The 131,016-nt window shown below is 43.0% G+C and overlaps 4 protein-coding genes, 2 non-coding genes and 3 pseudogenes across 10 annotated transcripts; 6 read left to right on the top strand and 3 right to left on the bottom strand.

The window, feature by feature from the left end:
- Positions 1-6,250: 6,250 nt before the first annotated feature.
- On the top strand, positions 6,251-13,793 carry LOC112308201 (melanoma-associated antigen D2). Of its 2 annotated transcripts, none has more exons than XM_045198638.3 (13): positions 6,251-6,333; positions 7,203-7,276; positions 7,656-8,147; positions 8,761-9,069; positions 9,190-9,253; positions 9,510-9,589; positions 10,109-10,203; positions 10,901-10,980; positions 11,072-11,114; positions 11,454-11,516; positions 12,568-12,682; positions 13,066-13,484; positions 13,696-13,793. In XM_045198638.3, exons 2-12 carry the CDS (start codon positions 7,232-7,234, stop codon positions 13,474-13,476), a joined length of 1,797 nt encoding a protein of 598 aa, XP_045054573.1. In that variant the 5' UTR covers positions 6,251-6,333; positions 7,203-7,231; the 3' UTR covers positions 13,477-13,484; positions 13,696-13,793. The 2 variants fall into 2 exon arrangements, with proteins under 2 accessions (XP_045054573.1, XP_045054570.1); XM_045198635.3 differs by having other exon boundaries at positions 13,659-13,793.
- LOC112308230 (small nucleolar RNA SNORA11) lies at positions 12,261-12,392 on the top strand. The gene has a single exon (XR_002975149.1). It is a non-coding gene; the product is annotated as a small nucleolar RNA SNORA11 (small nucleolar RNA).
- Positions 13,794-28,328: 14,535 nt separating the features above from the next.
- Positions 28,329-28,861, bottom strand: LOC112322389 (single-stranded DNA-binding protein, mitochondrial pseudogene; annotated as a pseudogene).
- Positions 28,862-30,688: 1,827 nt separating this feature from the next.
- LOC112308186 (cell division cycle 7-related protein kinase-like) lies at positions 30,689-43,469 on the top strand (annotated as a pseudogene).
- Positions 43,470-50,273: 6,804 nt separating this feature from the next.
- LOC112308185 (latexin pseudogene) lies at positions 50,274-73,089 on the bottom strand (annotated as a pseudogene).
- TRO (trophinin) lies at positions 72,152-81,646 on the top strand. The gene is given in 15 exon segments (XM_045198645.3): positions 72,152-72,229; positions 73,334-73,407; positions 74,758-74,856; positions 75,536-75,640; positions 75,750-75,813; positions 76,066-76,145; positions 76,682-76,773; positions 77,472-77,551; positions 77,643-77,685; positions 78,107-78,169; positions 78,730-78,844; positions 79,620-80,484; positions 80,554-80,892; positions 80,895-81,339; positions 81,515-81,646. Coding segments are annotated over 13 exon segments (2,424 nt in total). The 5' UTR covers positions 72,152-72,229; positions 73,334-73,362; the 3' UTR covers positions 81,329-81,339; positions 81,515-81,646.
- On the top strand, positions 73,529-74,454 carry LOC139440549 (trophinin-like). Its single transcript, XM_071220323.1, has 2 exons — positions 73,529-73,639; positions 73,693-74,454. The coding sequence occupies exons 1-2, from the start codon at positions 73,529-73,531 to the stop codon at positions 74,452-74,454; spliced, it is 873 nt and encodes a 290-aa protein (XP_071076424.1).
- LOC112308231 (small nucleolar RNA SNORA11) lies at positions 78,370-78,498 on the top strand. The gene has a single exon (XR_002975150.1). It is a non-coding gene; the product is annotated as a small nucleolar RNA SNORA11 (small nucleolar RNA).
- PFKFB1 (6-phosphofructo-2-kinase/fructose-2,6-biphosphatase 1) lies at positions 81,403-129,913 on the bottom strand. 4 transcript variants are annotated; one of them, XM_045198644.2, is made up of 15 exons: positions 129,776-129,901; positions 118,009-118,079; positions 110,010-110,135; positions 107,882-107,975; positions 106,992-107,058; positions 106,012-106,086; positions 104,271-104,327; positions 101,979-102,100; positions 97,976-98,183; positions 94,919-95,065; positions 91,370-91,474; positions 87,498-87,627; positions 84,790-84,852; positions 83,676-83,740; positions 81,403-83,325 (listed from the first exon to the last, which is right to left on the bottom strand). In XM_045198644.2, exons 3-15 carry the CDS (start codon positions 110,101-110,103, stop codon positions 83,266-83,268), a joined length of 1,287 nt encoding a protein of 428 aa, XP_045054579.2. In that variant the 5' UTR covers positions 110,104-110,135; positions 118,009-118,079; positions 129,776-129,901; the 3' UTR covers positions 81,403-83,265. The 4 variants fall into 4 exon arrangements, with proteins under 4 accessions (XP_045054579.2, XP_045054578.2, XP_045054577.2 ...); XM_045198643.2 differs by lacking the exon at positions 129,776-129,901 and adding an exon at positions 125,387-125,464; XM_045198642.2 differs by lacking the exon at positions 118,009-118,079 and having other exon boundaries at positions 129,776-129,913.
- Positions 129,914-131,016: the final 1,103 nt, after the last annotated feature.

Below are 131,016 nucleotides of genomic sequence, written 5' to 3'. Positions count from 1 at the left end.
CTACTTAAAATGTAGTGAAATTTTAAATGGTGGAGGTTGATACAGAGGGTAGATGTAACATAGGATGCTCCATGGAGAAGAAATTATATGAAAAGGCTTCTTCTAAGTAAGAGAAGGCAGGGCACATCTGGTAATAGTTGTGTTTTGTTTGATTGGAATATATAGGTAGTGGTGAGAAAAATAGCAAGAAAAAGGTGGAAAGCTAGTCAGGGCTAGATTTTGGGAAACCCTTGAAGTTAGGGTTAGGCAGTTCTTAAAAGAGCAATCTACAGTCATTGTCATGAATACCTCACTTGCCATTCACATCTCAACCCACTTCAATCAGGAAACTGCTGCTGGCATATACTCCCATATAACAATGGTTTAAATAAGATATACATGTATTTATCTCACCTAAAAGATACCCAGAATTAGGCAGTTCAAAGCTGGTAAGGTGGAACCATGAAATAGAGATCCAGGTTCTTTTTATTTATTTATGTTCAGAGAGAGGGTAACGGAGGGAGAAAGAAGGGAGAGAAACAGTGATGTACGAAGAGAAACATTGATTGGTTGCCTCTCAATAGCCACCACTGGGGACTTGACCCGCAACCTGGGCATGTGCCTGACTGGAAATTGAATAGGCCTTTGGTTCACAGGCCTGTGCTCAACCCACTGAGCCACACCAACCAGGGCTGTTCCAGCACCCCTACTCCCTCAGGCAGTCCCTACACCATTGTTCATGTCCATGGGTCACACATATAAGTTCTTTGGCTACTCTATTTCCTGTACCATACTTTATAGTCCCATGGCTATTCTGTAACTACCTATATGTACTTCTTAATCCTTTCACATCTTCACCCATTCCCCCCCCCCAACACCCTTCCCATCTGGCCACCATCAAAATGCTCTCCATAGCCATGATTTTGTCTCTGTTCTTGTTTACTTAGTTAGTTTTTTAGATTCAATTGTTGATAGACATGTGTTTATTGCCATTTTATTGTTCATAGTTTTGATCTTTTTATTAATAAGTCCCTTCAACATTTCATACAATAATGGTTTGGTGATGATGAACTCCTTTAGTTTTTCCTTCTGTGGGAAGCTCTTTCTCTGCCCTTCGATTGGGTGGGGCAATCTTGGCTGTAGGTTCCTGGTCTTCATAACTTTGAATATTTCTTGCCAATCCCTTCTAGTCTGCAAAGTTTCTTTTGAGAAATCAGATGACAGTCTTATGGGAACTCCCCTGTAGTTAGCTACGTGCTAGTCTCTTGCTGCTTTTAAGATTATCTCTTTATCTTTAACCTTTGGCACTTTAATTATGCTGTGTCTTGGAGTGGGCTTCTTTGCTTCCATCTTGCTTGGGACTCTGTGCTTCCTGGACTTGCATGTCTATTTGCTTCACCAAATTAGGGAAGTTCTTTCAATTCGTCTTTCACTATTTTTTCAAATAGATTTCCAATTTCTTGCTCTCTTTCTTCTTCTGACACCCCTGTGATACAAATTTTGGAATGCTTGAAGTTGTCCCAGAGCCTGCTTACACTATCCTCATTTTTTTGGATTCTTTTTTCTTCTTGTGGTTCTGATGGGTTGTTTTTTGCTTCCTTATGTTCCAAATCATTTGATTTGATTCTTGGCTTCATCCACTCTACTGTTGTTTCCCTGTAAATTGTTCTTTGTTTTAATTAGTGTATCCTTTATGTCTGACTGGATCTTTTATATGCTATTGAGGTCGTCATTACATTCCTTGAGCATCCTTATAACCAGTGTTCGAACTCTGCATCTGATAGATTGCTTATCTGCATTTTGTTTAGTTCTTTTTCTGGAGTTTTGATCTTTTTTTTTCCTTTTTGGCCATGTTTCTTTGTCTGGCAGTGTCCCTGTGTTTGTTTCTGTGTATTAAGTAGAGCTGCTATGACTGCCTGTTTTGCTAGCATGGCCTAATGTAATAGGTGTTCTATAGGGTCCAATGGCACAGCCTCCATTATCACCCATGCTGGTATTTGAGGTGCACCCTTAATGTGGGCTGAGTACACCCTCCTCTTGTAGTTGAGCCTTGGTTGCTGTTGGCAAGTTAATGGGAGGAACTTACCAGGGCCAGTCAGCTGCAAGTACCGTTTATGAACACTAACCATCAATCTCTGCCCTCTGTGGAGGATCAGCTGTGCAGGGGCAGGGTGGTGGTGCTCCAATGTGGTCTGTAGCTATCCACTGGGTGCATAGGCTCTGGGGTTTCCCAGGTGGTGCAGGCCAATGTCAGCCCCCATCTGTGTTCTGCCTGGGGCCACCCTGCATGAGCTATGAAGCAATCTGAGATGGCTGCTACTTGTGCTGGGCTTGGAGATTCCCAGGCGAAGTCAGGCTGTGAATCTAGGCTGGCTGCTGCTAGTGCCGGACCTGTAAGTTGGGTGGGATGGAGCCTCAGAGGATCTCCAGAGTGGGGCAAACAGTGATAGCTGGGTTGATGGAGTCTCAGATATGGCACCTGCCTGCCGGTTCTATGGCTCTCTGGAGAAAGGGTTCAGAAAAAGGACAGTGGCCTCTGCCCACTTTTTGTCTGGGAGAAAGCTGTCCGCCAGCTCCCACCTTGATGCCATACACTTCAGTTTCTCCCTGTATGCCACTGGTGCCTTTCAAGCTGCTGCCTCGGTGCTGGAGCTCAGAGGGAGTGAGTCTAGGTTAGTCCATGTGTGGGTTCTTTAAGGAGAACTGCTTGGGACTCCAGGAGTTTCTTCTACCAACTCAATCGTCACTGGTGTTTGCAGGCAGAAGTTATGGGGACTTATTTTTCTGGCAGTGGAACTCTGGGCTGGGAGGCCTGGTTCGAGGCTGGGACTCCTCACTCCCAGATATCCCTCCCAAATTTTTATCCACACATGGATGTGGGACCAGCCCATTGTGCATCTCCACCCCTCCTACCAGTCTGGATGGATTTGGTTTCTTTAATTCTGTAGTTGTCAGAGTTGCATTCAACTCAATTTCTGATGGTTCTGAGTGATAGTTGTTGTATAGTTTAGCTGTAATTTTGATGTGGTTGTGCGAGGAGGTGAGCTTTGTTTACCTATTCTGCCATCTTGACTAGAAGTCGAGATCCAGGTTCTTTTTAGTTTACTTAGTTTACTGCTCTACTAGCCCTTAGGGTATGACCCTTGTCCTCATCACTTTAATTCTAGGAGGCTATGTGTCCAACCAAAAAGTCAGATGTTCTATTACCAAGGAAGAGAAGGAGAATGGACATTGGGGTAATCAGCAATCTGTGCTACAAATCTCTGTACTGAACTTATCCCTTCCAAGGTCACCAGAGACCAGAGCATCACCTGATTGTTTAAAATGCCTAGACATTTTTTCAGGCCTTTTCTTGACTTCTTGGTAGCATTCCACACTACTGACCTCTCCCTCCTTTTGAAACATTCTCTTTCCTTTGTTTTGTGACACTACTTTCTCATGCTTTTCTCCCTTTCTCCTTGGTCACTACTTATCTGTCTCTCTCATGGGCTACTTTCCATCCACCTATGCTGTAGTTACTGCTGGTCTCCAGGGCTTTTCCCAGGGCCCAGTCTAAGGCTACACATTCTTCCCAGGTGCTCTTACCATTTCCCATAGATTAAAGAACCATGCATATACTGAGGATTCCTAGATCTATAACCTCAGGCCAAACCTTTTTACTGAATTTCAGACATGTATATTCAACTGCCTGTGGGACATTTCCACTTGGATGTGCCACAAATACCTCAAAATCAATGCTCAGCTCTCCCTACACTAGTATTCTATATATTAATGAAAGGGGTTACCATCCAAACACTTGATCTCTCAAGTCAGATTCTCAAAAGTTCCCTTTGAATTTTCCTCTTCCCTTTCTCCACATCCAATTATTCATAAAGCCCAGTTGCTTTTTATCTCTTTAATGCCTTCTGGATTCAATTACTTCTCACCAACTCCACTGCTACCACTCTAGGCCAAACCATAATCATTGCTTATCTGGATGTCACTCTCCTTCTTTCCAGGAAATAGTCTAATCCACGCTCCTTATGGATTAGGCATGTAGAGTGTTCTCTCTAAAACATAAATCTATGTCATTCTAAGCCCAAAACCCTTCAATAATCTCTCAGTGCACTCAGGATCAAGACCAAAGTACTTATCTTGGCATTTAAGGTTTGCCATGATTTGAAAGAGATGGGAATTTGGGGTACTTAGAACTGGAAGAAAAGGAGGAGCTGTGAATTACTTATGTGCATTTATGAGATAAAGGTGCCATTTCAAATAAATGGGGGGTGGTGGAAAGATGGACTCATTTGCAAATGGATAAGAGCCTGATTTTGGAAAAGAATTAAGCTGAATCCTTATATAAAACAAATATTTCAATGATCAAACATTTAAATGTTTGCAGTAGATGCAAATAGATGCACCCCTATGTTTATTCCAAGCACTTTTATGACTTTATTTTTTACATTTAAATCTTGGATCATTCCGAAATTTGTTTTCTATAAGGATTGATATGGTGATTGCTAGAGGAAAATGGGGGTGAGGGGAGGTAGGAGATGGTGTAGGGGGGATAAATAGTGATAGAAGGAGACTTGGATCAGTGAACACACAATACAATATACAGGTGATGTGTTATATAATTGTAACCCTGAAACCTATATAATTTTATCTACCAATCTCACCCCAATAAATTCAATAAAAACTAATAAAAAGAATGATGAAAAAAGTTCTTGGAATAAAACAGAGGTTGTTATAATATAGAAGTGTAGAAAGCATCTCTAAGCATGAAGGAGAATCCAGTTGTAATAAAGGTAAACTTGACACATTCTCTACATAATAACTAAACCCTTTTGTATAGCAAAGATTATCATAAATAACATGACAAATATTCGTTATATACGTGACACATAAACATATGCAAGATGTTAGTTGGTGGGAATGTTATTCCATGTATCTTTTTCAGAGTAAGTTGACAAGTTTTGTATCAAAATGGAAGTCTTTTTTGTGGCATTTGAGTCAGCAAAAAACCACATAAATAACAAGAACAAGAACAACAAAAGCCTGATAAAGATACAAGGGTGTTCCTTGTAGCATTGTTTCTAATAGTAAAAAACAAATGGGAACAATCCGAATGTCCATGTAACCTGGACTGGTTAAATAAAGTGTGGAACATCTGTACAAGAAAAGATTATACAACTGTCAAGGAAAATGTGCAGTATGGAAAACCGATTAGAATATATAACTGGAATAAAACCAGGTGACAGGGCAGTAGGTACAATGTACCGTTTTGTGGGCAGAAAACGCAAATTAGTATATGAATAGAAAAAAAATCTGGACGAACTTATATCAAAATGTTAGTAGTGGTTATTTCTGGGGGATGAGATAAGGGTGGCCTTTCATTGGTATGTTACATATTTCTGCATTATTTGAATTTTCACAACAACACGTTACCTTTGTAATAAGAAAGAATAACGATATAAAAATAAATTAATTAAATGAATGAATCGTTTTGAGGAGGTGGTTTTGTTTGGAAGGGCTTCAGACCGAGCCTGGTACAGTGGCATAAACACGAGCTTTGGCGTCAGACAGCCCTGAGCGGGGCCTCATTGCCCCACCCCCGAGGAAGGAGAAGGGGGGTGGCAGGGGGCTGCGGAAAGGGGCTGGGCTGGGCTGGGCTGGCTGCTGCTCTAGTCCAGGAGGCTGAGACTTCGAGAGGGACTGAGAGAGGGCAGACGAATCCCGGACTCGCTCGAGGACAAGGTGAGGGAAGCTGAGATTGGGGTCTCCTGGCAGCCAGTGGTTCCAGCGCCCTCCAACCTGTAGCCAGGCAGGTGGGCAATTATGACTGCAACACTGCAGCTAGGGGAGAGGTGACCTGGAGTGGGATGTAGGCAACCAGGAGGTCTTACAGAATAGTAGGCTGTACAGACTAGGGAGCAGAGACTAGCGGAGGAGAAGGGGAGAAAAACGGGGAAACAGGCAGGTTGGATGGCGGACAGGGAATATGAAGGGGAATACTGAGGGGAAGTGGAGATCCAGAAAAGAAAATATGAGATGCAGAGAAGGGTTAAGGAATACTGGGGGAGGGGTGCATAGGTAACATGGAGGAGGATGTAAGAAGGGGAATAGGAAATTCTGTGGGGTAAATAGGAAATGCGTTGGGGGAATAGGGAGCAGGAAGCAAGGCAGAGGGAATACGGAGGGGGTATAAGGAACGAAGAGCGGGGAGAGGGGGAAGGGCAGACTAGCTGAGACCGAGGCCCCCTAGGGAGGCGGAAAGGGGCGGGACCACTTCCGGCCTGGTGGGGGGAGGGCAGTCTCCGAGTTTCAGAGGGGCTTGGAGGGAGTGGACGCACTCCGCTATAGTGGGAGGACAAGGTGAGCTGCAGCGGGGTCCAGCTGTGTATCGGAGCCCGGTAGGGGTCGGCCCCACCCTCTGGGATCTAGAGAAAACTTGTCCAAAGGACCGGATCATACTGGATCTATCCGGCTGGGAAGGGAGGGGATTGGACCCAGTTTGACTGGGCCCAAGATGGAATCACTAGCTCAATAGTGATTTGAGGAGGGGGTGTATTAGGGAAAGGGCAGAACCAAGATTTGCTTTGCCCTTGTTTGGAGGGGGGCGTGTTATGAAAAAGGGCGGCACCTGGCGGTACTGTAGTCTTGGGTGGGTGTGAGTAGGGGAGGGGCCAGGACCACCAGATGCCTAGAAAATTTGAAAAGGAGGCTTGATGGGGAGGGGGCGGGCCCTAACGCTACCGCGGACCTGGACAGAGGCGTGTATTGGAAACGGGTGCAGGACTGAGCCCGCGACTATTGAGCATGCGTACTATGGATCGCTAGAAAGGCGTGCAGAGGGGCCCGGACCCAGACGGGCCAGTTACTGAATGCGCATGTGCACGGTGGACATCAAAGAAAGGGCTTTTGCTGGGAAAGCGGGCGGGGCTGAGATGGGCCCCGAGCGGACGCGCATGCGCACTGTCGACTTGCGGCTGAGGGGGGGGGTGCACTGGGAAAAGGGGCGGGGTACTCAGAGCTGCCGCGCTGGCACATCTTCCTGGAGAAGAGGAGGGTGCGGCTGCAGAGAATTGAGACCTGGACGCTGCGGATTACTGCATCTGAAAACCTAATCGTTGGGGGTGGGGGTGGGATTTGGGATTGGGGCCCAAGGGAAGGTGAGGCTCAGACTCAAGGCAGAGTAGGAGAGAGGACGTACTGTGGATTGACCCAGGCCTTCTATCCTTTAGGCTCAGCTCTTGCCAGGCCAACTTGAGACATGTCTGACACAAGTGAGATTGGTACGGGTCCAACCCGTCTTCAGGTAAGGCCTCCTTCTGTCCTCTCCCTAGCTGCTTTTCCTCTCCAGCCTCTGCTGCTGCCCCACCTCCCTTCCTATCCTTGTCCTTATCCATCCACTTCCCTGCCTGGGTGTCCCCCACCCCGGTAGAGGAAGGAAGGAAGGAAGGAGGGATGGGTGGAAGGAAGGAAGGAAGGAAGGAAGGAGAGAGGGCAAGTTCATCCGTCTTTTGCCATCAGTTCCTGCTCAGAGGAAGGGGAGGCCTTTTTGGGCTGAGGTGGTCAGAGCATGCTGAAAGGAGGAGTTCATATAGGGCAGAGAAAGGAAAGCCTGGAATTTTGGAGCAGTTTTCCCAGTTGTGGGTGAAGAGAAGTTCTGTGAGCTTCCCCGCTTTCTCTTGCAGGCTGAAACTTCAGAAAAGGAAAGCGACTTGAAGGTGCAGACCATATTGACAGTGACCCAGAACTTGGAGGTCTCAGAGCCACCAAAGGCTTCAAAGGCACCAGAGGTCTCAGAAGCGGTGAAGGTGTCAAACGCTGCAGGGGTCTCAAAGGCCACAGAGGTCTCAAAGGCCCCAGAAGCTCAGGAGGCAGCTGCCACTACGGGCTCACCTACCACTAAGCTGACTGATACCCAGATTTTGACAGCTGAAAAGAAGAGTCCAGCAGCTGACACCAAGACACAGAATGCTGACCCTCAGGCTGTGACAGTACCTGCCACTGAGACCAAAAAGGTTAGCTGTGTGGCTGATACGAAAGTCAATACAAAGGCCGGGGAGACGGAGGCTGCTGCCTCTCAGGCTCCGGCAGATGAACCTGAGCCCGAGGGTACAGTTACCCAGACTCAGGAGAATCAGGATACTCGGCCCAAGGTCAAGGCCAAGAAAGCCCGAAAGGTAAGACTTCTGCAATAACCATCCTTGTCTTTCAATTCCTCTTCTCAGTTGGTTCATCTGTTCTGCAAACATTTAGAAAGTTTCCTGTACTCATCAAGGCTGTGGGGGAAACTAAGAGGAATGTGATGCAATTCCTGTCTTCAGAGAGCTCACAGATTTTGGGGGAGATGGGATAGGAATACATATAGTTGTAATCTGAATGTAATGCAGTTTATATTTACATAAGTAACTACTATGTGTTAAGATTTCAGCTAGCACATTCATATAGGTTACATTTTAAATCCTGAAAATAATCCAGGTTCATAGAGAAGGAAGCGGAGTCCCGGATGGGTAGAATGAGCTTGTCCAGGTCAGTACAAGCAGAGCCAGTGGTAGAAACAGGAAGAGGAGAAGCCTCAGGCTACCCTTGGGTTGCTCCTGGGCTGGTTCTGTGATGAAATTCTTATTTGAAAGCCAGTGAAAGACAAACCCAATATTCAACATGGCCAATATCTAGTGAATCAAGTTGTTACTACGGGGGTTGAATTAGAGGAGGTTTCTGGAAGAGATAGAATGAGGAAAAAGGACAATCTGCTTCATCTGGTGCTGTTGTGTTTCCTCTCTGTTGATGCAGGTGAAGAACATGAATGGGGAAGAGGATGGCAGCAGTGATCAGAGTCAGGCTTCTGCAACCACAGGTGGTCGAAGGGTCTCAAAGGCCCTAATGGCCTCAATGGCCCGCAGGGCTTCAAGGGGTCCCATTGCATTTTGGGCCCGTAGGGCATCAAGGACTCGGTTGGCTGCTTGGGCCCGGAGAGCTCTGCTCTCCCTGAGGTCACCTAAGGCCCGTAGGGGCAAGGCTCGCCGCAGAGCTGCCAAGCTCCAGTCATCCCAAGAGCCTGAAGCACCACCATCTCGGGATGTGGCCCTTTTGCAAGGGAGGGTAAGAAGACAGTCCTTTCCACTCTGCCCTATCCATTGCCTTGCCTGCCCTCTTCTCTGCTGTCTTTTCAAAGCTTCTGCAAACGTATTTTGATCTGTACACCTTTTCCTCCTCTCCCAGGCAAATGAATTGGTGAAGTACCTGTTGGTTAAAGACCAGACAAAGATCCCCATCAAGCGCTCAGGTAGAGTCCTACAAACTCTCCCCACCCCCAGTACTGCCTTCCATTGCCCTCTCCCCTGTATGTTGGGGGCACTTGCTTTTATGCTTCTACCTCTGTCCTCCCAAAGTTCTAATTTGGCAGTGCTAGCATTTCTGATCATTAGCTCAGAAACTGCTTATGTCACGCACAGCAGAGCTGGCAGAGGGTTTATAGTTTGGGTATGGGGACCACCTGGCTTCACTTCAGCTCAGGTGCTCGCAACACTCTCCCCTTGCAGACATGCTGAAGGACATCATCAAAGAATACACTGATGTGTACCCTGAAATCATTGAACGAGCAGGCTATTCCTTGGAGAAGGTGAAGGGGCAGCCCTGGGGGTGGACGTAATGGGGAAGTCTTGAACTGAACAAAGGTGTACATGTCCCTTTGGGGAGGGACCACAGGGACTCACTACGCTAGCTCCATCACTCTGAAGATGGGAAGACAGTGGCCTAGGGAGGTGTGCAAACTTGCCAAGAGTCACACAAGTCAGTGTGGTAAGGGCACAGCTAGGACTTAAGTCTCCCAACTTAGTCCTAACTCCTATCCACTGCTGGATATGTCCTGGAAGGTATTTCAGATGTTTACCTCTCCCTTCCATTCACCATTCACAGCCTCCCTAGATTCCTACTAATCACAGGGATGATGTTGATAACAATAGCACGTTTGTTGCCTGTTTGCTGTGTGCTGGCCTCACAGCTAAGTGCTTTACATACCTTATCCTACTGATTTCACATACATGTACACAAACACACAGATCCCTAGGTACATGGGGAGCTGTGGGATGCCCCAGAAGCTGAATCTTGTGATCTCACAAGCGTTCCTTTCCATCCACAGGTGTTTGGGATCCAACTGAAGGAAATTGATAAGAATGACCACTTGTACATTCTTCTCAGCACCTTGGAACCCACTGATGCAGGCATACTGGGAACGTAAGCTGGGGAAGGGCTGGGGTGGAAGGGAGGCTCCTGCTTTTGTCCCTGGTACTACCCCATCCCTGTCCTCTCTCCCCACACCCTCTTGGAGGGTCAGGAAAGACAGGGCCTGAAAAGCCCTTGTTCTAGCTCCCGCGTGTAGTTGGAACCCTGCACACAAACGTAGTGCCTGATTGTGATTGACCGAAGGGTGTAGAAGCCTGGGGTGGGGCATTCCCTCTGTCAGGTTGTCTGTCCGAAAGCTTCCCAGGAAAGCAGACCTGTCATTGCTGGTCTCTTCCTGCTGGCCTTGGGAGAGTGGTTCTCAAGGGAGGGCTTTCTGGTGTGGGTGGCTCATGAGGCCCGAAGGGCAGGATCACCAGTGGGCTGTGCCTAGAATTCTCTGGTGGCCGAGGGTTCTGGGAAAGAAAGAAGGGACTCATATTGACTGAGTGCCTGAGTCATGCCATGTTGCTAGGATTTCTTCCATCCTCTTTGGCAACTGGGGAGGGGGTGTGTGTGATTTTTCCCACTTTGCTGAGTAGGAGACTGACTCTAAGTGTCTTGCCCAGGTTCACATAGAGCTTGAAACACAGACTGGGCAGAACTCTCCTATACCTGAGGAACCTGGGAGAGGCTAGCCTAGCGAGCTGGCTGGTGTGTTTTTTGCAGATGGCCATGGGGCATAAACCTCTTTGTTCTATTGTTCCCCTAGTACTAAGGACTCCCCAAAGCTGGGTCTCCTCATGGTGCTTCTTAGCATCATCTTCATGAATGGAAATCGGTCCAGTGAGGGTGAGTGGCTGGGCATGCAGCTGAATGGGTGGCCACTGTTGGAACTCCTCGTGTTCACTCTCTGTCCCTGTCTCCTCTGCCCCCCTTGCAGCTGTCATCTGGGAGGTGCTGCGCAAGTTGGGGCTGCGCCCTGGGTATGATTGGGCTCTCTCAGCGCTTGCTGTCCGTGTTGTCCTTTGGCAAGAGAGGATGGTCCCAGGATTGCATCAGCCTGGTGGTCTGGTGGAGCGGGCTGGGGTGCTGGACTGGGTAGAGGGCCCATGGCTCTGACCTGGGTGGATGGGGAAATGGTCCTGACCTCTCTGCTCCCTTGAGCTTACTGTCTCTCTTTAGCTTCTATGGTGCTTCCCTCTTGTGCTGGAAACCCCCCCCCCTCCACGTGGGAAATGCCTCTGCACACATCTGGGAAGTGTCATGGCCCTGACTTTATTTATTATTTATTTATTCATGTGTTTCTTTTTCTCTGCTGTCAGGATACATCACTCACTTTTTGGGGACGTGAAGAAGCTCATTACTGATGAGTTTGTGAAGCAGAAGTAAGTGTGTGTCTGGTGTTGGTATGTGGCCTACGTTTTGCCTGTGTTAGGACTGAATGACAAAGCTATAATGGTGCGTGTGTGCTTGTGTGTGTATATACAGGTGGTAGCTCATTTTTAAGGTGGTGACAAGAAACAACAATGGGTATTTCTTGATTTGTTACATGTGCTGTACCACATGCCTTCAGAAGCATTCTACAGTGGGGAAGGGTTGTCATCACCAGCATTGTGTGTGTGAGGGACCTGAGGCTCAGAGTGGTGAAGTCATTTGCTTGTGGTTACATGGGTAGCAAGTGAAAGATTTGTTTTTAGATTCATGCCATAATGCCTTGGTTCATAGCAATTAATTTTAATTTTAAAATGTCATAGAATAGTAGCTGTAGGCAGTCAGCTACTATGCTGGGGACCTGACAAATACATCTCATCTCGTTTTCATAACTACCCTGCAGAATAGGTGCTGTCACCCCATCTTCATTTTCAGTTGATAGACCTGTCGACTCAGAGAGTGGAAGTGTGCGCATGGCCCTTGCTGGTGAGGGGCCCATTCAGGCCTGGGGCCCGGCCCTTCTGACTCACTGGCCAGGGCCCAACCAATCCTTAGTCCTGGAGAACACGTGCACAGTCACAGGGTCGGGAGCGTACCTGGAGTACACTGCTCTTGGTGGACCGTTTCTTCCCTTCGCAGTCCTTTTCCATGGTGGGCTGTCGCAGGGCTCAGCTGGACCACGGACAAGACACTATGGTGGGGTGTGCTCAGAGCAGGGGGCCTGAAGCAGTGGCCCTGTGGTTTATGACACACCCAACAGGAGTCTGGGGGTCATTGTGACAAGGGGCAAAAACCTGTGGCCTTACTGTGGACAAACATACCCTATACGTATCCCTCTTGTACCTTCACATGGCTTCTGGACAGGACCGAAGGGGCAGGGCTCACTATTGGAAGAAAAGCTGCAGTATTTAATGGGGGAGGTTGCTACCTGGGGCCTGTGTAGTCCATGTATGGGTGGGCCGTGGATGGTCTTACACATAAAGGCTTTGAACCTCTCTTTTCAAGGTACCTCGACTATGCCCGGGTCCCTAATAGCAATCCCCCTGAGTATGAGTTCTTCTGGGGCCTGCGCTCCTACTATGAGACCAGCAAGATGAAAGTCCTCAAGTTTGCCTGCAAGGTAATTGGAGAACTGCCCAAGCTTGGCATATCAAGAGCATGGATTGGCTATTGCTGGCTGTGTGCAAAGCAGCCTGCAGCTTATATATGAACATTCTAAATCCTCTGTTAATGTGCCAAACACTTTAGCTGATTCATTTAATCCTTACAACTAACATGTTGGTGCCCTACTGCAGATGAGAAAACTCAGGCTCAGAGAAGTTAAGTGATACGTCTGAAGTCACAGAGCTAGTGTCAGGGCACAGATGGAATATTAGATGCATAATTACTAGAAGTATTTATTGTATTACTATCATATACAGCATGTAGCATATTGACCTAGAATACAGTAGGTACTCAGTTCTCAGAGTCTCATCCTTCTGAGGGTTCTTATTTCTGTTTCAGGTACAGAAGAAGGATCCCAAGGAATGGGCAGCTCAGTACCGAGAGGCGATGGAAGCAGATATAAAGGCTGCAGCTGAGGCTGCAGCTGAAGCCAAGGCGAGAGCTGAGATCAGAGCTCGAATGGGCATTGGGCTTGGCTCTGAAAATGCTGCTGGGCCCTGCAACTGGGATGAAGCTGACATTGGACCCTGGGCCAAAGCCCGGATCCAGGCTGGAGCTGAAGCTAAAGCCAAAGCCCAAGAGAGTGGTGGTGCCAGCACTGGCGCCAGTGCCGGTGCCACTGGCAGCTTTGGTGGCAGTGGCAGCCTGACCACCACTCTCACATTTGGGCTCTTTGCTGGCCTCAGTGGAGCTGGTGCCAGCGGCAGCAGCAGTGGCAGCTCTGGTGCCTGTGGTTTTTCCTACAAGTGAGATTTCAGGTACCTACTTAGATTTGGTGAGGGCAGCCAGGGCTCTGAGCTGGGTGGTTATAGGAAAGCCAAGGTCAGAGGACCAAACGGAGAGTGTGAGAAAACACTGCTTTTGACATTTTATTCCTTCCTGTTTGGTGGATATCAATTGACTTCCTAATTTTCTTTTACTTGTGTTTTCAGATATTGCTAATCCCAGCTGTCTTTCTCTTCATGCCAGGGTGCAGCCTCAGAAACGTACTCAACACAGCACTCTAGGCAGCCACTATCAATCAATTGAAGCTGACACTCTACATTAAATCTATTTGTCATTTCTGAGTTTATTGCTTTTTTTTTGGCGGGCTGTCATATTTGAGTGATACATTTTAAAATAAATGGGAAAAGTCTCCACCTTGATCTATGCTTCCTTTGAGGTAACATGGTTGGATTCAAGAGAGCAAGATTAGCATGCCTTTCTGGGATACGTAGAGGCCCATTCTAGCCCACAGGGCAGGCAGGATTATGGTGGGGTGGGGAGTCATGGGGCTTATAGGCTCAGAGAACACACTGAAGAAAAGCCTTGAGGTGGGTAAGTCTGGAGCAGAAAGCAGAGGTAGAGGAGACGGCAAGTATAGACTCCTTTTGAGAAATTGGGATGATATAGGAAGAAGACAGGGAGGTAGCTAAAGGAAGATACAGGAACAAGTGGGGATTTTGGGAGGAAAGGAGAGAGAGCCTTTAGCAGGAAGGAGTCAACAGAGGAGATGTTAAAGATTGACTCATGCAGCCCAGTCCCTGAGGAGATGGGAGGGGAAGGCCTGGGAGAAAGAATGGTCCAGAAAGGACTTGGAAAGGGACTGCAAGGATGTCTTGTAGTGGGGAGACCTCAACAGAGAATGTAGCCCATGATTTTGGGGGGACCCCTCCCCATGGCAAGGTGTTCCGTAATGTTGTACAAACCAAGACGAGTGTTAGTGTTGGTTTATTCCAAGGTTTTCGTTCTGGAATAAGGACAAGACCAAGAGCAGTGAGTGTATGAGTCAGTAGCTTCATTGCTGTGCCTGTGTGCCTGACATATTGTAGGTACTCAGTGAGGGAAGAGATGGGTTGTGGGACCCAGGCGGGCTTGGGGAGGAAGATGAGATTTTAACAGATTGGGATACAGTGCAGTGGTTTGTGGACTAATATCAGTGGTCCTTGAACAGGGCAAAATGTTAAGTGAATATTCCAAGTTCCTGCTACATGTCTGGCAGTGTTTGAGGTGTCTGAGAAGGGGTTTTGAGAAAATGAAAAGGATGAACTAGGGACTAGTCATGTAGTGGGATGATTGTATTTCAGAAGATAGAACTGAGAGAGTTCTGGGTGATGCTAACACTCAAGGAGTGGGTTGTTAAAGGGGAGGGAAGATGATGTGTTCTGGAGATGAGGGGCCAATGGCCTGGGAGGCAAGGGTGTTCGTGGGTTTTCAATGTGGACAATAAAATCACCTGGGTTGGCGGCAGAAATTGAAGTACAAAGGAGCACTGAGGTAGGTGCCAAATTCACCTTGTGTGGTTAAAGGTATTCTCGCAGCTACACTTCCGGCTGAGGCACAGGGTTCTCGGGCAGAGATCCACTTTTGCCCTGTTTTAGGGAGTATTTCCCCGGACTTTTCTCACCAGGAAGCCCTCACCATCTAATCCCTAGATTACCAGACAGATAATCACTGGGGCAGCCTTATGGACAATGGCTGCCTCTCACCTTGTGTAGACTCTAGAAGCAGCAAATGAACAATGTTTATTGCACAGGGAATTGGATTAAAAAGAACAAGGCTCTACCAGAGCAAGGCAGCTCTTCGCCAGTGGTCATAAACTGAGAGCTGCTTTTGTTGATGAGGTGTTCTTCACTGTAAGCAGAGGTTCTTTCATTAATTCCATAGGCTGTGATATTCTCAGTGCCTGGGTGGTACCTGGGAGAGGTAGACAAGGTCAGAGGCAGCTTAGGCCTAGGGAAGAATTTCGAGTGGGTGGGTACCATGCCCAAATCTCCCCTCAGGTTCCCAAGCGATGGCCATCTGAAAGTGGAATGGATAGGGGATGATGGAGAGATGATGACAAACTTGGGGGCTGTAGGTCCCCAGTAGGGGTGCACATGAGGCAACCACACATTGATGTTTCTCTCCCTATTCCTCCCTTCTCCTCTTTCTAAAAATAAATAAAATCTTAAAGAGAAAATTATTAGGCCAATACCCCTGATGGATATAAGTTCAAAAATCTTCAACAAAATATTAGCAAACTGCATTCAGTGATACATTAAAAGGATCATATACTATGATCAAGTGGATTTATTCCTGGATACAAGGCTGTTTCAATATTTGCAAATCAATTAATGTGATACCCAGCATAAACAAAATGAAAAATAAAACACATGATCATATAAATAGATGCAGAATCAGCATCTGACAACATCCAGCATCCACTTAATGATAAAAACTGTCAGCAAAGTGGGAATGGAGTAAACATGCCTCAACATAAAGGCCAAAAATGACAAACCCACAGCTAACAATGTACTCAATGGGGAAAAGCCAAAAGCATTTCCCTTAAGATCAGGAACAAGACAGGGATGTCCATTTCACCACTGTTATTAAACATAGTATTGGAAGACTTAGCCACAGCAATCAGACAAGTAAAAGGAATAGAAGGTAAATGAAGATTTATAAATTCTTCATTTGTAAAGAATGAAGTAAATTCCAAATTGTAAATGAAGAAGTAAAACTTTCATTATTTGCAGATAACATGGAACTATATAGAGAGAACCCTAAAGATTCCACCAAAACTGTAACTGATAAATTCAGTAAAGTAGCACGATACAAAATAAATATTCAGAAATTGGTTGTGTTTTAATATACCAATAATAACTATTAGAAAGAGAATTAAGAAAACAATTTTATTTACAATTACATCAAAAAATCCCTAGGAATACATTTAACCAAGGATGCAAAAGACCTGTACTTGGAAAATTGTAAGACACTGAAGAAAGAAATTGAAGAAGATACAAACAAATGGAAGCATATACCATGTTCAAGGATAGAAAGAATTGACAATGTTAAAATTTCTGTACTACCCAAAGCAAAATGTAGATTCAATTCAATCCCTATCAAAATTCCAATAGCATTATTTCAAATAACTAGAATAATTCAAATTTTTATATGAAACCAGAAAAGACCCTGAATAGCCAAAGCAATCTTGAGAAAAAAGAACAAAGTAAAGGTTTCACACTACCTGATATCAAACTATACTACAAGGCTATAGTAATCAAAACAGTGTGGTACTGGCATAAAAATACATAGATCAATGGTACTGAATAGAGAGCTCAGGAATAAACCCATGTCTCTATGGTCAATCAATCTATGACAGAGTAAGCAAGAACATACAATGGGATAAAGACACTTTGTTCACTAAATTATGTTAGGAAAAGTGGACAGATTCATGCCAATAAGTGAAACTAAAGCACCTTCTTATACCATTTACAAGAATAAACTCAGAAAGGATTAAAAACTTAAATGTAAGACTTGACAACAGTATTGTGATTGGGGGGTGGTATAAGGGGACTAAATGGTAATGGGAAAAATACAATCAAGATAAAAAATGGGAGTGACACCAAGATGGCGGCGTAGGTAGACACACTGCGCCTCCTCGCACAACCAGAACTGACAGAAAATCCAACGGCAAGGAAGTCCGACACCAAGGAAATAAAAAATAAACATTCATCCAGACCGGTAGGAGGGGCGGAGACGGGCAGCCGGGGTGGAGAGGACTCGGGTTGCCGTGGCGGGACCGAGACAGGCAGAGTGTGGGACCAACAGGGCAGGCAGTCTGACCACTAGCAGACCCTGCGGCCCCACATTCGTGCAGATAAACCGAGAGGGCCAGACTCAGAGTGGCGGAGAACGGGGCAGTCAGAGCGGAGGGTAGCACCCCGCGGCCCCACATTCGCGCACAGATAAACCGAACAAAAGGTGGGGAGCGAAGCAGACCGCGCAGCCCAGGGCTCCTGCGCCAGGAGATAAAGCCTCAAACCTCTGATTGAAAACGCCCGTGGAGGTTGGGGGGCAGCAGGAGAGACTCCCAGCCTCACAGGAGAGGTTGCTGGAGAGACCCACAGGGGCCTAAGGCATGCACAAGCCCACCCACTCGGGAACCAGCACCAGAGGGGCCCAGTTTGATTGTGGGTAGCGGAGTGAAGAATTGAGGTCCAGTGGAGAGTGGAGCAGGCACCATTGCTCCCTCTCGGCCCCTCCCCGACATACAGCGTCAGAGCTCAGCGACCAGTGTGACCCCACCCCCAGGGAACACCTAAGGCTCCGCCCCTTTAAGTAACAGACACGCCAAGACAAAAAAAAAAAGGCCCAAAAGACAGAACACTTCAAAGCTCCAAAAGAAAATACAACTAAGCGAGGGAGAGATAGCCAACCTATCGGATGCACAGTTCAAAACACTGGTTATCAAGATGCTCACAGACTTGGTTGAATCTGTTCGAAAACCAGATGAAAAAATGAAGCCTATGCTAAGAGAAACAAAGGAAAATGTACAGGGAACCAAGAGTGATGGGACGGGAACTGGGACTCAAATCAATGGTGTGGACGAGAAGGAAGAAAGAAACATCCAACCAGAAAAGAATGAAGAAACAAGAATTCGGAAAAATGAGGAGAGGCTTAGGAACCTCCAGGACTTCTTGAAACGTTCCAACATCCGAATTATAGGGGTGCCAGAAGGAGAAGAGGAAGAACAAAAAATTGAAAACTTATTTGAACAAATAATGAAGGAGAACTTCCCTAATCTGGCAAAGGAAATAGACTTCCAGGAAGTCCAGGAAGCTCAGAGAGTCCCAAAGAAGCTGGACCCAAGGAGGAACACACCAAGGCACATCATAATTACATTACCCAAGATTAAGCAGAAGGAGAGAATCTTAGAAGCAGCAAGAGAAAAGGACACAGTTACCTACAAAGGAGTTCCCATAAGACTGTCAGCTGATTTCTCAAAAGAGACCTTACAGGCAATAAGGGGCTGGCAAGAAGTATTCCAAGTCATGAAAGGCAAGGACCTACATCCAAGATTACTGTATCCAGCAAAACTATCATTTAGAATGGAAGGGAAGATAAAGTGCTTCTCAGATAAGGTCAAGTTAAAGAAGTTCATCATCACGTCAATGTGGAGCTGTTGGGAAGATGGCGGCAAGATAGGTGGGAGCGGAATCCACTTCCCCTCAGCGCCAGGGAAATACCTAGCTGATCTGAGGAGCAGAGCGAACAGCCAACAGTACTCCAGCATATACGAAGATTAGAGACCAAAGATAGAGGACATTGACATTGAAAGATCTGACGGTAAGAAGAGTGCTCAAGGACAATAAGGTCCCCGGGAACCGGGACCGCGCGGTACAAGGGCTGCAGAGGCGCCAGCCCTGGCGCAGGGGCTGCTGCAGGAGTCCTGGGAGAGGGCCAGGCTGCGCTGTGAGCAGCCAGGTGCTTGATTGGACCAGGGGGGCTTGAAAAGGAGGAATTTCTCAAAAAGAAAAAGAAAATAGAGACACTCAGGGGCTAGTTAGAGAACTCTCGGTGGTGGCCGAGGCCCCTGGCGCCCCTCCCCCCTCCGCCCCGGGACTGCGAACGCAGAACGCGGGATAAGCAGCACCGGCGCTCACCTGAGGTCCGGTTGCGCGCGGTCGCGCGCGCGCAGATTAGCGAACGGGGCCCATACATGAAACCCCGGAGGGGCGCCCACACCTGAAACCTCCGAGATCTTTTGGAGCAGAGACTAGCTGCTCCACCCACAGACCCAAAACCTCGGAGCCGAGTACCGCGTGATTCGGTCCTAGGGCGGCCCCGCCCACCCGAGAGTCTCAAGCCCCGGGCGGCTGGATCGGGCCCCCAAGCGTAGAGCCTCTGGCTCGGCAGCGGCGGGCTGCCCGCTCACCAAGCGTAGGGCCGGCTGGATGCGCACTTCCCAAGCACAAAGGGGCTGGCGAGAGTCGTAACTCCCAGGCGGCTGAACTAGCAGCTTGCAGCGCGCCAGCCTCCCTAGCCTGGGCGGCTCGATTGGTCGGCCGGCTGCGCGCTCAGAGCCCAAATAACGTCACAAACCCGAAGCGGCTGGATTCCCCTGCTGCGCGCGCACGCGTCCGGAGCCAAAGCGGCTGGAGCGGCCACTCGAGAGTCCCAAGAACAAAGCTGCTGGATTGGCTGATCAACGGCCTGATTGCCTGCCAGGGACCACACCTACAAAACAGTGAAGAGTGTGACCCAGGAAGGAAGAAAAGTGAAACCAATCCTTCCAACCACCCCCTCCCGTTGCACAGACAGGACAACAGCAGAAATAACCTGAACGGTTTAAAGCCAACAGAAGATTTTTTTTTCCCTTTTTTTTTTTTTTTTTCCCTTTTCCTTTCCCCCTGAACTCCTTCTTCCTCTCTCTCTCTTTTTTTTCTTTCATTCCTTCTTCCTCCCATCCTTTACCATTTTTATGTCTTCTTCCTGCCTTCTTTTATCTATTTCTATGTTTTAATTTTTGTTAAAATTCCTTCTTATCTTGCCTCCGATCTTTCTTTAATCCTTCTTCCCTCCTTCCTTCCTTTCCTCCTTTCCTATTTCCTTTTTCCCTCCTTCCCATCTTTGGGGTTTTTTTTTGTTTGTTTGTTTGTTTGTTTTTTCCTTTTCTTTCTCCCCCCCTTTCTATTTTTCCCACAGGTGCGACAACAAAACCTGGAGTGCTGAAAAGACTAGAGTTAGACCGTGTTAAACACATAAACGTCAGCTCAAGACCAGTGAGCACAGGAGAGTAAGGAGACAGCACCACCGAATCCCATTGGCATTCTACCATAGAAGTTCATATCATAAACCCAGGGATTCAGAACAAAGCAATTTAAGAAGCAGAGGCCAACAAGAAGAGCCTCACAAACAATGGGAAGACAAAGAAACAATTCCCAAATGAAAGGAAAGGAGGAAGTCTCAGAAAGAATACTAACCGAAAAAGAGGCAGGTCAACTATCAGATACTGAGTTCAAAGCAATGGTCATCAGGAAGCTCACTGAGCTCTCTGAGCTCAAAGAGAACTACCAGAAACTACAAGGAAACTACAATGAACTCACTGCAAACTATATCAACATGAAAAAGGAAATAGAAAATATCAACAAGAGCCAAGAGGAAATGAAGAATACAATTTCTGAATTGAAGAACACAGTAGAAGGAATTAAAAGCAGACTTGATGAAGCAGAGGATCGGATCAGCGAGCTGGAGGATAAAGTAGAAAAAAACACCCAGAAGGAGCAAGAAAAGGAAAAGAGGCTCAGAAAGAATGAAGAGGCAATAAGGGAAATGCAGGACAACATGAAACGTAACAATATCCGTATAATAGGAATACCAGAAGGAGAAGAAGAAGAGCAAGGGATAGAAAACCTGTTTGAAAAAGTAATGAGGGAAAATTTCCCTAATCTGAGGAGAGAAAAAGTCACCCAAATCCAGGAATCACAGAGAGTCCCAAACAAGAGGAACCCAAAGAGACCCACTGCAAGACACATCATAATTAAAATGGCAAATTTCCAAGACAAAGAGAGGATCTTAAAGGCAGCAAGGGAGAAAAAGGAAGTAACATACAAGGGAGCCCCAATAAGGTTAGCAACTGACTTCTCAATGGAAACGCTCCAAGCCAGAAGAGAATGGCAAAAAATATTCCAAGTAATGAGAACCAGAGGCCTGCAACCAAGACTACTTTACCCAGCAAGGCTCTCAATCAAGATAGAAGACCAAATAAAGAGCTTCTCAGACAAAAGAAGTCTAAAAGAATACAGCTCCACCAAACCAGCTCTGCAAGAGATGCTAAAGGGACTGCTTTAAGGAAAGGAAGGAAAAGAGAAAGACAGAGGAACACAGGTAGGAAATAATGGCAATGAATAACTACCTATCGATAATAACCTTAAATGTAAATGGATTAAATGCTCCAATCAAAAGACATAGAACAGCTGAATGGATAAGAAAACATGACCCACACATATGCTGCCTACAAGAAACCCATCTCAGGACAAAAGACTTACACAGACTGAAAGTGAAGGGCTGGAAACAAATTTTCCAAGCAAACGGACAGGAAAAAAAAGCAGGGGTAGCAATACTCATATCAGACAAAATAGACTTCCAAAGAAGGGCCATAAAGAGAGACCCAGAAGGTCACTTCATAATACTCAAAGGAAGAATCCACCAAGAAGACATAAACATTATAAATATATATGCACCCAACATAGGAGCACCCAAATACATAAAGAAAATCTTGGAGGATTTCAAGAAAGATATTGACAGCAACACAATTATAGTAGGGGATTTTAACACCCCACTATCAAAAATGGACAGGTCTTCCAAACAAAAGATTAACAAAGATATTGTGTCACTTAACAATACCCTAGAGGAAATGGACTTAACTGATATATACAGAGCTTTTCATCCCAAAGAAGCAAAATACACATTCTTTTCAAGTGTCCATGGAACTTTTTCAAAGATAGACCACATGATAGGACACAAAGCAACCCTCAACAAATTCAAGAAAATTGAAATCATATCAAGCATCTTCTCTGACCACAAGGGTCTGAAACTAGAAACCAACCCCAAGGGTAAAAACCCAAAACACTCAAAATCATGGAGACTGAATAGCATGCTATTAAACAATGAATGGGTCAAGAACGAGATTAGGGAAGAAATCAAAAACTTCCTGGAAACAAATGAAAACGAACTCACAACAGCCCAAAACCTATGGGACACAGCAAAGGCAGTCCTGAGAGGGAAGTTCATAGCAATACAGGCCTACCTTAAGAAGTTAGAAACAGTTCACACAAACAACCTAACCCTACGCCTACAAGAACTGGAGGAACAACAACAAAGACAGCCCAGAGCAAGCAGAAGGAAGGAAATAACCAAGATCAGAGCAGAACTAAATGACATAGAGACTAAAAGCACAATTGTAAGGATCAATGAATCCAGAAGCTGGTTCTTTGAAAAGATAAACAAAATCGACAAGCCTTTAAGTAGGCTTATCAAGAAGAAAAGAGAGAGGATCCAAATAAACAAAATTAGAAATGAAAGAGGAGAGATTACAACTGATACCACAGAAATACAAAGGATCGTAAGAAATTACTATGAAGACCTATATGCTAAGAAATTTGAAAACCTAGATGAAATGGACACATTTCTAGAAAAATATAATCTTCCAAAACTGACTGAAGAAGAAGCAGAAAACCTGAACAGACCAATATCAGCAAAGGAAATTGAAGCAGTCATCAAGAAACTCCCATCACACAAAAGCCCTGGACCAGATGGTTTCACAGGAGATTTCTACAAAGCATTTAAGGAAGAACTAACCCCTATCCTTCACAGACTATTCGAAAAAATCCAAACTGATGGAAGACTCCCAAACTCTTTTTATGAAGCCAACATCATCCTAATCCCAAAACCAGATAAAGACACAACGAAGAAAGAAAACTTCAGGCCAATATCGCTGATGAACATAGACGCTAAAATTCTCAACAAAATATTAGCAAACCGCATCCAGCAATATATTAAAAAGATCATCCACCATGACCAAGTGGGATTCATCCCAGGGATGCAAGGATGGTACAATATTCGCAAATCAATAAACATAATACATCACATCAACAACAGCAAAGACAAAAATCACATGATCATATCAATAGATGCGGAAAAAGCATTCGATAAGATACAGCACCCATTTCTGATAAAAACACTCAGCAAAGTGGGAATAAAGGGAGCAGTCCTCAACATAATTAAGGCCATATATGAGAGACCTACAGCCAACATCACATTCAATGGACAAAAACTTAGAGCTTTCCCACTAAGATCAGGAACAAGACAAGGATGCCCTCTCTCACCACTCCTATTCAACATAGTATTGGAAGTCCTAGCCACAGCAATCAGACAAGAAAAAGCAATAAAAGGCATCCAAATTGGAAAGGAGGAAATGAAACTGTCACTGTTTGCAGACGACATGATAGTGTACATGGAAAACCCTATAGACTCCACTCAAAAACTACTCGACCTAATAAATGAATTTGGCAAAATAGCTGGATACAGAGTCAATACCCAGAAATCAAAGGCATTCCTGTACACCAACAACGAAACTGCAGAAACACAAATCAGGAAAAAAATCCCATTCGATATAGCAACAAGAAAAATAAAGTACCTAGGAATAAACCTAACCAAGGAGGTAAAAGACCTGTACTCAGAAAAGTACACAACACTGAAGAAAGAAATTAAGGAAGACACAAACAAATGGAAGCATGTACCATGCTCATGGATTGGAAGAATTAACATCATCAAAATGGCCATACTACCCAAAGCAATTTATAGATTCAATGCAATCCCTATTAGAGTACCCATGACATATTTCACAGATATAGAACAAACATTGCAGAAATTCATATGGAACCATAAACGACCTCGAATAGCAGCAGCAATTTTGAGAAAGAAGGACAAAGCAGGAGGTATCACAATACCTGATATCAAACTGTATTACAAGGCCACGGTAATCAAAACAGCCTGGTACTGGCATAAAAACAGGCTCATAGACCAATGGAACAGAATAGAGAGCCCAGAAATAAACTCAAATCTATACGATCAATTAATATTTGACAAAGGAGGCAGGAGCATAAAATGGAGCAAAAACAGTCTCTTCAACAGATGGTGTTGGGAGATCTGGACAGCTACGTGCAAAAAAATGAAACTCGATCACCAACTTACGCCATACACGAAAATAAACTCAAGATGGATAAAAGACTTAAATATAAGCCGTAACACCATAAAAGTCCTTGAGGAAAACATTGGCAGGAAAATCTCAGACATTCCACGCAGCAACATCCTCACAGACACATCCCCTAAAGCAAGGGACATAAAGGAAAGAATAAACAAATGGGACCTCATCAAAATAAAAAGCTTCTGCATGGCTAAAGAAAACAGCACCAAATTACAAAGAGAACCAACAATATGGGAAAGCATATTTGCCAATGATACCTCAGACAAGGGCCTGATCTCCAAAATATATAAAGAACTCACACGACTCCACTCCAGGAAGACAAACAACCCAATTAAAAAATGGGCAAAGGACTTGAACAGACACTTCTCCAAGGAAGACATACAGAAGGCCCAGAGACATATGAAAAGATGCTCAGCATCACTAGCCATCAGAGAGATGCAAATTAAAACCACAATGAGGTATCATCTCACACCAGTCAGAATGGCCAACATAAACAAATCCACAAACAAATGTTGGAGAGGATGCGGAGAAAAGGGAACCCTCGTGCACTGTTGGTGGGAATGCAGACTGGTGAGGCCACTGTGGAAAACAATATGGAATTTCCTCAGAAAACTAAAAATGGAACTGCCCTTTGACCCAGTAATTCCGCTGCTGGGATTATACCCTAAGAACACTGAAACACCAATCCAAAAGAATCTGTGCACCCCAATGTTCATAGCAGCACAATTTACAATAGCCAAATACTGGAAGCAACCGAAGTGCCCATCAGCAAACGAGTGGATCCAAAAACTATGGTATATTTACACAATGGAATTCTACGCAGCAGAGAGAAAGAAGGAGCTTATACCCTTTGCAACAGCATGGATGAAACTGGAGAGCATTATGCTAAGTGAAATAAGCCAGGAAGTGAGGGACAAATACCATATGATCTCACCTTTAACTGGAACATAAGCAATAGAAGGAAAAAACAAACAAAATATAACCAGAGACATTGAAGTTAAGAACAATGTAACAATAGCAAGGGCGGGGGTGGGGGGTGGGGGCGGGGACAGTAGGTAGAGGGGATTACAGGAACTACTATAAAGGACACATGAACAAATCCAAGGGGGAGGGTGGAGAGGGGGGAGGGAAGTGGGTTCACCTGGGGTGGGGTGAAGGGATGGGGGAAAAGGCATACAACTGTAATTAAATAACAATAAATAAATTAAAAAAAAAAAAAAAAAGAAGTTCATCATCACCAAGCTCTTATTATATGAAATGTTAAAGGGACTTAACTAAGAAAAAGAAGATAAAAAATAGGAACAGTAAGAATGACAGCAAACTCACAGTTATTAATGACCACGCCTAAAACAAAAACAAGAGCAGACTAGGCAAACAACTAGAACAGGAACAGAACCATAGAGATGGAGATCACATGCAGGGTTGTCAATAGGGGAGTGGGAGGGGAGAGGGGGGAAAAGGTACAGAGAATAAGTAGCATAGATGATAGGTGGAAAATAGACAGGGAGAGGGCAAGAATAGTGTAGGAAATGTAGAAGCCAAAGAACTTATAAGTATGACCCATGGACATGAACTATAGGGGGGGGGGAATGTGGGAGGGAGGGGGTGGGCAGGATGGAGTGGAGTGAGGGCGGGGGAAATGGGACAACTGTAATAGCATAATCAGTAAATATATTTTAAAAAGATAAAAAATGTAAAAATGATGGAACTTAGGACCCTTACTAAGTCAGTGATCCTATCTGAATTACATAATATGAAAATTATGCGTTTGGAAATTTGTAGATATTACTGTCAGACACTGTAAGTTACCTTTGAGTGTTAATTTTGTGGTAGTATGAGCTTCTAATGTTCATGTTAAACTCTTAAGTCATATTAAGCAGACCTGGTCTTGGCAGTGTAGCCATAACTTTCTGATGATAGTAAGAATAATATTGGTGACATGAAATTAAATCATGCCAAAGTTTTGATAAAAAACTTAAATGAAAGACTCGAAACCACAGAAATCCTAGAAGAAAACATAGGCTGTAAAAGCTCTGGAGTTTCTCTTAGTAATATTGTTTTCTGACATATCTTCTTGGCAAGGGAAACAAAAGAAAAAAGGAAATAGGACTACATCAAACTAAGAAATTTTTTGCATAGCAAAGGAAACCAACAAAACAAAAAGGCATTCTACTGATTGGGAGAAGCTATTCATCAGCGATACATTTTATAAGGGGTTAATAACCAAAATTTATATAGAATTCATACAACTCAATACCCAAAACAAACAAACAAAAAAAACAAACAAAAAAAATCAGAGGACCTGAATAGACACTTCCTCAAAGCGAACATTCAGATGGCCAGTAGGCATATGAAAAGATGCTCATCATTACTAATCATCGGAGAAATGCAAATGAAAACCACAGTGAGCTATCACCTACACAGCTGTTATCAATAAATCCACCAACAGCCCTGGCTGGTGTGGCTTAGTGGATTGAGTGGCAGCCTTCAAGCCAAAGAGTTGCCAGTTTGATTGCTAGTCTAGGGTACATGCCTGGGTTGCGGGCCGGGTCCCCAGTGGGGGAGGGGTGCGTGAGAGGCAACCACACATTGATGTTTCTCTCCCTCTCTTTCTCCCTCCCTTCCCTTATCTGAAATAAATTAATAAAATCCTTTCAAAAATCCACAAACAAGAAGTGTCGGCGAAGATGTGGAGAGAAGAGAACCCTTGTGCACTCTTAGTGGAAATGCAAATTGGTGTGACCACTATGGAAAATAACATGGAGGATACTCAAAAAATTAAAAATAGAGCTACCTTATATATCCAGCAATTCAATATCTGGGTATATATCTAAAACCCAAAACACTAATTCAAAAAGATATATGCACTTTTATCTTCATTGCAGCATTATTTACAATAGACAAGATATGGAAGCAATACAACTGCCCGTCAGTAAATGAGTGGATAAAGAAGTGGTGGTAATTTATAAAAATAAAATATTAGTCATCCATAAACAGAATGATATCTTACCATTAGTGACAACATGGATGGAACCAGAGGGCATTACAGTAAGTGAAATAAGTCAGACAGAAAGACAAATACTATATGGTTTCATTTATATGTGGAATGTAAAAAACAAAATAAATGAACAAACAAAACAGAAAGAGGCTCATAGACACAGAGAACAGACTTATGGGAGCCAGAGGGAAGGGTATTTGGGGGACTGGGTGAAAAAGGTGAAGCAATTAAGAAGTACAAATTGGTAGTTACAAAGTAGTCACAGAGATATAAAGTACTGCATAAGGAATATAGTCAATAATATTTTGGTAACCATGTATGGTGCCAGGTGGGTACTTGAATTATTAGTGGGATCACTTTGTAAATTATATAATTGTCCAACCACAATTGTGTATACCTGAAACTAATGTAAAATAATATAGAATGTCAACTGTAATTGAAAAATAAAATAAAATAATATAAAAATGCCTTGGTCCATCCCTACCTCCCATGCTTGATCCTCTCCCCCTTTCGCTTTGTCCATGTGTCCTTTGTACATATTCCTTGATGACCTGTTCCAAATGGAGACAACTGTACTTGAACAACAATAAAAAAGAAAATGAAAAAAATAAAACAAATACCTATTTGCTAAAAAAATGTGTTTTTTCTCCCTGGGGAAAAAAATGCCCTGGTCCAACATAATGCTACTTATCCATGTATAATCATCATCCACCCTTTCTTCAAAAGATCACCGTCGAATTTCATCACCTACTGTCTCCAGGTCCAATTTCAGAAATTTGGGGGTAATATCCTTTCTTCTTCCAATTACCTTGCCATCCCTTCTAAATATGCTACAAATTATGAATTAAGTTATACATCGAACCACTATTCACATATTATATTCTCTAATGGGGTGAATATGAAGTGAATGGAAATAAATTGAGAGAGAGACAGAGAGAATGTGAGAACAAGGAAGCCCATAGTCATTAGATCATTCTTGCCTTTTCCACCGTGAAATGTCTTCCTGACCAGAAAAAATATTGTATGAGGTATTTCAACAATTTATAAAGTGTATTTTGGTGGATGTTTCTTTTTTATACATAAAAGAATATTTTAATTCTTGCCATTAGAATCTGTAGAGACTATACATGATTTAGAAATGAGACCGTACGAAACACTGGCCAAAGAAGAATGGTCCACTCTATGCTTCTCTTTTGTGTGGTAACTCAGGTACATAATGTCATTAACTATGACCATTATGGCTTGTCTCCTCACATTATTTTTATGCATGTATTCACCATAGTCTACTTTCCCTTCCACATAAATTCGAAACCCCTTTTTCACATGCGGATATGCCACATCTCTGAGGCCTGGTTGGAATACTCAAATTCTGTGCCATGTTGCCTTTTGACTGGCGTCACCCATTTGGTACGCTTCAGTTCCTCCTGATTTCCACATCTCACTTGTTGCTAGAGAAAATATTGTGACTGGGTTTTCCCTTCCACCTGTCTCATGACAGGGTCTTGACCCACTTGGCCAAATAACTGCATATGATTCAGAGATCTTTCGAGAACCAAGCTGCTAGCTATTTCAGACTCATGTCTTACCAGCTGATGAAGCACCTGCTATACAGGTCTTCGAAACATTGCTTCTATTTTTTTCCTTTCAATGTAATCTTTAGTCTTCCCCTGATGCTCCCACTGTATTGCGTGGGATAATTAAATGGCGTATAAAGGGTATAAAGAAACTAGAAAATCCGAGGATGATGGTAAGAAGCACTGCAGGCAGGGAAGGCAAATCCATTCAAGAATATGTGATTATTTCAGAAAGGATAGATTGATGCCCACTCCATGATGGAAAGGGTCCAGTGTAATTTTTCTGTCACCTGAGAACTTGCTGGTCTTCCCAGGAATGGTGACACATAGGGTTTCTGCTGTGGGGAAACTGAGCACTCAACAGTGTTGGTAGACTAGTCAACCTAAGTGAAGGTAAGTCTGTGTTGAACCCCTCTGCAACACCCACCTCTTCTACTATGGCAATTTTGTTCATTGGCTCATCAAACAAACAGTGGTCTATTGACAGATTTCACAGGGTGGATTATTGTGCTCCTTTCGGTAATCATTTTGATGGGACACAAATATTCTCACACTCAGCCCATCCTGAGAGATCCATTCACTTACTCCTCCTATATATATAGATGAAGACATTAGACTGTGCCTTGCACATAATAAGTGCTCTTTAAATATTTTGTTGCATTATTGTTATTGCTATCAGTTCTCCAATATTGTTCCTTCCCAGTCTGATCATCTGGCAGAATGTTAATTGCTATTGATCAGTGCCCCTGGCCAGGTCACTTTGTGGAGAGAGATAAACCAGATGCTTGCCTCTGAGTTTTGCCTCCTAGGAAGACTTCCCTTCCTTCCTTCCCATCAGACTCGCACCTCAGTGGGGCCGTAACACAACAGTTGTCAACTACCAGCTAGTTCCTGACTACCATGCAGCGCCATGTGCAAACCATGCTCCTGGGTTTTTTCTTCTTCAGTAAGCTTGTTATTGGGACCTTGCCACAAGGACCTATGTGTGAGCTGAGGGAGAGAAAGCAAGGTGGCAGGAGCAGGTGCTATGGGAGTGTGAGCCTCCATAACTCACTTGTGCTTTTAGGACCTGCTCCACACTGATTCTGGTTATACCACCACCCTTTGGTGATGGAGTGTTGTTACTGCCTGCCCAACTTTATGGCTTGGTGGATCACATGGCACCAAGGCCAGGATTGCCAGGCAGCTCAGGTAGCATAGTCATTTGGGGTCACATGGTTAGGCATTCGAAGTCTACCAGGGCCAGTAATTCAATTTTGTTAATTATCAGGTACCAGGGATTGTTTATCAAAAGGGGTAGTTATTGGGCAAAGGGCAAGGCTTTTCTCCAACACTGTAGAGGCTTGTGCTTTGATTCTCCAGTTGGGGCTCTCCAGGGGTTCAATGCAGCATCCCAATCTGTCACAGACACTCACTCAACTCACTGAGGCATGTACATGTATTCCACAAACATGCATCCGGACTGCAGGGTTTAAACCCAGTACTGAGTGCCAGGGTGTCCTGTTCTCAAGACAGAATCAGTGCAGAGAGGGGAACAATGACAGCACCGAGAGAAACCCACAGGGCTGTGGGAGCCCAGATGAACAAGGGATTCACTCTCCTTCTGTGTACAGGTCTGTTACTAGTCACAGATGGTGTGTGAGGAATATCTGCACAAATGCATGGACACAGGCACACAGTTATGTGCAGAAACATGGGCATTGTGTACACACATCCTAATGGTGGATTCTGAGTCAGTAGGCAGTGTGCTCCGGTGGAAGGAGCCTTGGCTGGGAGGTAGGTGATGGGGTTAAAGTGCTCCAGCTCCCTCACACACTCCCTGTGTGTGTGGGATGTGACCTTGTGCCTCTCTGGCCTTGGATCTCCTGCCTGTAAGATATGAACAGCATGAAGTCACCCAGCCTGGTGTCTGTGAGTGGAGATCAGAGAGTGGATGGGCAGCACCTGGAGCACTCCCTGGCACACAGTAGGTGAGAGCTGCTGTGATCAACGTGGGTGACAGTCCATGGGAAATCGCACAGTGCACTGTGCCCATGAGCATGAAGGTTGGGCCAGGCAGTGCGTGCACAAGCTCACATTTGTGTGGAGGGAGGCACACCATTTGCAGATGGCCACGTGTCCAAACTGGGTGCTGAGCTATGCAGGCAAGGCCATGGCCAGCCCCAACCCAGAGAGCCCTGGCTGCAGGTGGTGCCATGAGGTGGGGTTGACACCTCCGGTGGCCTCTGATTCTGCTCTAAGGAGTGAGAAAGGCAAAGAGTCAGAGGTCAGGGTCCACCCTGAGAGGAGTCCGGCAGTCTGAAGGCAACAGAAAGGGAGCCACGGGGATGTGGCTGCTGGTGAGGTGCCTTGCCTGTGACACCGCCACCTCTGCAGTGGGGGATGCTGAGGGGCAGGCAGAAAGGCCTGGCTTTCAGTCCTGGCTCCAGCTGTGTGTGACCTGGGGCTGCTCTCTGCTCCTGTCCTGGCTCAGCCTCCTCATCCATAAACTGGTGCCCAGGCAACAGTACTGCCCAGGCTACAGAGCTGCCACGAAGATTAAATGAGGCCACACAGGTGGAAGCAGATGGTGCTGTGACTGTACGCAAGTGTCCCATATAAGAGGGTACTCGCTCTGTCCTGCACCCAACTTCCCACTTGTCCCATCCCCAAGCAATTTCCTCCAGCAAGAACCTGTGCTAACAAGCCCAGGTATAGGGCTGAACCCTGGGGAGGATATGTCCCTTTATTGAGCCAGCACCCATAATGCTTGGCTGGGTAGAAGGAGCTCATGCCATAGAGTCAAGAGTTGGGCCAGTAGTGGGAGAGATGGAGCCCAGGGCCTGGTGACCTGCCTGCGGGCAGGAGAGGACAAGGGAAGGCTTCCTGGACCAGACTGTGGAGCAGGAGCATGGGGGTCTCTTTGCCTGCTGTCCCTGGGAGGAGAGGTCGCAGTCACTTTGGCGCAGCCTCTTAGGTTGTGTTCACTCTCACTGTGTCATCATACTTGGACGCAGTGGGGTATGACGTGGATGTTCCTAAGATAGTAAACTGTGACTCTTGCTGCGGTGTTACACTTGGGTCACTATGTACTGCATGCCCTCGTCACAGATCTTCATGTGGGCCAGCACAAGCAAGAGCAAGTGCAGCTTGGGGCTGAAGTTGGGGTCTCTCTTTGTTCCTCCCCATTTGCTCCTCTAGACCCTCTCTCCACCCATGTCCATCCCATTCTGTGCCCCAGGAGGCTGACTTTTGTTGATTGCATCATCTGGGCTCCCTTGTTCTGCCAACAACAGGCTTTGGCTCACGATGGGAGGGTTCACTGTGAGTTTGGGCTATGTATCCCCATGCTTCCCTATCTACTGGGTTGTGCTTTGGATGTGTCCAGGTTCCCAAGTTCCCTCCCCCAAGGTCATAAATCTGGCCATTTTCTTACAACTCTCCTTCTCCTCTCCTCTCCTCTCCTTCACCCCTCCATTCTTGGGGTGGAAATGACTTTCTGTTGATGAAATCCTTGGGGAGACACCCAACCCTTCAGAGTTTCCTTAACCCTGTTCACACCTCTGAAAATTATGTCTTACTAGTTTATCTTCACATTACTCATGGACCGTGCCATCTGTTTTTGGAGCAAACTGATTGACAAAGAGAGTGAATGTGAGTGTGAAAGGAGATGAGTGAGTAAAGAGAAGAGTGGGTGAATGTACAATAATATAAGTAACTGCATGAATGAATCAGTAAATAAGTGTGAATGAGGGATGACAGAATGAGTTGCTCTGTGAAACTTCCCCTATTTACTCCACTAAGTGTTGTGGAAGCCACACTGGCCATATCTGGCTCTCCTCTGGAATCACCAGCAGAATGGAAGGGCAGTGGGAGGACAGTATAAAGCGCAGGATGTCCTTGACGATATCTTCTCAAGCACCATGAGACTGGGAGATGTCCTGGCTGCCAGCCTTGCTCAGATTCCAACCAGAGGTATTTGAAGGCCAGACTGGCTACATCAGAATCACCATGTTAGAAATATAGATTCCTGGGCCCTCCCTCTGGACTCCACTTCGGTAGGTTGGGGAGTGGCCCAAGGATCTGTTTCTGGCCAGTTTGCAGGTGAACGTGATATCTGGCCAGGTGAGAGAACCACTGACCTGGCCGACCTACCTCCTTTGAGAAATGAGTGGACAAGCACAGAGAAATCACCCAAGTCACATGGCCACCCTCACAAGCTGTTGAGCTTAGAGTTCTGGCCTAATCTGACCCCGGTAACCCAGAGCGACAGTATGGTACACACGGAGGAGAGAGGGACACGCAGACATGGGTTCCAGTCCCAGCTTTGACCTTCCCCTGAGGTGGGGGTGCAGGCAAATCACTCAGATGCTCTGCCTCACTTTTCCCATCTGCACAATGAGGAGATGCCATCTGTGGCCTGGGACTGTGGTGACAACTTGAAAAAATTCCTCCCTGCAAATCACTGGTGCAGAGTAATGAAGATTTGATGATAACTGTGATTGTTAGAATTATCAAGCAATTCCTAAGAGCCAAGTATGGAGCCAAATGCTTTACATGAAGTTGCATTTAATCCCCACAAATGCTATCTAGGAAATAGGAGCTACTATTGTTCCTGTACCACAGATGGGGAGACTGAGGCTTAGCGAGTGTGAATAATTTTCCGGGGCCCCACAGGCAGCCTCAGTCCTTGGAGCGTGCACTCTTACACCCTAAGCTAAAAATGGCAGCTCCCTCCCCCTGCTCCTTAAAGGTTAAAACAGAGGGTAGAGCCAGTCCTGTGGGGATAAAAACAGAACAAAGACCTCTGAAAGGAAGGAAGTCAAGGGAATGTATGTAAGCAGGCTCCTCAGAGAGTATGGGGCCTCAGTTTGCCCTAAGCTTCCTGACAGCTGTAGCAGAAAGGGTGGGGTGGCAGAATTCCCAAGTTTCCATTTTCTGGGAGAAAAAAGGAGGCACAGAGACATGTTTAAATGGACATTTGTCTTGGACTGAAATTCCAGAGGAGTTGATCTGATGATGGCCAGCTCAGCAAACATCCGGGGCCAGAAATTCATCTGTGTTTTCATGAGGCACTAAAAGGCATTTTCACACACGTGGTTCTGAGAGTCAGAGGCACGGGGGGCGGGGGGGGGGGGGAGAAAACACATGAAATTCTATCCCAGAGGAGAACCTTGACAGACTGCAACTCCCCACAGCAGTAACAGGCACAGGAGGAAACCTAGACCCTGTCTGTGTGTCTGTCTCTCTCCACGACACACAACACACGGCCTCTCTGGCAGGAGACCCAGGCTGCTGGTCTACCCGGGGACATGAGCCTGGGCATCAGGATGGATGGCAAGGCAGCCAGGACAGAGTTGTACAGGAGGGCCAGACTGCCAGAGCCTGGGAGCTGAAGGGAGGGCTGGGTTTGCCAGGCTGGGTGGGCTTGCTGGCAGAGGCAGAGCAGGTGGTTTTGGTTTCAGGATTTGGAGAGGAAGGAGCGTGGCAGTGGGGCAGGTGAAAGGGCGTTGTAGGCAGGAGGAACAGCAGGTGATGCAGAGGTTACTTCTCAACCTCCTTAGACATTGCTTCTTTTGACGCCCTCTTGCTTGGCTTCTGCTAGTGAGCCCTGCATACCATCCCACCCCACCCCACCCCACCCATACAGGGGAGGCTGACTCGCCCCCATCGACCAGAATTGAGAGGGGAGAGACCTGTGTCCGAGTCACCTTCTGCCCGACACTGCAAGACCAGTCTGCCTTCTCCAGCTCGGGTATCATGGCCGACTTTGTGGTCCAGTACGATGTCGTCATGGAGGACATCATTGGTGATGTGCAGGTGAGGTGGCTGGGGGAATGCAAAGAGCGTGAGCTCTGGAGTCACACGGGTCTGGGCAACAATCTAGCCTCCACAAGCCGCTCATTTCGTTCTCCCTAAGGATCAGTGAGGACCAGTGCACACGAACTAGATGTGTGGTGACACATGACTTCACACGTGGGGAGGCACACGTGCTCCCCCAAAGGGTTGGGGACCTGGAACTGTAAAAATTGAATCAAGCTCCAAATGAATCCATTCCTAATTGAATCAAGCCATAGCCCACTCTTAACCAGTCCTTTTGGAAGGTGAACTATTGACCAGTAACAGGTTTCTCACGCTCATAGGCTCTCACACTTTCTGCAGCTCTGATACTCCCTCCGATCTTCTCTTGCACTTTCTTGCTTCCTCCATGTTTCAAAAACTTTTTTTTGCCTCATTTGAGCCATCTGCCTAAACAGGTACCTCTTAAAATCCGAGCTCCCACACTCATGATGAACAAGCAGAGGTCTCTTGCACTATTAAGGAGTAGGGCACTGATCCAAGACCCTTGGCCTTGGCTTTATGAGAACAATCGCACAGCAGCCTGAGATGTCTGGTGCAAGCCAGCCTTTCCCGCCATACTTCTCACTGCCTCCAGCACACAGTGACCCTCCGGCTGCCGTCCCCCATCATACCACACACCTTTCTCCCAAAACACCTGAACCTGCCGTTCATCTCTGAATGAACATTCTATCGGCTCATACTATCTGCCGTCCTGTGCACATCTTCTCCCTCCTTTCCCCACTGGTCAGTGTCCTCCTTGTCCTTAAAGACCTGGCTCAAATGCTACCTCCCTGATGACCACACCCCACCCACAATTCTTCTCTCTTCTAGGCGCTAGTAGAATGCTTTGGTTACACCTCTCCTTGTGCACTTATTTATTCATTAATTCACAAGTGGGCACATTTCCACCCAGCAGAGCTACTCGAACCCAGTCCTGTCCCCACTGACTCTGAGAACTCAGAAAAGACTTGGACACAGAAACTGTTCTCCCTCCAGAATGTCCTGGCCCTCAGGGGCCAGGCACATAGAGCCTCAACAGTCATAAAACGTCCAAAGTGTGTGTACAAATCTGTAATGGGTGATGTGTGGACATCACTGAGAAGGGTTTTAAGAAAGCCTTCCTAAAGGGGTCAGCCTTCAAATTAACATGGCAAAAATGAATAGAGTCTGCCTCCACCTGGGCAGATAGGTGGGTGGGAAATCCACGCAGAGAGAGGAGAAAGCATGTGCAGAGAGGCACAGGGGTTGGCGTATCCAAACTGCCGTGTAGGGGAAATAAAAGTAATTTGCCCTCTCAGAATAGGAGCTGAGGGTACCCCACCAGTAGGTGGCAGCAGGGGCCTTGACCTAGTGTTCTGTGGGGCATGTGTGAAGGTATGTATCTGCTTCTTTATTTTTTACCTTTTTCACTCTTGCCTGGAGTGGAAAAGCAGGTAGAATAGGTGGAATCACAGGCCTTAAAAATATGACCCATACTCCCACTCGCTGTGTGTCTTGACTCCTGCATCTCCTCACCAAGAACCCCTGAGGTAGGTGAGGAAAACACCTACCTTTCCTACTCAACTATGCCCATTCTTCAAAGGCCAGCACATTCACCCCTTTATTCAGTCAGTCAGGACTGCCTGGCAAGCTAATGTGTGTCACGCCCACTGCTGGCTGGTGTCAGAAACCTGCAGTGAGTCATACGCAGGTCCTATTCACTGTCCCCAGGAGAAACACAGAGAGACAATACTGACACAGGATGAGAAGTGCTCCTTCAGTGACAACACGAGTTATGACGGAAGCCATGGTGAGGGGAGAGGGTGGCCAAGGAAGGCACCTTGGAGGAAGTGGAGCGGGGCTGTGAGAGGGCAAAGGCATTGCAGCAAACCGAGGGCTGCATGACAAGGAGGGGAGGCTGGAAATATCCAGGGGCGTGTAGAAAAGTACAAGCAGGTCACAGTTCCCAAGGCACTGATTTCAGGTGCAAGAAATGGTAAGAGGTGAGACCGAAAGCTGCGAGTGCTGCAGGCTCATGACAAACAACGTGTGATTTGTCTTGAGGTGATGAGGGAGCCAAGAGGGGGAATGACGTTATGAGTTTGGGTTTAGAAAGGCCACATGGAGCAGGAGCTGCAAAGATGCACGCATGGAAGGGGCCACAACAGAAGCAGGGAAGCATGAGAGAAAGAAGTCCTGCATTTGGGCTGTGTAAGTTTGGGTTGGAGGGGAGGGGTGGGCCTGAGATATCCAGCAGGTCAAACCAGGAAGAGTGGGTGGCTGGCGGAATGTGGGAAGGAGGAGCACGGGATTCAGGAGTGACACTCAGGTTTGTATCTGGAGTGACCACCTGGATAACGGTGCCTTAGATGACAAAGGCACACAAGGGCAGGATGGGGAGTAGAAAATGAATTTATCACATGAGTGGGACCCATTGGAAGCAGCTTCAAACATCTAAGGGAACAGGTCCAGTGGTGAGTGTGTATGCAGTTGTTACATGGGAAGAGTGGAAAGCATTGGACTGGAGAAAGAGATATGAAGTCGCCAGTGGAGACTGGGCAGTTGAAGCCAAGAGAGCTAGCCAGAGGACCCGGGGAAGATGCCTAGAGCCAGAAGAGCAGATCTAGGAGGGCAGTTCTGGGAGGCCTGAGATTCCCATTCAAGGAGCTATTGATCTGAATCCGCAGGGTGTCCGGCCCCACCAAGTGCCCACAGCCTGCCCAGAGCTCTAAATTCCCACCACGCCCCTCCATTGTGCTACACAAACATAATCGTTCTCTTGCATGCCATGGTTCCAAACTATTGGGAAACACTGCTTAAGGGATGGGGGAGAAAATGCAGCCTAAGAAAGAGGCTGAAGTAGACAGACCAGAGAGCTGGTAGGAAAATAAGGAGAGTTCACCATCTCCCAAATCGCAGCGGCAAGGGTTCCTGAAGAAAGCAGAAGTAATAGTCAATTGTGAAATTCAGCAGGGTGGTGCAGTTTGATGAGAACTGAAAGAGACCCACTGAGTTTGGAAACCAACTAGTCATTGTCGCCTTTAGTGAAGAGCAGGTCATTGTGCGGCGGAGGTGGACTCAGCCCGTGGTGGGCAGAGGAGTGAAGTGGAGATTAGAAGAGCCTTGCAGGTGCCAACCTCATCGCCGTGGCATACTACGGGGGCGAGAGAAGCTGGCTTGAAGTTCGGGCAGGATTGGGATCAATGGGCTTTGTCTTAGTGGTTGGAAAAGACACACCATTTTTATATTCTAAAGAAGACCTTGTAAGGTTTGTGGGCTGGGTTGGAGGGCTGGGCCTGACTGGTGGAGACCTCCTGACTGGAGGCTAGGGGTACATGGCACCCTTTTGTGTTTCAGTAGAGAGAGGAGGTGTGGGTCTTGAGCAAGGGTGGGGTGGGAAGGCCAAGGAACCTTGGCCTGGTGGCCTTCATTTACTTCATGAGGAAGGCAAGGAGACATTTCTGAGAGTGGGAGGGCATGACAGCTGAGGTGAGTGTGAGAGGGTGGTGATCTGGGTCATGCCTCTTACCTACAGGATGTGAGGTGTGGGGCTACTGGTGAACTTGGGACCACGGAGAGGCAGATATGTTACTTTCCCAGAGGCTCCCACTCACCCAGGTAGGGGAGGAACAGAGGAGAAGGACTGCTGGCCTCTGCCTCTGGCCTGGGCAGTTGCAGGGTGGTCGACCCAGGCCTTTGGCAACTGCTGTAGAGTGCCAGGAGAAAGTAGACAGAGCCTTCACAGGCACTTGCGAATTCATTCAAAGGCTGGGGTGGAGGGAAGACCCAGATGTCCTCCCGAGTCTCCTGAGATCCCCTGTGAGAGGATGAGATAGTGTGGCCAGCCTGGTGATCAGAGAGTGCCTGAATGGCAGAGAGGACAAGAAGCTGTTTATTCCAGGGCAGAGCCAGCTTCAGTCTACTGGGCAGCTCAGACCCTCAGCAAGCCCATCCTTCTCTAGGCTGAGCTGACACTGGTCCTGCAGGCCCTCCCAGCTCCCCCCCCCTCCTTCCCTCAGCTGCCCCAGCCCCCAGGCTCAGCAGAGGGAACACTCAGTAGGAGGAGGGGGCAGCAGCCAATCACATCCCCCACAGCCTGAGGCATCTGCACCTGGTCTAACCAATCCCCTCTGAACAAACAGCTCACTCAGCCTCTGCTCCCTCCTCCCCTCCCTGGTCTGCCCAGCAACAGCAGAAAGGAGGTTTAAGGAGGAGAGGGAGGCCCTGCAAACTCCCAGCCCCTGGCAGCAATGGAGCTGGGCCCCAGGCTCACTCTATAGAGGGAGGTTAAAACAATAGTTACAGTTCCTGGAGCCCAGGCAAAATGTCCCTAGGGGCCCTCTGGACTGTGCAAGCCCAGCTCTCATGGACAGGAACTCACATATTACAGAGATCCTGCTCCTTGGAGCCTTGGGCCCCAAGCCAGTCTCCACAGCTCTGGGGCAGGTCCTAGACTGACAGTCTGAACAGAAGAGACACAGTTCTGGTGGAGGAGACGGACGTTGAAGAAACAATCGCACAAATGCCTATTTAACTAGAAACAGTGATAAGGCCTAGGAAGGAAAAGAGCTGTTTGTTGTGTAGGAGAATAAGAGGGGACCTGGTTTAGACCAGCTTTCACAGTTCTTGTGGTTTCACTTCTTTTGTCCAGATTTACGACGGCTATTTTATTCATTACTTTGCCCCCAGAGGCCTTCCACCTGTTGAGAAAAACGTGGTGTTCGTTATTGATGTGAGCGGCTCCATGTTTGGTACCAAGATGAAGCAGGTAATGAGAAACCCAGGACCTTCCCTACCTCTTCTTTTTGAATCTTAGCAAGCAGAGATTGCTGGGACATTGGTTTCTGGGGCCAGAGACCCTATCATCCCTTGCCCTTGGATCTTATTTGCCTGGGCTGAAGTTAGGGTCCTCAGAAAGTTATTGGACATTAAAATTCTGTAAAGTTAGGTTCTTCTGACCTCATAAAGCTGCAAATATCTAAGCCTAATTATCTTATGTTGGGAGTCATTTTTAAGCCTCTGACCCATAGTCTTGTTTTCTCCTTTGTACAGTGTACTGTTAAATCGATGTAGTAAATACTTAATTTCAGTTATTATATTTTTTAATTTTAGAAAACATTTTGAATGAACTAAAAGGCACATCTCTAGAAAGTTTCCTATCTGAGGAAGAAGCCTAAAATAACGAAAATAATATATTAAAGTGTTAGAAACATGTGGCTGAAAGACAAATGATGAAATATATTCTATTAGCTGAAAAATTATCAACTAAGGAAAACAACGAGAACTACATTTAAGTACACCTTTTATAAACTGTTGAAAAGAGTTTGAAAGAAAAAATATCAAGAGCATCATGACAGAGAAATATTATCATTTATAAATCAATAATACGTGTTATAAATGAACTTTGAAAAGAAACTATGGAAACTAGGGGCAATGAAATTACTTTTAAAAAATATGTTTATGCCCTGGCTGGTGTAGCTCCGTGGACTGAGCTTGGGCTGTGAACCAGGGGGTCGCCAGTTTGATTCCCAGTTGGGGCACATGCCTGGGTTGCAGGCCAGGTCTCCAGTGGGGGGCCACGTGAGAGGCAACCACACATTGATGTTTCTCTCCCTCTCTTTCTCCCTCCCTTCCCCTCTCTCTAAATAAATAAATAAAATCTTAAAAAAATATGTTTATATATGTTTTAGAGAGAGAGAAAGGGGAGAGAGAGAGAGCGAAGCATTGATTGGGTGCCTCTTATATACACCCCAAGTGGGGATGGAACCCACAACCTAGTATTTGTCCCAAACAAGAATTGAACCCCCAACCTATTGGTGTATGGGACCATGCTCCAACCAACTGAGACACACTGGCCAGGGCTGGAATGAGTTTCTTAAGTAGGTAAGAAATAAAATAACCCAAGGTATTGTGTTTTGTACCCAACAAAAATATGCTTCAAATACAATGATGTTTTTAGACAAGTACTGACAGAATTTAATTCCCGCAAACTACATAATATATCAAAGAATCTTCTGTAATGTAAAATAAAATGAACCAATTTGGATAAACAGAATCATAGGAAAGAGTGAAGATTTCTTGGAAAAGGTATACATATATGTAAATATAAAAGAACACTGATTATTGCAACACTTTTTATGGCATGTAGAAGCAAAAGATATTAAAGCAATAGTGTAAAGTGCATAAAGGAGGTAAATGGAATAATGGTTTTATGGTTCTTTCATTCTTTTGGAAGTGATTAAACTACTAAGTTAAGGTAGACTATAATAAGGCAAGAATGCATATTGTAATATATTGGGTAAAGAGAACAACAATAATACAACATTATATAACTAAAATTCTGATTAGCAAGATAAAGTGGAACAATACTATTCCAATTAACCAAAGTAAGACAGAGAAGAATTACTTAAAATAAACCATGTCTTTATTATATTAAATATAAATAGACCTCACTTCATGGAAAAGATGAAAAGTCATAGAACTGTGGCCCAGCAGTATCTAAGGAGCTAGATTACTAGCCCACCACAAAAAGTTATGTTAAAGAACAGAGAGCCCAGAAATAAACTCAAGTCTTTATGGTCAATTAATATTTGACAAAGGAGGCAGGAGCATAAAATGGAGCAAAACCAGCCTCTTCAACAGATGGTGTTGGGAGATCTGGACAGCTACGTGCAAAAAAATGAAACTCGATCACCAACTTACGCCATACACAAAAATAAACTCAAGATGGATAAAAGACTTAAATATAAGTCGTAACACCATAAAAGTCGTTGAGGAAAACATTGGCAGGAAAATCTCAGACATTCCACGCAGTAACATCCTCACAGACATGTCCCCTAAAGCAAGGGACATAAAGGAAAGAATAAACAAATGGGACCTCATCAAAATAAAAAGCTTCTGCATGGCTAAAGAAAACAGCATTAAAATGAAAAGAGAACCAACAGTATGGGAAAACATATTTGCTAATGATACCTCACACAAAGGCTTGATCTCCAAAATATATAAAGAACTCACACAACTGCACTCCAGGAAGACAAACAACCCAATTAAAAATGGGCAAAGGACTTGAACTTCTCCAAGGAAGACCTACAGAGGGCCCAGACACATATGAAAAGATGCTCATCATCACTAGCCATCAGAGAGATGCAAATTAAAACCACAATGAGTTACCATCTCACACCAGTCAGAGTGGCCAACATAAACAAATCCACAAACAAATGTTGGAGAGGATGCAGAGAAAAGGGAACCCTAGTGCACTGTTGGTAGCAATGCAGACTGGTGAGGCCACTGTGGAAAACAGTATGGAATTTCCTCAGAAAACTAAAAATGGAACTGCCCTTTGACCCAGCAATTCCGCTGCTGGGATTATACCCTAAGAACCCTGTAACACCAATCCAAAAGAACCTATGCACCTCAATGTTCATAGCAGCACAATTTACAATAGCCAAGTACTGGAAGCAACCTAAGTGCCCATCAGCAAACGAGTGGATCCAAAAACTATGGTATATTTACACAATGGAATTCTACGCAGCAGAGAGAAAGAAAGAGCTTATACCCTTGCAACAGCATGGATGGAACTGTAGAGCATTATGCTAAAGTGAAATAAGCCAGACAGTGAGGGACAAATACCATATGATCTCACCTTTAACTGGAACATAATAAATAGAAGAAAAAAGGAAACAAAATATAACCAGAGACATTGAAGTTAAGAACAATCTAGCAATGGGCAGGGGGGAGTGGGGAGGGGACAGTGAGGAGAGGGGATTACAGGAACTACTATAAAGGACACATGGACAAAATCAAGGGGGAGTGTGGAGGTGGGGGAGGGAGGGGGGTTCGGCTGAGGTGGGGTGGAGGGATGGGGAGAAAATGCAGACAACTGTAATTGAATAACAATACAAAATTAAAATTAAAAAAAAAAGTTTTGTTAAAAGTCCCTGCAGAAATACACAAATTCAGATTAAACAAGGAAAAGGTGGAAAGGATGGATCTGTAGTTCTTCCAAGTACTCTGTTTTCAGAGGAAGAAATTTCAATATACTGTATACAGCTCCATATTTCACATGAGAGCCCTGCATGCAATTTGTGAAGCAGTGAAAGCCTGTGGATGTATAGTAATAGCTAGAAAGTTAGCAACAAAAAAGAAGGCAGTTTCTATAAAAGGTATGAATAGTGGTGTGATGAAGAGAACTACCAGTCCTTGAGCAGCTAGCCTGACCTATGTGAGTGTTATGCAACAGGTAAAGTTTGCAGTATTTGCCTTTGCGGGCAGCAACCGTTTGTCCCTAGGGCGGGTACAACAGGATTCAGAGGTCTTGACAAAGTGCACCAATCAAACTACAGCAATTAGCATGTGGCTTGCAGGTGTATTATTTCTTATTTTGCTTAATGTATGATACCCATTTTATAAAGCAAGGGATGATTTAGCATCTTTGGCTCAACTTATGACAATTTGTGGATCCAGAGAAACTAGCCAGGCTGCTAAAACCTTTGGCAAATCAATATTGTGTAGCAAAGAAGTCTCAGTACCAATACTTGAGAAAAATTTGTGAGAAGCTCAGTGGTATAGATTCTAACACTCCCAAATTAACAAGTAATATACAAGAGCCTGCTTCTCATGACCCAACTTTTTCAGAGAAGTCTGACCATAAAGCTTCTCACCTCATACTAAAACACCTCAAGCACAGCCCTCTGGGAATCCATTATATAAAGGCAACAAAAAAGGCTGTGTGGGTTGTTCTGATGCACATACTACCAATCTAGAAGGCTGGGACAAGGTATCTGATGAAGTTTATGACCAGTTTGATAAAATTATAGATCTAAATCCAACTTCAAGACTAACAGCAAAGCTTTGGAGGTGAATCCCCTGTCTCTTTTACTTGCTGCAAGTAAATAAAACTATCTTGTGACAAAAAAATAATTTAATTATATGTTTTTGTAAAAATAGATAGACCTTAAACATAAGGACACAAAAAGGGTGAAACTATAAGGATAACTAGTGTGTTTATATTATTTTCAGACAAAATAGACTTTAAATATTACCAAAAGAAATATTACCAAATATAAAGCATATTTGATAATGATAAAGGGATACATTCAAGTGGAAACTATTTAGAAATTTGAATGCAGTCATTATACAGTTTTGGAATATATAAAGCAAAAATTGATAGAAACATAAATTTACAATAAAACTAGAGATTTTAAACATACTTTTTTGAGTAACTAATGAAATAATTAGTTAACAAATATGTAAGGATATAGGCTATTGGAATAACAATGTCAAGCAGTTTTTCATAAATTATATCTCTAGAATAATACCCCAAATGATAGCAGAACACATGTTTTTTCTTGTTTTCCTTCTTGTTTTTATTTATTTATTTTTCAATTAAACTTTACATACAATATTATTCTATATTAGTTTCATACATACAGCACAGTGCTTAGACAAATCATGCACTTTGTAGACTGCTCCCTCTGATATTTCAAGAACCCATCTGGATTGGAGATCCAAGATGGTGGAGGAGTAACTGAAAGCTACAGTAACCTCCTCCCTGGACCAGTTTGAAATTACAACTAAATTGTGGAGAAATCATCTTGAATAACCAACTGAACAGTAGCTGGAGAGAAGCCTCATAAACACAGACAGACAGTAGAAAACACTCCAGCACAATGTAAGTGGTAGGGAGTGCAGAGGAGAGGAGATAGAGCTGGCTGGACTCCCATGGGTGGCAGCTGAAGTGCCAGAGGGATATTTCAGCAGCCAGGGAGGTTCCCTCTGAGAAATGTGGGGTCTGAACCACAAGCTGGGCTCCCCAGCCTACAGCATCAGAGCCAGATAGGAACCCACCTAACATCCAGTTGTGAAAAGCAGCAGGAGTACTGTCAGCCAGGGAGAGATGGCTAGAGATACAGAGAGCCTTTTATAAGGCCAAAGTTTCATTTGAAGCCACTTACCCTGGGTGCCAGCAAAGGGAGGGCAGAGTGGACTAGAGAAGCTTGAGGAGAGTCTGGGGTTGGTGGCTCTGGGGTGAGAACTGAGGGAATAGCCACTAGGATCCCTGTGCTGAGTCATTCCCCATACCGCAGGAGTCATCTTTCTCAGGCAGAGCACTCCTTTCTGAATGGCATCACCCTGAGGGGAAGCAATAACCCCACCCTCAGGAATTACTCTGCCCCACCCTGTGGTACTTAAGCCTGACTGCTGATTACAGATTGATTATATGAACAACTGATCATATTAATGACTGATTAGTTTAACAACTAAGGTAGAAAATACAAAGAGGCAGCCAAAATGGGAAGACAAACAAATATACCCCAAATGAAAAAACAAAAAAATTTACCAGAAGAACTGGATGAAATGGAAGTAAGCAATTTATGGGGTAGAGACTTTAGAGTAATGATTATAAGGATACTCAACAACATGAAAAAAGACATAGAAACCATAAAAAAGAATCAGTCAGAAATAAAGAATGCAATATCTGAAATAAATAATACACTGGGGGGAATAAACAGTAGGTTACATGAAGCAGAGGACTGAATCAGTGGTTTGGAAGATAAGGTAGAATAACACAATCAGGCAGAGCAGCAAAAACAAAACAGAACTTAAAAAAGTGAGGAGAGCTTAAGAAACATCAACATGAAGTGTAACAAATGCACATCATGGGAATACCAGAAGGACAAGAGAGTGAGCAAGGGATTGAGGACCTATTTGAAGAAATAATAACTGAAAACTTCCTTAATCTGCTGAAGAAAAAAGTCACACAAGTCCAGGAAGCTTAGAGAGTCACAAACAACTTGGACACAAAGAGGCCTACACTGAAACACATCATAATTAAAATGACAAGGCTAAAAAATAAAGAGAGAATAAATAACAGCCATGAGAGAAAAGCAGGTAGTTACATACAAGGGAACACCAATTAGACTGGCATCTGATACTCAACAGAAACATTTCAGACAAGAAGGGAGTGCCATGAAATATTCAAGGTGATGAAAAACAAGGACCTACAACCAACGCTACTTTACCCAGCAAGGTTTTCATTTAAAATTGAAGGAGAAATAAGTAGCTTCCCGGGCAAAAAGCTAAAGGAGTTTGTTAACACCAAACCAATACTGTAACAAATGTTAAAGGGCTTGCTTTAAGAAGAAGAAAAAGAGAAAGGAAAAAAAAAAACAGAGGAAAAGAGTTGAATAAAATGGCACTATATACATAACTGTCAATAATCACCTTAAATGTAAATGGCTTAAATGCTCCAACCAAAAGAGAGAGGGTAGCTGAATGGATAAGAAAACAAGACCAAAAAAACCTGTGGGACAACTTTAAATCTTCCAACATCCGAATTATAAGGGTGCCAGAAGGAGAAGAGGAAGAGCAAGAAATGGAAAACTAATTTGAAAACATAATGAAGGAGAACTTCCCTAACCTGGCAAAGAAAATAGACTTCCAGGAAGACCAGGAAGCTCAGAGAGTCCCAAGGAAGTTGGACCCAAGGAAGCACACACCAAGGCACATCATAATTACATTACTTAAGATTAAAGAGGAGAGAATCTGAAAAGTAGCAAGAGAAAAGGACACAGTTACCTACAAAGGAGTTCTCATAAGACTATCAGCTGATTTCTCAAAGAAACATTGCAGGCAAGAAGGGGCTGTAAAAAAGTATTGAAGTCTTGAAGGGCAAAGACCTACATCCAAGACTACTGTATCCAGAAAGCTATCAATTAGAATGGAAGGGCAGGCAAAGTGCTTCCCTGGCAAGGTCAAGTTAAAGGAGTTCATCATCACCGAGCCCTTATTATATGAAATTTTAAAGGGACTTATCTAATAAAAAGAAGATAAAAAATATGAATAGTAAAATGACAACAAACTCTCTACTATCAACCTACAAAAACAAAAACAAACTAAGCAAACAACTAGAACAGGAAGAGATTCACGTAAATGGAGATCACATGGAGGATTATCAGCAGGGACCGGGAAAGGGGAGAATGGGGGAAAAGGTACAGAGAACGAGAAGCATAAATTGTAGGTACAAAATAGACAGGAGGAGGAATAGTATGGGAAATGGAGAAGCCAAAGAACTTATATGTACGACCCATGGTTGTGATCTAAGGTGGGGGAATGCTGGTGGGAGGATGGTACAAGGTGGAGGGGAATAAAGGGGAGAAAAAATGGGGCAACTGTAATAGCATAATCAATAAAATATATATTTTTAAAAAGTTCCCGACTCATCCCATACATAGTTATTACAATATTATTGACTATATTTCCTATGCTGTGATCTATATCTTTGTGACTATTCTGTTACTATCAATTTGTATTTCTTAATACGTCCACATTATTCAACCAGCCCCCCATACCCCTCCCCTTTGAAAATCATCAGTCTGTTCTTTGTATCTATGCATTTATTTCTATTTTGATTGTTTCTTTTTTTTTTCACAGTGCACCGTCCTTTATTTATTTACATTTATTTATGTGTTTGTTTGTTTATTTATTTATTCGGATGATATTGGTTTGCAAAACCATACAGGTTTCAAGTATATAACTCAAAACACTGCACTGTGTGCCCACCACAAGTAATGTCTCTTTTTGTCTCCATTTTCCACCTCCACCTAGCCCTCATCTTCTTTCCCTCTGGCTGTCCCCACACTGTTGTATGTCTATGTGTTATGTGTTTATGTTTTTTGGTTAATTCCTTCATCTTCCTTCATCTGGTCTCCCAACCCCACTCCCCTCTAACAGCTTTCAGTCTGTTCCATGTATCCATATCTCTGTTTCTATTTTGTTCATCAGCTTATTTTGTTCATTATATTCCACATAAATGAGATCATATGGCATTTGTCTTTCTCTGACTGGCTTATTTCACCTAACATAATAATCTCTAGGTCCATCCATGCTGTTGCAAAAGGTAAGACTTCCTTCTTTTTTATTGCCAAGTAGTATTTCATTGTGTGAATGTACCACAGCTTTTTTCCTTTACTGTTGGACACGGGCTATTTCCAGATGTTGGCTATTGGTTTTTTTTTTTGAATAGACTTTATTGATTATGCTATTACAGTCGACCCATTTTTGTTCTCCCCTTTATTCCCCTCCACTCTATACCCCCACCATCATTCCCCCACATTAGTTCATGTCCATGGGTCATACATATAAGTTCTTTGGCTTCTCCATTTTCCATACCATTCTTAACCTCCCCCTGTCTATTTTGTACCTACCATTTATGCTTCTTATTCCCTGTACTTTTTCCCCCACCCCACCCCCACTACTGATAACCCTTCATGTGATCTCCATTTCTGTGGTTCTAGTCCTGTTTTAGTTGTTTGCTTAGTTTGTTTTTGTTTTCAGTTCAGTTGTTGATAGTTGTGAGTTGGTTGTCATTTTACTGTTCATAATTTTGATAATCTTTTTCTTAGATAAGTCCCTTTAATATTTCATATAATAAGGGCTTGGTGATGATAAACTTGTTTAACTTGACTTTATCTGGGAAGCACTTTATTTGCTCTTGCATTCTAAATGATAGCTTTTGCTGGATAGAGTAATCTTGGATATAGGTCTTTGCCTTTCATGACTTAGAATACTTCTTTCCAGCCCTTGGTTAGGTTTATTCCTAGGTACTTTATTTTTCTTGTTGGTATATCAAATGGGATTCTTTTGCTGATTTCTGTTTCCAATATTTCATTGTCGGTGTACAAAAATGCCTTCAATTTATGAATGTTGACTTTGTATCCCGCTGTTTTGGCAAATTACTTATTACATCGAGTAGTTTTTTGGTGGAGCCTATAGAGTTTGCTACACACACTATCATGTCATCTGCAAACAGTGACAGCTTTACTTCCTCCTTCCCAATTTGGGTGCCTTTTATTTCATTTCCTTGTCTGATCACTGTGGCTGGAGCTTCCAATATTATATTATATAGAAGTAGTGAAAGTGGACACCCAGTCTTACGCCCGATCTTAGGGGGAAGGATTTAGTTTTTGCCCATTGAGTGTGATGTTGGCTGTAGGTTTCTCGTGTATAGCGTTTATTATGTTGAGGTATGTTCCATCTACTCCTACTTTGTTGAATTTTTTTTTCAATTATGAGTCAGTACTGTCCTTTATCAAATGTTTTTTCCGCATCTATTGATATGATCATGTGGTTTTTGTCTTTCATATTGTTTATGTGATGTATTACATTTATTGATTTGCATATATTGTACCATCCTTGCATCCCTGGGATGAATCCCCCTTGATTATGGTGTATGATCTTTTTAACGTATTGCTGGATCCAGTTTGCCAATATTTTATTGAGCATTTTAGCATGTATGTTTATCAGAGATATTGGCCTGTAGTTTTCTTTCTTTGTAGTGTCTTTATATGGTTTTGTAATTAGGATAATACTGGCCTCATAAAAGAAGTTTGTGAGTCTTCTTCTTGGATTTTTTGGAATAGTTTGAGAAGAATAGGAGTCAGCTCTTCCTTAAATGTTTGGTAAAATTCTCTTGTGAATCTGTCCGGCCCAGAGCTTTTGTATGCTGGAGTTTTTTCATTACTGCTTTAATTTCACTACCTGATATAGATCTATTCAGGCTTTCTGGTTCTTCTTGACTCAGTAGTGGAGGATTGTTATGTTTCTAGAAATTTGTCCATTTTGCCCCTGTTTTGAAATTTCTTGGCATATAGTTTTTCGTAGTAATTTCTTATGATCTTTTGTATTTCTGTTGTCACTTCTTTCATTTCTGATTTTATTTATTTGGGTCCTCTCTCCTTTTTTTCTTGATGATTCTGGTAAGGTTTGTCAATTTTGTTTATCTTTCAAAGAACCAGCTCCTGGATTTATTGAGCCTTTGAATTGTTCTTTTAATCTCTATGTCATTTAATTTTGCTCTAATCTTGATTATTTCCTTCCTTCTACTCACTCTGGGCTTTGTTTGTTGTTGTTGTTGTTCCTCTAGTTTTTGTAGATGTAGCATTAGGCCATTTATTTGAAATTTTTAAATTGTTTTTAGGTAGACCTATATTGTAAATTATTTTTTGGTCTTGAAGATCTACCAATTGATGGCAATGGAGTATTAAAGTTCCCTACTCTGATTGCATTACTGTTAATTTCCCCCTTTATGTCCATCAATATTTGCTTTACATATTAAATGTTTCTATGTTGGGTGCATTAATGCTTACAATGGTTATTTCCTGTTGTTTAATTAATCCCTGTTTCAATGTGTAATGATCTACTTTGTCTCTTGTTTTAAATAGCCTTTGTTTTAAAGTCTATTTTGCCTGACATGAGTATTGTTACCTCGGGTTTTTTGTTGTTGTTGTTTTATTTGTATAAAATACCTTTTTCTATCCTTTTACTTTCAGTCCGTGTGTGTTTTTTCTGATGTGAGTGTCTTACAGACAGCATATATATGGGTCTTGTTTTTCTTATCCATTCAGCTACTCTGTGTTTTTGATTGGAGCATTTAATCCATTTACTTTTTTTTGTAATTGAAGCTTTTTATTATGGGATATGCACAGCACTATTATTGTTATTAAGACAATTCTACATCATGCAACTCTTTATTCTGGAAGCTATACAGTTCTGTGCTGTAATCAAGATATTTATACAAACTGACACTTTGGGATTTGTTTGGCCCGTTAAGCTAGATATCATTGAAGAGTGACGTACACATCATTAGTAAGCATGGGGTCTTCATTTATTCCACTTGTGCTCCCTTTGGCAGACAGCTGTTATGTTTTACTTTAGTACCATATTGTGGATGCCAGAGAACTTACATTTGCCAAGGAATAATCTCCTGAGATGCAATGTCATAAAGTAGAATGGTGTAGTCTAACTCAATGAAGTCATCATTTCTTTGCACTTGCTTGACAGTTTGAATTTTTACCATTTTATACCATGTGTTTTCAGTAGAATTCTGCCATATTGTATAACCACAGGCAACCAAGGCTAAATGCCAAACTGGCTTCATTTCTGGAGATGTTTCCAAAACTGTCTGGAATGTTTTGTGCTTCCAGTGGTTCCTTCATGGATTTGAGTTTTTGATAAACTGTGTTATCTTCTTCATCTGGATTCTTTCCAATTTCCCCTTCAAACATGAAGTGGACTTCGGGTGCAGTATCTTGTCCCACTGGCGGGTAAAGTACTTCAGCTGTGCAGTTCACTGTCACTTGTTTTTGGATAATTCTTCCACAGAACACTTAAGGCAATACTTATGTCCTCATCCTGGGTTATCCTCCATGTTGGCTTGTTGGACTGTCTGCACCAGAAACACCTTGTTGGGGGTCCCCTGCTGGTTGTTCATGCAGCTCTCCACCACTGAGGCCACACTGGGGGCTGGGTAGTGGGTTGGTGGGATTTCTATTCTTGGTGAGTGGCAGCTCCACTCTGCTCCAGCCTAACCAACACCATGAGTGTGCCTCTGGCCTGTCCACAGTCTGATGCAGGGTTGCTGTGCTGGGTCATCCATTTATTTTTAAAGTGTTCATTGACAGGTACATGTGTATTGTTATTTTACTCTTTATAATTTTTCTTTTTTAATATTTTATTGATTATGCTATTACAGTTGTCCCATGTTTTTCTCCCCTTTATTCCCCTCCGCCCTACTCCCCTTCTGCCCACCAGCATTCCCCCCCCGCCTTAGTTCATGTCCATGGGTCATACATATAAGTTCTTTGGCTTCTCCCTTTCCTGTAGTATTCTTAACCTCCCCCTGTCTATTTTGTACTTACCATTTATGCTTCTTATTCCCTGTGCCTCTTCCCCCATTCTCCTCCTCCCCCTCCCTGCTGATAACGCTCCATGTGATCTCCATTTCTATGATTATGTTCCTGTCTAGTTGTTTGCTTAGTTTGTTTTTGTTTTAGGTTCAGTTGTTGATAGTTGTGAGTTTGTTGTCATTTTACTGTTTATAATTTTGATCTTCTTTTTCTTAGATAAGTCCCTTTAAAATTTCATATAATAAGGGCTTGGTGATGATGAACTCCTTTAACTTGACCTTATCTGGGTAGCACTTTATCTGCCCTTCCATTCTAAATGATCGTTTTGCTGGATACAGTAATCTTGGATGTAGGTCCTTCCCTTTCACAACTTTGAATATTTCTTTCCTGCCCATTCTTGCCTGTAAGGTGTCTTTTGAGAAATCAGCTGATAGTATTATGGGCACTCCTTTGTAGGTAACTGTGTCCTTTTCTCTTGCTGCTTTTAAGATTCTGTCTTTCTCTTTAATCTTGGGTAATGTAATTATGATGTGCCTTGCTGTGTGCTTCCTTGGGTCCAACTTCCTTGGGACTCTCTGAGCTTCCTGGTCTTCCTGGAAGTCTGTTTCCCTTGCCAGGTTAGGGAAGTTCTCCTTCATTGTGTTTTCAAATAAGTTTTCCATTTCTTGCTCTTCCTCTTCTTCTGGCACCCCTATGATTCAGATGGTGGAACGTTCAAAGTTGTCCTGGAGGCTCCTAAGCCTCTCCTTATTTTTTTGAATTCTTGTTTCATCATTCTCTTCTGTTTGAATGCCCATTTCTTCCTTCTGCTCCAAATCGTTGATTTGAGTAATGGTTTACTTCCCTTCACTGTTGGTTCTGTGTATATTTTTCTTCATTTCACTTTTCATAGCCTTCACTTCTTTGTCTATTTTGCGACCATATGCTACCATTTCAGTGAGTATGATGATTACCAGTGTTTTGAACTCTGCATCTGATAGGTTGCCTATCTCTTCACTGCTTAGTTCTATTTTTGGAGCTTTGATCTGTTGTTTCATTTGGGCCATATTTTTTTGTCTTGGTGTGCCTGTTATGTAGTAAGGGTCAGAGCTTTAGGTATTGACCATGGCTGGGCAACCCTCTTCGCTGCGTTTTGGTGCTATATGTGGAGGCATAGTCCAAGAGGGAACAATGCCATTTTCTCTGCTCTACTCTGGCTTTCTGTCACTTTCTCCTCTACTCACAAGCAAATTGGTCCCTTTTGGTGCTGATTCCTGGGTGGGTGGTCCTTTGTATGTTCTAGGACCCTGTGGTACTTTGCAATGAACTCCCCTGTGAAGCTGGGAGTTTCTTCCTCCACCACAACCCCCCGAGGTTCTTACAGGCAGAAGTTTTAAGGCTTTGTTTCCCCATGCTGGAACCCTGGATTTCCCAGTCTGTCTCACTCCCCAGTTGTTCCTTCCCATTTATCCACACACAAAGGTGGGACTGCCCAGTCTGCTATCCTCCACCTCGCGGGCCTGGTCCTCCAGTCACCACCTTTCTGTAAGTCCTCTCCACCCTGGCTTCCCATCTTCTCCTGTCCTACTAGTCTGAATGAATGTTTTTTCTTTAACTTCTTCGTTGTTGGACTTCCATACAGTCCAATTTTCTGGCAGTTCTGGTTATTTTTTGTTTTTCAATTTGTTGTGCTTCTTTTGGTTGTGTGAGGTGGCAAAGTGTATCTACTTACACCTCCATCTTGGTCAGAAGTCTATAATGTTTCTCTCTTCTTCTTATAGAAGTCCCTTTAACATTTTTTATATTGGTTCTGACACTTCTTGAGAGGGAGTCTGGTGCAGGTCAGTGTCAGATGCAGCTTGTAACCAGACTTGGGCTACCTGTCTGGAGCTCCAAGCAATCCACAGTTTATGGCTGCCTCTGTTGTGTCTGAGTTCATGTGGGACATCTCCAGCTGTGTACAAAGGTTGCTTCCACTAGCTCCAAGCCTGGAGTCAGGTCAACAAAAGGCTGAACGCACCCCGAGATCTGCCTCCACCTGTCAGCTGCTCTGCCATCCCCTGAGGCTGCCTGTTTTCCTTGAGAGCCTTCCAGAACAATTCTTTACAGTCGGCCCAGACTGGTTGCAGCCTGCAGTCTCCTCCAGAAGGCATGAGCTCAACAGCAAAGGGCCACTGGAATTCACAAGGGCAGGGATAGTGAATCTCCTGTGGGGAAAGGGTGTTAGTTAAGTGTGTATGGGAGTGAAATGGCCCCTGCTCCAGTGCCAAACAACTCAGTCTCTCCTAGAGCAGTCTCCCATAATCCCCAAGACTGTCCTGATCTCCTGAAGTGCTAAGAAAGATCATGCCATGGGCCTAAACAGGGTACAACCAGCAGACTTTTCTGCAAGGCAGGAGCTCAGCAGGTTGGAGCCACATAGAGTCAAAAAGAGGAGGCTAGTAGATCTCCTGTTTGTGTGGCACTGTCGAGTTGCACAGGATGGGGGTGAATGGCCCCTGCTCCAGAGCCACACAACTCAGTCTCTTCCCAAGTCTCTGACAATTCCTGAGACCTCCAGGATCTCTTCAAATGCTCTACAAGGAAGAGTACACTGTGGGCCCCATATGGGTGCAGCCAGCTGAATTTTTTGCAGGGTGTGAGCTTGGCAGGGCAAGGTGACCAGGAGCCAAAAGGTCAGGGTTAGTGCACTCCCTCAGGGTAGTGCTGTATGGATAAAAGTGCTTGACCCAGGGAAGATGGTGTCTGTTGTCAGTGTGTGGTAGAAATTAAGCATAGGGACCTTGGTAGCTGACCCTCTAGTTCTCGCCTCAAGACCACACAGCCCAGTTTTTCTCTGTATAGCCTTAATTATCTCTGAGTCATCTTCCATTTGCTAGAGCCCCATGTGAGTAGTTGATAAGAAGAGTTTTTGCATTGACCCTTTAAGAGGATGCCTGGGTTTCTTTTTTTTTTTTTTTTTTTTTTTTTTTTTTAAATATATTTATTGATTATGCTATTACAGTTGTCCCATTCCCCCCCCACTCCACTCCATCCTGCCCACCCCCCTCCCTCCCACATTCCCCCCCCATAGTTCATGTCCATGGGTCATACTTATAAGTTCTTTGGCTTCTACATTTCCTACACTATTTTTACCCTCCCCCTGTCTATTTTCCACCTATCATCTATGCTACTTATTCTCTGTACCTTTACCCCCCTCTCCCCCTCCCACTCCCTTATTGACAACCCTCATGTTCTAGTTGTTTGCCTAGTTTGCTCTCGTTTTTGTTTTATGTGTGGTCGTTAATAACTGTGAGTTTGGTGTCATTTTTACTGTTCCTATTTTTGATCTTTTTCTTAGGTAACTCCCTTTAACATTTCATATAATAAGGGCTTGGTGATGATGAGCCTCTTCAACTTGACCTTATCTGAGAAGCACTTTATCCTCCCTTCCATTCTAAATGATAGCTTTGCTGGATACAGTAATCTTGGACGTAGGTCCTTGCGTTTAATCTTGGGTAATGTAATTATGATGTGTCTTGTTGTGTTCCTCCTTGGGTCCAGCTTCTTTGGGACTCTCTGAGCTTCCTGGACTTCCCGGAAGTCTATTTCCTTTGCCAGATCGGGGAAGTTCTCCATTATTTGTTCAAATAAGTTTTCAATTTTTTGTTCTTCCTCTTCTCCTTCTGGCACCCCTATAATTCGGATGTTGGAACGTTTCAAGGTGTCCTGGAGGTTCCTAAGCCTCTCCTCATTTTTCCAAGTTCTTGTTTCTTCATTCTTTTCTGGTTGAATGTTTGTTTCTTCCTTCTGATCCATACCATTGATTTGAGTCCCAGTTTCCTTCTCATCACTATTGGTTCCCTGTACATTTTCCTTTGTTTCTGTTAGCATAGGCTTCATTTTTTCATCTGTTTTTCGAATAGATTCAACCAAGTCTGTGAGCATATTGATAACCAGTGCTTTGAACTGTGCATCCGATAGGTTGGCTATCTCTTCCTCGCTTAGTTGTATTTTTTCTGGAGCTTTGAAGTGTTCTGTCATTTGGGCCATTTTTTTTGTTTGTTTGTCTTGGCGCGTCTGTTACTTTAAGGGGCGGAGCCTTAGGTGTTCACTGGGGCGGGGTAATGCTGGTCGCTGTGCTGTGACGCTGTACGTGGGGGCGGGGCTGAGAGGGAGCAATGGCGCCCGCTTCACTCTCCTCCGGATTTCAGTCTTTCACTCCGCTACCCACAATCAAACTGGGCCCCTCTGGTGCTGGTTCCCGAGTAAGTGGGCCTGTGCACACTCTAGGCCCCTGTGGGTCTCTCCAACAACCTCTCCCGTGAGGCTGGGAGTCTCTCCTGCCGCCCCAACCCCCAGGGGCGCTTTCAATCAGAGGTTTGAGGCTTTATTTCCCCGAGCTGGAGCCCTGGGTTGCACAGCGGTCTGCTTCTCTGCCCGCCGTTCGTCCGGTTTATCTGTGGGTGAATGTGGTGCCGCAATGTGCTATCCGCCACTCTGCCTGCCCCACTCTCCGCCACTCTGAGTCCGGCCCTCTGGGTTTATCTGTGCAAATGTGGGACCGCAGGGTCTGCTAGTGCTCGGACTGCCTGCGCCATTTGTCCCACACTCCGCCAGTCTCAGTCCCGCCACAGCCACGCGAGTCCTCTCCACCCCGGTGCCCGCCTCCGCCCCTCCTACCAGTCTGGATGAATGATTATTTTCTGTTTCCTTGGTGTTGGTCCCCCTTGCTGTTCGATTCTCTGTCAGTTCTGGTTGTGCGAGGAGGCGCAGTGTGTCTACCTACGCCGCCATCTTGGTTCTCCCCGATGCCTGGGTTTCTAGCAGACTCTTGTCTCTCCGTGGCAGACAGAATCCCTGCTTATTTTCACAATCGGTTATTATGTGGGCTTCTCTTCCTGGCTCTGGTTCTCTGGTGTTGTGGGCTGGAGATCTCAGTTTTGGGTTGAGAAACCCTGCTTTTCAGGGGGACCTGTGCAGTTGATATATCTCTTTGTATTTTCAACCACCACTTGTGGGTGCGGAGCCAGCCATTTTTGCATCTCTGCCTTTCCTACTAGTCTGTATGTGGCTTTTTCTGTGGATCCTTGGTTATAAAAGTTCTGTTCAGCTAGTCTTCAGTTGGTTATTCTGGTCGATTGATTTATAATTTTGTTATAATTGTGGTTTGGCACTAGGAGGAGATTAATGTAGCTTCCACCTACTCTGGCACCATATTGGATCCTTTTTTAGAATACACAATATTCCTAAGTGCACATTCTGGAATATGTCATTTTTAAATCATTTTAGAAATGCACATTAAAATTACAAGATACAGTACACACCTATTAAAATGTTCTAGAAAAACAAAACCCAATAAACCACAGTTCACAATACTAAGTGCTGGTGAGGATACAAAACAAGAGAAACTCTCATATATCACTCATGTGAATACAAAATTTATTGCCACTATGGCGAGTAGTTTGGGAGATTCAAATATATTTTGAGATAAACTTGCCCTGTAAGCTAGAAATGTTATTTCTAAGATATTTTTTCCAATAGAAAACAAAACTTAAATTCACACAAAAATTTGTAAAGGAATGTTTTTGTTGACTTTGTTCATAATCACCAATTAAAAGTAAACAACTCAAATGTACTTCAACTTATGATTAATGATTAAATAATAGTACATTCATCCACTGGAATGACAGGTATTTATCCTATAAAAATGAAAACTCATGTTCACATGAAAAATCTGTACACAAATATAGCAGGTTTATTTATAATTGCCAAAACCTGGATATAACTCCAATGTCTTTCAATTGGTGAATAAATAAATAAACTGTAATACAACCATACAATAGAATACTATTCAATATAAAAAAGAAACAAACTACTGATACATACAGCAACATTGATAAATATTCAATGTGTCATGCTAAAAGAAAAAGTACATATTCTTTAAGGTATGTACTACATTATTAAAAGGATAAATACCATATTATTCCAAACATATGACTTTGTGGAAAAGCCAGTGTTACCAAAAAATGGATCTGTCATTGTTAGGACTTGGGAGGGGTGAAAGAGTTGACCACAAAAGGGCAATACAAGAGAATTTTTTTAATGTGATGGAATTGTTCTGTATCTTTCTTTTGTTTTGAGTTACATTACCATGTGTATTTATCAAAGTTATAAAAATTATAGACTAAAAATAGCAACTTTTACTTAGTTCAAATAAAGTAAGTGAATAAAAAGCACTTATGAACAACTTTATGCTTGTAGAACTGGCAACTTCAATGAAATGATACAATTTCTTAAAAAAAATACAACTTACCAAAAACAGACAGAAGATTAAAATAAAAGTATGAATAATTCTTTATATGTTAAATAGATTGAATGTTTAACTAAATCCTTTTTTTTCCAAGAAAACAGATGTAGGTGTATACACTGGCAATATCTTTAAAACATTTAAGAAAAATTTATTCACCTATATTATGTAAACTCTTTCTGATAATACAATGAAGGTGAAACATTTTCCAAATTGTTTTATAAGGTCAGATTTACTGATACCAAAACATGAGAAGGACACTACAAGTGAAGAAAATATAGGTTATTAACTTTCCTGAACATGCAAAATTATAAATAAACTACTTGCAAGTTGAACAATCCCATGACATATGGAAATACATCATGACCAAGAGAATTTCATTTCAAGAATTCAAGTTAAGGAAACAATCAACAGAGTGAAGAGACAACATACAAAAGCAACAAAATATTTACAAACCTTATGGGATTAATATCTAAAATGTACAAAGAACTCCCACAACGCAACAGTAAAAAACCCCTAATAACCCAATTAAAGACCAAATAAGTTGGTCTTTAATTAAATTGGTCTAAAAGATTGAATAGACTTTTTTCCAAAGTAGACATCAAATGACTAATAGACATATGAACAAATGCTCAATATCACTAGCCATCAGGGAAACACAAATCAAAATCACAATGAGATATTACCTCACACTTATCAGGCTGGCTATTATACACACACAAAAAAGACAAATGTTCCTGGCTGGTGTGGTTCAGTGGATTGGGTGCTGGCCTGAGAATCAAAGGGTCGCTAATTCAATTCCCAGTCTTGGGTGCATGCTTGGGTTGCAGGCTGTATCCCCGGTGGGGGGCATGAGAGAGGCAACCACACATTGATGTTTCTCTCCCTCTCTTTCTTGTTCCCTTCCCCTCTCCAAAAGTAAATAAATAAAATCTTAAAAAAAGACAAATGCAGGTTAAGATGCAGAGAAATTGAAACCCTTGCACAGTTGTTGGGAATGCAAAATTGTCACAGTGGGCACAGGTAATCAGCATCTTGGTGATTGTGGACAAAGAATTGAACTGGAGTTCTGGCCAAGATGGAGGCATAGGTAGAAACCCTTCACTTCCTTGCACAACCAAAAGGAGGAATATAACCAATCTAAAAACAATGAGAAGTGCCAGAAAATCAATCAAACTGCATGGAACTCCGACAATCAAGGAATTAAAGAAACAGTCAACCAGACCATAGGAGGGAGATGGGCAGATGGGTGGACAGAGAGAACCCACGGCAAGGCAGAGGACCATGCGGGAGGAACTGGCTGAATGGGAAAGTGAGACTCAGAGCTGACTGTGGCCCCTCTGCCACAGTGGAAGAAACTCCCAGTCTCACACAAGAGTTTGCTGGAAAGTGGGGCTAGAGCCCAGCAAGCAAGCTGTATTGTTCCTTCTGAGATCCCTCCCCGACAGACAGCACCACAACACAGCAAAGAGGGTTTTCCCTGGAGAATACTTAAAGCCCCAACCCTTTGCAACTTAACAGGTGCATCGAGACATAGAAATATGGCCCAAATGAAATAACAGAGCAAAACTCCAGAGAAAGAGCTAAGCAATGAAGAGATAGCCAACCTGTCTGATGTGGAATTTAAAACACTGGTAATCAAGATGCTCACAGAACTGACTGACCTTGGTCGAAAAGTGAAAGAACAAATGAAGACTATACACAAAGTGAAATAAAGCAAAATATTCAGGGAACCAAGAGTGACAGGAAGGAGACCAGGACTCAAAGCAACAATTTGGAACAAAAGGAAGAAATAAACATCCAACTGGAACAGAATGAAGAAATAAGAATTCAAAACAAATGAGGAGAGGCTTAGGAACCTCTGGGATAACTTTAAACATTCCAATATCTGAATATAGGGGTTCCAGAAGGAGAAGAACAACTTCAAGAAATTGAAAACTTATTTGAACAAATAATGAAGAAAAATTTCCCCAATCTGGTGCAGGAAATAGACTTCCAGGAAGTCCAGGAAGCCCAGAGAGTCCCAAAGAAGTTGGACCCAAAGAGGAATACACCAAGGCACATCATCATTAAATTACCCATGATTAAAGAGATGAAGAGAATCTTAAAAGTGGCAAGAGGAAAGGAGAGAGTTACCTACAAAAGAGTGCCCGTAAGACTATCAGCTGATTTCTCAAAAGAAACTTTACAGGCAAAAAGGGGCTGGAAAGAAGTATTTGAAGTCATGACAGGCAAGGATGTACATAGAAGATGACTCTATCCAGCAAAGCTATCATTTAGAATGGAAGGGCAGATAAAGTGCTTCCCAGATAAGGTCAAGTTAAAGGAGTTCATCATCACCAAGCCCTTATTATATGAAATGTTGAAGGGACTTATCTAAGAAATTGAAGATCAAAAACTATGAACAGTTAAATGACAACAAAATCACAACTAGCAACAAATGAACTTAAAAACAACAACAAAAACAAATAGTAAGCAAACAACTAGAAGAGGAACAGAATCAGAGAAATGGAGATCACATGGAGGGTTTTCAGTGGGGAGGGGGAAGGGAAGAATAAGGGGGGAAAGGTACAGGGAATAAGAAGTGTAATTGGTAGGAATAAAATAGATGGGGAGAGGTTAAGAATGATATAAGAAACAGAGAAGTTAAAGAACTTATATGTAGAGCCCATGAACATGAACTAAGGGGGTGAATGCTGGAGGGATGGGGGGTGTTGGATGGAGGGTGGATAAAGGGGGAAAGTTGGGAAAACTGTAATAGCATAACCAATGAAATATACTTAAAGAATTGAACTGAACACACAGAGTTTATAGCAGAAAGAGAGAGAGCAGATTTATTAAGTGATAGTGCACTCTACAGAACATGATAGTAGGCCAACTCCAAGCAGAGATTGACCTCAGGGGCTGGAAGGATTCTATTCTTATAGGGCGGATCTTTCCTGGTTAGTTTGGCGGGCTTTCATTGCACATGTACAAGTAGTTGTATTACTTTAAAGCTACTGCTCATGTGGTTTCCCATGATTTTCCTTGAGTGACCACTGGAGAAGGGAGTCACACAATGTTAATTTATTATAATGCTATTATAATGAAGCAGGGGTCATGTAGCATCTTCTGCGCAGGTGCATTTATGAGTCACCATGAGTCAGCACTTTTCCAGAAAGTGTAAACAACTGGTCTTAGAACAGGGTCGACAGGGTCCTGTACCGATGTCCTTTATCTTAGCCTTGGGGCACCTCCAGAGTTTCCTTCTTCCTATCTCCGGCCTCAAAATTGTGCAGCTGCTATGAAAAACTGCATGAAGATTGCTAAAAAATTAAAAATAGAACTGCCATTTAATCCAGCAATTCCATTACTGGGTATATATCTGAAGGAAACAAAATCATTACCTTGAAGAAATATCTACACTGTCACGTTCATTGCAACACTATTCATAATAACCAGATGAATGGATTAAAAATGTATATATGCACAATGGAATACTATTCAGCCTTAAAAAAGAAGGAAGTTTTTTTTAAAAAATGTATTTATTGATTATGCTATTACAGTTGTCCCATTTCCCACACCCCTCACTCCATTCCCTCCTGCCCACCCCCTCCCTCCCACATTTCCCCCCTATAGTTCATGTCCATGGGTCATACTTATAAGTTCTTTGGCTTCTACATTTCCTACACTATTCTTACCCTCCCCCTGTCTATTTTCCACCTATCATCTATGCTACTTATTCTCTGTACCTTTTGCCCCCTCTCCCCCTCCCAATCCCCTATTGATAACCCTCCATGTGATCTCCATTTCTGTGGTTCCGTTTCTGTTGTAGTTGTTTGCTTAGTTTTCTTTTGTTTTGGTTTTAGGTGTGGTTGTTAATAACTGTGAGTTTGCTGTCATTTTTACTGTTCCTATTTTTTATCTTCTTTTTCTTAGTTAAGTCCCTTTAACATTTCATATAATAAGGGCTTGGTGATGATGAACTTCTTTAACTTGACCTTATCTGAGAAGCACTTTATCTTCCCTTCCATTCTAAATGATAGTTTTGCTGGATACAGTAATCTTGGATGTAGGTCCTTGCCTTTCATGACTTGGAATACTTCTTGCCAGCCCCTTCTTGCCTGTAAGGTCTCTTTGGAGAAATCAGCTGACAGTCTTATGGGAACCCCTTTGTAGGCAACTGTCTCCTTTTCTCTTGCTGCTTCTAAGATTATCTCCTTCTGCTTAATCTTGGGTAATGTAGTTATGATGTGCCTTGGTGTGTTCCTCCTTGGGTCCAGCTTCTTTGGGACTCTTTGAGCTTCCTGGACTTCCTGGAAGTCTATTTCCTTTGCCAGATTAGGGAAGTTCTCCTTCATTATTTGTTTAAATAAGTTTTCAATTTTTGTTCTTCCTCTTCTCCTTCTGGCACCCCTATAATTCAGATGTTGGAATGTTTCAAGATGTCCTGGAGGTTCCTAAGCCTCTCCTCATTTTTCCAAATTCTTGTTTCTTCATTCTTTTCTGGTTGGATGTTTCTTTCTTCCTTCTGGTCCACACCGTTGATTTGAGTCCCAGTTTCCTTTGCATCACTATTGGTTCCCTGTACATTTTCCTTTGTTTCTCTTAGCATAGGCTTCATTTCTTCATCTGCTTTTCGAACAGATTCAACCAATTCTGTGAGCGTCTTGATAACCAGTGTTTTGAACTGTGCATCCGATAGGTTGGCTATCTCTTCCTCGCTTAGTTGTATTTTTTCTGGAGCTTTGAAGTGTTCTGTCATTTGGGCCATTTTTTTTTGTCTTGGCGCGTCTGTTACTTAAAGGGGCGGAGCTTTAGGTGTTCCCCGGGGTGGGGTAACGCTGGTCGCTGCGCTGTGACTATGTATGTGGGGGAGAGGCCAAGAGGGAGCAATGGCGCTCGCTTCACTCTCCTCCGGATTTCAGTCTTTCACTCCGCTACCCACAATCAAACTGGGCCCCTCTGGTGCTGGTTCCCGAGTAAGTGGGCCTGTGCACACTCTAGGCCCCTGTGGGTCTCTCCAACAACCTCTCCTGTGAGGCTGGGAGTCTCTCCTGCTGCCGCCCCAACCCCCACGGGTGTTTTCAATCAGAGGTTTGAGGCTTTATTTCCCGGCGCTGGAGCCCTGGGATATGCGGACTGCTTCGCTCCTTGCCGTTTGTCTGGTTTATCTGTGCGCGAATGTGGGGCCGCGGGGTGCTACCTGCCACTCTGACTGCCCCGTTCTCCGCCACTCTGAGTCCGGCCCTCTCGGCCTATCTGCGAGAATGTGGGGCCGCAGGGTCTGCTAGTGGTCAGACTGCCTGCCCCGTTGTCCCACACTCCGCCAGTCTAGGTCCCGCCACAGCAACTCGAGTCCTCTCCTCCCCGGTGCCCATCTCCACCCCTCCTACTGGTCTGGATGAATGTTTATTTTTTATTTCCTTGGCGTCGGACTTCCTTGCTGTTCGATTTTCCATCAGCTCTGGTTGTGCGAGGAGGCTCAGTGTCGCCACCTACGCCACCATCGCCATCTTGGTTCTCAGCCAAGAAGGTAGTTTTGAAACATGTGACAACATGGATGAAGCTTGTGTGGACATTATGCTATTGAAATAAGCCAATCATAGACAAATCCTGCATGATTTCACTTATATAAGATATATAAAATAGCCAAAATCAAAATCAGAGAGTGGAATGGTCGTTGATAAGGGAAAAGGGTAGGGGGAACTGTGGAGTTACTAATCAAAGGGCATAAAGTGGGAGAACCAAGATGGCGGCGTAGGTAGACACACTGCGCCTCCTCGCACAACCAGAACTGACAGAGAATCGAACAGCAAGGGGGACCAACACCAAGGAAATAGAAAATAAACATTCATCCAGACTGGTAGGAGGGGCGGAGACGGGCACCGGGGTGGAGAGGACTCGCTTGGCTGTGGCGGGACTGAGACTGGCGGAGTGTGGGACAAATGGCGCAGGCAGTCTGAGCACTAGCAGACCCTGCGGCCCCACATTTGCACAGATAAACCCAGAGGGCCGGACTCAGAGTGGCGGAGAACGGGGCAGGCAGAGCGGCGGGTAGCACCCCGTGGCACCACATTCGCCCACAGATAAACCGGACGAACGGCGGGGAGCGAAGCAGACCGCGCAACCCAGGGCTCTAGCTCAGGGAAATAAAGCCTCAAACCTCTGATTGAAAACGCCCGTGGGGGTTGGGGCGGCAGCAGGAGAGACTCCCGGCCTCACAGGAGAGGTTGTTGGAGAGACCCACAGGGGCCTAGAGTGTGCACAGGCCCACTTACTCGGGAACCAGCACCAGAGTGGCCCAGTTTGATTGTGGGTAGCGGAGTGAAAGATTGAAAGCCGGAGGAGAGTGAGGCGGGCACCATTGCTCCCACTCGGCCCCTCCCCCATGTACAGCGTCACAGCGCTGCGACCAGCATTACCCCGCCCTGGTGAACACCTAAGGCTCCGCCCCTTAAAGTAACAGACGCGCCAAGACCAAAAAAAAAAAAAAAAAAAAATGGCCCAAATGACAGAACACTTCAAAGCTCCAGAAAAAATACAACTAAGCGAGGAAGAGATAGCCAACCTATCAGATGCACAGTTCAAAGCACTGGTTATCAATATGCTCACAGACTTGGTTGAATCTATTCGAAAAACAGATGAAAAAATGAAGCCTATGCTAACAGAAACAAAGGAAAATGTACAGGGAACCAATAGTGATGAGATAGAAACTGGGACTCAAATCAATGGTGTGGACCAGAAGGAAGAAACAAACATCCAACCAGAAAAGAATGAAGAAACAAGAATTTGGAAAAATGGGGAGAGGCTTAGGAACCTCCAGGACATCTTGAAACGTTCCAACATCCGAATTATAGGGGTGCCAGAAGGAGAAGAGGAAGAACAAAAAACTGAAAACTTATTTGAACAAATAATGAAGGAGAACTTCCCTAATCTGGCAAAGGAAATAGACTTCCCAGAAGTCCAGGAAGCTCAGAGAGTCCCAAAGAAGCTGGACCCAAGGAGGAACACACCAAGGCACATCATAATTACATTACCCAAGATGAAACGCAAGGACCTACATCCAAGATTACTGTATCCAGCAAACCTATCACTTAGAATGGAAGGGAAGATAAAGTGCTTCTCAGATAAGGTCAAGTTAAAGAAGTTCATCATCACCAAGCCCTTATTATATGAAATGTTAAAGGGAGTTACCTAAGAAAAAGAAGATCAAAAATAGGAACAGTAAAAATGACAGCAAACTCACAGTTATTAATGGCCACACATAAAACAAAAACGAGAGCAAACTAGGCAAACAACTAGAACATGAGGGTTGTCAATAAGGGAGTGGGAGGGGGAGAGGGGGGTAAAGGTAGAGAGAATAAGTAGCATAGATGATAGGTGGAAAATAGACAGGGGGAGGGTAAGAATAGTGTAGGAAATGTAGAAGCCAAAGAACTTAGAAGTATGGCCCATGGACATGAACTATAGGGGGGGAAGGTGGGAGGGAGGGGGTGGGCAGGATGGAGTGGAGTGGGGGGGGAAATGGGACAACTGTAATAGCATAATCAATAAATATATTTTAAAAAAAAAGGCATAAAGTTTCAGTTAAGCAAGATTAATAAGCTGTAGAGATCCGAGTTGTACAACATTGTAGCTATAGTCAACAACAATGTATTGCAAACTTACAAGTTTGTTAAAAGGATAGATCTCATGTTAAGTGTTCCTAACACAGTAAAATAAAAATAATCTTTATTCTGTGGTTAGACTGTAGGTTGTGTGATTTCATTCACAGATATGGGGATTATTTCTCTATCTGTTTTCTTCCTGAGATTTCTCACTGACACTACATCATACCCAGGCTACTTTTTATGGTTCCACTGACCAGAAAGACAGCAGAGTTTCCATCAGAGTTTTAGCTACCTGTACTGCTCCAATCCATGACTGGGACACACTGTCATTATAAGGCTGAGAAAGAAAAATATTCTGGGTAAGTTACCCTTGTGCAGGTCATTTGTCTATGTTTTAACTATCCTCCACTGTGTGCCTGCTTTTAGTTACTTCACAGAGACCTCAGGTAGAATTATTTATCTTCTAAAATTTTTGTTCAGGGGAGATCTCCAATATGGCAGCCAAGGCAAACATGGCTCACCTCCTCTCACAACCACATCAAAATTACAACCAAACTATAGAACAACCATCACTCAGAACCAGCAGAAATGAAGTTGAATGGAGGTCCTGCAATCACGGAATTAAAGAAGAAACCACATCCATTCAGACAGGTAGGATGAATGGAGACGTGGAATGGCTGGTCCCACATCCATGTGTGGAAGATAAAGATAAGGTAGGATATCTCAGGAACGAGGTTCCCAGCCCCATACCAGGCACCACATCCCAGGGATCCAGTACCAGGAAGATAAGTCCCCAAAACTTCTGGCTGCAAAAAGCAGTGGAGAACGAGCCGGTGGAAGAAACTGCTGGATTCCCAGGCAGCTCCTCTTTAAGGGCCTGCACATAGACTTACTCAGACCCACTCCAGTTGAGCTCTAGCCCCAAGGCAGCAGATTGAAAAGTATCGCTGGCATACAGGGAGAAACTGAAGTTTCTGGCATCAGGGCAAAAGCTGAGGGATAGCTTTCTCAAGATAGATCTGCTGGCAGGGACCATTGCTCCTCTTATGAGTCCTCCCCATATACAGCCACAGAGCATATTTGGGCACCATATTTGAGACTCCATCAACCTGGCTCACACTGTTTGCCCCACCCTGGTGATGCCTTGAGACTCTGCCCTACCCAACTTACAGGACCACCCAAGTAATTAACAGTGGCTTTTCTATATGAATGACTTGTCTTGGCTCATGATTCTAATTTTCCTAAATCCTCTCAAACAAGCAGCAGCTGGCCTCAGCAAGCCCCGGTACCTTGCTAAGTGGCGTCAGGTCTGGCACTACCAGTAGCTGGCCTTGGTTCACCATGTGGACTTGCTAGGGTACCCTAAGCCAAGCACAAGAAGCAGCTAGCTGCAGGTCACTTTATAGCTTATGCCTAGTGGCTCCACACAGAACACAAGTGGGCACCAAAGTCCTGCTGAAATAAGCCCTGTTCTGTGGAGTGGGCCCCTGCACAGCTGATCCTCCATGGAAGGTGGAGGATGGTCAGTGATCACAGCCAGTCCTTGCCTCAGACTGGCCTGGGTAAATCCCTCCCATTGACCTGCCAATGGCAATCAAGGTTCAACTACAAGAGGACAGTGTACTCAGCCCACATGAAGGGTGCAACTCAAGTACCCTGCTCAGGTGATAGGGGAGGCTGTGCCCCTGGACCCTACAGGACACCTACTACATTAGGCCATGCTGCCAAAACAGGGAGTCATAGCAGCTCTAATACATAGAAACAAACACAGGGAGGCTGCCAAATTGAGGAGACAAAGAAACATGGTCCAAATGAAAGAACAGAACAAAACTCCAGAAAAAGAACTAAACAAGTTGGAGACAAGCAATCTATCAGATGCAGGGTTCAAAACACTGGTTATAAGGATGCTCAAGGAACTTAGCAAGTACCTCAACAGCATAAAAAAGATCCATTTGGAAATGAAGGATACACTAATTGAAATAAGGAATAATTTACAGAGATTCAACAGTTGAGTGGATGAAACTGAGAATAAAATCAATGATTTGGAGCATGAGGCAGCAAAAAACAACAAACCAGATTAACAAGAAGAAAAAAGAATCCAAAAAAATGAGGATAGTGTAAGGAGCCTCTGGGACAACTTCAATTGTACAAACATGATAGGGGTGCCAGAAGGAGAAGAGAAAGAGTGAGAAACTGAAAATCTACTTGAAAGAATAGTGAAAGAAAACTTTCCTACTTTAGTGAAGAAAATAGACAAACAAGCCCAGGAAGCAAAAGAGAGTACCAAATAATATGGATGCAAAAAGACCCACACCAGGACACCTCATAATCAAAATGTCAAAGGTTAAAGATAAAGAGAGAATCTTAAAGGCAGCAAGAGAAAAGCAGGTAGTTACATACAGGGGGTTCCCATAAGATGCTCAGCTGATTTCTCAAAAGAAACTCTGTAGGCTAGAAGGGATTGGCAAGAAGTATTCAAAGTCCTGAAAAGAGAGAATCAAATATACATATAACCAAGATTACTCTATCCAGCAAAGCTATCATTTAGAATAGAAGGGCAGATAAAGACCTTCCCAGACAAGAAAAAACTAAAGGAGGTCTTCATCACCAAACCAGTATTATATGAAATCTTAAAGGGACTTATTTAAGAAAAAAAGATCAAAACTATGAACTATAAAAAAGGCAATTAGTACATATCTATTAACAATTGAATCTTAAAAACAAACTAAGCAAATGAGCTGTATAGAAACAGAACCATAGTTAACAGAACAGTTTGATGGTGCCAGATAGGAGGGAGTGAGTGGGGGAATAGGTGAACAGGTAAAGTGATTAAAAAATACAAATAGGTAGTTACAAAATAGTCATGGGGATGTAAAGTACAGTATAGGAAATGGAGAAGCCAAAGAACTTATAGGCATGACCCATGGACATGAACGATGGTGTAGGGATTGCCTTGAGGGAGTGGGAGGTGCTGGGTGAAGGTACAACTGTAATAGCATAATAAATAAAATAGAATTTTTAAAATATTGTGTTTAGAGTTTGTAGATGTAATTAATGGAGAAGTGTTGTCTATTGGAGGGCTTATACTGCCATTTTAAAGGGGAGTCTCCCAAGGGCACTGTATTTTAAATCTCATTGTACTTATTACTCTTTTATTTAACATTACATCGATAACTCTCCATGTTGTTATATGTATATTTGATTCTCTCTTTCCATTGCATAGGATTCTCTTAAATGCTCATACAACATTTTACATATATATTTCATGATTATACAGTCCTAGGTTGTCCTAACTTTTTGCCACCACAAATAATACTGTAATAAACATGCAATACATGTGACTTGATAGGCTTAAGAGAGCTTCTCTGCAGTAGCACTGCTCAATTACAGTGCAAATGGATTCTATATTGCATTTAATACTGTCAGAGTGCTCTTTAAGATGACTTTACTGGTATATATTCTCAACTGAGGTAACTGAAGTTTCCCATTCCTTCATATACTCTCCATTAGCTTACATTATCTGATTTTCTAATTTCCCCATTTCATAGATATTGACCAAAGTCTTATTTTTAAAATTTGCATTTACCTGATTGCCAGTGATAATGGGTGTTTCTCCATATATTTATTAATTATTAAGTTATATACTTTTTGAAATGTCTATTGATAGTTCTGACTTATTCTGTACTCAATTTTTCTAGCAGAAAAAAATATTTTGTGCATCATTTTTTGCTGGTCTTCAGGAATTCTTTATGTATTCTAGGTATCAGTCATTTTTTAGAGACATTGCAATTTTCTGCCTCTCTTGTACCCATCAGTTTTCTTTATCTATTTCCACTGAAAATACTTACATTTGATGCGTTTTCATACATTTTATCATCATAGATTGTGCTGTTTGAATATTGTTTAACAAATTCTTTCCCACCTCAAAAATTATAATATATTTTCTATAATAAAGATATCCTCAAAGACTCTATAGTTGTATGTTCTCACATAAGTGTTTAAAACTTAAAATTTTTGTATATAGTGAGACATAGAAATAAAAACTTATTTTTTACATGTGTAGAGATAAATTTTTCCAGCACCATTTCTTACATAATCTATCAAACCCTCAGTGATTTATCTCTACAAGTCAAGTATCCCTGTAACATGAATCTGCTTCTGGATTATCTAGTCTGTTCCAATAATAAGTTATTGATCTGTTATTGTGTTAGTGCCACACTTTTAGGGAGGGGGTGGGGGGCACTAGAAGAATTTAGCCAAAGAATGGATAGGCATACGTACATAGCCCATGGATACAGACAACAATGTGGTGAAGGCCATGGGCAGGGCAGGGGCTGGGTGGAGGGGAGGTAAGAGGGAGGAAAATGAGAGACATCTGTAATAGTGTCAACAATAATAAAAACTATGTATTTTCAGTATTCTTTGTATCTGGTAAGGAGATTCCATCATTTTTGCTTTCTTTTCCAAATTTGTTTTAACTATATGTATCATTATCCTTCTAGATATATATATTAGAATTAGTTTGTCTAGTTGCCCCTTTAAAAAATTCTTGCTAGGATTTTAGCTGAGATGGCACTCAATTTATAGATAAATTTGGGAGATATTGAAATGTTTATAGTGTTAAATCATTTTATTCATAAATGTGATATACATTTTCATGTATTCAGGTCACCTTTTATGCCTTTTAATAGAATTTTAGGTTTCACTGTGAAATATTTAAGATGCATTAATGTACAGATTATAACAGAACAAAGACTTTTTAACACACTCTCCATACTTAACAAATCGTAATATTTTATAAGGTTTCTAGAGGCAATATTCAAAATAGTTAAAGAGCAGTATGGCATAGACATCAACTAATGAGAACAATCTCTTGCTTCCATTCTATACCAGCACAATGCCTACTAGGCCCTACTTGATTTATATGCTATTGAATATATAGAATGTTTTAGAGATAAAGATACTTGTGTACCTCTTTCCAAATTCCATTTACCCATACCTTCTTGTGCATCTTTTCATACTATTACTATATATGTCTGTATCTATAACTATATATGTCATTTTGCATGTTTTCAACCTTCATATAAATCATTTCATACTGAACATATCAGTATATAAATATCCATCTTGATATTTTACCTGTTGTAGTATCCCATTGAATAAATATGCCACAATTGACTAATTGAATAGTCTGTTTCTTTGTTTTTAAATTTTAGGAAGCCTTCTAATTCTGTTTGAGTACAAGTAGTTCTTCAATAAACATTCATCTTCATGGATCCTTAGGAATAAGTTTACTTGTACACTACCTAGTAGTGGGATTTTAGGTTCTAGATTATATTCATCTTTAATTTTAGTAGATAACATAGTTGGACAAATGTGTATCAGCACATATACTCAATGAGATATTCATACTCTCCCCAACACTATATATTATCAATCATTCCTTTTTTTGGATTTAAAGGGTTTTTTTTTTTAAGTTTTTACTAATTAGATAAAAGTATTATTTTATGGTAATTTTCATTTCCATAATTACATGCGAATTAGTTTTCACTCTAGCCAGTCTCAAATACAGCTTATTATTTTTGTAGAAACTTTCTTGAGGAAGTGTAGATCTAGCCAACATGCTCTCATACTCTACATTTTATTTAATCCTCACTTGAGGATATGTTTTCATTGCTTTTAGAGAGACAGGAAGGGAGAGAGAGAAACATCAATGTGAGAGAGAAAAACCAATTGGTTGCTTCCCATACATGCCCAGATCAGGGATTTTTATGAGCCGGGACTGGGGATCAAACCGGCAACCTTGATAGGTGCCCCAACCAGGAATTGAGCTACAGGATTACACTCCAACCAACAGAGCCACACCAGCCAGGGCTCTAGTTTTTTTAACTTGTATCTTCTGCTGCAGTCCCTACCAGTAACAACTTGGTACAAATTATTGTGTAAGTACACTTTTGGCTGCACATAAGATAAAATCCAACCTCAAATTGACTTCGAAGGAGTGGTGATTGTATTATGTATTAGGAAAGTTCAGGAATAGAATTGGATTTTGGCATAGCTTAATGAAAAAAATGAAAAAATACAACAGAAGAAAGGAAGACATAATGGGAAGACAGAGGGGATAAATAGCAAAGGAGGAAGCAAAGATGAAAAGGTAATATATTTCATTCCAATGTATACTCTGTGAAGCAGGCTGTGAGTTTTGAGGTCTCAAAGCTGAACCATAGCTGTGTGATGAGGCTCTCAAAATGCTCAGAATCCAGCAGATAGGACAGAGAATAAACCAGTAAACAGAGAGCTCTCGCCCAGTTTGTTAAGTACTCTGACAGAACCACGCAACAAAGTAAGGGGCAAGAAAAGACTAATTAACTTGGGGTGACCTGAGAAGGTTTCTTGGAGAACGCAGCACTTGAACTGCCTTCTTTTAGGAGGGCAGGCCTTTTACAGGAAGGCATGGGGGGCTGGAGTGGGGAACAAAGACACTGCAGGCAGAGGAACAGCTTGAGCAAAGGTGTGGCATTGGCAGAAGGCAGAACACGTTTGGGGAATGGTAAGTCATCGACTGTGACTGAGGCCTCTGAGAGACTGGCAAGGGCCGACTGTGGAAGGCCTTGAACAACAGGCTAAGGAGCTTGCATTTAAGTCTGCAGGCCAAGAGATCCCTTGGAGACTGTAGGTATGGTCAGCTTTGTGCTTTGAAATATGACTTTGCGAGCCTCTGCGAGAATGGAGTGGGCTGGAGCAGACAGGAAGCAGGCACATTAGAGTTGGGTTTGTGTGGGAGCCCAGAGGAATCAAATAGGAACGGGGATGCACGGTGGGGGATAGACAAATCAACTGGAAAATCAGAGAGATTGATTGCTGAATGAGAGGTAGTAAGCAGAAAAGAGACCACATCGAGGAGAACGGAAAGGTGGGAGCAGGGAGCAGGAAGGAGGTTGACAGGCAGGGAAGAAGACCCCTCTGGAGGCGGAATGAGGCAGGACCACTTCCGGCTGGGGAGGGGGAGTGGACAGGCTTAGACCTAAGGAGAGGCTTGGAGAGAGCAGACGCCTTCTGGACTCAAGAGGACGAGGTGAGCTAAGGTGCCCAGCTTTAGTGAAAACTGTGGCGCCCTCCGGTCGTCAGCTTTGACCTGCTTGATTCCTCACGCCCCTAAGTTTTGAAGAAAACCCGCTAGGCGTTTAGGAGCTAACAGCATCTAAATGGTTGGGTTTAGAGGTGTCGGGATCCGGTTCGCAAGGGAGAAATGAGGAGGCAGAATTTCCTTTGGGCCACTATATGGGAAAATGTGGGCCATAGAAAGGATGGATACAGACTCATTTCGTATTGCAGAAAGGAGAGAACAAGAAATAATTCTGGCGGTAGAAGGGACAGAGCAGAACCCCATTATGGAGGGAGATAAGCGATGGCAGGAATCCTTAAGCCTGGAGAAAAAAATGTCAGGATAATTTGGGCCAGAAAGTAAGGTTGAGAACTTGGAGAAAGGATGAGGCAGAATGCCTTTTGAACAGCTGCAAGGAGCCGGGTCAGACGGGCGAAAAGAGGGGCTGATACGCAGTAGATTCTGGTTTGAAAAGGCAAGGGACAGAACCTGGTAGATTTTGGGAACAAGGAACACACAAACGCGTAATACCTTTGGCTTTCTGGGTGAGGTTTCCGTGTTGCAGAAAGGTTGGGACTGGTCCCTGGGCGATTGCTTTTGGGGAAGGGGCGGTGCAGGGATTTACTGCAGAGCAGAGGGAGGGGGCATATTAAAATGAAGGGGAAGTGCGGAGAGGTACTGCAGAGCGGTGGGAGGGGGCCGGTGTTGGAGTGAGCTGAGATGTTGAAGGGGGTGGAGCGTGTGGGACTGAGGTGGTAGAACTGTGTAGTTCACCAAAGCCGCTTGCGCGTTGAGGTCCGGACCCGGGTGAGGCTCTGAATGTTGCGCATGCGCAGTATCGAGCTGCGGTAGATTTGTGTAGGGTAAAGGGGCGGGGTGGTAGAACTGCCTTGTGGTTTCTTGGAAGCAGAAGGAGGTAGAGTTTAGAAACTAGATAGTCTGGGTTTCTAGGTATGAGAACCCAGTAATTGAAGGGTTTGGGCCCAAGGTTAGATGAAGTTTCTCCCTAATTCAGAAAGTCTGATGAATCTTCCCTTCCCTCATTCTCCCCTAACTCAGACCTCTTCCCCTCAGGTTCAGCAGTTGCTTGGCCTCCCAGAAAAATGGATAGGAGAAATAACTACGGTTATAGGATTCCCCTGTTCCAGGTGAGGCTTCTCTGCATTCTTGCCAGGCCAGCTGCCCCACCTTGAGTTCACTTCTTGCTTTGAGCCCCCTACCACTCTGCGGTTGCATAATTTCCTGCCTCCTTGTACAGTCCTCCCTTGCATGGTGGAGGAAGAGCAGAATAAAATACATTCTGAGTCTTTTTTTGCTCTCTCCCTTTCCCCTCACCCTTCAATCACTGCTGAGACAGAGGGGAGAACTTCATGGAAAGGGGTGGGCTGTAGGGAGGTCAGATGGATCAGCAGATCGTAATCATAAGTTTATAGGGCCCTCTGCCTCCCCCTGGGAGCTTGGGGCTTCACTTCCCTCCAGATGTACAGGCTGAGACCACTGAAGAGGACAGTGTCTTGCTGATGCATACCCTCTTGGCAGCAACAAAGGACCCCCTGGCTATGGACCCACCAGTTGCCAACTGGCCTAAGAAAATCAAGGCCAAGAAGGCCCCTATTAAGGCTATTTCTAAGACAATACCTGCTGCCCCTCCATTCCCATCTGCCAATGTGATTACCATCAACAAGCCTAAAATACCTTTGCAGGCTTTAAAACTGCCAATCAACCCCCAGATCAAGCAGGTTTCAGCTACCATAGAGGTAGCCAATATTTGGGCTTCTTCAGTCACCACTCAGCCTAAGAAAGCCAACAAGACAAAGAGAGTTACTCCTAAAGCAGCCCAAAGACCCCAATCTCCAACTGGCAGTGAGAGTGTCGCTACACAGATCAAGTCACCCTTGCAGGCCCTAAACCTACCAGTCATCCAACAGACTGTCCAGGCTACATTTGCTAGTGAGTCAGCAAATTCCCAGGCCTTTGCCAAGTCTAAGAAAGCTTCAAAGGCTAAGAAGGCTGCCAATAAGGCCATATATAGTGCCACTGAGATCTCATTGGCTTTAAACAGCACCCATGGAACTACCACCCAAGGTCAAATTATCAATGTACCCAGGCCACAGCAGCCTCCACTTGAACTAAGAAAGCCTCCAAAGCCACGAAGGCAACTGTTAAAGGCACAAATACTGACACTGAGCTCCTAGGGGCCCCAAAGACCACTGAGAGAGATATCAAGCAGATTGAGACCTCAGTAGCAGCTATCCGGCCCCAAAAATCCAAAGGCAAGAAGGCTGCCAATAATGGCGTAAATAGCCAATGAGATTCCTGAGGGCCCACCTGTCATTCAAATGGTCACAAACCAAGCCCTAGCAGCCACCCTCTCAGTCCAGAGAGAGCCTAGGGCTGAGAAGGCTGCCACCAAGGCAGCTGAAATCCAGATTCAACTTGTTGGCCAAGGAGCCTAGGCCAAGATGGCCAGCTCTCAGACCAACATAAGTACCCTTGAGACTCAGGTTGCTGCTGCTGTCCAGGCCCTGGCAGATGACTACCTGGCTCAGCTGAGTCTGGAGCCCACAACCAGGACCCGGGGCAAGAGGAACCAAAAGGTGAGATGTCTGATATCACCATCCTTAAATTTGCATTTGGTTTTTATTCCTATCCTCCTAGTTTGTTCATTTATTCTATAAAATTTTACTGAGCATTTTTACTCTGAGACAGTCCTTGTCTTCAGACAGGCTGCGAGAGATGCTGAGAAGAATGTGATGTATTGTAGTTCCTGCTCCCTGGCATTTCACAGATTAATGGGGAAATAAGACATCCATACACTTAGCTACAACCTGGGTATAATGCAGTGTGTATTTAATTTACATAGTAGTTACCATGTGCCAGGCTTTGTGTTGGGTACAGTCACATAGGCTATGTTTTTATGTTTTGAAAGTAACACACACCAGCTAGGGATCACAGATCCCAGTTTTACAGCTAAGAAAATTGAGTCACAGAGAGAAGAAGAGACTTGTCCAAGGGGTACAGCTGGCAGAGTTAGTGGTGGCCAAAATAAGAAGAGGAACTCCAGGCCCTGCCTTTGGGTTGCTTCTTTCCTAGCAGGGGAATGAAATTCCTGCCTAGAAGACAGTGAAATACACCTCAAAGACTCAGGGTGGCCAAAAGTAAGGTCAGGACCCACTAAAGGGAGGGTTTAGAGGACTTTCAGGAGGAGGCAGGGTAAGGAGACAGAGGCATCTCTCACCTGGTGACTCTGGACCTTCCTTCTTTCTGATGATGCAGTTCAAGCATCTGAATGGGAATGAGAGAGGTGGCCATAATTACAGGTGGATCCCATGGGGCCAGAGACCTCTGCCCACCCGAGATGTGGCCATTTTGCAAGAAAGGGTAAGAATCCTATGCTGCTCAGTCTTTCCTTACCTGCTGTCTTCTCTGTCATTCTTCCAAGATTTCTGAAACCATATTGAGATTTCCGCATGTATTCCTTTTCTCCCAGGCAAATAAGTTGGTGAAATATCTGTTGGTTAAGGACCAGACAAAGATCCCCATCAAGCACTCAGGTAGAATAATACCAACCCTCTCCCCTGAGCTCTCCATTTCCCTCTCTGCCATGGCTTGGGGGTAATAATTTACCTTTGTGGCCTACTTTTTTTCTCATATGTCTTCCCCTACTCTCCTCACACTGTATTAATGGCATCTCCCACTGAACACAGTTTAAGACTCAGACTACACTGACCCCACAGGGCTAGCATAGGACTGCTGCTCTGTTGTCCCATCTAAACCCAGTTGCTCCCATCTCTCCCCTCCTGCAGAAATGCTGAAGGATGTCATCCAAGAATATGATGAATATTTCCCAGAGATCACTGAACGAGCAAGCTACGCTCTGGAAAAGGTGAAGGGGCAGCCCTGGGGGATGGGCACAATGGCGAAGCCTTGAACCGAACAAAGGTGTAAAATGTCCCTTCTGTGGGGACCACAGAGACTCACACCGTCTGCCCTTTCACTGTGCAGATGGGCAGACGGTGGCTAGGGAAGGTGCACAGACTTTCCAAGAATCACACAACAAGTCAGTGGTAAGGGCACAGCTAGGACTTAAGCCACCCAACTTAGTCCTGGCTTCTGTCTGCTTCTGGACATGTCCTAGAATGTATTTCAGATGCTCACCTCTCCCTTCCATTCCCCATTCTCTGCCTGCCTACATTCCCACTAATAACAAGGTTGGCGTTGATTATAATAGCACATTTTTTGCCTGTTTGCTGTGTGCTGGCCTCATAGATAAGTACTTTATGTGCATTATTTCACCGATGTCATACACACACACACACACACACACACACACCTAGGTCCTTAGGGAGCTGTTGGATGCTCAGGAAGCTCAATGCATAGGCTGACTTTTGTAATCTCACAGGTTATTCTTTTACTCAGCAGATGTTTCCAGTCAATCTGAAGGAAATTGATAAGCAGAGTAGTGTGTATATTCTCATCAGCATTCAGGAATCCTCTGCAGGCATACTGGGAATGTAAGCTGGGGAAGGGCTGGGGTGGGAGGGAGGCTTCTGCTTTTGTCCCTGGTACTACCCCATCCCTGTCCTCTCTCCCCACACCCTCTTGGAGGGTCAGGAAAGACAGGGCCTGAAAAGCCCTTGTTCTAGCTCCCGCGTGTAGTTGGAACCCTGCACACAAACGTAGTGCCTGATTGTGATTGACCGAAGGGTGTAGAAGCCTGGGGTGGGGCATTCCCTCTGTCAGGTTGTCTGTCCGAAAGCTTCCCAGGAAAGCAGACCTGTCATTGCTGGTCTCTTCCTGCTGGCCTTGGGAGAGTGGTTCTCAAGGGAGGGCTTTCTGGTGTGGGTGGCTCATGAGGCCCGAAGGGCAGGATCACCAGTGGGCTGTGCCTAGAATTCTCTGGTGGCCGAGGGTTCTGGGAAAGAAAGAAGGGACTCATATTGACTGAGTGCCTGAGTCATGCCATGTTGCTAGGATTTCTTCCATCCTCTTTGGCAACCTGGGGAGGGTGTGTGTGTGATTTTTCCCACTTTGCTGAGTAGGAGACTGACTCTAAGTGTCTTGCCCAGGTTCACATAGAGCTTGAAACACAGACTGGGCAGAACTCTCCTATACCTGAGGAACCTGGGAGAGGCTAGCCTAGCGAGCTGGCTGGTGTGTTTTTTGCAGATGGCCATGGGGCATAAACCTCTTTGTTCTATTGTTCCCCTAGTACCAAGGACTCCCCAAAGCTGGGTCTCCTCATGGTGCTTCTTAGCATCATCTTCATGAATGGAAATCGGTCCAGTGAGGGTGAGTGGCTGGGCATGCAGCTGAATGGGTGGCCACTGTTGGAACTCCTCGTGTTCACTCTCTGTCCCTGTCTCCTCTGCCCCCCTTGCAGCTGTCATCTGGGAGGTGCTGCGCAAGTTGGGGCTGCGCCCTGGGTATGATTGGGCTCTCTCAGCGCTTGCTGTCCGTGTTGTCCTTTGGCAAGAGAGGATGGTCCCAGGATTGCATCAGCCTGGTGGTCTGGTGGAGCGGGCTGGGGTGCTGGACTGGGTAGAGGGCCCATGGCTCTGACCTGGGTGGATGGGGAAATGGTCTTGACCTCCCAGCTCCTCTCTCCTTGATGTTTCCTTTGTATTCTAAGATGGGATATAAGATATACATTCAGGGCATCCCTGACAAAGAGCCATTTGGCTTCAGCTGCCTGCTTCTAGTGACTGTGTATGTGTTTACTACTTTTCTGGTTTCATTATGATAACTACACATGCTAGAAAGTTCTTTTCCATGTTAAGAAATGCTCCTGCAACCTCATCTGGGAAGTTCTGATCTCTGTTCATGGGTTATTTCCCCCATTGTCAGGGTGAGGCACTTGCTCTTTGGGGAAGTGAGGAAACTCATCACAGACGAGTTTGTGAAGCAGAAGTAAGTGGTGTTTGGGGGCATTTTCAGTCCCTGAAGTGTTGTGGGTGTGTTGGCCTTGTTCAAAAAGTGCTTGATAAGCCCTTTCCTTACACTAGCTTTACAGGTATCGGCATTCTATGCTCTAAAACTGAGCCCTGTCTACAATTCCCATAGGCGACCATTCCAGGGCTGAGCCAGATCAAACACAAGGGCTTTATTTCAGGGTGTGCTCAGAGCAGAGTGCCTGAAGAATGGCTCCTCTGTTTACAACACACCCAACAGGAACTTGGGTTTACTCCTCACAGGTGGCAGGATACTTTGGCCTTCCTGTGACATCATGCCCTATACATGCCTCCTTTGCAGTACCAAGTGACTACCTTGCACATAGCCAATGGGAAATGGATTCATATAGGAGGCCAAGACCATGAACTGTGTTTGGGAGTGAATCTGAGGAAGGAGGGTGTTGGAAATCTTTTTCCAGGAGCTGAGTTTAGTATTGGTTTGAAGGAAGTTGCCACTGGTATCCAGTGGTTAGACAACAGATTTGTTTGTTTAGAAGGAAGTTTCATTTCCCTTCCAAGGTACCTGGAGTACAAGAGGGTCCCCAACAGCAGCCCAGCTGAATATGAGTTCTTCTGGGGTTTGTGCTTCTACCATGAGACTAGCAAGATGAAAGTCCTGAAGTTCGCCTGCAAGGTAATAGGAAACCTGCCCTGACTTGGTATATTAAGGGTAGGGGTTACCCCTTATCAGGGCAAGTTATGTACAGGGCAGCCTGCAGATCATATATAAACATGTGGGAGTTCATTTTGTCCCATGATGCTGCTCAACATAAAGTTTACTTTATTTCATTCATTCTTCATATTTTGTTTTTGTATGTTTAGAATGTTATAACACAATAGACTGGGTGGCTTAAACAACAGAAATTTATTTTTTCATAGTCTTGGAGGCTGGAAGTCCCAGATCTGGCTCTAGCAGTGTTAGTTTCTGGTGAAGTCTCTTGCCTGGCTGGCAGGTGGATGCCTTCTTGCTATGTCCTCACATGGTGGGAAGAGAACCTCTTCTTTAGGGGACACTAATCCTATTGGATCAGAGTCCCACCATTATGACTTCCTTTCACTTCACCTCCATAAAGGCCATATCTCTAAATACAGTCATATTGAGGGGTGGTGTTTCCACATATGAATTTGGGGGGGGGACAACATTTAATGCATGGTATATATTTACTCTCTTATCATTTCCCATATTACAGATGAAGACGGGCTCAGTGAGGTTAAGTAACTTATCCAAGGTCACCCAGCACCTAATTTACTAGAGCTGAAATTCGATCTCAAGACTGATCCATAATAGAGCCCCAGAGACTAAGAATTTTAAAATATACTGCTATTGGTTTTATACAAAGCCCATAATATGTACTTACTACATCATTATCATGTTATTTTCCTTATAATAATTATCATTCCCATTTCAGGTGCAGAAGAAAGGCCCCAAGGACTGGGCTGCTCAGTACCGGGAGGCAGTGGAGATGGAGGTCCAGGCTGCAGCTGTGGCTGTGGCCAAGGCCAAGGGCAGGGCTGAGGCAAGAGCTCAAATGGGAATTGGAGAGGAAGCTGTGGCTGGGCCCAGGAATTGGGATGACATGGATATTGACTGCCTAACAAGGGAAGAGTTAGGCAATGATGCTCAGGCCTGGAGCACATTTTCATTTGAAACTGAGGCCAGAGCCCAAGAAAATGCAGATGCCAGCACCAACATCAACTTCAGCAGAGGAGCTAGCACTAGAGCTAGCTTACACAATGGTGCTAGTATTAGCTTCAGTGGTGCACCCAGTCCCAGTGGTGGTTTTGATGACAGAACTGGCATTAGCTTTAGTGGCACCCCCAGCACCAGTACCAGGTTCATCAGTGCAGCCAGCATTAGTTTTGGTGGCACACCCAGCACCTGCTCCAATTTCAGTGGTAGAGCCAGTATTAGCTTTGGTGGCACACCTTGTACTAGTACCAGTTTCAGTGGTGGAATCAGCTCTGGGTTTGGAGGCACACTCAGCCCCACTGCTGGCTTCAGTAGTGCACTCACTACCAGTGCCAGCTTTGGCAGTGCACCCAGCACCAGTGCAGTCTTTAGTGGCACACTCAGTACTAGCACTGGTTTTGGTGGCACACTCAGTACTAGTGTCTCTGGTGGCCCTCCCAGCTCTGGTGCCAGCTTTGGTGGCACCAAAGCACTCACTGCTAGTGTCTGCTTTGGTGGTTCTTCTAGAACTAGCGCTGGTTTTGATAGCATACTCAGCACCAGTGTCTCCTTCAGTGGCTCTTCCAGTACCATTGCTGACTTTGGTGGTACACTAAGCACCGGTACCTGCTTCAGTGGCTCTCCCAGTACTTGTGGCAGCTTTGGTGGTGCAGTCAGTACCCGTGTTGACTTTGGTGGTGCACTCAACACCAGTGCTGGTTTTGGCAGTGCTTTCAGCACTAGCGCCAGCCTCAGTGGTGCACCCACCACCAACTCTGGCTTTGGCAGTGTGTTCAGCACTAGTGCTGACTTCAGTGGAGCACTTAGCTCCACTACTGACTTTGCTCCTAGCACCAGCATTGGCTTTGGTGGAGGTCCCAGCATAAGCCTCTGCTTTGGCAATGTGTCTAACACCAATCTGCGCTTTGGTGCCCTTCCTGGCATCAGCACCTGCTTTAGTGGAGCTACCAGTGCCAATTTTGCTAATGGATTTAGCACCAGTGTGGATTTTAACTTGGCAATAGGTTAAGTACTGACACTGGATTTGGTGGTGGACTAAGCACCAGTGCTGGCTTCAGTGGTGGACTGGTTTCCAGCGATGGCTTTGGTGGTGGACTGGGCACCAATGCTGGTTTTAGCAGCACATTTGGCACCAGGGCTGGCTTTAGAGGTAGCCTCAACATCAGTGATGGCTATGGTGGTGGGCCTAATTCCAGCTTTAATGGAGGACTGAGTACCATCATTGGCTTTGGCAGTGGTTCCAACACCAGCATTGGCTTTGCTGGCGAACCCAGCACCAGCATTGGCTTCAACGGTGGACCCAGTTCTATCGTTGGCTTCAGTGGTGCACTGAACAGCAGTGCTGGCTTCAGCGGTGGACTGAGCAACGGTGCTGCCTTTGGTGTTGGAGTCATCAGCCTTGGTGCCTGTAGTTTCTCCTATGGCTAGAGAGGTTTCAGGTAATTACAGCATTTCCACAGCTAAGGCCCAGGGGTATTAATGTAAGTGCTGGGAGATGTTATAAGAAACCCCAAGGTGGGAGGGCAGGGTGGGGAGATGCGGACAATGGAAGAAGTATGAGAAAACAGTATATGTGATACTAAAATATGTTCCTTTATGGTGTTTTGTTTTCAGGTTTATTTCCCATGTTTACAGATACCATTAATGAGTTGCAGCAGTCCTTCCTTCTTGTGGAGCCAAGGTACATCCTTGAAATCTTTGTTCACCCAGCAGTCTAAGCAAATACTACCGATCGCTGAAGTTGGCATGTTATAAAAAATTTGGTTGCCAATCCTGCTTTATTGTTTGCTTTTTGTGTGCTGTCATATTTGGTATCAGTTACATTAAATTTGCAAAATGAATTGGAGTTTTTTTTAATTGTGCTTAGGTTGTTGTGAGTGATATTGTGGGTTCACACAAGAGCTAAAGATCAGCATAGCTCTTGAGAGAAGGTGGGCTAAAAGTCCAGGTTAGGCTAAAAGGCAAATATGACTTCAGTGGGACAGAGACCTGGACAAAGCATGGCAGGAAAGGGATAATAGCTTGACCAAAGATGTGGAGGTGGAAGGCCTGGAACAGAATGCAGAGGGAGAAGGTTCTGGATAGTAATTATAGATTCATTTTGAGATGTTTGTGTAAGAATGGAGGGAGGAAGAGGGAGGTAATTAGACGTGGACACAGAAACAAGGGAGGGTTTTATTGGGATAGGAGAGAGATCCTACCATGTTTCATAGACCATGGGGGCAAAAGCCAATAGGGAAGGACAGTAGATAGAAAAGGAACAGTCAGGAGTTGACTGAAGTAGTATATCCTTGAGAAAGTGGGATGCAATAGAATGCCAGAAAATAGAGTGCGGATTTTCAAAGTCAAATTCTTTGGCTTTAAGACCCTGACTTTGAACAGGATTTAAGGGTGGCTTTGGAAGCAGATCAATGAAGATTTTCTTCAAGAAGTGATCAGCAACCAAAAACAGCAATGTAGGTTATACAAGGTTTGGGTTGCTGCTAGTTGTGATGGAAGGACAAAGGAACAAACGCAGTGAGTGTATGAGTGTTTTTTCTCAGCACTGGGCTGCTGGTACCTGCCCAGAAATACTACGTGCATGCCTACTGTGTAGGGGGCATGCTGCTAGGGATCCTGTGGATGACACAGAAAGTTGTAAAGACTAGGGGTCAGTGGTCAGACAGTAGTATGCTTATATTTAAGAAGTCAAACTGGGGAGAAGTCTACATGATGTCAATGTCCATCATTGTAATGGGTGATCAGTGGAGTTGAGGGGGGCTGGGAGGCCAGGGTATTTGTTTGGATTATTTATATGGACATTGATAACGCTCAGAATGGCAGTAAGAATTGGAGAAGAGAGGAGCACAGTGGTCCAAGTACAGCTTCTCTGAGTATAGGGATGATGGTGTCATGTCCCCAGCCATACTGCCCACCAAAGAACAAAGCCAATAAGCACTTACAGAGATCTATCTCCTACCTCACTTTTGGAGATGCTACCCCAGAACTCTTTCTGCCAGGAAGCTCTCTCCCATTCCACATCTCCATAGTACCAGAGCCACTTCACAGGGTCAGGATCTTAAGAAGATCCTGTGACAGAAGCCTCACAATGGCCATCTCTCCCTTCTAAAAGGCAGCAAGAGAAGTTTTCATTGATCAGAGAATACAAATTAAGAAAAAAGTTTCATCCAGAGCTAGACAGCTCCTTGGTTGTACCTAGAAATCAAGATCTGTTCTAGAACTGCTGAGGGAGTCTTCACTGAAAGCAGGTCTCTCTCAGTGAGGCCAAATCCAAAGTCTTCTCAGTGTAGAAGAAGAATAAGGATAGGAGCTTCTAAAGGTGGGAGACAGTGAGGAAAGAGGTAGTTTGGACTCCTGGGAAGGACTCAGTAGTGGGCAGGAACAGTGTCCAGGGCTTCCTCACGTTCTCGGGTGATGTCCACATTCTGAGAGGAGAAAGCCCACATTAATAGGAAGGACATGGCAGTGTGGAGCCCCAACCCGTCCCTGGTCTGCTGTCCTCACTACCACACCCTCTTCCAGCATAGACTGGATCCTAACCTTTTTCCGAGGCAAGTGTTGGGGAATCTCAGCCAGGGGCCTTTTTGGCAGGGGCTGCTCTAGCCCTGCATCTCCATGGTGCCTCCAAGTCTGGGCTGTGGTTCCAGCATTTCTGGGTGCTGGCTGTCTATTTGATGGAGTGAAACACCCAATGTCTGTGGGACTGGGGTGGCCTTTCAGTGTGGGAGGGTGCTTTTGCCATGTGTCCACTTAGGCCACAGAGTCCCTCACTTACCTCAGGCTTCTCCCGGTGTGTGTTTACAGCCTCCACGTTCAGGTAGATGGACTCCACTTTGCAGCCTCAAAAAGAAGGAGCCATCCATCCATAAACCCCCAAGGAAAACACAGGTCTTCCCTGAGGTGTCATCCCACACCACTTCCATCACCACCCACAGCCCCAGCTCCATGCTGTGTGCAGTTGTGACTTCCCTGTGGGGAGGGGAATTTGGACCAGCTCTGTGATGTGTGGCGACAACACCAGGCCTAAGAGGTAGCCAATGGGACATCCTCCCAGCTCTTCACCTAATAGTCTCAGCATTCTCTGAGCCTCCATTGCTCAATTGTCAATGGGAAGATGAAAAGATCATCTCTGGGGCCTCCCGCAACTCTCGTGGTTTGTGAGACAGCAATCTAGTGTATATAATGATGGAGCTCTGTGGATCCTCCAAGGTGAGTCAGGTGGTGTAGTAGCAGAAGAGTCCTGGGGCCACTGCCTTGGGACCATCAGTCCCAGGTAAAGTTTATTTAGAGGACAATGGTTATGGCAACATCCAAGGAGTGGAATGTCACAAGGGAGTTTTGGGGAGCCTGAAGAAAGAAGAAGGTGGTATCTTTGGGGCCTGGGGCTGGCAGAGGAGGCCCAATGCCTGTGGAAACCCCCTCTGTATAACTCCATCTCTGGATTGCACTCTGCTCTGGGCTTCAGTACACCAGCTGCCCTGTACACAGTCCAGAAGAGATTTGAGATGGTCCCTTCCCTGCCCATGAACAATTAACAGCTAACTAATGCCACAGGAGAGAGTCTAAAGTGCCCAGGCTAGCCTTTGAGCCCAATCTTAAATCTGGTCTCAACATATACTTGTTCCTCTGGTCCCATTTGGGGATACCCCACCCCAGCTACAGCTTGGTGCTCTATGCTTAGTGCTCTTGTAGAGACAGGGGAAGGTGGGGCTAGAGGCCATCCCAGTTCTTTCTCATTCTCATCTTGCCACCACCAGTCCTACCTCCACTACCAGCCAACTACCCACCCAAGAAATCTCCACCATGACTCTACTGAGCAAACGGTATGCACTGGAGGCATACTTATGGCCTGTAAGTGCCTTTTCCCAGATGAAGGTGGAGGTTCTTACCATAAGCCACAGGTGTGAGTTTGAGCACTGTGTGCAAAGGGCACTTGAGATATGGCAGCTCATCTGGAAAGGAGGAGAAGGCGGCTATCAGGGACAGGGTACCAGGGAGGTCACCAAGTCCCCAGGCCTGCAGGTTTTCAGCACTCTCCCCTGTCCACACCCCTTCCCCGGGGCCCACTGCCCAGCACCCTGCAGGGTGGTCAGGGAGGAAGAGAGCAGGGGGGAGGATGGAGGGCCCTGGGGAATGCAGCCAGACTGTGGGTCCCCCAGGATGGTCAGGATGGTCACCTTGGAGGTGGCTTACCTCCTCCCCCACAGGGCAACCCTGACAGGCAGGCAGGCCTCTTACCTCCCCCCAGCCCCACCGCAGTCCTGGGCCTTCCACAGGCTCCCCGGCCACAGAGGCCCACATCGCCCCTCCCCAAGTGTTTCCTGAGAACCTACTGCACACCAGGCCCTTGGAGAAGGTGTGCGGGTACCTGGGCAGCTCCAGCGTCCTTCCCCACCCAGGCCTGTGCCCTCTGACTCCTCTCGCTCTTGTTGGCGGACAAACATTCCTCAATTCACTTGTTTCCAGTCATTGACTATTATGCATACACTTTTGCGACCATCCCCTTGCCGTTTCTTGTATGGGCCTACGTGTTGTTAGCAGACACCCCTGCAGGGCAGAGATGATCACGCCCATTCCACGGATGAGGAAAGCGAGGCTCTGAGAGTCAAGACACTCGCCCTGAGGCACACAGCTGTGGAGAGGCAGCACTGGGCCTGGCACCCAGGGCCCTCTGAGTTCAGCTGTGTGCTCTGCCCACTGCAGTCTGCTGCTGCTGCTGCCTCTGAGGGGCTCACGGTGTCTTGGGGGTGATGCCCCCACTTCTCAACACTCTCTGATGACACCCACCTGCCCACCCTCCCAAACTGCCCATACCACTCCCCATCTCCCTTCAGTGAGCCAGAGCCGCAAGGCTCATGGCTTCCCAGCTCTGAGGTTCCTCCTATACAGGTAAGGGCCCTGCCAGTGCCCACCCAGACCCCTGAGAAATGCATTTTGGTACTTTCCTGGGCATCCATCCTGCTCCTCCTCCTCGTCTTTGTCATCATCACTGTCAGGCCCTGGGCCTAGTACTTCAGTGAACTATCTCCTTCCAACCTCTCTGATACTCGATACTCTGTGGGAGTTACCATTCCTTGTGGAGCACAGGATGGGATAGACTCACAGTAGGGAACCCACTTGCCTGAGATCTCTGACCCCGCTCTGCCACTGCCACCCCAAGTGGCCTGGCCCTGCCTTTTCTCTCTGTGGCCCTTAGAGGTCCCACCTCTCACAGCATGGGATTGGACTAGGCTACTCTGAGGGGCCCCCAGCTCTGTGGTCCGGTGGGCCAGCCTTCTTAGTCATGTCATCTTTCCGGGCCTCAGTTTCCTCACCTGGGTAATAGGGGTAGGAGCATGCGCTCAGCCTGCCTGGCTCAGCTCCCAGGGAAGCTGTGAGCAACTGGTGTGGCCCGCGCATGAAAGCAAGTAGGAGGTGGGTAAAGTAGCCTGCAGTCAGGACGTGGGCTTGCTGCCGACACACTCTATGCGTATCTGGGGGTGGGGAACGCATCTAGAATTTATCTGGGATCAATGTCCCTGCCAGCCCTTCTGAGGCCCATTACCTAGGTAGGGCCAGGCACTTTACCTTTCAGAGCCTCCCTTTCCTCATCTGCACACTTGGGTTACAGCGTTTGCCTCAGTCTCAAAGACAGCACCAAGCAGTAGATATGTGGACAGTATCAGAGATCTGGTAATACAAGGACTCCTACCTCAACCCCCATCACCTTTTTCCAGTGAGGAGATTATGGACCTGTTAGAGGAAATGATTTGTCTAATGTCAAGTTCTCAAGATCCTTGGGTTCCAATTCTGGATGACTCCATATTACAGGTGTCCTTGATTTTGAAACTAACAATATAGAAATGATGCAAATCCTCAAATATTGCACACTTCAGATATGGCTTTGCTCTGTCATCACATACCCTCACAGTGTCCTGGAGATGCTAATACTGCAGCATCCACATCACAAGTGTAATCTCACACCTGAGGGTGGCACAACAGTCCCTTGCCAGGCCATCTTCCCTAGTTTATGATTCAGTATATGTAGTTAGTGTATAAATACTCTGTAAATCACAATGTTTAGATATTTTTTTAGAAAAGAAATAATCATTTAAATTTTTAAAAATGAAAACACTATCTTGAAATCACCTCTATAACAAATACACTAACCTATAATCAGAATCATGAGGCCAGAAAAGGTCCATTGCCACCTGATGACAGCATGCTTCAGAAAAATACTAGCTCAGCTTTTCCAGATTGAGGCAGACTGTAAAGGCTGGCTTTGAAGACATTAGCTCGGATTGGTAATAATACTAATAATAGCAGATAACACTTATGTAGCCTGTGCTATGTGTCATGAACTGTTCTAAGCTGTTTACAAATGTTGATTTATTTAAACTTCATCATTATTATCCCCATTTTACAGATGATGAAACTGAGGTCAGAGGTTAAAGTAACTTGCCAAAGCTAGTATGTGATAAAGCAAGAACTTGAACTCAAGCATCGTTGTCCTAGATACTGTGTTCTTAACTACTAAGATATAAACCACCACTTGCTAGTGTCAGGGTCTCAAATCACACCCAACTCCCCATGCCAGATACAGAGAGAACAGTGGTACCTGAGCTCTTATCCAGGAAGTAGGCTAGGAGGCACCGCATGACAGCCTGGTGACAGATCACCAGTACATTTTCCTGCCGTTCTAGCTCCATTATAACTGGCTCCAGACGCTGAACCAGATCCTCATAGGACTAAAAATAAGAAAAATACTTGAGTAAGAAAGGGACATGGGGCATATTTGCCCACAGGAGAAGAACTCTAGACTAGGAATCAGGAAAACTTGGTTGTGGTGCCAGTTCAGTTCTTGACTCAGCAGTATGACCTTAGGCAACTCACTACATTCTTAGGGTTTTGGTTTGTCATCTATTGAATGGGAGGGGCAATCGATATATTCAACTAGGTATCAATAACAATAATAAAACTTCCCACTACAAAAATTCCTAGAAAAGCTAGATAAAATAAATGCCTGTACTGCTGACTTTTCAAGAAAATAAAGGAAACATAGAGTTCCACCAAAACACTAATTCAAAAGAACATAAGCACCCCTATGTTCATTGCAGCATTACTTACAATTGCCAGGATATGGAAGCAGCCCAAGTGTTCACCAGTAGATGAGTGGATAAAACAACAATGGGACATTTACACAGTGGAATACTACTCAGCCATAAAAAAGAAGAAAAGTTTACCCTTTACAACCCTATGGGTGGACCTAGAGAACATTATGCTAAGTGAAATAAGCCAGTCAGAGAAAGACAAATACCATATTGTTTCACTCATATGTGGAATCTAATGAACAAATTGAACTAACAAGCAAAACAGAGACAGACTCATAGATAGAGAGCAGATGACAGCTATGGGGGGATTAGGGTATAGAGGGATTGAGCAGAAAGGAAAAAGGACTCATGGACATGGACAACAGGGTGGTAATTGTGGGAGGAAGGGGGTATAAGGGGAGTAAATGGTAATGGAAAAATACAATAAGAAATAAAAAATAAAATCAATAAATATAGGCTTCCAAAATGAATAAAACTTTGCGGGGGGAAGAGTGATAAGTGGATGTGGAAGCTACAACTACCCTGGGGGTACTTATCAATCATGCTATACAAGACACTTGAGTTTTTAAAACCTTATAGAGACAGGAGACAAAGCCTTAGGTATGTACAAGTTAGGGAGTTGCGACTGAAATTCTCAAATAAACCTGAGAACCTCAAAGGGTTACATCCTCAATAAAAGTATAAACTGAAAAAAAGTATATTTGGGCAAAGAGAAACAATAAGAACATGTATCTGTGTCTGCTTGACTCTTAGTACAAAAAATTAGGAAATGCTTCCTATAAGAATGTACAACCACAAGTTTACACTCCAGTGGGTTTGTGGTTGAGCATTACATTATCCATGTGTTTTAGAAAATGTTGAGATTTTAATAAGAAGTGATTTCCAGTTGTTAGCACCCAGGAGTGTTTGGAAGAAGCAAATAGAAATTTTCTCAGGACTCTTTCAACTCAGATTGCATGAGATTCCCACAGTTAAAATTTTTGCCAAACTGAAGATCACATAGTATGCAAGGAAAATAAACTATCCTGAGTGAAAATAAGCAAAAAAACAAAAAACAAAAAACAAAAAAAAACAAAAACAAAAAAACAAAAAACAGGAAGGGAACCTTACAAACTTAAGTAATGCAAAATATAAACCAAATATGTTTAAAATTTTTAAAGAAATAAAAGAGTAAAAAATGTAAGGAAGAAATGAGCTGCTACCAAATAAATGATGTAGATTTGAAACAAAACTAAATAGAATTGTAGAAACAAAAAATATCCATCAAAATTGAAAAAATGAATGGAGTAAATAGAAGTTTAGATACAACTTAAGAAATAGGAATTTGGAAGACAGAGATGAAGAAATTACTCCAGTTGCAGCAAAGAGATCAAAAATAAGAAAAGAAGTAGACCTAAAGAATAGAGACAGGACTAACACACATCTGATTGCATTTCCAGAAGGAGATAATATAGAGCATGTGAGAGAGGAATAGTTAAAGATATAATGTCTAAGAGTTTTTCTAGAACTGATGAAGAATCCCAGTACTCAGATTCAGGAGCCCAACCCAAGCAAGATAAATGAAAATAAATGAATAATTAGACGTATCATATAACAACTTAAAAGCAATAAAGACTCAAAGACCCTAAAAACAGCCAAGAGAAAAGAAACATCAACTGATCAACATAGACTGATAAGAGACTTCTTAGCCACATTAGAAGTTAGAAGACTGTGGAGATAATATATTCAAAGTACTGAGAGAAAACAACCATCAAACTAGACTTTTATACCCAAAATATCATGTAGGACCGAGCCCCCACCAAGACCTTTTTAAAAAAATATATTTTATTTTTATTTATTTTTAGAGAGAGGGGAAGGGAAGGAGGAAGGGAGAGGAACATCAATATGATGTTGCCTCCTGTGCGCCCCCTACTGGGGAGCTGGCCCCCAACCCAGGCATGTGCCCTGACTGGGAATCAAACCAGCAACCTTTCAGTTTGCAGTCCAGTACTCAATCCATTGAACCACACCAGCCAGGGCTATAAATGTCATTTCTGAGGATGAAGATAAAAATGTGAAAATGCTTTCATAGTGGATATCAATTGTTTTATCTTCTCTGATGTCCACCTCTTCTGATAGTTGTTTCCAGGAATTTGTATCAGAAATAGAATATGACTAATAAATACTCTAAAATGTACAACTGTCTAAATGGAGGCTGGGTAGAAAGTAATGAGGATTTACCTCATATGGGGATAGGGAACCATCAGGTCTGGTTCATGTGGTGGCAGAGAGGTAGGTTAACATTTTAGCTATTGCCCATTTGGATTCCAACCCACTGCCCAGAAAGGCTGGAGACAACTTGACAATAAAACATCAGGAAATCAGAGTATGTTGAACGATTTCAAGTGCCTTTAGTGAAAGGATACTAGAAACAAAGTCTAAGATAAAGTGAGTCCTCCTGAAAGCAGAGAGGAAATAAGCAGGTAAATATGTAGCTTTTAAAACAGAGGGATCTCTTTTATTTTTCCTCTTTTAAAAAAAATTTTTGTTATTCAATTACAGTTGTCTGCATTTTCTCCCCAACCCTCCACCCCACCCCAGCCAAACCCACCTCCCTCCCCCACCTCCACCCTCCCCCTTGGTTTTGTCCATGTGTCCTTGGTTCACAAGCTGGTGCTCAGTCCACTGAGCTACGCTAGCCAGGGCTATGTGTCCTTTATAGTAGTTCCTGCAATCCCCTCTCCCCACTCTCCCCTCCCCCCTCCCCTCTGGCTATTGTTAGATTGTTCTTAAATTCAATGTCTCTGGTTATATTTTGTTTCCTTTTTTCTTCTATTTATTATGTTCCAGTTAAAGGTGAGATCATATGGTATTTGTCCCTCACCACCTGGCTTATTACACTTAGCATAATGCTCTTCAGTTCCATCCATGCTGTTGCAAAGGGTATAAGCTCCTTCTTTCTCTCTGCTGCGTAGAATTCCACTGTGTAAATGTACCATAGTTTTTGGATCCACTCATTTGTTGATGGGCACCTAGGTTGCTTCCAGTACTTGGCTATTGTAAATTGTGCTGCTATGAACATTGGAGTGCATAGGTTCTTTTGGATTGGTGATTCAGGGTTCTTAGGGTATAATCCCAGCAGCGCAATTGCTGCGTCAAAGGGCAGTTCCATTTTTAGTTTTCTGAAGAAATTCCATACTAAAACAGAGGAATCTCTTGCCTATAAGCAAGAATCTGAGACATCCAAGGGCCAGATAATCATGTGCCCTGTGAGATGGCAGTTGCTGAAAAATATGCTTTATCTTGTTTCTAAAGCAATCTAGGAAACTATGGAACCTAACCATTGAAATGGAGACATTGGGTAGGAGTTCTATGAATCAGCCCATCCTTCAAACCTTACCTCTCCCTTGGGATAGCGGTAGCGATATTTATCTTGGTCCCTTAGTGCAAATTCTTCAGGGTAATGTTCCTGAATTTCTTCATAGGTCATCTCCTCACACACACCCTGGGAAAAGTTATTTGGGGACAAAAGTATTCACAAGGTGAAATCCACACAGCCTTTAGCATAGTTTTGAGGCCAAATGATTGTAGAACAGTAGCACCTAGGTTTCTGTGAACACACCTCTGGGTTTGTGCCTGCTGAGTGTGTGTGCACAAGGTGTGTGGCTGTGCAGATGTGAGAGTGAGTGCATGTGTATAGGTGTGTTCAGGATGAGTATATGGTAGGTCTCGGTGATGTGTCATATGATTGTCCTAATACATTTGTAGGTGTACATTGTACATATATATATGGATTTCTATCAATATTTGGGCTTAAGGATTTGTGACTTTGCATGTGTGCATGCACCATGTTTATGGTGTGTACTGGTGGTATGTTGAGGGACCTATGCTTTGTGTTTGTATATTTATCTCATTATATGTAGTATACTTGTGTGATTGTGTGTGTATAGGGTATCTGAGCATCTGACAATGTGCCTGCATGGTTGTTTCTATGGTATGTCTTTCCATGTGTGTCTTAGTGTATCTGTGGCATGTGTATTTGTGAATCTGTATGTCTCTGATTATGATTCTAGTGTATATGTGTGAACATATGTGTGCCTATGTCTGAGGTCTGTGTGAATTTGTGGCAATATGCTTCAGGCTGTGTGTCTGTACTGTGTATGTGTCTATGGTATGCCTCTATGTTCATGTGATGTAGAAATATGCAAAGACAGCATGCATGTCTATGGTGATTGTGAGTGTGCCTATATGTATCTCTAGGTGTGTCTGTAAGTGTGTATGTGTGCATGCATATGGTGTAGGTGTTATTGGTAGATATGTCTGAGAGAGGGCCTGTGTCTGATTAGTGGGTCCATGTGTCTGTGAAGTGCATGTCTGTGACTGTAAGCATACATGGGGTATGTGTCTGTGACTGCGTATGCAAGCTTGTGCATCCACAGCAGGGCTCTCCCATTTTATAGCATTTCTCATCCTTCCTGCCCCTACCTCTGCTGTAGGATCTCTGGCAGATAAAGAAACAGCTATCCACAGAAATCTCAGAAGGCAAGGATTAGTAAATCCCTAATGATTTCAGAGTGGGCCTAGAGGAGATACACTCTCCTCACCCAAAGAAGAAATTGGGAGCCAGAGACTGTTCCTCAGGAGTATATGAGAGTTCTGAGTCCACTGAGAAGTCCCTAGAAGTGAGGTGGCTGCTGCTGGAGTAGGCAAGTGATGTTGGGTTTATGTTTTCCTTCTGGTTGTGTGGATTCCAAGGATTAGACCTTCCTATAGAAGCAGCAGGCTCTGGTTGTTGTCTTTTGAGCAATCTACCAGGTTTCCTTCAGGGGTGAGGCTCACCTCTGCCCCAGCACAAACAACTTTGCATTGTCAAACTTCTCCAACTGACAGTGTCCATGACAGAACATGTGCCCTATGGAATACCCAAGGTCCTTCTACATTGGCTTCAACTTTCTATTCTCAAGCATTTTGGGAACCTGTTGCCTGTGGAAATGATTCCCTATTGACTTAAGAAGAATTGCCTAATCTCTTTGAATTTTATTTTCCTTATCTGCAAAATGAGGAGAATCATATTACCCCACAAAAGTGTTCTGAATATTAGAATATTAGAGGTAGTATGTGCAAAAGAGACTAGTACAGGATGTACAAAGCACATTTTAAAGACTCAATCAATGGAACTAATTATTAATATATTACTGATCATGGAAAACAAACCAGAAACCTAGGCATCATTCTAAATTCTTGCTTCTTCCTAACCCACCCCCTCATAATGGATTGCTGAGACTCTACCTCCTAAAATTCTCTTAAATCTATTCTTTTTTCCTTCCTCTTACTCTCCACTGCTGCAACTTTAGCAGTTCTATATACACACAATACCCTCTTCACTTAAGCTGTTCTCTCTGCCTGGCATACCATTCCTGATCTCCTCTACCTGGCTCAATATTAACACTCCAAGTTAACACTTTCCTCCAGGCAGATCCTGGCTGAGCCAGATGCCCTGCCCTGACATCTGTGCACCTATAGTAGCCTATCAGAAGCCTGTATTACACATACTGTTCTGTACTCCTTTGTTTATTTATCTGTTTGCCCTGTTTAGCCTGAAAACTCAGTGAAGAAAGGAACCAATCTCCATCTCCAGTACCACCCCAGTGGTGAAACAAAGTAAGTTTCCAATAAATGTTTACATCATGTATGTGCTAGAAACAAAGCATAGCTGTACTCTTATGATGAAGCACTTACATATTTTCTTGTATGCATTTTATAGCAAATACATGTGATATCTAGAACAATGCTGTATATACCTTTTCTAACTATGTGTATCACTGTGCATGAGTAGTTAAGTACATATGTATGTATGTATGTATGTATGTATACACACATACTTGTCTGTATTTGTACAGGTATATTTAGTAGACAAGCAAGTTAACCTACCTACATTCAAGTTATCTACACCTGTGGTGAAGCTTTTACTCCAAGGTCTAACAATCATAATAACCTGTGCACTGCTACCTGGTGTCAGCACATATATAGTGCAGGTGAGACAATGGAGAGGAAACAATGCCTTTTCAAAGAGCTCATGAGAAAACCTGACCCTGAAGAGAGACTGCCATGTCATGAGGGTCAGATGACATATTTCCTAAGTTTTTCTTTTTTCCATCTCCAATGCCACCCTCACCTCTTGCCTGGATTAATGCAGCCTCTCCATACTGGTCTATGTGCTCATTCTGGCCTTCCTACCTAGTCTCCACACGTGGCCAGAGTGGTCTTTTTATTTGAAAAAATGTGAATCACGTTCAAGCCACTCCTCCTTGATTTAGACCACATCAATGGCTTCCTTTTTATAGGGCAGCATCCAAATCCCTCAACATGATATAAAGCCATATGAGCTGCCTTCCTTTCCAACCTTTTCTCCCTTATTTCCAGACCTTACAATAACAGCCCCAACCTCTGTGCTATTCTATCCTCAGTTCTCTGTACATGCCATGCTCTCTTCTCACCTACTGGCCTTCACTTGAGCTGTTCCTTGCCACTGAAATTAAATTTATCCTCTCACTCCCAGCTCATTTTGCCTGTTTCTTTTCTCACCTCTAGCTTCATGTAGGAAGCTTTCCTTGTAAACCTCCTACCACCAAGTCTTGTCAGGAGCACCCTCACCTTCTGAGTCTCCACAGTCCCTTGTACTTTCCTCTCACAATCCTTTGTCACATGAGATGCAGTGTCTTATTTACTGTCTGCCTTTGGGCTCCATGAGGAAAGGAAACTTGTCTGTTCTGTTCTAGCCTTCACTGGACCTTAACATACAGAATGGTGTCTGACACATGGCTGGTTGTTAAGAAATGTTTGTTGAATTAATTAGGTTACCATAGAGTCCAAAATAGAGGCAATCCAGGGTATAAGCCCAGAGTCAAGCCCCGTTATCCACCAGGAAATCCATTCCCCTACATCTCACCGCATCAATCTCGTTCAGGGCCTTCCACTGCTCATAGGGGACTCCCAGGGCCTCAGCTGTCTGGATAGTCCTCTTCATGTGGCTGGTCCACACTTTCAGGGAGCTGATGCCCTGGGACTGAATGAAGTTGGCTAGGGCATAAGCATACTGGAAAGTGGGGGTACAGTTGAGGAGAGGAGGGGAGAAAGAGAGAGATGAAAGAATACAGGGTAGCCACGAGAACAAGTTCAGATCTGTCACAAATGGTAGAATAATGGTGTACAAGCATGAATACAGAGTTTAAATATTTCCAATCTATAAAAAGGTCATACTCTTTCCCAAGAGAATAGAAAAGAGTATGTGTGTTTATGTGTGTATATGTGTGTATGTTTGTTCACTGATGCTTGGTCACTGAACCCTCTACTCAGTTATTCATTTGTACAAACAGCCCACCTGTAACATTTGTAGAGACTGGGACAAGAGGACAAATGGAAGCACTCTACCAGCAGTCCACCTCCCTTCTCTTCCTGTCTCCATTCCACCACTCATAGATGTTTGTAGATAATCCAGTCACATTACCAAGTTCTGTCCATCCCATATCTTCACCAATTCCCCCTGATCCACAAACTGATCCTTTGGCCACCCCTTCACCTAGGGGTGAACACTCCTGTTATGTGGCCTACTGTTACATGGGAAGACCCTGGAATAAGGTCATGCAGGCACTGGAAACACACTAGACTACAAGGACAGGGATTTCTGGGGTCTGGGTACTCAGAGTATGGTGTGGATGTGGTATGGTGAAGATTTGGGGGAATTTCTCTTTGATTCTTATTGCTTTAGTAGGGGTCCTAGTACCCAGGTTCTAAGAGCATTCAAACATGTACTGAGTGTATGATGGGTAATAGGGTGTCCTGTTCTCAAGACAGAATCAGTGCAGAGAGGGGAACAATGACAGCACCGAGAGAAACCCACAGGGCTGTGGGAGCCCAGATGAACAAGGGATTCACTCTCCTTCTGTGTACAGGTCTGTTACTAGTCACAGATGGTGTGTGAGGAACATCTGCACAAATGCATGGACACAGGCACACAGTTATGTGCAGAAACATGGGCATTGTGTACACACATCCTAATGGTGGATTCTGAGTCAGCAGGCAGTGTGCTCCGGTGGAAGGAGCCCTTGGCTGGGAGGTAGGTGATGGGGTTAAACTGCTCCAGCTCCCTCACACAGTCCCCATGTGCCTGGGATGCATCCTTGCACCTGTCTGGCCTTTGATCTCCTGCCTGTAAGATATGAACAGCATGAGGTCGCCCAGCCTGTTGTCTATGAGTGGAGATCAGAGAGTGGATGGGCAGCACCTGGAGCTGAGAGCCGCTGTGATTGATGTGGGTGGAAGTCAATGGGAAATCGCACAGTGCACTGTGCCCATGAGCATGAAGGTTGGGCCAGGCAGTGCGTGCACAAGCTCACATTTGTGTGGAGGGAGGCACACCATTTGCAGATGGCCACGTGTCCAAACTGGGTGATAAGCTATGGAGACAAGGCAGTGGCCAGCCCTAACCCAGAGACCCCTGGCTGAAGGTGGTGCCACGAGGTGGGGTTGACACCTCCAGTGGCCTCTGATTCTGCTCTAAGGAGTGAGAAAGGTGAAGAGTCAGAGGTCAGGGTCCACCCTGAGAGGAGTCTGGCAGTCTGAAGGCAACAGAAAAGGAGCCTCGAGGATGTGGCTGCTGGTGAGGTGCCTTGCCTGTGACACCGCCACCTCTGTAGTGGGGGATGCTGAGGGGCAGGCAGAAAGGCCTGGTTTTCAGTCCTGGCTCCAGCTATGTGTAACCAGGGGCTGCTCTCTCCTCCTGTCTGGGCCTCAGCCTCTTCATCCACAAACTGGTGACAGTACTGCCTAGGCCACAGAGCTGCCACAAAGATTAAATGAGGCCACACAGGTGAAAGCAGATGGTGCTGTGACTGTGTACAAGTGTCCTATAAAAGAGGGTGCTCCTACCCTGGCTGGTGTGGTTCAGTGGATTGAGTGCTGGCCTGTGAACCAAATGGTCACCAGTTTGATTTCCAGTCAGGGCACATGCCTGGGTTGTGGTCCAGGTCCCCAGTAGGGGGTGCTGAAGAGGCAACCACATATTGATTTTTCTCCCCCTGTTTCTCCCTCCCTTCTCACTCTAAAAATAAATAAATAAAATCTTTTTTAAAATTTAAAAAATATTAAAAAAATAAAAGAGGGTGCTCCCTCCATCCTGCACCCAACTTCCCACCTGTCCCATCCCCAAGTGAATCCCCCCAACAAGGACCTGTGCTAACAAGCCCAGGCACAGGGTCAGCCTGGGGAGGATATGTCCCTTTATTGAACCAGCACCCATAATGTGCAGCACCCATGATGCTTGGCTGGATAGCAGGGGTTCATGCCATAGAGTCAGAGATGGGCCAGTACTGGGAGAGATGGAGCCCAGGGCATGGTGACCTGCCTAGCAGCAGGAGAGGACAAGGGAAGGCTTCCTGGACCAGACTTGGGAGCAGGAACCCAGTCTGCAAGGTGGTGTGGGAGGTAGGGGGGGAAAGAAGCAGTAACTGGTGAGAGGTACGTGCTGACAGTGTGATGACCTGCAGTGGGGTGGAGGTGGTGTAACATCAGCCCTGGGTAACAGAGGAAAAGATGGATTCAAGGATGGGGCACTTCAGCACAGCTGTCTGTGCAAGTAATAGCCACAAGCTGACACAGGAAGGCAGCCTAGGTGAGGAAATTGCACAAGTTAAGGCACAGAGTTGTCAGAAAGATGAGGGGACCAGTCAGGCATGGGCAAAGGGAGCTCATCATACTGGGCCTGGCAGAGCAGCCAGATCTGGGCAGGCCTGGAGTGCCAGGACCAAGTTCTCAGACTTGCAGCTCCTATGGGCACATGATAGCCCTTCAAGCATGGGTCAAGAATGAGTGGCTGACAGGGCAGAAGAGTGGGAGTGACCTGTCACTGAGTACCCCCATCCTCAGGACCTAGGCAGTGGCCAATCCAGTGTCCATTGGCCACCTAGTTCAGCTCAGCCAGTGCTGTGGTGCACAGTGCCCTCCCTACCTGCTTGCCCCGAGCTGAGAGGCCAGAATCACCTCCAATGCGGCCTCTGAGGTTGAGTTCACTCTCACCATGCCGGCATAGGTAGATGGAGCGGGGTGTGACATGGATGTTCATAAGATAGTATACTGTGCGGCTCTGGATGTGGTCCTGCACTCGGTTCACCATGTAGCGTGTGCCCACGTCGAAGATCTTGATGTAGGACAGGTGGCTGGGTCAGTCCAAGCAAGAGCAAGGAAAGTTCAGGGGCTGAAGGTGGAGAGACTAATTCCAAGAGAAACCCCCAACACATACCCGACTTCAAGCCTCCTCCACAACCCAGCTCTCACCTACCTTTCCTCTAACAAGATGCCATACCTTGTCTTTTTCTGGGTACCTGTTCTAGAGACTTCATTCCTGACCAGCTTCAGGAGCTCACTGCCTGCTACCATGTCCCTCTGTCTCCTTTTCTCAGTCTCAACTTGAGCCAGGTTGTCTTTTCACCTTCATTCATCACACTCTAGGCATCTAGGGTTCCCTTTTATGTGGTTCACATTCCTGACACTCTTGGAGAGAAGAGGTAATCCTCTGTGTCCCTGGATACCTCCAACATCTCATTGGCAGCTCCAGATTTGTCCACTCTCTTGCTCTTTCAAGTCATGATCCAAGCTCTGCCTCTCTGTTCTTTGAACCTCTGCTATGATATATTGTACTTGACACTCCATAGGCAGTTACTAGATTATGTCTTCGTGTGCTTGTATCTCTTTGTGTATGTCTCTTTCCTTACTCAGAAAGGAGAGTGAGTTGGGATCTTTCCCTATCTTCCATGAAGTCAGCACACACACCCTTGTCTGTTATAAGCATTGTGCTGAAGACTCAGTATTTGCTCTTTGGGAGCTGTTAGGCCAGTTAGGAATATATATTTAGAAATGCATGATCACTGCTCAACACCTATTCTCCAAACAGTCACTAGTCACTTACTCTAAGGTGTGCCAAGTGCTGGGGCATGGAAAAATACACAGGTGGTTTACAGCATCAGTGGAAAACTTGAGGTCCTTGCTTAAATCCCCTCAGTTTTGTGCTTTGTCATAAACTAACAACTATAAGTGGAATGACAATCAAATTATTCAACACCTCTTTGCAGAGAGCTCAAAATGGGGGACATTGGCTAATCGGAAGACTAGAACCATGGAGCAAGATTTCTGAGGCACTTGCTGTGCCAGGCATTAATTCCTAAGTTGTCTGATTGTAAGGAGTTCAGGGTGATCCCTGTAAACAGGTGGAGGAGACTGGGGCAATGGGGTGACACACCAGGAACCCTGTGTGCACAGTAACAAAACTCAGTGAATGGAAATAGCTGCACTAACCCAAGGCAGGTAAGGCAGTGGCTGATGGGTTTGGTTTCAGAAAATTTCTCTGATGTTCCTAAAGAAAACATTTTTATCTGCATCATGCTCATCATGCCCATCCCTATCATTCATGTCTAATGGTTCTCATAGGGCATTCATATTTGCTGAACATTTTGGGGGCTTCTGGCAGGGAATGCAGACTTTCAAGTGCATGAATCCATACAACAATCCTAGAAAGCTGAGATTATTATCTGTGTTTTAAGGTTGAGCAATCTGAAACAGAGAGAGGAAGTGATTTGCCTAAGGTCATCCTCTCCAAGGACTCTCAGAGCTTACGATTAGAAAATATATGATGTAGCATTATTGCATTGTTACTGTCTGTTCCTGATACTAGGTTCTTGGTGGCTCTAGGATAATTTCCAAATTCCTCAGCTTAGTCTGATATTCTAGGTGCCTTCACATACTGGTCCTACTTGGCCTCACTTCACTATTCCATGCTCATGCTCATAACTTCCTTATTTCACTGCAGCCTTTATGCCTTTGCTGGAATATTCTCTGTACTCCTCTACTCTTATTCAGACTTAACTAGGCCATTATGAAGTGCTATTCTCTTTGCTTAAAAAGGTGTTCCTTGCCTGGTCTCCAAAGTTGAGGTCCTATGTCTCCATCCTTCAAGAACCAGTATATTCACTCTCTCTAGGAAGACTTCTTTGAGCCCAGGATCAGAGGTACTTCACACCAAAAGTATTACAATAGCTAATACCCATACACGCTATGTAAAATTTAAATAAAATTATAAAGTATGTTATAATATGAGGAGGTTCTACCAAGTTCTGGTTTCATTTTTTCCATTTTGACTAACTCAATGCTGGAAATATAAAATACTAAAAGATTTCAAGATTATTTTCTTATTTTTGGTAGCCTCTGCCTTGCTGGTGCCCTAAACACATCTAGTCTACCTACTGGGTAAACTTGCTCTTCTAGACCTCTTCCACTGAGCTGGGCTGGGTCCCCTCCTCTGTGTTCCTCCAGCACACTTGTTCTATCATTCCCACTATTCTAATCAACTGCATACTCATTGTCTTCCCCAACCAAGTGGTCATTCTATTAGAGCAGGGATGGACCTTTCTTCTTTGGGTTCCTAGGGCACAGATTAGGGCTGGGCCCTGAGGCATGGACTATAATTGTTTTCTGATGGAAAAATGATTAAATAAAGCCAACCCTCATAATCACTCATCTTCATGCGCAAACTGATTCATCAAACATCTGAGCACCTGCAGGAGAATAGGTTGAAGACTAGGGGCTTTCTCAATATCATTGTTTCCCCTCAGCTCCTGTCCTTCAAACTTCTTCTACCATGTGCTGCTAGCCCTTATGGTGCTTTTGTGGAAATTTGAAAAAGTAAGACTTTCCTCAGGGCAGAAACAGCCCCACTCCAGCATACATGCCTTGGTGAGAGAAGTAAGTGCACACTTGACCTAAATGCCCATGGACAGAGAACAATCTTCACTCTTAAGGTCCTGAATCTTGCACTGATTATATAAGCCTCATGTGACACTTTTTATGATATTGAGATGTAAGAAGGGAAGGACCAGGCTGGAAGTTTGAAAATAAGGTTTGAGTATATATTCTGCTACTGATTCATTGTGTGGTCTCAGATAAGCCCTTTGCCTACTCTGGGTCTCCATTTCCCAATTTGAGGAGTAAGGCAGTAACAATGCTCACCTTTTAGGACTTCAGTTAGACAAAGCTGGAAGGATATTCTTTAAACTTCCTAGTGTAGTATTGACTGTTGAAACCTCCTTACCCTTCTCACTTGGGTACCAAAGAGTCTGAGTGATGTGAGTCTCTTCTAATCACAACCCATTTTGAAAGAGTGTAGGGTTCTGGGAATACCTTATGTCTAAAACTTAACATCTTCCCTATACTGTCAGCTAACACCTCTCCTATCTTTCCCTGGTATTTTGAATAAAAGTTTCAAATTTTTCATGTGTCTTCCCACATTTCAAGGCACTATGGAAGATACCTGAGGATAGAATCCACCTCTCTTGCCCTTATTTACACTCCCTATGTATACCACAGCCAAGAGGGACCAAATACTTATTGACTGAAGAGGTATATGTGGGTACTGTAAGAAGAGACATGGCTAGGAGACAGAATATGTGGTTACAATCCCAGCTCTACTATTGAGTTATGGTGGGAGCTTTGGCAAGTGTTTTCAGCTCTCTAGGACTCAATTTCCTCTTCTTGAAATTTATGATCATAAGACCTATTTCAGTCTCTTCTACAGGGGTACTGAAGAGATTCAATTAAACAAGATGAACATGTTTGAAAACTGAGGTAAATAACACTTTTCAAAAAACAATAGCAGTAAGGATAGGAGGGAGGCTCCCCCCCGCCCCGCCTCCTCACCCTGAGATCAGGTCCCTGGTCTGTCCATATTGCTCAGGAAAGCACTCCTTCAATCCTCTCGTGAACACCTTACACATCAAGGAATAATCACCTCATTGATAAGTAGAGCTAGGAGCATCCTTGAAGACAAATCATCAAGTCCAACTCCCTAATGTTGCACATAAAGAAGTTGAGTCCAAGAGAGGGAGGAAATTTCCCTAGGTCCTACAGGACATCAAAACATGGCTAAGGATCCAGACCTGGATTTGGGGGTTCTGGGTTCTTACCTGTCCAGTTCATCATCCAAGGGTTGGTAATTGAGCTCATAGCATTCAATTCTTTTTAGAAAGTCTTCCAGAACCTTTTCTCGGTCGCAGTCTAGGTAATCAGGGCTGCCGAGTTTCACTTGCTGGGAGAAGGGAGAAAGACAGAGGGGCCATAGGAGACAGAGACTCTGACAGTGCCCTTGGGAAGGGCCTTTAGAGATCATTGAGTACAACATACCTCACAATAAAAATGGCAAAATTGAGACTTGGAGAAAGGGTCTTGCTTAAGTTTATAAAATGAATCCGTTGAAAATCTGTATTGTGTAATTCCTTATTACTTATATATCTGTGTGGTCAAACAAGGTATGTTACATTATATTCAGGTCTATAGTGTACAATGTTTCAGAAGAATGTTTATAAGAGGACTGGAAATTGTGATGTCAGAAATGGTTGAAGAAGAGGAACACGAGGTCTTGGCCAGGGGTCATAATGGCTTACATGTATAACGTGTTTACTGGAAGAACGTGGTATGTTGAGTTTAGATTTCTGAAGGGCCGATATCTCCAATTCCCTCAATACCTACCATTTCCACTCACCTTAGTGAGTGGTACTATCATCCACTCAGTTACCTGAGACTAAAGAAATCTGGAAGTCATCTTATCATAGATGTGTCCTTTTCTAACATTCCCCACCTCTCAGCAGGTAGCAAAATCCTCTCCACTATATCTTCTAAATATCTCTCCAGTTGGCCTTCATTTTCTCTTGCCTGGATGCTCATGATAGCTTTGTGACTGATCACTCTGTGTAAAATCTTGTTATTTCTGGCTGATGATTATTCCCCATACCAGCAGCCAGAAGGATATTTCTAACATGAACATCTGACCATGGAATACCCTTGCTTAAAACTTTTCACATTTCCTCATATATTTTAGGACCAAGTATGAAATATTTTAGCAGGCTGGGCCGCAAATTTTTTTTTCATCCTCATCTCCCATTGTTCCCCTATTCCTCTACATGCTATTACATTATTTTCCATTCTTTGCCTGCCAAATTCCTATGCATCCTTCAAGGTGCACGTCAGCTACTACCTTCATTGAGAAGACTTCCTAATACACCCTATCCCTCCCATGCAAGGTTAGGTCCTCAAGCCTCCTCTATTCACTCATCTTAGCATTGATCTCACAAAGTTATGTCCGTAAACTTTCCAGGCTCTCTCACTAACTGTGAGCTCAAGAGCAAGACTCTTAGCCCTGGCTGGTGTAGTTCAATAGATTGAGTGCGGGCCTGTGAACCAAAGGGTCACCAGTTTGATTCCCAGTCAGGGCACATGCCTGGGTTGTAGGCCAGGTACCCAGTTGGGGACACATGAGGGGCAACCACACATTGATGTTTCTCGCCCTCTCTTTCTCCTTCCCTTCCTCCCTGTCTTAAAAAATAAATAAATAAAATATTTTAAAAAAGAGCAAGAATCTCCTCTATTCATTTCTATGTCTCTAATACCTGGAATGGTCTGGCTACAGGTGTATGGATTCATTTTCTGTTGAATCAATAAATGGATGGATAGATGGATAAGTGAAGAGGAAAGAGCAGGGTTGGACATGTTCTTTGCTCCTAGGGGCAAAAATAGGATCAATAAGTGGCAATTACAAAGAGGTAGGCTTCAGCTTGATTGGGCTGTATTTGATAAGGGCAATGAGTCTCTTATCACAAAATGAATGAAGAAAAAATCTAGACAAACATTTAACTGAGATTTCAGGTATCTGATGAAGGGTTGAAGGAGATGACTTTTAAAGTCTCTTCTGTCCCTGAGCTCCAGTAATTTGATGAAATAAGGAAGAATAAAATGTGTTAAGTGATCTAGTCCTAGAACACATGCCTGGAATCTAAGAGAAGTGATAGTTCTGATATACATTGTGAGGCAGAATAAAGAGCTTTTGAGGCAGATAGCCAAACCTGAGGTCTAGACCCATTCCTACCTCTTTCTGGCTGTATAAACCCTTGACAACTCACTTTCCCTCTTGGAACTTCAGTTTCTTGTTTTCAACAGTGAAATGATTCTTAACATGCACGTTTGTTGTGAAAAAAACCAATGAGTCAAGCTTGGTACCTGGTGCATATTAATAACTCTATGTATATTGGCTTCACTTAATTCCATAGGAAAATTGTGGGCCACAATTGTCAGAGAATGCTTCCTATAGAAAATGGGAAGGGAATCCTGGAGAAGAATACCTTCTTTAATCTCATAGAGATATTTTTAGGCATGATCCAAGCCTGAGGCGAAGTAAGGAGGAAAGGTAACTTGGGGCTCCTTACCCTGATGTTTTCTGCAATGATGCCAGGGTCATTACAGATGGACTCAATAAAAAATACCTATAAGAGAAACAAAAGAGATATTTCCAGCAGGGAATTGTGTTTGATAGGAGCCAATCATAGTTTGACCCCTTCGAAATGTCTCTGAGTCATCCCTAGAGCATCTCTAACAACATAATTTCATACAGTAGTGCTTTAGGATTTTAGGATTCTGATTTTTATGAGGCAAATTGGCTCTAAATTGAATGGCTCAAGATTATTGCTTTGTGTTTTTACTGTTTTTTTTAAAAGTAGGATCCTATAAATAATGTCTACAAAATGAATTTGGTTCTAGACATAATGCTCCAAGAGAAATGGACAACCTTTTGCAAGTAGCATGTTAAGGTAGTGATGGGAATTTAGCTCACCTGATACCATTTCACCTGAAGTCAACTTTCCTGATGCCAATTCACCCCATTAATTCAGCTAAAATGATCATTTTCTAGAGCAGTAGTTATTTACTTTCTTTTTTTTTTTGCAAACAAAATGTTTTTATTCTCCTTCACCTTTTACACCCATCTCTTTAAGCCCTCTCCCCTCTGGCAATCATCAGTTTGTTTTCTGTATCTATGGGTCTTTTTCTATTTTATATATTCATTTTTTAGATTCCACAAACAAGTGAAATTATATGGTATTTGTCTCTTTTTGTCTGACTTATTTCACTTAGCATAAAACACTCTAGGTTCAACCATGTTGTCGTAAATGACAAGATCTCATTCTTTTAATTGCTAAGTAATATTCCATTGTGTGTGTATATATGTGCATATGTATATGAGGGTATACACATTCGTTTTGGAACATTATGGCTTTCTAAGCACCTAATTGTTCTCTACCATATCTTCTTTATTCATCTATAGATGAACACCAAGGTTGCTTCGGCTACTGTAAATAGTGCTACAATAAACATATCTTTTGAATTAGTGTTTTTTTCCTCTTTGGATAAATACCCAGAAGTGGTATTGCTAGGCCGTATGGCGATTTTGTTTTTAATTTTTTGAGGAATCTCAATTGTTTCCCATAGTGGCTGCACCAATTTACAATCCCGCCCACAATGAATGAGAGTTCACTTTTTCCCACATCCTTGCCAACACTTGTTACTAGTTAGCTTTTTGATGATAGCCAGTCTGACTGGTATGAGGTGGTATCCCATTGTGGTTTTGATTTTCATTTCCCCGATGATTAGTGATGTTGAACCTCTTTTCATATGTGTGTCAGTCATCTGTATGTCTCCTATGGAGAAATAGAAATTCAGGTCTGCTACTCATTTTTTAATTTGATTGTTCTCTTAATGTTGAGTTGTATGAGTTCTTTGTATTTTGGATATTAACCCTTTATCAGATATATCACAAATATCTTTTCCCATTCAGTAGGTTGTTTTTTCATTTTGATAATGGTTTCCTTTGCTGTGTTTACTGGTTTTTAACTCATATGCTTTTTGTAGTGGTTCTCTCTCCTCTTTCCTCATCCTCCCCTTACAGTGCCACCTTGTCAGCAATCATCTTCCATTGCCTAATGTGGCACCTCTCCTTTCCTGTTCTGTTCTGTTTTGTTGCTTTTAAACATTATCTGGAAAGCCATCTCAACCAAATTAAAATGTTGAGCCTAAGGTAGCTGATTTGGCATCTATGAGTCCTCTGGTTTACCTTTCTTTATAATTTATGCCTGGATAAGTAGGTTCTAGCTAAGAGTAGCAGTGTTACTGTACCTTGTAACCATGTTCCTTAGCAAACTGCAAAATCAGTGACCGTCGTTCTCTGGTAGTGTTGGTGGCATCAAAAACCTAGAGGCAGATGATGAGATTGGTTTGCTGTGAGTCTGGTGCTGATAGAATGCCTACTCTTTGACCATCCCTGTGGTCAGCTAATTGGAGTGCTACCAAAAGGGGATAGAACTTGGACTGGGTGATGAACGACAGCAAGGATTTGGAATTCGCTTGTATCAATTTCTCAAGCACTCATTGAGCCCTGCTATCTACCCCAAAGTGTAGCAGGCTCTATAGGAATAATAATGCAAGAAAAAAAAATGTGGGTAATTAAAAAATTATACAGGTGAAGTAGCTGAGCCTTAGAGGAAAGATTTACCTTAACCAAATCCCCAAGAGTTGCTGATAGAGCAGATCTAGAACTGATTTCTCAACTCCTAGGTGAGGCTTCTTCCTTCCCTATCACTTTGGAGCTCTTTAAGAAAAGGAAACAACTCCCTATCCTTGGCACCTCAGATGGGACAATTTGCATATTTGAAGATCTTTTTCATTTTTAGAATCCGCAAATCCTGTCTCCAGGGTCTATGAGATTAAATTGACTAAGACGTTTAGGTAAATCTCAGAACTAAAAAGTTTGTACTTTAGTTTTTAATTCTACTGTAGTCCTGCTAAATTCTTGGGAGTGGAGTGGTAGATATAGTAGCTAAAAATATAGATTCTGGAACTACACAACTTGGATTTCAGTTCTGTCCTGCCACATACATTCTATGCCATTATGGGAAATTATTCAATCTCTCTGTGTGTCATTCTTCTGGGATATAAAATGGGGGAATAATTATAATACCTTCCTCATGGGGTAAGATGGGATTAAATTAATATGTACAAAATACTTAGAATAATGTGTGGAACATAGTAAATGTTCAATACATATTAGCTGTTCTCCATCCCAGCAGAAATCCTAGGAAAAATGCAAATTTCTTTACCGCAACACGACCTTCCTCATAGCTGAGATAGTCATGAACATCCTTAAGGGCTGCCAAAGCACATTGCCTGAAAAAGATGGAGAAAAAAAAAACAGACAAGACTTATTCCCAAGACTGGTTCCTCTCAATTTTTCTGCCGTATCTTTTGCACCATCTCTCACATATCCTACATTATATTATTCACTTAGTAAATATTTACCCATGACAAGCACAGAGAGGTGACACAGGTGACAGTGGATCTGTGTATACATCTTAGGAGCAGGTATAAAGTGGCATGCCTAGGAAAAATTGACTGACACAGCATAATATTAAAGGCTCCAACCCTTGAGTTAATAGAGCTGAATGGGTTTGAACTCAGTTAGAGCCTGCATATATGATCTGTGAAATAGAAGGCATTCCTGGCACAGATAACAGTGCAAGCACAGATATAACATTGGCAATGTTTTGTGGTTTTGGAAAAAATCTATTCAGTGATTACTCTTTTCAAGGTTCTATTATCCTCATGGGCATGGATCAATGAATGAGACACAGGCTCTCTTCTAAAAGTGTTCAGAGTCTTGGAGAGGAGAGAGACCTTGAGATTGAATGGATGAGATTGGACAGACTGAAGTATTCCAAACTATTAAGACTCTTGTCTCAAATGCTAGGCTGAGAAATTTCCATTCTTTCCTGTCATAAGTAGGAGAGTGTTTAAAGTTCTTAAGCAGGGGATAGCTATGACTAGAAACAGGCTTTGGGTAAGATGGTACAAGGGCTATCCAAACCATCATTTGAGAGTCTAGAGGGCCTCCTTGCTAACCCTAGTGGCTCTGCTCTAGTCTCTCATCATCTGAACAAAGCCCTCCCTCAGCCAGGGGGAAGCACAGGTCCTCAAAATGTTAGGTACTTACTTCCTGATATGTAGAGCTTCCATGTTGTCTGGAAGAAAGAATTCATAGTTCTTGTAGCTAACTGCCTCTCTTCGATATTGGCCTAAATTAAACACTGAAAGCAGGGAACACTGGTGAAGAGGTTGGAAAGATCTCAGGGGCAACAACAACAGAAATACCCATGTTCTAATTGGGAGGGATTTTAGAGGTAGGTAGAATAAGATATAATTTGTACCTATATAATGTGCTTGCAAAGCTTCAAATTATGGCTACCAGATCATTTATTTTTTTACAACAATCCTGAAAAGTGGGAATCACCATTCCCATTTTACAAGTGAGAAAACTGAAGTTCAGAGATAGTAAGTAACATTCACAATTACTGAGGAGCTAGGATTCATGCCCAGGGTGATTTGGCTCCAAAGCTGGTGGTTGGTTCACTATTCTATTTTATCACAAACTCCAACCCTTTTCATGCTCTACTCCATTGGAAAGATAAATTTAGATTCAGGGAGTAAAATCATTCACCAAGGGTCCAACAGTGAATCAGAACTAGTCTGGGCTTTCTGAATCATAGTCCAATATTATTACATTTTTCTGTATCATGATGGAGAATTAAATTTATGCCCTCTCTAAGTCATACTTTCTCATTTCTAATGGTGAAAAACCAGAGAGGAGGGAAGGAAAGGAAAGGAGATAATAAGCAAAGAGGGAATATAATATTTTATTCATTCAACCAATAAATATTTTCTGATGCCCACTCTGTGAAATCGGACGTGAGTTCTGGGGCTTCAGAGCTGAACCATAGCTGCGTGATGAGGCTCTCAAAATGCTCAGAATCCAGCAGATAGGACAGAGAATAAACCAGTAAACAGAGAGCTCTCGCCCAGTTTGTTAAGTACTCTGACAGAACCACGCAACAAAGTAAGGGGCAAGAAAAGACTAATTAACTTGGGGTGACCTGAGAAGGTTTCTTGGAGAACGCAGCACTTGAACTGCCTTCTTTTAGGAGGGCAGGCCTTTTACAGGAAGGCATGGGGGGCTGGAGTGGGGAACAAAGACACTGCAGGCAGAGGAACAGCTTGAGCAAAGGTGTGGCATTGGCAGAAGGCAGAACACGTTTGGGGAATGGTAAGTCATCGACTGTGACTGAGGCCTCTGAGAGACTGGCAAGGGCCGACTGTGGAAGGCCTTGAACAACAGGCTAAGGAGCTTGCATTTAAGTCTGCAGGCCAAGAGATCCCTTGGAGACTGTAGGTATGGTCAGCTTTGTGCTTTGAAATATGACTTTGCGAGCCTCTGCGAGAATGGAGTGGGCTGGAGCAGACAGGAAGCAGGCACATTAGAGTTGGGTTTGTGTGGGAGCCCAGAGGAATCAAATAGGAACGGGGATGCACGGTGGGGGATAGACAAATCAACTGGAAAATCAGAGAGATTGATTGCTGAATGAGAGGTAGTAAGCAGAAAAGAGACCACATCGAGGAGAACGGAAAGGTGGGAGCAGGGAGCAGGAAGGAGGTTGACAGGCAGGGAAGAAGACCCCTCTGGAGGCGGAATGAGGCAGGACCACTTCCGGCTGGGGAGGGGGAGTGGACAGGCTTAGACCTAAGGAGAGGCTTGGAGAGAGCAGACGCCTTCTGGACTCAAGAGGACGAGGTGAGCTAAGGTGCCCAGCTTTAGTGAAAACTCTGTGGGTCTCTTCTGGCTGAAGCTTCAAAGTGTTTGATTCCACATGCTGCTAAGTTTGGAAGAAAACTTTAAGGTTGTGAAGAAATGGTAATGCTAATAAATATTAATATTGGAGTGGTAATACAGAAATAGCAATAAAAATAGTATCCTAGTCATAGAGTTGTCTTGAGGTCTTGCAAAAATGGAGCTCCTCGGGAAAGAAATGTAATCTTACTAGTTTTCCTACCTAGCATGGGATTAAGCACAGAGTATGTGCTCAAGAAATTTTAAAATTCGTTAAGAGTGTAGTTGTAGTGGTAGTAGTAGCAGCAGCAGTAGCAGTAGCAGTAATAGTCCATATTCTGTTAATAATTGAGACTTTCCTGGTACTCAGGTCATTGTCCCTTCTGAGGCTTGCTACCTTACTGTGTTTTCAGCTAGTGGCCTGTAGGGGGCTGTATAACAAAAGGTTTCAGAGACTTACCTTTAGTTGGTGTTCCAATCCAGTTCAGATATCGGGTGAGCTTTGTAGAGATGTAAGTCTTTCCTCGAGCTGGTAAACCCACCATAATCACCATTGTTGGGGAATTGGTAAACTGGGGTATGGATGCTGGAAGACAAACAGAGCCTCAAAAGCTTATCTCCAGGTTCAAACGATTTTCTGGTATCACCTCAGGGATGTAGAATGGGAAGGACCATCTTTCCAACCATTATAACTATATAAAAACCCCTGCAATTGCAAATAGACTTCTGTTGAATTCATCAAAAAAAAAAACAAACAAACCCAAAACTGAGACTGCAGTGCAAACAGTTAATCCAAAATCTGTAGAGACAAGCATCTGCAGGGAGCAACAGTGCCCAGATATTTATGTTTCACAGACACTACTGAACAACATATAAACTTAAAAGAAATTCAGCTAAGAATGATTAAGGAATTGCATAATGTTGGTTGTGGGCTAGGATAACAATGTGAAGACGCTGGGGGCTGTAGACATAGGTGGTCCTGCATCCTCTTGCAGACTTTTCCTTTAGGAATTCCACCAAGTGCTAATAGGGAAGACTGAGAAGAATCCTCAGAAAGATATCCTGTAGTTCTGGCTTTGGGATGGAAACAAAACAGCAGCCATTGCTGAAAACTTTCCCAGACCATTCTACCTACATATCCTATGGAACAAAAGCCTTAAGCATCATGGGGAAAGACAATAAAACTCTAGCATGAGAGTACTGGTGGAAATTCATTGCAACTGTTAGAGAAGGGTGGTTAACACCACTGAAACTCTGCCCAGACCAAACTTCTCTATCTCCCCTAAGGAAAATAAGCTTTAAACTGCAGAAGGAAGGACAACAGGAACTGAAGGCACTGGTGGAAACTCTATACAGCTGGAGAAGAAAAATGGAAAAGATGTTCTAATCCAGGAGGAGCAGGAATATGTGCTAGGCCCACCATTATATTTAGAACACTTGGTAAGGCCACACCTCTAAGACTCAGGATAAGCCTGAGAGTTAGGCTTAATCAGAATAACATAAAATGTCCTTCGTCTCCCATTTCCCACTCCCAGGCTAAAAAATAAATAAATACAATAGGTAATAATGGACTATATCTTTAAAGGGTGCAAGAAATAAATTGTCTCCAGAGAGAAGCAAAAAGGGAAGAATCAAGGTAAGAAGAAACCAAAAGTCTGAAGAGACAAATCATCAGAACCAGACTTAGTTAAAATACACATGTTGGAATTATTAGACAAGGAACTTAAAATATAAATGACTACTATGTTAAAGGCTTTATTGGAAAGGTAGACAGCATGCAAGATCCAAAAGGTAATTTCAACAGGGGAATGGAAAGTATAAGAAAAAATGAAATGTAAATACAAGAGAAAAACAGTAACAGTATCAGATCTGAAGGATGCCTTTCATGTGCTCATCAGTGGACTTGACACAGCTGTGGAATCACTGAACTTGAAGATAGATCAATAGAAATTACACAAACTGAAATGCAGAGATTAAAAAAGAGTAAAAAAAATAAAACAAAATGAGAAAACCAAAAACTTTGGAACACTATTAAACAGTGTAATATATGTGTAACTAGACTTTCAGAAAGAGAAATATATGGGGAAGAAGAAATATTTGAAAAAAATAATTGTCAAAATCTTCCCAAATTAGTGATTGATACCAAACCAGAGAACTAAGAATCTCACAGAACACCAAGCAGGCTAAATAAAATTTTAAAAAGAATCACATTGGCATATAAAATTCAAACTGCAGAAAATCAGGCAAAAATAAAATATTGAAGGCAGCCAGAACTGAAATGTACAATCACAAAAAATACCCTCACTGAATGGATTCAGTGACAAAAGACAAACAATCTAATTAAAAAATAGCAAAGGACCTGAACAGACACTTCTCCAAGGAGGACATACAGTGGGCCCAGAGACATATGAAAGAATGCTCAGCATCACTAGCCATCAGAGAGATGCAAATTAAAACCACAATGAGATACCACTTCACACTGGTCAGAATGGCCATCATAACCAAATCAACAAACAACAAATGTTGGAGAGGATGTGGAGAAAAGGGAACCCTAGTGTGCTGTTGGTGGGAATGAAGATGGGTGCAGCCACTGTGGAAAACAGAATGGAATATTCTCAAAATGGGACTGCCTTTTGACCCAGCAATTCCAGTGCTGGGATTATACCCTTGGAATCCTGAAACATGAATTCCAAAGAACCCATGCACCCCAAAGTTCATAGCAGCACAATTTATAATAGCCAAGTGCTGGAAGCAACCTAAGTGCCCATCAGTAAATGAGTGGATAAAAAAACTGTGGTACATTTACACAATGGAATTCTATGCAGCAGAAAGGAAGAAGGAGCTCCTACTCTTTGCGACAGCATGGATGGAACTGGGGAGCATTATGCTAAGTGAAATAAGCCAGGCAGTGAAAGACAAATACCATGTGATCTCACCTATTGTTGGAACCTAATCAACAAAACAGACAAGGGAGGAAAATAGAACCAGAGACAGGGAAATAAAGAACAAACTGACAGTGACTAGAGGGGAGGGGGAAGGTGGATAATGGGGCAAAGAAGGGGAAGGGTCAAGTCAAGGAACATGTATAAGGACCCATGGAGAAAAACAATGGAGGAGGCGGGGAAGATTGAATGTGGGAGGTGGGGGCAGATAGGGCAGGGGAGAGTGGTGGTGGGGGGAAATGGGGACAACTGTAATTGCACAACAATTAAAAAAAGAAATGGTAGAGAAAAGAGTCAGAAAACTCAAAGATCCACCAATAGAAATCATCTAATATGAACAACAGAGAAATAAAATGTAAAAAATAAAAACACAGAGATTCAGGGGCCTGTGTAAAAAAAGACTAATATTCATGTTATTGGTGTTCCAGATGGAGAGGAGAACGTGAAGGGCCTAAAAAAGTATTTGAGAAATTATGACTGAAAACTTCCAAAGTTGATGAAGAAAACAAACTCAGAGATTCAAGAATCTGAGTAAATCCTAAATAGGATAAAACCATAAAATCCATTCAGACACAAAATAATCAAATTGCTAAATACTAAAACAAGGAAATTATCTTGAAGATTACCTATGTCACAATGCCTATATCATTCACCTCACTTCACGTCACCATGTAAGCATTGTGTCATCTCACATCATCACAAGAAAAAGAAGGGTGAGTACAGTACAATAAGATATCCTTATTGAGATTGAGAGAGAGACCACGTTCACATGTCTTTCATTACAGTACACTGTTATAATTGTTCTATTTGATTAATACTCATTGTTGCTATTCTCTTACTGTGCCAAATTTATAAATTAAACTGTATCATAGGCATGTATATATAGGGAAAAACATAGTATATATAGGGATCAGTATTATCTGCAGTTTCAGGCACCCACTGGAATTCTTGGAATGTATCCCCTGCAGATAAGGAGGGACTAATTTTCTCAAGATAGTGTGGTATTGGCAAAAGCATAGACAAACAGATCAATGGAATAGAACAGAGAGTCCCAAAATGGACCCACTCAAATATAGTTAACAGATTTTGGACAAAGGCAATTCACTGGAGAAAATAGAGTCTTTCCAACAAATGGTGCTAGAACAATTGGAAGTCCATATGAAACAAATGAACATCATCACATATCTTTTATCTTATGGAAAATGTAATTCAAAAAGGATCATTGGCCTAAATATAAAATATAAATCTATAAAACTTCTAAAAGTAAACATAGGAGAAAATTTGCATGATATTGGGTTTGGCAATGAGTTGCTAAATACATTACAAAAAGCACCATCCATGAAAAAATTAATAAATTAAACAACAAAAATTTAAAATATTGACCTGTGGAGGACACTGTTAATAGAATGAAAATAAATCCTTCAGATTAGGAGAACATATTTGCAAATTTCATATCTTATGTATCCAGAATATGTAAAGAACACTTAAAATTGAACAGTAAAAGAGAAAATATAATTTAAAAAATTGGCAAAATATCTGAAAAAATATTCTACCAACCCTATACAGATGGCAAAGTATCATATTAAAATATCTTCAATATTATCAGTCACCAGTAAAATGCAAATTGAAACTGCAATGAGTACAGAATGAGATATAATGATTAGAACAGCTAAATTTTGTTATGTATATTATATATCTATATATAACAATATCAAATGCTGGCAAGGATGTGGAACAAAAGGAACTCTCATTCATTCTTAGCGGGAATATAAAATGGTTCAGGCATTTTGAAAAAACAGTTGGGCAGTTACTTATAAAATTTAACAAATGATTATTATATGACCTGGCACTTCCACTAGGAATGAAAGGTATAGAGGAAAGTGAATTGAAAAATTAAGCTTATACAAAAATGTATATAAGAATGTTTATACAGTCTTATTAAAAGTTGCTAAATACTAGAAACAAATAGGATGTCCTTCAATTTGTGAATGGACAAACTGTGGTACATTCACAAAATAGGACGCTATCCAGCAATTAAGTGAACCATTGATTCACATAACAACTAGGATAATAACAAATGCATTATGCTAAGAGAAAGAAGCCAGATCCAACAGCTGACATATGGTATAATTCCACTTATATAATATCCTGGGAAATACAAAATTATAGGAAATTGAACAGATCAGTAGCTTTCAGTGTTTGGTGAAGGTCATAGGTGACCTACAAAAACAATCAGAAAACAATTAATGAAATGGTGATAACTACATAACCATCAATAATTATTTTAAATGTGAGTGGATTGAATGCTCTAATGCTCTAATCAAAAGGCAAATGGAAAAGAAGATGTGATATCATATATATACATACATATATATACACATACATATATATATATGTATAAACTTGGCCATATAAAAGAATAAAATTGTTTGAGACAACAGGGATGGACCTAGAGGGCATTATGCTAAGTGAAGTAAGTCAGATAGAGAAATACAAATATCATATTAATTATTTCATTTATATGTGGAATCTAAAAAACAAAGTAAACAAATGAAACAGAAACACACTCATAGACACAGAGGACAAACTTATAGTTGCCAGATGGGAGGGGATTTGGGGACTAGGTGAAAAAGGTGAAGGGATTAAGGAGTACAAATTGGCAATTACAAATAGTCCCGGGGGTGTACAGTACAGCTTAGGGAATATAGTCTATAATACTGTAATAACTATATATGGTGTCAGGTGGGTGCAGGACTTATTGGGGGGATAACTTTGTAAGTTATATAAATGTCTAACCATTATGCTGTACACCTGAAACTTATATATTAAATGTTAAGTGTAATTTTAAAAAATTTAAAAATTCAATGACATCAGTTACAACAATAAATGTACATAGATTAAGCAATCCAATCCAAAGGTGGAAAAGTCTCATTGGAGTTTCAAAAAAACTAACAATATCTAACTATATGCTTTCTGCGGAAGTTAAAATTTAGATTCAAAGACACAATAGGCTGAAAGCTAAAAAAATTAAAAAATACACCATGCAAACAGCAACTAGAAGAAAGTTGGAGTGCTATACTAATATCACATGAATTAGATGATAAAAATATTGCCAAAATAAGTAGGCACTTTTTATAATGGCAAAAGGATTGACCCATCTAATACATACAGTAATTGCAAATATATATGCCTAAGAACAGAGTCCCCAAATATGTGGAGCAAAAACTGATACAATTCAGGAATAAATAGACAATTCAATGACAATCATCAGAGATATCAATACTCCACTTTTAATAATGAATACAACATCTACACAGATCAACAGAGAAATAGAGATTTAAAAACACTAACCACAAAATAATCCTAATAGATATCTATAAATTGCTCCAATCCAAAAAGCAGAATACACAGTATTCTTAAGTGCACATTGAGTATTTTCCAGTATAGATTATATTCTAAGTCATAAAAACAAGCTTCAATAAATTTAAAAGAATTGAAATCATATAAAGTATGTTCTCCAATCACAGTGGAGTAAAAGTAAAAATTAATATCAGAGTGAACTTTGGGAAATTCACAAATATGTGGACCAGAAGGAAGGATATAATAATTAGAGAATAGGAAAGCATTAGAAAAAATGAATAAAACCAAAAGTTGGTTCATTAAAAAGATTAGCTATCACTTCTTGGCCTTTTGGCTAAGATCAAGTGTAAAAAGTTTGGCAAACTCAAGAAACTTTAGCTAAATTGACAAAGAAAAAAAGAGAAAACTCAAATTAATTAATTCAGAAGTGAAAGAGGAAATATTACTACTGATCTTACAGAAATAAAAAGAATTATATGGAAGTATTTATTATTAGCAACTGTATGTTAACACAATAGGTGACTTAGATGAAATGGACAAATTATTAGAATAATACAAACTTCCAAAATGGACTCAAGAAGAAAAGAAAACTGAAATGCTCTATAGCAAGTAGAGACTGATCTAACTGAGTAACCCCCCCCCCAAAAAAAAATACAACTTGCCACAAAGAAAATCCAGGATTAGATGGATACACCGATGAAGTCCGCCAAACATTTAAAGAATTAACACAATTCTTCAAAAGCTCTTTTGAAAAATAGAAGAGGAAGGGAGTATTTTCCACATCATTCCTTGAGGCCTGTATTTCTGTGATACCAAATGCGGATAAAGATATCAGAGGAAAAGAAAATTACAGACCAATATGGTACGAATATAGATGCAAAAATCCTTAACAGTATACTAGAAATTGAATCCGGCAAAGTATAAAAAACATTATACACTGTTGCCAAGTTAGCTTTATTATAGGAATGCAAGAATGGTTAGATCTCTGTGAAAATCATGTAATATAATACACTTCAGAAGTTTTTCAATCAATAAAGGACATCTACAAAAAAACCCATGGTTAATATGGCACTTAATGGTGAAAGATTGAATCTAATCCCCCTAAAATCAGGAATAAAAGAAGAATGCCAGCAGAGAGAAAGAAGGAGCTTATACCCTTCGCAACAGCATGGATGGAACTGGAGAGCATTATGTTAAGTGAAATAAACCAGATGGTGATGGACAAATACCATATGATCTCACCTTTAACTGGAACATAATAAATAGAAAAAAAAAAGGAAACAAAATATAACCAGAGACATTGAAGTTAAGAACAATCTAGCAGTGGATGGGGGGGGAAGTGGGGAGGGGACAGTGGGGAGAGGGGACTACAGGAACTAATATAAAGGACACATGGACAAAATCAAGGGGGAGGGTGGAGGTGGGGGGGAGGGGGGTTTGGCTGGGGTGGGGTGGAGGGATGGGAAGAAAAGGCACACAACTGTAATTGAATAACAATAAAAAATTAAAAAAAAAAGAAGAATGCCTGTTCTCACCTCATCTTTTCAACATTGTACTAGAAGTTCTACTTATGGAAATATGGTAAGAAAAAGAAATAAAACGCATGCAGAAAGGAAGAAATGAAACTACCTCTATTTGCAGATGACATGATCATATATACAGAAAATCCCAAGGAATTCACTAAAACATGCTATTACAACTAGTATGATTTTAACAATGTTGAAAAGCTACAAAACATGATGGCCAGAGGGAAGGGGGGCTGGGAATTGGGTGGAGGTGGGCAAATAGTGTCAACAATAAAAATAAAGTTAAAAAATAAAATAACTGATCCATAATGGAACACAAATAAAAGAGGCCCTGGCCAGGTGGCTCAGTTGGAGCATCAGCCAAAAGGCTGCAGGTTTGATTTCCAATCAGGGCACATAGGTACCAGTAACTAGGTTGTGGGTTCATACAGGAGACAACCAATCTATGTTTCTCTCACACATCGATGTTTCTTTCTCTCTCCCTTTCTCTCTAAAATCAATAAAAACATATCTTCAGGTGAGGGGGGTGGGAAAGGACCTAAATAAATGGAACAACATCCCATGTTCATGGACCTAACACTTAATTGTTAAAATTTTGATACTCGATCTACAGATTCAACAAAATCCTTACCAAAATTCCAGGTGACTTCTTTGCAGCAATTGACAAGTTGATTCTAAAATTCATATGAAAATTTCAGGGGCCTAGAAGAGCCACAAGATCATCTTGAAAAAGAGGAACAAAATTGGAGGACTAACCCCTCCCAATTTAGAAACAGAACTGAAAAACTATAATAATACAGTGTGGTGGTGGCATAAAGATAGACATATAATCCAATGGAATAGAACAGAGAGCCCTGAAATAAACTCAAATCTATGGTCAATTAATTTTCATCAATGGTCCAAAACAATTCAGTTCTTTACTCTTCAACCAATGGAGCTGGGACAACTAGCTATCCACATGTAGAGAATGAAGTTGGACCTCTACCTCACACCACATGGATCAAAGACCTAAATGTAAGAGCTAAAACTATACATAAATCTTTGTGATTTTGGATTAGATGTTTTCTGGGATATGACACCTAAAGCAAAAGCAACAAAGGAAACAATATGTAAATTGCACTTCATCAAAATGAAAAACTTTTGTGCTTCAAAAGATATTGTCAAGAACATAAAAAGACAACCCAGATTATGGTACTAAATATTTGCAGTTTATAGATCTGATAAGAATTTAGTTTCCAGAATATATAATGAAGTCTTACAAATCAACACAAGTAAAAAGACAACTTAATTTTTTTTAATGGGCAAAGAATTTGAATAGACATTTCTCCAAAGATATAGAAATAGCCAATAAATACACAAAAAAGGTCAATATCATTAGTAATTAATGAAATTCAAGTTAGAATCACAATGAGAAATTTAATATACACTCAGGATGGCTGAAACAAAAAGTGGACAAGTGTTAGTGAGGATATAGAGAAACTGGAACCCTCATATGTTGCTTTTGGGAATGTAAAATAGTGAACCCACTTTGAAAAATAGTTTGGCAGTGTCTCAAAGTATTATACAGTAGTCCCCACTGATGCTGGGTTTCGCTTTCCGTGGTTTCAGTTACCCATGCTCAACCACCAGCTGAAAATATTAAATAGAAAATTCCAATAATAAACAATTCATAAGCTCAAAATTGCACACTATTCTGAGTAGCATGATAAAATGTCACACCATCCAGCTCTGTCCTGCCCAAGACATAAATCATACTTTTGCCCAGCATCTCCACACTGTGTACTCTACCCGCCTGTTAGTCACTTAATAGCCTTGCCAATTATAAGATCGACATCATGATATCAAAGTTCTAGCGTTCAAGTAAACCTTATTTTACTTAATAATGGCCCCAAAGCACAAGAATAGTGTTGCTGAGTGGTGGGGAGAAAATGCAGACAGCTGTAAATGAACAACAATAAAGAAAAAAGAATAGTATTGCTGGCAATTTGGATATGCCAAAAGAAACTGGAAAGTGCTTCCTTCCATGGAAAAAGTAAGTATAGTACAATAAGATATTTTGAGAGACCAAATTCACATAACTTTTATTACAATATATGTTATAATGATTTTATTCTCACTAGCCATTGTTAATCTCTTACTGAGATTAATTTGTAAATTAACCTTTATCATAGTTATGTATGTGCAGGGAAAAATATAATATATATAGGTTTTGTACTCTCTGTAGTTTCAGGCATCCACTGAAGTATTAGAACACATCCCCTGTGGATAAGGGTGCACTACTGTAGATAGTTACCACATGACTCAGTAATTCCAATCCTAGGTATATATCCAAGCAAAGTAAAAACATATGTTCAAACAAAAAGTTGTACAAGAATGTTCATGGCAGCATTATTCATAGAAGCTAGAATTGAAAACAACCCAAATGGCCATCAATTCATGAATGGAAAACAAAAAGTGGTATATCCATACAATGAAATATTATTCAGCTATTAAGAATGAAGTACCTGTACATGTTACAACATGGATAAACCTTAAAAATATTATGCCCAATAAAAGAAGCCAAGTACAAAAGGATTGATTCCATTTATATGAAATGTCCAGACTAGCCAAACCTACAGAGATAATAAGTAGATTAGTGGTTGCCAGGGGCTGAGGGGAGAGGAGAATCTGCAATAATTCTGAAGGGTATGTGGTTTCTTCTGGGGGAGATGAAGTGTCCTGGAATTAGTGGTGATGCTGTACAATCATGTGAACATACTAACAACCAAGAAAACTAAGATGGCAGGGTAGGTAAACAGGGCTTGCCTCTTTGCACAACTACATCAAAATTACAACTAAATTATAGAACAACCATCATTCAGAACCGCCAGTAATCAAGCTGAATGGAAGTTCTACAACTTACAGAATTAAGGAAGAAACCACATTGAGACTGGTAAGAGGGGTAGAGATGTGGAAGGGACTGGTCCCATACCCATGTGTGGTGGGTGAAAGTCAGGAGGGGTATCTCAGGAGCAAGGGAGTGGGGAGAGCTTGGTTGAGGGAGGTAAAGAGAGAAAAATCGGAACAACCATAATAGCATAAACAATAAAATATAATTTATATTAAAAATATATACCACTAAGTTGTACATTTTTTTAGATTTTATTTTTTTATTTTTTTATTTTTAGAGAGAGGGGAAGGGAAGGAGAAAGAGAGGAAGAGAAACATCAATGTGTGGTTGCCTCTCATGTGCCCCCCACTGGGGACTTGGCCTGCAACACAGGTATATGCCCTAGACTGGGAATCGAACTGGCGACCCTTTGGTTCGCAGGCCTGCACTCAAATCACTGAGTTACACCAGCCAGGGCTAAGTTGTACATTTTAAAATGGTACTTTATGGTAAGTTATTTCTATTAAAAATTAAAAAATGTATAGGAAAAGATATATCAGGCAACTATTAAGCTAAATAGAAATAATATATGTTTATTAATATTAGAAAGAAATTGCTGCAAGGCAAAATGCCAATGATATTAAACCAGAAATAAATAAGCTCCTTATACATCAATAAAATCTTCAAGTTGCCAGGAAGATAAAACAATTCTAAATTTATGTGTAATTATTTACAAATATTCAAAATTGACATACAAGGAAATATTAACAAAGTTTGCATATCAATAAGCAGCCAAAACTGCAGAATAATATAGAGCGTTTGTGCCAGATAAACAAACACAACTTAAATATACTACAGTGAACTAAACATTTTTTTCAATTGCTCATGGAACATTCACCAAAAACTTTCATATGTTAGAGTCTAACAATTAGACCATAAATCAAAAGTCCGTAGATTTCAAAGAGTTGAAATCATACAAAATTTGTTTTGTGAAGAGAATGAAATCAGACTGGAAATGGCAAGAGCACTGATCTGTTAAAACAGAAGCTTGCCTTGCACAAGGTCTGGCAGAGATTACAGGAGGCCTCCTGTTGTGCTAGGAATTAACCCTTTAGTTGCACAATGATAAGTAGTAAGTCCCAGCCATCCTGGAAAAGGCACTGAGATGGTCAGGACAACTGACTAAGTGGCAGGGAAACTAAGAAACTGGAGCCATGCTTACTTTCTTAATTTTCTGGAAATATTTTACAAATTCATATGACCATACAATTGCGCATCTGGGAATAACAGTTCTGTTTAGTAGGCCAATTATAGTATCAGATACTTATATTTAATAAAAGAAAGTCTTAAAATTGATGAACTGAGCAACCAATTCCAGAGGTTAAAAAAGAATAGTAGAATAAATCAAAAGAAATAGGATAATGATAAGAAAAACAGTTCAATAGAAAACAAAGATATACAGAAAGAATCAAAAAGCCAAAAGTCAATTACTTAAAAATAAAAACTTACTAGAGTAGCAAACTTCTAGAAAGATTGATCAGGAAGAAAAAAGAGAAGGTACAAATAAACAATATTAGAACAAAAGAGAAAATAACTGCAAATGCAACAGAGATTTTAAGAAAATATAAAGATAGGAACTTTATGCAAACAAATTTGAAAAGTGGTGTGAAATAGAATTAATTCTAGAACAGTGTAACTTAACAAAACTGACAAGTAGAAATAGCAAACTGGAGCAATTCAATAATTATTTAAAAGATTATATCAGTTCAAATACTTCTTATGAAGAAGATACCAGGCCTCAAAATTGTGCCAAATATTTAAAGAACAAATAGTTCCTTGGACCACCTCTCTCATAACACAGAATGAAAGGAAATAGTTCCCACCTCATTTTATGACACCAAAATCAAATAAGGAAATAGAGAATGAAAAAAATTACAGGCCAATCTCATTTAAGAACCAAATCCCAAATTCCTGAACAAAATATTAATGAACTAAATCCAAGCAGTTTTAATTTTTCACGGGACTGTAAGATTAGTTCAACACAATAAAAAATCTCTAATGTGATTCACCTTAACAGATTAAAGTATAAAACCAGCACGTCATCTCAGTAGATACAGAAAGCACCATTAATAAAATTTAGCATCTACTCATTTCAAAATAATCCTATTGGCAAATTAAGAATAAACTGAATTTTTTTTTGAAAGATAAACTGAACTTCTTTACCCTGTTAAATGGTATCTACAAAAATCTACAGCAAATTTACTCAATGGTGAAACTTTAAAAGCATTCCCTTTAAAATTAGGATCAACATAATGTACACTATTAACATTTCTATTCAACATTGTACTAAAAATGATATGTGTGTATTGGTGGTAGGAGGTCCCAGCAGTGCAGTAATATAAGAAAAAGTGACCCAAAAATATGAGGATTGGAGGAGGAAAAAGAAAACTGTCATTTACATACAAGTTATCAAAATCAATTATTAGGTCAGGTTTGCTAGTTACAAATGCAATATCCAAATACCAATTATATTTATATATTAGCAATAAACTGCTGTAAAATATAATTTTCTAAAAAGGTATTTTAAAAATTGGCAGCAAAAATTTCATGCAATGATGTGGAAGCCCTTTTAAATTACAAAACTTTACTCAAATGACATGAAAAAAGTCTAAATAGATGGAGAGACACACCATGTTTACAGAAGACTCAATATTGCAAAGATGTTAACTCGCCTTAAACTGATCTACAGACTGAATGTAATTCCCATCAAAATCCCCAAAATTTTGTCAGTGTGTATGTGTTTTTGTGTGTAACTTGAAAAGCTGATTCCAAAATTTATGGGGACAGCATTTCATTTTATTTAATTACATTTTATAACCAAAAACTAGAAACTACATAAATACTCATGAACATTAAGATGGATAAATAAGCTGTAGATATTCATAAAACATAATATTACACAGGCAAGAAAGAATAAACAAACTACAATTGCATCCAGTAATAATATAGATGGCCAACAAAACATAACGGTGAATGAGAAAAACAAGTCACAGATGAATATACACAGCTGTTCAAGCCCTTTCTACATGCTAATGCGTTCAGTCCTCAGAACAACCTCATTAAATGATTGTGTAGCTCCCCTCCCCCATGACCCTCTTTGGGTTCCAGGCAGGTCTTCTGGACAGGATACTCCAAGCACAAGATGATTCAAGTATTTCTGGGGTAAATAGAAATTCCTGGCCCCCTCCGCAAGAAAAAGTGAAGCAGACATTGTTCAGGCAGGATGTGGCACACGCTAAGTTCATTGCATTTGTGATCTGACACAATTCAATCAATGCCTTAGCCTTGTGCACACAGAGCCCCATGCTTGGCTATTGTGAGTGGTAGAGTGAAAGTAACACAGTGACTGTTTTTACTGAGCATCCCTATGTGCCTTGCTCTGGGCTTGATGCTGGGGATACGATGGGAAAAAGACCACACACCCACCTTCTTATTCAAATAGTAATAACATTTATTGAGTGCTTACTATAAGCTGGACACTCTTCTAAGGGTTTTATATACTTTAGCTATCTAATCTTCACAACAACACTGTTACTAACTTCTTTTTACAGATGAGAAAATGGAAGCACAGAGAAGTTAAGAGACTTGTCCAAGGTCACAGAGGCAGGAGCTGGGACTCAAACCTAGGCAGTCTAAATCCAGAACCTTTGAATCACTGAATCAGCCCAACAATATGGGAAGGCAGGTATTAATCCTGTTTTACAGTTGAGGAAAGAGAGGCTCAGAACTAAAGTGAGCACATTTATTTTGCATCCTTTATGTGACAGAGACTATATTAGGTGATCGATGTCTATTATTTTTCCAACCTGAAAAACGTTCCCAGAAATATAAGGATCCTAACTGGAGAACACAGGTATTCAGAGTGTCTTCCCTGCATGCCAGCTCAACCCAACGGTCCCTTAGAAAGGATCGAGAGTGTCTGAGTGGGTGAGGGTGAGATGTAATTCTGTCTCGTCCAGGTTCCTAGATCTCCAAATGAGTGAGTAAAACTGCCAGTGGAAAGGAGGAGAAAGGAGAACATGAGGTTTTCCTCCCTCTTTCTCTTCTTCCTCCATCTACACCCTACATCCTACATACTGTATTTAATACCCTACATCTTCCTGGATCCTCTAAGCAACTACCTCTCCCCCTGCCTCTACTAGACATGACCCTGGACCTTCTGTAGCATTAGCATAGTGGAGGCTTGGTCAGCTTGTCCTTGAGTTGTCTCAGTCCAACAGTCCATAGCTGTTTTATCTCTGCCCACCTTATGGCTCCTCAGGCCATAATCCTTGGGCTGGAAGTACCTTGGTTCACAACTGTCCCCCTTTATCTATGGGAAATGGTATACTGCAGTTTAAAAAGAAATATTTTTACAAGTTTCATTTGCTTCTCCTTTGCCCCTCCTTTTTCTTTAATTTTCAAAGTGAACATTACTCCAACAGGCTGTCCCTAAGAAGACTGAGTGTCTTCTCCCTCTCTGGGGAGAGCAGCAAGTGTCCATATGTGCCAAGAATGCAATACAGGAGATAGGACACCCAGCCTTTCCCAACCGAGTCAGGTATAGATTTATTAGAAGAGGCTTGAGAAAGGGGAGGAGCAATACTGACCAATGACATGGTACTGTGTGTACCCAGCACCTGTCCCCTGAGAAATGGTTCTAGGAACCATCACCTGATTACATCCATGCACTCTCAGACAGAACCAATTTCCAGACATTTCACTGAGATCACCAAAATGGAATATTCTAGGTTAAGCACTGAACAGTTCCAAACTAGAAATGTCAAATTTCAAACAAGAAGCATTCTAAATAAGCTCAAGATGAGGAAGAAAAGTTCCTAGTCAAAAATTGCTGATTAAATGATCTCGATCCAATCCTCATTCTTTCTCTGTCTTTCTCTCTCTTTTTGTCTTACTCTCATTCTTTCTCTACCTTTTCTGACATTAGCGTCTTGTTATTTTACAGCTACTTCATCTAGCTGCTCATCTATTACAACGTTCAGGTTGGGGTGGGAGTGGACGGGGGGGCATGCTTTTGCTCTTTTTCTATACCCACTCTACCACCACCACCTTGAAGCCTATGGAAGCAAACCCCACTTACAGCCCCTCCTCCGTTGCAGCCCACTGCTGCCGCTGCTGTGTGGAATCCAGATCTTCTGCAACCTGGTTTGGGTGAGTTCTTCCATCTCTTGAGACATCTTAGGTGTCACAGCTAATGACACCGCTGTCCATAAGATACCGGACCTTATGAACTGGGACTTCTTGTCTTGCTAACTGTCTCTTCTGTTGCTGTGGCCACAGCAGCAGGTAGACAGAGTTGGGACAGAGAGATGAGCTGGGCTTCTGAATCCTCTGGCAGCCTGTCTCCAGCCTCCTTTCCTTTTTCCTAGTCCTTGCCTGCTTTTGCTTCTCTATGTACCAGTAAGGGCTTGAGTGCAGAGAGGGAGAGGTTGGGCAGAGGTCAGCAGAGGCCTCTGAACTCCAAGAGCTGTGTACATAGGAGATAAGTTCCTTCCAGCAAAGGAGGGCAGCCAGCAAGACAGCCCAGGTCTGGCCAGCCACTTCCCTCCAATGAAGACAGGACTATTAGAGTATGCAAATAAAAGACCAAAGATCATGTGCTTACACCCTGTGTAGGGTGGGGAGGCAAAGGTGTTGGAAGCAGGTCTCAGTAGCTTTCACAGCTTTGAAATAAAATACAGGCCCACATAGAATGTCAAGTTTCAATCTGGAAACTGAGATGCACATCAGAAATGCAAGGTTCCCAAGTACAAACATACATAGTCCCTAATGAAGAATGCAATGTTTTCATCTAGCAATCAAAGGCCCAAACTGGAAGTGGAAGATCCACTGCCTTACTGCCCCACCCTCCCCTACATAACGGCATCGCAACACTTGTCTTCCCTTAAATTCTTCTGCCTTTCTTATTGGAGGGCCTCTCCTTCTAAAATGTGCTGCCTGGGGCACTCTTGGGGAGATGGGCACTATTCAATCATCTTATGCTCTCCCAAGCCTAGGCTAAATAAATCAGAGTAAACCTGACACTTCTGGGAAGAGGAATGAGTGCAGCCATTGCTGGGGGAGAGATGGCAAGTGCTGCCCACATGGCTGCCAGCAGCTATCAGGTGGGACCTTATTCGGAACCTGGCTAAAGTTCCTCATGCCAAGCCATAGGAATGGAGGTTTAGAGTGGAAGCTGCAGCAAGCTGAGTATGGGGAGCAGTAAGCAATGGACTCAAAGTAGGACATCCATCCTGATATCTCTACTTTACCCTCCTTCTCCCCCTGGTTGTATTGAGGCTTTTATGTGTGGACGTCATCTAAAAGTACAGCTTACCTGGAAGATGTCCAAGTGTTCTCTTACTTCATTCTTCTGCAACCTCCCCACCCCCTGGTGAACCCCTGTTAATTGGCTATGAGAAAGCTCAACTTTCTTCCACTGAGTTGGGTGATACAGGGGCAATCTCTTGGGGATAGAAATCTCCAGTCCGTACCCTCCAATGCTCTTAGATCCACTTTGCCTTTTAAGAAGTCCCTTGAAGTACATTCTCAGTGTCCTAGTCTACACAAGGGTTAGATTCCTTCCAGTTGTGTATAAATCATTACCAAACTTTCAATACATTTCACAGCCTGCCCATGTAAATGATTCTCCTGAAGCAGTGGATCACAGTGATTAAGAGCAACAGTATCTTGGAGCCATACTACGCAAATGGAATCCCACCTCTGCCCCTTGTTATGAGATCCAGGGCAGAAGACAAACTTCTCAGTACTTCAGTTTTTTTCATCTGGTAAGAATACCTACCCATTTATGGTTGTTGAAGATTCAACATGTTAATATATGTAAAGCAACCTGGGAAATACTCAATATATATATCACCTAGCACTGTGATCCCCTTTGTGAAGTAAATGGTCAAACATCTCTTTGGCAAAGGGAATGCTGAGCATACAGGAAACACTTGGTAAAGGAAATTTACAACATTATGACAAAGGATTAACATTTATAATAAATAAAGAACTCCTCCCAATCAACTAGAAAGATGAATTCATTTTTACTTTTTTTTTTTGAAGACTCCTAGAAATTTTTCATCCAACCCTCTCAGGTAAGGAAATGAAGGTCTAGAGAGGGGAAGTATTTTCCTAAGGTCCTGTAGCAAATAGGTCACCAAGTCAGGAGTAAAACACTGAGCACCTGATTTCTCCCAATCCAGGGCTTTTCTTTGGTTAATTAATCAATCTAGCTTGATTTAAGAATGCGGTCTTTCAGATTAGCTGAGAACGTTTAGAGTCTCAGAACCAGACTTTGAAAGACATATAACTCTCTTAAATCCTAATAAGTCTCTTAATAAATATCACTCTGCTAATGCTAATAATCTTAACAACTCTTTAAATGTATGTTTTCCACAGCCCACAAAGCAGCAACATATTTCTTATCCTAGTTGCTCCTTATAAACATTCTCACTAGCCTCACAGGGAAACTGAGGTCTAGAGAGGGGAGGGGGCTTGTCCAAGGTAATCAAGCTAGTATCATGAACCCTCTTCTGTTTACAGTTTTGTCCTTATGATCCTGCCAAGAGGCAGAAAGATAATTTTAGCACTAGGAAATATGATATAGGGAGCTAGCAGGCTGAAATGGTAAACCTAGGATCCAGTCTTGAAAACCCAACTTAAAACTGCCTGGAATTGGCTATTTACTGATTTATTTTTACCACTGTTAACAATTCTGGTCCCAGAAGCAGGAGAACTAAACAAGCTTTATGGAAAGGCCTGAGCCTGGCTCTTGTCAATGAAGCCCCAGCCTACCTCTCCAGTATGTATCTCTTTAGATCCCCGTGCTTAAACTATGCTGGCTGACTCACTGGGCCCAAAACATCCCATGCACTAATTTTTGCCTCTGGGCCTTTGCTTAGCCTGGACTGCCTTCTCTTCCCTTCCATTCTCAACAAAATACAACTCACTCTTCAAGATCTGGCTCAATGTTCACTTCCTCTTGAAAGACTTCCCTGTATTCTCAGGACACGTTTTGTCTTTGGTTCTCATATTGTCTATATCCTTCCATCTGTCCGAGCAAGTATCCACCTGTGTTTCACTGGTCTACTTCCCTACTACACTGTGAGATCCTTGAGAATGAGAACTGGATCTCAGCTATCTGTGATCTGTTTCTCCAGTGTCCAGTTAAGGCTCTGGCACAGAGGAGACACTTGCTCGATGAGTGTTTGTATACTTTAAAACATCTCTTTGTCCTAGATGAGATAAACACGTAGACAAATAATCCCCATTTAACAAGGTAAATGTTATACAAAGAGGTATGCAGGACCCTGGGTGGGGGAACTAACCTGGTTGAAGATAGAAGGTGACATCTAAAAAGTTTCTCAGCCTTGAATGGGACAGAACAGAATACATAAAAGAAGGACATCTTCCCTGAAAAGGTCCAATTAACTGGTTAAAGAACAAGGGTTCACTCAGTACCAGAGACTCACTCAACACCAAAAGCTGAGCCACAAATTCTAAAATGGGGTTAACTCTGGGGAGGAAAAGCATTCAGTGTGACTTTCTGAGGCCCACAGATCCTGATCATCCTCCCGAAGTATGAGTATGTTATAGAATCCCATTAAAAGCAGTATCAAGACAGGACTGATGGGTAGAATATCACCAATGGGGCCTCCCTATTGATAATTCTTGGAGTGTGTGGGTGTGAATACATTTGGACAAGGGCAATTGGCCACATGCTTACAGGTCAGGTGCCTATATGTAATGATCAGGTCTTCTGTGGCAGCAGCCTAGGATCTATTTCTTCCTTAGCCTCTTCCTTGGTCCACCATACTCCACTACTTTCAGCCCCATGCCTTGGACCCAAGCTCGCTGCATTCTAGTTCTAGGTGTGGCTTCACATACCATAGTCACTCAGGGAGAACAGCAACTAGAGGGTTGTGGGTGGTATTGCATGCTGAGGCTACAGAAAAATCAGGATCACTAATGTCAGGCAGAGCATAGAAGTGTTGAAATATCTCCAAAGAGCATTGGTTCCTGTCCTTCCATTCCTCTTCCCCTCAAGACAGTCCTCTAAGGGAATAGGTTAAAGACTTCAATTTCCATTTTAGTGAGGAGGCTATTGAAACCCAGAGAAGCTAAAAAGCTTGTTCAAGTGCCACAGCGAAACAGCCCTACCTCATACACTGGGGGAAGAGATAAAATCTCCATCACCCAGGTCATTCAAAACTGAAGTAGACCAAGTTAGAGAGACTTCTGAAAGCACTATGGAACCAGCCTTTGGGTTATTGTCCCACAAAGATAGGTCAGAAGGATGATAGGTAGATAGATAGATAATTAGATATAGGTATCATCTTTTCCCTAACTTTCTCACAGCCTTTAATGCACACTTCAAGTGACCACCTATGCAAAACAACAACAACAACAACAAACCCCAAAGCTTTCCACACAGCCTAAAGGACAGATTTGGATTTGTGTAACTCATTTTTTCTGTTTCACCTACCTGTTCTCCTAAAGGTTTTTCCTTCCATTGTTATTTATCCCGACACACAGTCAATCCTCTTCTATTTAGAACCCCCAAATGAGTCCAGTGGGTGGCGTCAAAGAGGGAGCCTGGAGCCTTTCGTTGGTTTCCTGGGAAGGCTGGGGAAGTATCCTTGGTAAGAGGTGTGTGTTTGTGCTTTTGAAATATCAGCTGTTGTAGTTGCCAAAGAAGTTCCTGAGCCACCTGGAGCCTTTTCTCTTCAGGCTAACCATGTGTTCACATTGCCCCAAAGGTCAGAACTAATATTAACAAGCCACTGCAGAAAGGGGAAATTAAAACCAGCAACTGAGACAGGCAAGATCTGTGTTTCCTTGGGGCTAAGTTTCAGACTGTTCTTCAGGATAAGTAGGCACGATCTCTTACTGGAAAGTGATTTGGCAATATGAAGTAAGAGCAATAAAGAGGGTCATTTCCTTTGCCCCAGTTATCCCACTCCTGGGACTCAATCCTGAACCAATAACCACCAGAGCATGAAAAAGTTCAAAGCACCAAATTTTAAACTATAATTGCAGAGCTATTTTCTGATGGTAACAACTAGAAGGTAACCTTTAAGTCCTCCAGGAGGAAAAGCTTCTCTTTGGGTCTTTTCTGCAGACATTGAGGATGATGAATCTAAGGCTATAGAATTCTAGGGCGGGGGCAATAATTATGCTGCAATTCTGGGTGAGGAACCTAAGGATGGAAAGTTATGCTTTTCCTTGGATATTGGATAGGTCTATTATTTCTATTTTTTGTATTCTGAAAAACAAGTCACTAACTTGTTGGTGCTCTTGCTAGTGTCCTTTGTTCATTCATTCAACAAATACTTATTGACTCCTGTAATATGTTATCCCTTATATTAGGGAATGGGACTAACAGTATGAATCAGACTGGTCATTGCTCTCAAGTTGCTGGCAGTCTAGTGACAGAAATAGAAAGCAGTGGTAGCTGTGCAAGGTGATAAGTGCAGTGACAGAATGGGCCATAGGGTGCTGTGGGGGCCTAGAGGAAAAGATCCAACTGGGGAGGTGTGTGGTTAGGAAAAACTTACTCCAGACAATATTCCTTGAGCTGATTAAGGTAGGGTTTGAAAACTGGCTCTATCGCTTTTCTAGCACTGGAGTGAATTCACCCCACCTCTCTTGCTTAGCCTTAATGCCCCTTAAAGGGTTGTCCTAAGAATGAAATGAGATAATGCATTTGGAAGAGGGATGGGCTAC

Source organism: Desmodus rotundus, chromosome X, assembly GCF_022682495.2.
Source record: "Desmodus rotundus isolate HL8 chromosome X, HLdesRot8A.1, whole genome shotgun sequence".
Classification (NCBI taxonomy): Eukaryota; Metazoa; Chordata; class Mammalia; order Chiroptera; family Phyllostomidae; genus Desmodus; species Desmodus rotundus.
Note: the sequence above shows the minus strand (reverse complement) of the source record. Positions and strands in the feature narration are given on the sequence as shown.

What these genes read in the sequence shown, in the direction of transcription:
- LOC112308201 (XM_045198638.3), top strand. Translation starts at nt 7,232, where the DNA reads ATGTCTGACACAAGTGAGATTGGTACGGGTCCAACCCGTCTTCAG. An exon ending in GATCCCCATCAAGCGCTCAG is followed by an intron (nt 9,254 to 9,509) that starts GTAGAGTCCTAC and finishes CTCCCCTTGCAG; the next exon opens with ACATGCTGAAGGACATCATC. An exon ending in AAGTTGGGGCTGCGCCCTGG is followed by an intron (nt 11,115 to 11,453) that starts GTATGATTGGGC and finishes CTCTGCTGTCAG; the next exon opens with GATACATCACTCACTTTTTG.
- LOC139440549 (XM_071220323.1), top strand. Translation starts at nt 73,529, where the DNA reads ATGGTGGAGGAAGAGCAGAATAAAATACATTCTGAGTCTTTTTTTGCT. An exon ending in GGAGAACTTCATGGAAAGGG is followed by an intron (nt 73,640 to 73,692) that starts GTGGGCTGTAGG and finishes ATAAGTTTATAG; the next exon opens with GGCCCTCTGCCTCCCCCTGG.
- PFKFB1 (XM_024564363.3), bottom strand. Translation starts at nt 125,483, where the DNA reads ATGTCTCAAGAGATGGAAGAACTCACCCAAACCAGGTTGCAGAAGATC. An exon ending in ATGAGGAAGGTCGTGTTGCG is followed by an intron (nt 106,087 to 106,991) that starts GTAAAGAAATTT and finishes ATCTGCCTCTAG; the next exon opens with GTTTTTGATGCCACCAACAC. An exon ending in CTTCCTGGATAAGAGCTCAG is followed by an intron (nt 84,853 to 87,497) that starts GTACCACTGTTC and finishes CCTCCTTTCCAG; the next exon opens with ATGAGCTGCCATATCTCAAG.